Source organism: Balearica regulorum, chromosome 1 (assembly GCF_011004875.1).
Source record: "Balearica regulorum gibbericeps isolate bBalReg1 chromosome 1, bBalReg1.pri, whole genome shotgun sequence".
Taxonomy (NCBI): Eukaryota; Metazoa; Chordata; class Aves; order Gruiformes; family Gruidae; genus Balearica; species Balearica regulorum.
In genome coordinates, this window is record NC_046184.1 from 144130561 (window position 1) to 144251827 (window position 121267).

The 121267-nt window shown below is 42.8% G+C and overlaps 2 protein-coding genes and 1 non-coding gene across 5 annotated transcripts; 2 read left to right on the top strand and 1 right to left on the bottom strand.

The window, feature by feature from the left end:
* The first annotated feature begins 4035 nt into the window (after nt 1-4035).
* On the top strand, nt 4036-78178 carry SLC9A7 (solute carrier family 9 member A7). 3 transcript variants are annotated; one of them, XM_075737255.1, is made up of 17 exons: nt 4036-4417; nt 38855-39054; nt 40374-40451; nt 41165-41241; nt 42265-42377; nt 43734-43839; nt 44129-44275; nt 48342-48442; nt 48786-48874; nt 48989-49102; nt 51519-51630; nt 53000-53153; nt 58528-58587; nt 63493-63556; nt 66470-66552; nt 69970-70075; nt 75850-78024. In XM_075737255.1, exons 1-17 carry the CDS (start codon nt 4135-4137, stop codon nt 76096-76098), a joined length of 2136 nt encoding a protein of 711 aa, XP_075593370.1. In that variant the 5' UTR covers nt 4036-4134; the 3' UTR covers nt 76099-78024. The 3 variants fall into 3 exon arrangements, with proteins under 3 accessions (XP_075593370.1, XP_075593364.1, XP_075593377.1); XM_075737249.1 differs by having other exon boundaries at nt 44129-44270; nt 48337-48442; XM_075737262.1 differs by lacking the exon at nt 58528-58587 and having other exon boundaries at nt 44129-44270; nt 48337-48442; nt 75850-78178.
* On the top strand, nt 73740-73927 carry LOC142600231 (U2 spliceosomal RNA). The gene has a single exon (XR_012833671.1). It is a non-coding gene; the product is annotated as a U2 spliceosomal RNA (small nuclear RNA).
* Nucleotides 78179-94858: 16680 nt separating the features above from the next.
* On the bottom strand, nt 94859-101628 carry CHST7 (carbohydrate sulfotransferase 7). The gene has a single exon (XM_075737271.1). The coding sequence runs from the start codon at nt 101315-101317 to the stop codon at nt 99905-99907; it is 1413 nt and encodes a 470-aa protein (XP_075593386.1). The 5' UTR covers nt 101318-101628; the 3' UTR covers nt 94859-99904.
* Between the last annotated feature and the right edge of the window lie 19639 nt (nt 101629-121267).

Consider the following 121267-nt stretch of genomic DNA (forward strand, 5'->3'; position numbering starts at 1 on the left):
CCGACATGCTAGCTTCTCTGCAAAGTTGACCTGCCTGCTAATCAACTTGCTACTGTATTCTGGATTAATGTGCTAGAAAATTTGAGTGTGCAAGGGAAGTTGCATAAACACGCCACATATTAAGATAAGGTTTTGTTTGATTTTCCAGTTTGTTATAAGTGCAAGCAATTGTGAGGCCTTTCTCTATCAGCATTGGTCCTACAGCGGCATGTTAGATCAGTGAAAATCTCAAAACCGCTGCTTTCATCAGCACAAAGGGCCAGCCTCAACAGACTTACCTAATACATAAAATGGTCTCGATAGAGTGTGAGCTCTTCAGTGCTCCTGACAAGGAGTGGACAATGTTACCACCAAAAACTCGGAGGGAGAGCAGGGCTTGAAGTTGCAGGACTCGCAGTTGCTTCACATGACATTATTCAACTCTGAGAATATGAATAAACCTGAAGTGTGTATCATTTCCTGTGATAACAATGACTTTCATAACAAAGGAAATTGTAAAAAACTATTTGATGGTGCTTCTGGCAGGATGAACATTTTAATAAGACCAGGCTGGTAGGCAAAAGGAATGGGGTGGGCTGATCCATATCTGTCTCTATGGTGTTTTGGTCAGAATCGTGTGAATCAATCCTGCGAGTCAATCGTCAGCTATGTGCACATATTTATTAACCTTTAATACCAAAATCCTCCTGTGACCCTCCAGGTATGGCTGAACGCTGTTGAATGGCTAGATTTTGTCCTTCGCTCTATTTCAGTGCTGCCTCATAGCTTTAGTTTTAAACCTTTAATACCTTTGCTGTGATCCCACTTGGCCATTGCCTTCCATCTCCCTAAGGCAATCGTTTCTGCCTCAAGCGTGGCCTCTCAAACAGCAAACAGATCAAAGACCTCTGCTTGGGACCAGATAAAAAATAACAAAGGGGAAGAAAGCAGGAATAGAACAAAATTACAGTTTTGCTAGGCAGGCAGGCTGACTTCTGCAACATACGTGGTAGCCGCCAGACAGAGGTAATATCCAGGTCCCACCTGTAGAGAACATGAAGGAAGTTTTAGTGCAGAACAGCTTGGGAAGGCAGGTGGAGGCCTGCCAGAAAAAGTTTGGAGCACAAACTGTAACCACAGGGTTATTACAGTGGCAGAGCTACCCCCTGCGGTGAAACAACTGATATTGCTAATAGGCTGAAAACAACAGAGTGACCTGCTAGCTACACCACTGTAAGGGTGAACACAGCTCTCTTACAAGGATACAGCCTGGTTTACAGTGATGTATAGACAAGCTCAACTTGATGCCTTTTTTCTTATATGATGTCATACACTCCAGATGAGCCTAAGTCAGTTAAATTATTCATGCACCATGATACCAACCTATGAGCGTTAAGAAACAGCAAACTTTGGCCTGTATGAATCAAATCTACTATGCATATCGAATTCCCTAGCAATGACATATTAGACAGAACACTGAGTTAAGGAGAACTTAATTACATCACTATTAAACTTTGATGTCCTAAACAGACAGAAACAATCATACTCCCATCACCAGTTTGAGTATGGGGTTTAGTTACGCCCACATAGTCCAGAGTAAGGATGAGTTGTGCCCGATTTTGTGCACAACAGTGGTGAATATAATTATTTTAATTCAGTAACAATATTTTGGGACAGTATCCACTGATGTATTGATTTCAGTGGAGGTGTTCCTAGGATCAGGTGATACCTGTGCAGAAGCTACAGGGGCAAGGCAGCAGTGAAAACACCCATAAATGTGAATGTGGAGGTTTAAAGCTTGTGCTGATGGTAGCACTGACACACCAAACTATGGATGAATGCTTTCCTCCACAAACAACATAGTTCAGCTGAAAAGAAGAAAAAGAAAAAGTAAAACTGGGCTATTACACTTAGCTATTAAAAGAATTGCCTGGATATTTCTCATTGTTGCCTGGAGAGCGAGAGGCATAGTACATAGTCAACTATGCAACTGTTGAAGGATAAAACACAGGTTACTGGTAGAAGACTTTGGAGAAAGTAACTTAAGACCCTGACTGCAGCTCAGCTGAGAGGTAGATGAAATTACAATATACATGGAAATTGTCTTCTTAAAACGAGCCACCGTACACTTTGTGACAGACTTTACCCAGCACTATGCAGCACACAATAAAAGAAACAAAACAGAAGAGAGCCTGTTATTGCCATTCAGCTTTTTATTTTACCACTTTATCAGCTTTACGCTTACTTAGCACCGTATTGCATACCTGTAGTCTTCTGTGAGGCCTGTAGGTTGTTATATCCTAAAGATATACAATAAAGATTTAGCAATATAATGCTCTCATTATACCAGAAATGTTAATTTTGAATGTGAGATTTAATGTAAGGCAGTCTTGAGGCAGTAATTTTTAATGGTTTATGCAGGTTTAAGAGCTATGTCTTCAGGGCAAATTCATGCTTTTCATCTCTAAGAGGTTTACAAATGACAGCACTATCAATGTAAACTTTCAGCCTTGCACAATGAAATATTTAAAGGTAATTGCACATAATTATACTGGATTTTGGAGGTTAAAGAGTTTGCGTAAATATCATATTTAAAAGGACTACATATAAATAAAAATGTGGATTTACATAGCAGTCATCTTGAAATGTTTCTAAAAAGGAGTCTCCTAAACAAAAGTATATGTGATGAGACAATTTCAGATTGATTAGCAGGAAGAGACAAAGTTTGGAAGAGAGACTCTTGTAACTAGAGCACCCCAACAAATACCTTCAGAAACGGCCAGGCAGCAGCATTAAGAAAGAGGACAGCACTGAAGGAGATAGGATCTACCGTATAACTAATTAAACACGTGGCCAAAGGTATTCAGCTTTATTATTGTGCAAAATAATGGCTAAAATGCATGTTAGAAGTTGCCATTGAAAATAACAATTCTGGGAGAAATTGTCACAGGAGCAGAAATGTCAGCACTGCTCACACTGCCACCGGAAACTGAGAGGGAATTCCTCTGATAGCCAAAGGCAAAACACACTCCTGCTGTAAATGATAAAAATCAAAAAGCCCACAACCCCGAGTTTTACAACATTTCATATTTCTTTAAAAGCAAACATTTTACTTTACTTGGAATTCCCTGCGGTTTTTTTGGGGGGGTTGGGTGGGGTTTTCTGTTTTGCGGTTTTTTTTAGTATTATTTTTATAAAAGGGTTGTGATTCATTAAAGAAAAAAGCTGAAAGAAAAAGTTCTGATTTTGGCTTGTTTGCAAAAAGTGACTTTTCTTTCCCTCCTCCAACCTGAGATGATTTTAAAACAGTAGGCATATGTTTGGGGTTTTTTGTTTGTGGTTTGTTTTTTTTTTTTTTTTCTTCTCCTTTTTCAGCAAAGAAACCTCAAACGAAAAATACTGACTGGCTTTATTAATTTCCTACAATTGTTTTGCTTCCTAGAAGCAAATCTCTAGTAGGATGTATTTGGATGGAAACCCTTAAGTTAGCAATTTGCATTTAGTAAGTTTTCCTGTATCTGGAGAAAAAAAAAAGAAAAGAAAAAAAAAAAGAAAAAAAAAATCCCACGTGGGGAAACACTCGAGTGAGTATATTCATACTCTTTTGGGAGAACTTTTGCAAATCCAGAGACCCAGAGCGACTAGTGCCGGCGTTTATTCCCCTCCAGGTCTCACGGAGACCATCAGCTCCTGGCCCAGCTCGGTCCCGGACAAGGGCAGAGCGGGCTCCAGGGTGATGGTTTTCACTACCGCACCCGTGTAACAGCTGCTCACCGCCTTGCTGTGCGACGCGGGGAGAGCGGGGCCGGGGCCGGGGCCGGGACAGACCTCGCAGCGCTGCCCGCGCCGCCGGGGCCGTACCTGAGGTTCCTCAAGAAAAACGGGCCCCGCGGCGGGACGGGGTGGCTCTCACCGCTTCACCTCCGCCGGGCACGGGGGAGGGAGAACTCCCCAGCGCTCCCCAGCCGAGGCCGCTGTCGGCGTGGCTGTGCCTTTAAGGGGCTGGGGGAGGTGGCGGCGGGCGGGTTCCTGTGTGCTGGAGCTGCTCCCTCCCCCTGTCCCTCCCTCCCTCCCTGCCAGGCCGGGCGGTGGGCAGTGCCCGGGGGCCGCTGCCGCGGGTGTGGGACGGGAAGCCGCAGCAGCCTGCCCGCAGCCATGGGTCTGCCCCTGCGCTGCCGGCTGCCGGTGCTCTCGCTTCTCCTGCTGGCAGCCGGCGGGCTGCGGGCGGCAGAGCGGAGCAGCAGCGGCAGCAGCAGCGGCAGCAGCAGCGCCATGGAGGAGCTCGCCACCGAGAAGGAGGCGGAGGAGAGCCACCGGCAGGACAGCGTGAGCCTCCTCACCTTCATCCTGCTCCTCACCCTCACCATCCTCACCATCTGGCTCTTCAAGCACCGCCGCGTCCGCTTCCTCCACGAGACCGGCCTGGCCATGATTTACGGTGAGTCCCGCCGGGGCCCCGGCACCGCGTCTCGGCCAGCGCCGCCTGCCCGTGCCTCAGCCCCACTCCCCCCCCCCCGGCAGGCGGCTCTCTGAGGGCCGCTGTCACCCCCGGCAGGTGCCGGCCGTGGCCCGGAGGCGGCGGCTGGCCCCGGTGCTTGGCCGCGCCCCGCCGTGTCGCCGCGCCCCCGCTGCCTGAGGAGAGGCGAGGCGAGGTGCGGGCGTGCGGTAGCGCCGCTGCGGCCTCGCGCCCCCCTCACGGCTGGCGGGCGGCGGCGCAGGGGTAGGCCGCACCCCGGGGGGAGAGGGAGCCCGCCGCGGCAAAGCCCGTCAGCGTCGGTGCTCCTGGATCCCCTCCCTTCGCTGGCGCCTTTCCTTGGGCCGGGGGCAGAAAGAGAGGCGGGAGGGATACGGCCCCGCTGCCTTCCTTGCGGCCGCAAAGCGGTGTCCTGCGCAAAGGTGCGCCCTGCCACCGTGCCCTGGCGCCTGAGTGGCTGCGCTGTCAGGGCGCAGCGTTTCAGTAACCCTCCCCGCTGTAGAAAGGCAGCTTGCCGGCCGTACTTGTGGCAATTCGGAGTACCGGGCCGTGCAGGTCATCGCAGTCGTGACTTCGGGAAGTGTTATCCGAATGCTCTCACCGTGCTGCGGTGCGCGCTGTGTGGAAAGGAGCGTGTTTAAACTTTGATGCTCGGGGATTTGCTCACTGCCTGTTGGCGTGCTGCTGTCACGCGTGGCCTGAGTTCGCTGGTTAGCGACTGACTGCGGGGACACCAGACACCTTAGACAGCGCCCACTGCTTGTCTTGAGCCCGCTTGGTGGAATAAGGACTGTACTGAGCCGAGTTTGTCCTCCCCAGCCCCCCTCTCCCCCGGTGGATCTGAGTAAAGGCAGAGTCAATCCCTCAGCAGAAGCTGTGTTCTCCTCTGCGCCTGTGGGGCGGATGATTCTGAGGAGCTGGGCTCTGTGCTGGTACCATTACTGGCTGGCGCAGAGGTCCGCAGGTGAGCCTGAGCCCACGGCACAGAGTGCTTGCTCCTTCCTCTGCGAACTCACGCAAATGTATTTCGTGCGCATTTCGCTATGCGGAGCATAAACAGTTGCGATGAGGAGCAGCCATCCGTTTAAAAAATGATTTGTCTGCTGGTGATTGGCTACTGCCATAGCGCTAGGGGCTCTTTTCTCCTTCGTGTGCTGAATCTGTTCCTGCTGAACAGTGTGAAACACCTACCCAGTGTTGGTTGGGATAAGCGTATCGAGGGTAACCACAGATGAGAAATTCGGCACTCACAAGGAGGAGGAAAGTGCACCGTTTCCTCCCCTATGAGTACTACTGCTCTTGAGAGCTACGTGATTGCTTGCAAAGCAGTGGAATTTTCCTCTGCTGGTGCTTCTCTTAAACCATCCCAGTTTGCTCTTAGTCACTGATCTCTTTGCTGCATTGCTGTGTATTTCATATATGCTTGTTGCTGAAAACTGACAAAACAGTTGGGCATATAAGTAAGTTATGCACTAGCGTGATAATGCTGAGCAGCTGAATAATGCTCAGGAGGTGGTAGATTAACTGTGTATGTGCTGATGGGAAGAGGCAGCATAAGGTTGTATTGTAAATGTTGTTTAGATATTACACTGGTGTTGTCACCTTCAGAAAGCTCATTTATGGATTATGACTGTTTCTGTGATGTAGGTAGTTTAGTAGTTTAGATGGTGGAAATCTTGTGTATGTGGGAGTGCTAATATATGCAATATAAGTACCAGGGCATCAAGGGCATTTGGGTATTCATTTTGATGAGCTGTGTGGGAAGTAAGAAATTGTTCAACTAGAGAATTTCTGCCTCTCATTAAACTCAAATTAGTTTACTCTAATATCCAGTTCCTGATCCATGAAATAGATCCTAGATTCCCAATTTGATGTACAAGTGCTGAAATTGTGTATTAGGAAAGGTGCTACGCTGCAGCCCTTTCTGCCCCACAGGCACCGCTGCCGAAAGAATGATTGGCTCAAACCATTGCATGTTCTTCATGTGCCCTCGCTTAAATCACTTTGTTTTCATAGATCATTCCTCAATACACTCACCTTCTAAATTAGCTGCTTCAGTATACCAAAATACATGGTCTTCTCCCTCCCAAACAAACCGACTCTTGCCATGTTGTGGCAAACACACGAGGAAATGTGCTAGCAAGTTCAGTTCCTTTCTAACATGGTTAGCCTTCATGCCAGTGAAGCTCTGCTGAGGCCTGGCTTCACTTAAGCGTTTTGTGGACATCCTTCAGAGCAAAGAAAACAACATAGCAAGTGTCATCATAACTGTCTGTTATACTTCCAATAACCGTACTTTCTGCTTTAGAGTTTCTCCTCTTCCTTCTTTGTCACCTAAAGGATAGCAGTTAAGCTGAGATGGGTTTTCATTTTGCTGATAACTTGGTATCTGATACACATTTTTTTTTCAAACTATGTGAGTACTTAAAATGCATATATTTGATCAGTCTAACTTAAACACAAAATTGTAAGGCAATATTTCAACCAAAGAGTTTGTAGCCCTAAAACCATGCAACAGTTCTGGGCATCTAGGTGCTCTCATAAGGATGTATTTCATAATGTTATTGGTGTCGGCTTCAAACTCTGCACACCAGGTAACTTTCACATGGTTTTATGTTCAAGTGTACCGCGTTTGTAACATTTGCGTTCAATTTTTCTAACAGAAAAATCAAAGTGTTTCTATCACAGCAGTTTTCAATGCCACCTGAGTAAGTGGCTTTTCGTTTACAGAAGTAAGCTAGCACTTCCATGCCAATTAATTTTTATTGTGAAAACAATGACCTAGAAAAACTGGCTTCTTGCACCTAAACCCCCACAGCCCTCCCACCCCACCCCTAAACAGTTGGTTTCAAAGTGATGAATCTTGGGATGGTATTATTGGATCAAATACACATTTTACCTGAGTCATTTAGAACTGGAGATCTTGATGACTATTTGCTTCTTTCATTGTTTAAGAAGAGGTGATGGAGCTGGACTTCTTTTTTTCTTATCTAGCCATGTTAATTTACAGTAACGTGCAATGAGACTTCTTTCCTTGAGCGCAGTAAGCATTGAGTAGCGTGACACTGGCTTGAAACGGTGAGCGGACAAACTGCCTCCAACCAGAGCTTTAACTAACACTTCTGAATGTTAACTTATCTCTTTCTGAGAATCCAGATATGAGCACATCCTGTTCTACTTTCATGATGACTCTGCTGTTAATTTGATCATGTTTCTGTTAAAGGTAGTATGGGTTTACCCTGCTAAAAAGACCAGTGGTCCAAGTACTGCTGGTGCTGCCAAAGTTTGCATTTCTTCCAGACTTTGAGTAGCATGTTCTCTGCTGCCCATTGAATGGGAGGCATCTGTCATGTCTGACCGTTTCGGTGTGGTGGTCTAATTACCCAGTCCTCAACAGAACAAAGGCTGCTGCCGTGTCCAGGTTTCCTGTGTTTTATATAACTTCATCATGCTAGCTGCTTCAGTTGAACATTAAAAAGTCATTAAAATCATTATGTTGTCTTTCCAGGTTTCTTATTTCCTGTGTTGTCCTTGTCCCTTCAACAAACAGTCGCTGCTGGTCTGTCTCTATTATTCTGATGTGTTAACAGGTGTTTCCAGAGAAATATATTTAAGATATGAAATAACATTAAGTTTACATGAGTGTTTAATGACTTAGTGCTGCATTTTTTTTGTGATGTGCAACTTAAAATCTTATTTTTGATGAAGCTCATCATTTTGATGAAGCAATATGAAAGTTACAGACCTCAGCTGCGTATGCTAGATCTGACAATTGTGTATGTGAAAGAGGAAGGGACCTACCTTTTTTGAATGTCATAAAATACTTTGCACCTAAAGCTGTAGGTTCAGGCACAATGCTGATTTGAATTGATTATGCACCATGCCATCGCATTGTGAGTATCCGCAGGTCATTCCACTAGATGCTTTTGGCTTATAAAGTGCTAAATACATTGAATTCTGGTCCTGAAACTGTAACAAGGGTGTTGCTCTATGGAAGTTGTATACTTGCATGGGGCAAACATTCTGCAGCTGCTCCAGCAACAATATTACTAATGCAAGTCATTATGGAGCAATTAAAAACCAACCAAACAAACCAACAAAAACCAATGAACAACACACAACAGAACAATTAAGGAATTGAGACTTTGCTGACACATGTGTACCATCTTATGATAGTCATCATGATGCTTGCTTTCTTTGCGCTGGTCCAAGTACCAAGGGTAAAACATTCTGAGCTGTGTTTTTCCTGAAGAAGTTCAACTGTGTATGGCATGGAGGAGCATCCCCAGGTGGTAGGGACCCACAGGACATGGTCCGTACACCTTGAAAGCTCAAGGAAGAGCTTAAGGATGGGAAGTGATGGTGGCTCCCCAGCTCTCTGCTCTTTAGCAGCTGTCTGGATATGTAGGTGTGTCTCAGCAGATCCAGTGATATCACTCCCATTAGGCAATTAGTTTGTCCCTTTTCATAAGTGATAATTTGGGTAACTGGCAAGCCACATACCAGCATAGGTGTCAGTCCTACCAGGTACCTTCTTGACTGCAGAGTTGTTCTGGAACTGCCTGGGGGCCACACAGCTAGTGCTATGGGTAAAACTAAAAGCAAAACTGAACATGAGTATAGAGAAAGAAAAACAATATGTGAAGAGGCATATAAAACTTCTATTACCTTTTGTGGATCAAAAATGAGAGATAAGAGGTAAATGTTCAGGATAAAAATATCAGATTGGTTCTGAAATATATTGTATCAGACTAAGTTCCTGTATTCACAGATACAGGAAAGGCCTATTTTTAGCTTATCTGGCTGCAGTGCTCTCTGTTACCATTCTAGTCTCTAGACATGCTAGAGATGACCTAATGCATCTCCACGGCCATCAAAATAATGGCGGTGTTGGTATTTAATAAGCTACTTTCCCATATGCTTCTAAATCTAGTGTTAGAAGGCTTAACTCTGAGCATCCAGTTTTGAGAACACTATCCTTTCTCTGGCAACCTGCTTGTTCTTCCTGGGTATTCTTTTGAATCACTTTGTTACAGGCTTTAAAAGTGAGTCTTGCTCAATTCGTTGGCTGCTCAGACCATTTTAATTGTGTTGCAAATCTTGTCTGTAAGCTTGCTTTGTGGCCTGCAAGTGGATGGAACTTATTTTATCTTGTGAGAGATTTTAGAAGAAACACTGTATCTCTGTTATTAGCCTGCCTGTATTTCTGATTTGCTCTTCAGATGGTGTAGCTAGCTTATAAATTGCTAATGTTTCTGAAATGTCTTTAGAGTACAATTCAGCTGTAGTCCTCAGAGCAGTGATTTTTGTGTGAGAGGTTTTTGGGGTTTTTCTGTGGTGGTTTGGGATTTTTTTTGAGGGAGAGCAGTGGTTTTAATAGCAATTAAGATAAATTAGTTCATTTTTACGTTTGTTAACTTAAGCTTCATGAGATGTTCTATCAAATCAGCATCAGAATACCCTTCCGATCTCCAGCATGAGCCAAAGAGAGAAATGGCAACCCTGGATTTCCTCTACACGAGCATCGTGGTTTAGCCCCAGCCGGCAGCTGAGCACCACGCAGCTGCTCGCTCGCTCCCCCGCATCGGGATGGGGGAGAGAATTGGAAGAGCAAAAGTGAGAAAACTCGTGGGTTGAGATAAAGACAGTTTAATAGGTAAAGCAAAAGACGTGTGCACAAGCAAAGCAAGACAAGGAATTCATTCACCACTTCCCATGGGCAGGCAGGGGTTCAGCCATCCCCAGGAAAGCAGGGCTCTGTCACACATAACGGTGACTTGGGAAGACAAACACCATCACTCCGAATGCCGCTTCTCCCGCTCAGTCCCTCCTCTTCCCCAAGCCTCTTATAAACTGAGCATGACATCATATGGTATGGAATATCCCTTTGGTCAGTTGGGGTCACCTGTCCTGTCTGTGTCTCCTCCCAACTTCTTGTGCACCCCCAGCCATCCCGCTGGCAGGGCAGTGCGAGAAGCAGAACAGGCCTTGGCTCTGTGTAAGTGCTGCTCAACAATAGGTCCATATAACAAAAACATCTCTGTATTATCAACACTGCTTCCAGCACAAATCCAAAACATAGCCCCCTGCTAGCTACCATGAAGAAAATCAACCCTCTCAGCTGAAACCAGGACAGTGAGGAAGCCTTTGGTGACATAATTGGCTGTTAAAGCTAGTACTGCCCAGCAACACCACACGGTTATAGGAACCAGTTGGAGGCTGAAGGGGAAGGTGTTCCTTTGCATATACTGTAATTCTCATCTGAATGAGAAAGTCATCGCAAACAGATGTCAGTTCTGCAATATCACAGAGCTCGCACGTGTGCCTGCTCAATGACTGGTCCTGTTGATAGGAGCGTGCTGAACTGAGGGTAGGTAAACTGATCTCTGGTGCATAAACTTGTAATCAGACAGTGAGGTGGTTCCGCAGCGCATTATGCATTACTGTTGTTCTTGTCTGGGCCCTGTAGGAGCCTGAGGATTTCCTTAGTCCACTTCAGAAGATTTCTTTTTTTTTTGCAATCATTTCTGATTTTTCTTTGCTACCTTGCAATAGAAATATGACTCTAAACAGGTCCTCTAAAGAATCTCTCTAAAACAACACAAGGACTGAGCTCCTCTGTAGATGGGGAGCGTCTGCAGCTGCTGCAGTAGCTTCTGCTCTTGGTGCAAGGGAGAAGAGTGAAAAGGGGACAGTGAGGGAATGTGTAAAAGCTGTCAAATCCTACAAGGTGCCCAAAGCTGCTTCTTGGGTGCTGATGGTGTCCCCATCTCGGTGCTCAGTAACTGAGGCTCTGTATGTTTTGGGGAGAAGGTGGATGGGACAAATCAGGCTTTCAGCAGCTTCCTTTCCCTTTGGTAAGTTAGGCCTTGGTTTTATGGATGATCATAGAAGGGTAATAGGGAGCATTTTCTTGGTGATGTTAAGAAAAATCTATGTAGCAACTGGCGCATAATCTTATCTCTGGGTTTCACAATATTGCATTGACTTATGGCTTATGCAAAACAAAATGAACAATTCAGATATTGTTCTTTCCAATATTTAATTTAAAAAAACCAAAACGTTGTGCTGGACTAAAGTAATTCTAGCTGTGCCTTCCCTTGCAGTGTGTCTTTTACATGCATTTCTTACTTTCTGTGCTATAGAAGGTCTAGAGCATCTTGATACTGAAGTCCCCTTCACTCCAAGCAATTAGCCACAGAGCAGAGTGCTTTTGGAAGTGCCTCTGGTTCATCTGTACAACCAGTCCTGGGCAGCATTTAGGTGGAGGAGTGCAACCTGTGAAACGCCTTTGTAAACTATTGCATGTCCTGGGCTTACTAACAGAGATGGAAACTCTAAAGACTTCTGCTGTGTGCGCTCCCAGCTCCTACTGTCAGCAAAGCTGGCACAACTGGAAACAGGCGCAAGCCTTGCCTCTGACTCCCTGGTGCCCAAACTCTCCCTTCTCAGGGGACTGACCCTGCCTCCAAGCTGGGATGGCTTCCCACAGTGCACCTAGATAGCTCTGGAAGGGGTGATGGGAAGGCTCGATTCCCTGTGACAGAAAAGTGAACATCATTCAGCTAGTTATGCTCCCGCTTGTGTCATCTGTCCCCATGAACCTCACTTTGTGGGCCCTTGGTAGCCCTTTTTCCCCTATCCTTCCTTCTGAAAGTTGGCCTCTCCTTACCAACCTACTCCATAGAGTAGTTCAAGACAACATCTTAGGGTTGGGTGAAACCTTTCCTTTGATTCTGGTAGGGAGATATTTCCACCCCCATCCCCTGCTATCTGAACAACCATTCTCTCCATTAGGTAGAGGTGGCAGTGTCTACCCCCCTACTGATCTAGAAACCACAAATCTGAAGCAGGAACCACAGGTCAGCCATCATTAAAAAATAAAGAAGAAAAAGTAGTCAGCCTCAAAGCTATGGTGTGTCATAGGACACCTCCTGCAGTCCTGAACTATATGTATCTTGGCCTGTTAGGGGGCAGAAGTAAAAATATTTTGCAGTTCCTATCTAGCCCTTTAACAGGTGCTGCGTACCGTGGATGCTTTTTCCTTGCTCACATGCTGACTGCTGAGAGTCCAGCACTGAGCTGCTGAACTGTCCCTGTGCATTCAGGAGACAGCCTCAGTATTTAACTCAAGGCTGTTGTTTCCACTCTGACAGCCAGAAATACCAGCTTGTAGACTTTTCTTTTCTCTCTTTTTTTTTTTTTTAACAGTCCTTATTTGTGACTCAAGATTAATGCTTTATCCCCATTTAATACTGAATATAGCCTTTCTCGCCCTGCTTCAGACTAAGTGGTGTCTATATTGAAAAGATGTAATACAAGCAATTATTTTTTTTTAGAAGGGTATTTATCTTGAAGGGGTTTTCACTAGTGTTGTAAAAAATACACAGTTGTTCTCAGCAGATCAGATCTTTTCTATGTCTACTAGAGATGGGTAATTTAGCTCAAACACACTGCTTTTTTCTCCCCTATTAAAAAGCACTTCAGCCTGCAATTAACCGAGTGTGAAGGGAGAAAAGAGAAATGGTATAAAACTGGTTGGGTTTTTTTTCCATACCCTTAAATCAGACAATTCACTTTACTTTAGAAGCGCCTAAAGGCCCTTGAAAGCTGTGATGGAAGAAGCTGGGTTTGTTTTGTTTTGTTGTTTGGGTTGTTTTTTTTTTTTATGAGGGAGAAATAGTTGAAGGCTCCCCCTCAATTCGAGTAGAGGCGATGAACTGTGCTTTTAGCCGGGGGAGGCGCGTGGTTTCTGTGTTTTCTTCCTGGCATCAGTATTTCACGTTCATTTTCAAAGGCTGGGTTTAAGCTCTGCATTTGTCTTGATACAGCTGTATGTGTGAGTGATGCATGGAAAAAGATCACCCCCCTGCCTGGTAGGTCTGTCCTGGCAAAGCCGTAGTAGGTGCAGCACTGCTGCCAGGAGGTGTCCGTGGGCTTGGCTGTACTGCTGGCCTGGGCAGCTCTGCCACCGCTGAGGATCCTGCCTGTACATCCACGCTGGCGGGGCTTGCAGGTCTGCTGTAGTCTGGGCTGCTTCTCCATAACTGCTGTTCTCTCTGCTTGTGGTCTTTTTCAAAATGCCCCTCCCTGCCTCGTTGAAACAGGTCTGTAGGAAATGGTTTTAAAGGCAGCTGGAGGCCACTGAAATACCTGGCGCAAACTTTGAAGTGCATGTAATGAGTGCTGGCTTTGTGGAAATGTTTATTTAAAGTGGTGTGCTTATTCTGGATGCCATGCCTCTCAATAGTTGTCTTCTCACTTATGCTTAAAAAAAAATTAGTACTGAGGGCATTTTTTTTTTTTAAGTGGGTGCTTTTTGACTTGTTCTCCTGCTCTTTCATTATGAAGTTGAGGGACTATTCTTAACAAAAAAAGGATGGAAACAAAGGAGCACAGTATAAATGTATTCTAAAATGCAATTAACTTGTCTGTACATAAGATGAGTCTTCAACATGCTGGCTGTGTGTGGATGTTCCTGTGACTCTCACCATTAGCAGCTAGCTGAAGAGAAAGCTGCTCATGTGTTTTGGTGTCCCCTGTGTGGGCTCCGCAGCAGGGCATGCTGTGGTCAGGATCAGTGCCAGCACACTGGGAGCGTAGTCATTGCTTCCGAGACTTGGATGCTATCCTATTAATTCAAGAATTGGATTAAATATGAAAACTACTGTTAACCTCTGCCATTGCTTTGAATATGAGATACTAATAGAAAGATGTTGTAACTGATGATAGTTTAAAAATCCTTGTGGGACACAATATATGACTAGCTTTTGATTTATACTCTTTGAATCCATTGGAATGGATACTATCTGTTTCCACACCAATTCTGAGAAATTATTATTTCCCCCCGCGCTTCTTAGCACTTGATATCAAGTCCTTCAGCAGTGAAAGGGGACCTGCATTTAAAGTGTCATATACATCTCTGCTGATGTTTTACTGCTGCATGATCCTTCCTATTTGTTCTTTCCTTCTTGTCAGTCTTCATTATGCCTACTGATTGCGTAATGGCCTTTCTCCTGGGAATAGTTGCCTTATCCATGAGGCAGCTTGACTGTTCTTCCTTAAATTCCCTCCATAGTGAGTGAACTGCAGTGTTTAGCCCCAGAACCCATCCTCTCCTGAAGCTAGAGAACTTGCTTTACAGCCTTTGCTGAACATACAAGTCACTTGCTATGGAGTTGGACACTTTCCCCATCCAAAACTCTGCTGAGGCTGGAGATCATGTATTTACACTCCCCATCACTGTTACTTGCAGTCTTAGGATCTGGCTGGTTTTGTAGGTGAATTACGAACTCTACTTTAATGCACTATGAAGTATTTTTTTTTTTAATGCATTTGGAGAAGTAGAGGCTTCACCTGGGCATGTTTGAAAGTGATCTGGGTTGGCTTTTTCATATAACGGCAATCATCAAAGACCTAGCTAGGTTCTACCTAATTGATACTGTATTTGCTTGTCTGTGTATGAGCAATGAAGTTGATAACCTAAAGTGGTTGAGCAACAATTCATGCTTTATTTGTGTTTGCCAGTAGATACCGTATTTAAACTTGTTATTCTTGGCCTGAAATACCAATTTAGTCCAGCTGGCTTTTAGCTTTGCTATGTAAGTAACCTTTAGAAGTTGAACTCAATGCTCAATAAAGGGGTTTGAACTGCACCTGTAGGGATCTCCTTGGCTACTTGGGAGGGATATGCCACCTGAGGTGGAAGTGGCAATCAGAGGAGATGCGAAGCAGTGCATGGAGTTGGGATCATCAGCTATGCTGCGGTTCTCCAGCAGCTGGAAAACATAGGAATAAGCACTGAGGAAGAAAACTTGTGTAAAGTCTTATTGCTGTTGTGGCAATGCCACCTGATCGTTCCTCCTGGGTTACCTGTGATATTCTAGTTCAATATTATGTAATGTTGTATGTTAAGAGCAGGGGAGAGTGACTGTATGTGACCTTCCACAGACATGTCTGGCAAGGTTGACTGTAGCGTCCATTCCTGGCTCACAGAATTAAAGCGGGCACTTCTGCTTGTTTAGCTTGTCTTGAAGCTTTATACTTTGGCAGTCGTGACTGCTGCACAGCATAAAAGGTACAGTTTTGTCATACCTATCTGCAATATTAGTGTCTTGCAGGGAACGTATTCCCACCAGACACTATTTACAGTGAATCGTTCTCAGGAGGAGGTGAGTATTTAGAAGACATGATGGTGTGAGTGAGATAGTCTTAACTCTGGAATAGATTTTCATATGGGCAACTGAGTGCCAGTACGATGTTTCAGCTTAACCGTTATTAGTTTTCATCTCTGCACAGCAGTATATCTAATTTGGCAGATATTTTGTTTATTAAGTAGATTTTTATCTCTAGAAACTTCTACCTTTTTTTCGAACCATGATCACATGTGTTAGAGCAATGTGTTTACCTGCTCAGCTGCAGACACATAATTCAGACTTCAGGAGCTTGAATGGAAAGATTGTGTTTCTGTACCAGGTTTAATTTTTCTCTGAAGTTCTCACTTACCAAGTTCTCAGGGAGTTTGCTACTCCCAAATCTCTCTCTTGGAGAGAAGGAGCCTCCTTAGAGCACACATAGACTTCTTGGGCTTCCAAAAAATCCAGTGGATGACCATTCTCCTAATGATCTTTTACAGAGATTCATGAACATAAAATTAATCTTTTTGTCAGCACTGCATGACTGAAGAGCTAGTGAGTGGTTTCCTAATGGTGACCTGCTTGTTGAGCTGCAGTAGCTAAATGTAATTGCAGCATACTCATTTTTTATGTGTGCCTGCATGAAACAGAGAAACGTCAACACAGATATCTTGGTGATACCTAATACTTGATTATGCCCATATATTAGCCTCAGGGAACCATAAAAAGAGTTTATTGCTCTTACTGGCAAATGCTTGAGTGTATTTATTTCAACACTTTCAGTTTTTGACCCTAATGGTTTTGGGATCTCTTCCAAAATGTAAAACATAGGACAGTTATATTTCTTGTTCTCTGTACTTCAGACACAAATACCTAATCTTCTCGTTGCATCAGGCGCTTATAATGTCAGATACATAAGTGTTTTGCCAATCCTAATTAAGGATAGGGGAAACTGCATTACACGTGTGTACGTTTGAAAGAGCCCCTCTTCTAAAGACTGGAAGGTTGGGGCAGGAGATGTAAGCACAACTTACTTCATGTTTATGAACACTTTTTTCTTAGCCTGTTCAAGCTTCCATCAGGGACTCAATCTTTTAGGTACTACTTAAACTTATAGTTGTTTTCTTAAAACCAAAACCAGACAAACACAACCAAAAATCGCCTCTGAAGCATTTGGTTTGCTACGCTTACTGCCAAAGTCATAGGTTGTCTTTTCATCTCTGCTAACTGAAAACAAGTTGCTTTTCTGCATTAGGTGCTACCTCTACTGCAGCTCCCAGAGAAAACAGGGGCTCCCAAAAAATTTGGAGAATGATGTCTATATGGATCTTGGTAGCCTCCTTTCCCTTTTCTTTCTTCATACGTGAGGTGCTGACATGGATACATATAAATCTTGCCCTCCAATGGTTCCTGTGGGCTTGACTATTCTTTTCTGGTCTTGTCTTTTAGCTCTTCTGGAAGAAGTACTATACTTATTCTGCCTGCCTGCTTTTTTGTGGGAATCACCTAAAACTCTTTCCTTGTCGCTTCTCCACTTCTCCCCAAGGTGCATCCAATAGCTTATCAACGTGGATTAGCCAACAACATGGATTCCTCCTCCATGTATCAGACCTATTTCCCGCTCTCCAGTCTAAACTAAAAATCTTTGCTCACTTCCCTTCCCTGCCTCTTGGGAATGTATGGGAATTGGCTCAAGCTCAGAATGGCTGAAATAACTTGTCTTTTTTTTTTTTTTTTTTTTCCTCACCTCCTTTTACCACAGTCTTCTCCATTTCTCACGCTAGTTCCCCAAGCACTGCTGAAATGATCTGTACCTTGTCTTCACCTGTGAGCTGTTAAAACTGTGCAGGTTCTTTCTAGGTACCATATATGTAAGATATTAATTCCTATCTCTCTGCACAGCTACAGTCCAGGCTTTCATTGCGACATTGACTCCTTTGAAGTTTTGATTCTCAAGGCCTGGGAGAAGAATTGTGTTCAGATTAAACTTCTGCTGTTTGTGTTATAAGTAACTCTTTTCCTTGACCCTCTCTTGCTTTGTTGCTGTGTTCTCAGCTGTCCTCCTGGGTATTGTTTTAGATTTTTTTTAATTAATGCCATATGAATTAGTGCTTTTGCAAAGTGAAAGGTAAAGATGCCACTGGCTCTAGGAATATTTAATTGTAACAAGAATTAAACTAACATTATTTAACTTGGTAATAGGCTGTATCAAAAGCAAGGCCTACTTTTCAGTACTTGGACTTCCAAAGAACGCTTAAAGTTTGACTTATGGACAAAGTACAGGTTGCTCAGCCATAGAAAGAAAACTTGGACACCACTGACGAATATCTACTACCAGTGCTCTGTTAGAGAATTTTCTTGGAATGGCCAGTGAGGAAACTAACTCAATTTGTAACACTAGATTATAACGAATTTGTAAAAAATAGTCTTTTAGTGAATCTAATCTGAGATCTTCAGAACCCTTGATTGTAGAAAAGGGCAATGCTTAAGAACAAAAGTTGGCAGCTGTTGCAATGGTGGCAAAGTGCCAGGATCTAAATGATGCAATATCTGCATGGTGTTTTCTGGACACTGAGATCCTTGAACTGGTCACATTTCTGACCCACGTGTGTGCACCCACATACAACATGCATGCCTCAGAGTTGTATTGCTCGCTTTCCCGGCTAGCCTGTTCTTGTGTAATACTCTCTATCTCAACATGAAGGCACTTTTCTGATGCTTTACTTGATTTGAAACAGTATTTCTTTGCATTTGATGTAATATAGAAAATTTACAATTTTACGTGTGGAAGTGTTTTGGGTTTTTTTTCTAATGACACCAGAAAACCTTGACAACTAGAGAAGCTTAGGTGCCCTCTTTCTGTTGTCCTGAAACATAAACTGAGTGTATATTGTGTGGAGAACATAAAAGGTCTATGAAATAAATGGATGATCAACGGCAATCTGATTGCCCTAAGTAATCACTAGGTGTACCCCTAGAATTTGACAATTCTTACTATAAGTAATTTATCTGTTACATTGTATTTGCCTTACTGATTGGGAAACGTCAAAGAGCAGGTTGTTGATGCATATGGATTTACGGGAAGTTCCTGAGCAGGCAGGGATTTTATATGATTCACAGGTGGTGGGGCTGGTGCGACCAGGAGGGTGTTCTGGGACTGTTAAAATGGATTGGCAAGACCTTACTGATTGCTGTTAGCAGCTGTTTGCCAGAGGTCCATTCCATAATACTGGGCTTCAAAGTTAAGGAAAATTAAATTGAAAACAATATCCTATTTTTAAAATGTCTGGAAAAAAGCTCACTTTTGTGCTGTAACTTGAACTGACCAAGTTCTGTGGACTTGGGGGTACTACTGGGATGTCACCTTTGCAGGACATTGTGCTAGACAAGTGGCTGTGTTGACCAGGAAAAAATATCTATGACCTAGGGTTTGATGTACTTGAGGATCAAGCAGTTTTGTTGTAAGCTTCAGTGAGCAGGAGATCAGCCAGTACTGAAGTCACCTAACCTGTCAGGAAGAAGTTGCAGAACAAATTGCTGGGGCAACAGGTACTCCAAGGAGGAATGCTTGACTGAGCTTTATCTGCAGAGGGAGATTTAGCCAAGAAGAACGCGTGAGATTCAGTTAGGGTTATTGAAGTGGGCTGAGACTGACTATGGGAAGACAGAAGTGTCTGAAGGCCTTTTTTTTTTTTTTTTTTTAAGGAGTGATAAATGGCTGGGAAAAGTAGAAGGTTTTCTGCAAGGAAGAAAAGTATTCTGGTTACTGGTCTAGGCTTTTCATTGCTATATTTGTGTGCTGTTTGGCAGTCCTTTCTATGTAGTCTGTGGGTCACAGCCCAGAGAAGCTGTGGATGCCCCCTCCCTGGAAGTGTTCAAGGCCAGGTTGGATGGGGCTTTGGGCAACCTGGTCTAGTGGAGGGTGTCCCTGCCCATGGCAGGGGGGTTGGAACCCTTTGAGGTACCTTCCAACCCAAACCATTCTATAAGTCTATGATAAATAGGAAATTCTGAAAAAGAATGCTTTCCCTCAGGAAATGAACTGGGGATGGGGCTTCTGGCTGTGGGTGGTGTTAGGCTGTTGAGCTATGTGGGATATGTTCTCAGAAGTCAGTGTCAGTTGCACAGTCTCTGAACCACCACTACTATATTCCTCAGCCCGTAAAAATGTTTTTAGTCACCTGTTTACGCTGCTGCTTTTTTTTCTTCATACTCCTACTTGCTTGGCACACCTAGCACACCTGAAGGGATGGTATAATAGCAGGGAGCCGGGGGATGGTTGTGCCACTGCTGCTTATCAGCCTGGGATCCAATTCTCACTATGCTTTAGACCTATTTACATGGGATGGAAAAAAAAAAAAAGTGCATGAAATCCATGAAATACCATATTAGCATCCAAGCATGGAAATCCTTAATATTTGCCTCATAAAGATGGAAAATAGTACTGAATGTGAATTTGCAACAGGAAAGGTTTGCTCAAGATTGCTCAGGAAACTCAGTGCTGAATGCGGATCATGAGTTGTGGTTCTGTCCTTACTCAGTGACTTCCACCAGCATCATCTCTTCTTTCAGGGAAAAGCAGAACCCTCCACTCTGATGCAGTCAGTGCTGTACGTGCTCTTTGCTCCTGTAATGATCGTACAGGGCCCAAATTAAACACAATCTGACTTCGTGTCTGTAACATGTCCATGATTTTGGCTTTATAGCAGCCGTGCCAAGCAGGCTGCCATATCCCTTATGGGAGAAGCGCGAGTGCTAGAGAGCGTGTGGGAGCTGGAGCGCCCCTTCCCCATTGCTGAGTCTAAGCTGGCACGGAGGTGTGTGAGTGACTCCTTGTGCCTTTTTTTCTAGCCAATGGTTATAAGGAGAGCTGATTTTTTTTTCTTTTCTTTTCTTTTTTTTTAATAGGTGTCTGAGTATTGGTAAAATAGTTAACAGAGGGGTTTCCTGGGCTTTTTGGTGTTTGCCATGAGTGTCTCAGTATTGGACACTGTGTGCATTACTCATCTTGTAAGTTCTGCTAAGTCCTATATTTCTGTGTGATTTGGTGCAAGATTTTTAGTTACTGTTGTGACAGGAGGATTGTGGCACACCTTGTTAACTTTCAGTTGAATTTAGTGATAAATCTTCCACTTAGACTGCTGGAAAAGATGATCTTTTGCTCAGAGAGTAACCAAAGCTGAACCCAGTGCTCAAAGCAAATTTTTAAGTAGTGCCAAGTCATTATGCTGGTTTTTGAATATGCAGATTTTGTATATTTAATGATATTATCTGCCAATTTTTATTTATTGTTACGTTTGTGATTTAAAACTTGGCTGACTGCAGTCTGAGTGTTTTCCCAATCATCTGGCAGTTCAGTCTGTCAGCATTTAGCATAAGTAACTGGACACACCTTTTGTCTGTTTTGCTATTCTAACAATTCAGAAGGCAATGCTTTCTCCTGCACCCATCTGGATCTCCCAAGCTGAAAAGTTATGATAACCGTGATAATGCTGTACTCGTCCTCAAAGTTCTGCTATTCCTTGTGAAATATTACAGTTACTTATGCCAGAAGAAAATGATAGGCTAAATAGTCTATTTGCTTCCTTTATGATAATTAGCTCAGATCCCAAAACTGATTCTGTATGCCTGTAGGTCTAATAGCTAGGTAACACTTTACTGTAAGGAGCGGTTATCCAATTTGATCTTCCATTTATTCTTGCTTAACCTGCTTATATTTCATAACAAGTCCTCTTACTCAAATTGATACAGCTTGTTAAGAGCCTTGCCAAAAAAAAAAAAAAAGCAATGCATGTGTATTTACTGGGATGCATTATGTATTGTGTAACCTATTTTCAGAATTTGGGAGGCAATTTTTTATTCACATTGGGTTATTACAAAAGCATTGTGCAACTGGTTTGCCTGCTACTGAAGGAAGGGTTGCTGAAGCAGTAATTCTCTCGAGGTCCTTGGCATGAATTGGCATCTGTCCTGGTTTTGGCAGGGATAGTGTTAATTTTCTTCCTAGCAGCTGGTATAGCGCTGTGTTTTGGATTTAGGATGAGAATAATGCTGATAACACACTGATGTTTTAGTTGTTGCCAAGCAGTCAAGGACTTTTCCAGCTTCTTGTACTGCCCTGCCAGCGAGAAAGCTAGGGGTGCACAAGAAGCTGGGAGGGGACACGGCCAGGACAACTGACCCAAACTGGCCAAAGGGATATTCCATACCATATGATGTCACACTCAGTCTATAAACTAGGGGGAAAGCTGGTCAGGGGGCCACTGCTCGGGAAGAGGCTGGGCATCAGTTGGTTAGTGTTGAGCAATTGTTTTTCATTTGCATCACTTGTCTTACTTGGGGTTTATTTCTCTATCTTTTTGTTATTTTCCTTTTCATTATGGTTTGCTGTTGTTATCACTGTATTTCAATTATTTGACTGTCTTTGTCTCAACCCACGAGTTGTCTCACTTTTACCCTTCCAATTCTCTCCCCCATCCCACCAGAAGGGAGCAAGTGAGCGCCTGGGTGGTGATCAGTTGCCGGCTGGAGTTAAACCATGACCACATCACAGCAGTAATTTTTCTTTTCTCAAGAGCTACTTTAACTGCCAGAGCTTCAGAATGTATCATTGTCAGGAGCTGACATGAACATACTTCTTGTACAGAAGCAGCAGAATGCTCCACAGTGCCCGTAAGAGAGGTTGCGGATATGCTGAAATGCTGTTTAATTTTGTTATTCCTTCTTTCTCTGAGTTATTGATCCCTATACAGAGGAGTGTGGAAAGCTAGTCTTTCTGTGTATTTGGGAGGGAGGGTGCTGCGAAACAACTTTACACAGAAGCACTTTGCAGCTTTTGAAATACAGCATCTGAATGATGTTGTGCTTCATAAACCCTTTTTGACTCAATTTCCACTGTTTTCCTGTTTTGTTTTGAGAAGTATGTACATTTTCTAGCTGACTGTTGTACAGATCAGCACATCTTCAGTGCGTGCTCTGAAAGCTTGGATTTCCTTTGGATGGATTTTCATTATGGCCCTATTGCCATTCTTTACAATCTAAAGAAAGCCTGCATTCATAAGGATTACTGCATCTGCGAAGGATGGAGAATAAGTAGGAATGATGAACTCCAGTGGCCATGAATGGATGGATTGTCCTGGGCATTTGTTCAGTTTTTCAGTATATTGTGAAGTATTTGGACTGGCAAAAAATGTTAGCTTTGGGTAACAAACTCATTTTATTAAAAGCACAGTAGAGTACTCGGAGAGAGTGTATTCTAAGACAACATGTGATGTATTAGTGTATCTCTTCTTAAGCGTGACTGATTTGTTTATTTCTCACTAAAAGCTTGTCACTTTAGATTTTAATTCTACTTTCCGTTGCTAGCTTTTCTTGTTTCATCAGACAAGCCTTATCAAAAAGGTGCTTGCAATTCTGAGTGGGATGCTGTGTTGTGTTGTGCCAGGAGGACTGGAGAAGGAAGACCTTGCTGTACTGGCTGAAGATCGGAGTTGATTCTGGAGTCTGAAATGTTCCCTGTGTTCGCAAATATAAACAGTACTGTGACCAAGAGTCGCGTGCCTTCAGATTCTACTTTGCCTGTGTTGTGGTGGGTGATAGTAATTGCAAGGTTTTTTTCCATGGTGTTCTGATAAAGCACTTTAGCAGTTCTATCCTCAGTGATACTAGTTTCTTCCAAATACAGCATTAATCGGGAGTAAATGGTCACTGGGCTGTTGCTGTGCTCTTACGTAGCATGCAGCACGTTGCAATGCTCCAGTACCAGAGCAGCTAACATCTCACATTACCAGTTTGCTCAATAGAACAATCTGGTTCAACTAGGAGCAATACTTTAAACAGCTAAACCATTAGAAAGCTAGTACAATGTCATTTAAAATGAAGAATTAAAATGACATTGTTTGGTACAGTGTTTTGCAGGGTATGGGTACCTAGTGTGCCTGGCACTGACTGCAGATCAGAACAGACGTGTTTACTGAGACTGACTGGGGCTTCCAGTTCCATTGGTACTAGTTGGTTTAGCAACTACATAAACCAAATATAACACCTGTTCATATCATATAAATATGTAACTTGTGTGAATGTTCATGTACTGCACACTATTAGTATTCTGATCTGAAGAAGGTTTTCTTGCCTCTGAGTTTTCACTGTGGAGTTGGGCACTTTGGATATTTTGGTTGGGCCAGCAAATAAACCCAGTGACTTTCAGACATCTGCTGAAGTGGCAAATGTTAGTAGTGCTTTTTGAAAGCGTCTGTAGTTAGAGAGAACCTTTCCTGAATGCTATTTTGCTAGTGACAGTTTGTTACTAATGACAAATCTTGCATAAAGAGCTTTTGAATAGCAAACTAAGAGCTTGAAAATAGCTGTTTGAGATTATATATCTTTAGAAGGGGGGAAGAGATTTTTCCCTTGATGGAGACATGGTGCTATATAATCCATCTAGCCGTGTATTTTGAATATTGTTTTCTTCAGATTTTCAGTGAAATAATTTTGCATGCAGTTGCCATCTTTAGGATATTCACTAGTAGTAGACTTGAGTGCACTGCAATGTGTTTTATGCAGATCTCTGCTAATGTATGCATGTTCCCTGGTTTGATGGGAATTGGTGCGACTGCATTCCCTGACATGAGGACAACTGTGATAATTGCTGATAGAAGTTGTTAACTGAATATTGCACTTCTGTAGTCATCAGTTGCCCAGCTGTTATCTGTCTGACTGGATTTGTATTGCTATATTAATGTCACAGATTTTTTTTTTTTTTTAATGTTCCTACGAGATCATTTTGATAGATTGTACTGAAGGAACAGGCTTGTATAGTACATTTGTGTAAACTAGTTTCCACACTACTTCTGGTACAGAAAATCAAATAACTCTGTCCAATATTACTATAGCTCATGGTCATGTGGACTCCCAGGATATTTCACCAGGTCTTTTGGAAACTGCAGAAGCAATGACTGTCATGCTTCAGCAGTGTACTAGACCGACCTGTGCTGTGCTTATGTCAATTCTAAGAAAATACATCACCATCTTCCTGTTGTGTACCTCACCCATGCTTCAGATTTTTCTTTCTAGTGTAGTAAGTGATTGTATTAACAGCTTCAATGTAAAGTCTTTTCTTGCTACAATAACTTTTTTATTCTTTTTTTTTTTAATCCTCCTTTAAAAAAAAGTTTATGGAGGTTTTTAGTTAAGCTTTTACAGCTAATTTAGTTTAAAGCACAGATATTAATAAGGATATGACTTAAGCCTACCAAAATAACTCCTACAAATTTGATTTGACAGAACTTGCCTTGCTTTTGAGACATTTCCTCAGAAAATGAAACTGAAATGTTGTTCTGACAAATGTTTTCTGTTCTTTGTCTGAAAAAAAATCCCAAATTATTTTCATGTAAGTGTGTCTTGCAAAATCTGCAGCAAACCATACCATAGAGACTGCTTGGTCTGTCAGTGTTGGATTACAAAGTCTTGAGTCTTGTTGACATCTCTGCAATTTGTCTGGCCTTAATATTTAATAAGCCTGATACTCTGCAATCTCTGGAGTGAGAGCAGTTCTTTTAAAAAACGCCTCTGGAGTGAGAGCAGTTCTTTTAAAAACCACCTTGTGCCTTTGTTGGAGTTCTTGCCAGACTCTTTAATTTCAGAGGTGTGCTTGCAACGCAAGGAGGGTAAAGCAATAATCAGCAATTTTACGCCTCCATACTCTTGTCATATTAAACTTTTAAGCAGTTTGCAGAAAGAATACTTTATATAGCACAGCAAGGCCTTGGGTTTGCTCCTGATCAGTGGGACCTACTGCAAGTCTAAAGTTGGTGAATATTAAGAGGTAAGTGACTTGGCAGAGGCCGCTTATGCAGGCACGGCCACAGCCTGTGTGTTCTGGTTGTCCACTTGATGCTGAGCGTCTCACTGGCGCTGAGAATTTTCCAGAGGGAGCTGGTGGTTGAATGTGCAGAAGATGCGTGAGAGGTGCAACCCACATCCGTCGGTGAAATGGCAACAAAGCTGTGGATAGAGGTCTGCTGGTGTGCTGGAAACGAGCAGATGGGGCTGCTCCATGAAGACAAACTTTTTTTTTTCTCCTGCCAAAGGTCATGGGGAATGTCAGGGAAATACAGTCTGAGTAAACTGTTTTAGGCAGCAACTGTGAACATAAGGCCTCTTTCATTTCCACACTTCTAATTTGAGTTCTTGTTTTGTCTTTGGATACACAGGAGTCAATTTTCAGGATTGCTGACTGTAAGTTCCCACCAGTTAGACTTACTTGCAGTAGCAGGAAGTGTTCATCCTCTGCACCATGTACCCCAAATTTGGCCACTTGAGTTGGAGGCTGCTGTTGAAAAAGTTGTCTTTTCTGGGTTTTGGGCAACCTAACCAAAGAATCTGACTTTTTTTTCTGCAAAAGCCAGTAGAAAGTCACACACAAATTATTAAAAGTATTTGTCATTACATTGCCATATTTCACCAAGGAAATCCATGCTAAACATAACACTGTGAATTATTTTTGTGTAAGAAGCTGCATAACTGAAATTGAAAAGGACTGCTCTCAGTTTTGTGGTTTGGGAGTTTTCTAGAACCCTTCCAAAACACTTTTCAGTTTTCAAAACCACAGAAGTGGCTTTTTTTTAGATCTCAAAAGTGGTTTTAGCAAGTAACTTTGAGCTAATGTCAAAGGGGAAAAAAAAAAAAGGTGATGGGTTTTTTTTCCTTTTTTCCCCTGGAAGCTTGAGTCAAATTTTGATCTTTTCTTTTTCTCTTCAGTTACGTATGCATGTTGCAAATGCTTTGTAAGAACATCTCATTTTTCTCCTAATGTGTCTTTAGAGTTTGAACTTGAGCTTGAACTTTAGTATTAGATTCATTTGTCAGTCTTAAGGCGGTGCTTATACTTCAATACTGTAATTTGTTTTGCTTGCAGTTAATTACTGTTCTGTTTTCCCCACCCATCTTGATGAACAACCTGAAAGAGAAATGTGTGGGAGCTCTTGCAAACCACTAACGGCTTTTAAGAGGCAAATCGTTAAATCAGAACTCTCTTCTTCAAGTGCACCAGTGACTTTCAGTGTCCACAAAACATGGACTTCATTTATAGCACTTCTGTGACTTTTTTTAACATGAATTGCACAAAGGAGATCCAGCATCTGCCTATGGGGTGTAAATGAACTCAACTCTAATACTTTGAGACGTATTAAAACGTAGCTTCTGGGATGTAGAGAGTATGTTGGACTGAAAATGCTCTGTTGGGCTGGAAGCCTCGAGCAGTGGGATGAAAGAAAAGTTATTTATTTACCTTCTGGCTTGGAATGGTAATGGGAGGAACAGGCAAGCCTAGGCTCTGACTGGTTTCTCATCATAGCTTGTAAGCTTGGCTGCTTGGAAGGGGATGAGATGACAGCTGTGTTTCCTGCCGGCTCTGGGCAAGAGTCATTCATGTATCCTGGTGGCCTTCCTAAATGTCAAGGTATACGGAGTGGTGGTACCAAAACTAAACTCAACGGAAGCAAAATAGAAGGTTGCAATGAGTTGCCCTATATAATTTATCTCCATTGAAGTAAATCTGCGGTCTTTATGTATTAGGTACCAATCTAGCTTGTGTGCTCTAAGGGTATTAGTAAGTGCACGCACACTGCCGTTTAACCTGCAAATCCATACGGTAACAAATCCTGAGTAAGTAAGTACTATTTAAAGTTTCGAGAGGTGTATTTGCAAGTGTCTAGCTAATCATCCATCTCTTAACCATATTGTCCAAAAGTAATAGTACTAGTGTGTAACTTGCAAATGTTTACAACAAACTTTTTGTTTTTACATGTTCTCCGAGGGTATCGCTCTCTTGATGAGCAATGTTGACAGATGTAGCTTGTATCAGCACTTAAGTGCAGGGTGGGGTAACCTGTTACCTACACAAACCAACACTTTGTTTCGGGGTTTTTGGGTTTTTTTTTTGTATTATCTGATACCAGACCCCCAACAGCCACATTGCTGTTAAATGAGGTACTTTTTTTGTGGTTTGGGATGGCAGTTGTAAGCTAGACAAAATGCATTATATCCTACTGCATGTTGTTGTCACTGGCACTTGTCTTACTCCGTCAAGCATTTTCTTAGTCTAAGAAAAGAATATCTTTGGAGAAGTGAAAGTGAAGTAAAGCCAGAATTAGCTGATGCTGTGTTTCACTTGAAAAATCTAAATGGAAAAGTAAAAAGAAAAGGCCCTGAAGGTTACATCTGAGCAGTAGGGTGGCTGATTTCTTAAACTTGTGTATGCAAAAATGGTAAAGGATGTATATGGTGAGCAGCAGTGCTTGGTTTCATGGCCTGCTTACTCTGTGCTACCTTGTGTGTGTGTAAGTCCATCTCCTGTCCTCTGGTTTACTGGGAAGTGGGAGTTGTTCATGTTTCTGAGTTCCCAGGTTTTTATACATACCATATGCAGTTAATTCTTTTGAAAGCATGTTGACATAAGCAATTTTCAACTGAACTAGTTAGACATATTTAACCCCTTCTATTGATAAAAAATTACGTCATGAGAAACAGCTTAAGGAACTTTGGAGGATATTTTGGTGATGTGTATCTGAAGCAAGCCTGAAAGTGCAGTGGCATGGAGCAAGTGAAATAAAGATCCTTCTTTTGGCTTGGTATCTTTCTGAAAGGATACCCGCCTACCTTGGGATGCAAGAATTGCTTTATAGTGATTATTTTGCATATGACCAAAGCCAAGATTTTTAGTGTGGGGCTGGGAGCTGTTGTGTTGAAACAGTTTGTGTGGGAAAACCTGCTAGTTCAATCTGAGAACCTCTTATGTTTGTTCTTGAGGTTGTATTTGTTTGAGAGTACATGCAAGGGAGAGGAATGAATGGCCAAAAGACCGTGTAAATAAATAGTTCTATGCACTTAAAATGGCTATGACGAGCAAGCTCATGTGGTGTGCAGTGGTTCTGCTCATGCAAATCAGATCAGCCTTTGGAAGGATGTGTTACTCCTTACCTTTCTCTGTCCTGCCAAGGGGTCTCACACCAAGCCCCTGTGGTGTCAGTAGCTGCCCTGGATGTCAGCGGGTCAGATTATTCCATGTAGCGGGAACTGGCTGCTCTTTACCTCTAATAAATCTGATCTTACTGGCGCTCAGCTGGCACCTTTGGACTAGGAGGGGACATGAAATGATAGGTTCCCAACCACATCTGTGCCACTAGCGAGACGTGCTGGGGTTAGAGTTGAGGTGGGGTGCAGAGGAGAGCCGAAGCAGATATGATTGCTCGGGCACCATGCTGGCACCACTGATGCTAAAAAGGCTGGAAGTTATGGCAAAAACATTGGGCCAGATTAGCACATGAGATCTGTCAGGAGCAGGCAGGAGACATCAGTCTGTAGTGGGGATAGAGCAAGAAGGTTGTGACTGGGAACTGTAGGGTGAGTTTGGCTGGAGTAAGGTGAAGCTTGTACCAGTTTAGGAGGGAAGAAGGGTGGTAATGGGCTATGTGGGAGGTTGGGAGTTGCAGCTGTGGGACCTCTGGACAATGTGATGCTTGTGAGCAGGCTGAGTTTTTTGCTGCCTTTTCTTGTTGCAGCTCAAAGCCTAATCTTTTTCTTCCTCTCTAGCTCATGGGAATCATTAAGGAAGACAGAAGTGTCACAAAACTGCTCATGCACTGCAGGCTGTGGCAGCAGTCATTTGCCTGGCTTCTGCAGGTAGTAATAAAACAACTGCTTAAATTTTACACTATATATGAAAACAGAAAAGGCAATCTTGTGCGAGTAATAGTTGATTTCTTTGATCCTCTGTTCAGCTGTCCATAAGGTCCTAGAGTACTTCCTGGCTTTTTTTTTTTTTTCCCTTTGGTTCCTAGCATGTAAAGTGTGATGGATGTCAGAGTAGCTGTTTCAGTGGGTTAAACAGCTGTAGAATGGGATTGAGAATTGGGGTGTGTTTGTGGGAAGGCCACAGCCACCGAAGTGCCCGTGTTCAGAGCAGTGACTCAGAAAGGGGAAATGGGGCTCTTCAGCTTGGCTTTGGGAGACAGCCGTAAGCGGCAGGTTGCCCCTATGGAATGGGATAGCTGTTCTGTTGAGACTGTGCATCTACATGTTGCAATAACAAGACTTCTATGGTTAAACATAATGATCACAGAAAGCCGGAGTTGTCATCTTGCTGCTATTTCTGTCTTTTGGGTCGGTGCATTTCCTTGTAAGCCACAAACCATCTTGTTTACAAGTGCCAGTTGGTCTTCTGCCCACAGCTACAGACTGTGGGGCTTGCCTTAGCAAAAAAGATTTCCTTGAAAATTCCATCAACTCGAAACCTTTGTCTGTTCTACTGGTAGGAGGTTGTGGTGTTAGTAAATAGATGGGGCTTGGTGCAAAAAGACCTTTGGGAAGAGAGAAGTACTGGGAAATTCTCCTTGAGCGAACTGAAAACATTTCTGAGGCAGATTTTACTTCATTCACCTTGCTCAAAGTTCTTCCTGTTCTTTTCTTCCGAAGACTTTGCTTGGGCCCCTGTCCTAATCAGAAGCTCCCAGAAATGTTGTTTTGGATGAAGGCCTCCACGCACATCCATCATTTTAAATATCCTTCAAATGAGCAAAGGCCTGAGGCTGGGATGCAGAGCTCCTCATAGCAAGAAAACAGGCTTATCTGTAGTTAACAGCTCTTGTGGGGGCTTTGAACCCAAAGGTGTGCTGAGATAGATGTATTTCCTGCCCCTTCCCCCATCATCCCCTTCTTATGTCAAACCTTCACAATTAAATGACAGTGTCAGCAAAGAGATTGCTGCAGCTTAATGAGTTTCAATTGGGTTGCAGATTGAAGCCTGACTCCTTGCAATGACAGATTAATAACTCCTGCTGAAGCTTTACAGCACATTTTAAGGGGGGAATAATTATTGTCTGGGCTCTTTTCTTTTAAATTGGGAAGCTTCATTTCTTGCTAATGCCTGAGCCAGGTGATGTTACTGTAAAGCTTTTTGTAACTAGCAGTTTAACGTTACTCTTTTTCGGTATTCAAGGAGCTTGTGGCCTCCTGTTTGACATATGCCGAGTGTTTCTAGCATGCGTGTGCAAATGGAGAGAAAAGCAGTAACAAAACACAAGGATTAAATAGGAAGGTTTCTGTTATATACCATAGAGGAGCTGCTGCTCCTGTGGTTTGTTCTTCTGGGGTGCCTGCCAGTGTGCTCACCAATGTGCCTGGGGGAAAGAATCTCAGCGTTCGGGATTTTTCCTCATCTGGCTTCGAAGTCTGTGTTGAAAGAAATGCTTCAGCTCTGCTCCTGTCGCAGGGGACTGGGACCAGTGGTGGCTGGCACCGTTAGGGAGTCACTTCTGGATGGGGCAAGGAAAGGGAGCACGGTGGGGCAGGGGCTGGTGTCTTTCTGGTTGCCCATTGCTGCTTACGCCTCTAGGAACATGTGTGGTGTTTGGCTTTCACTGCTTTGGGTTTTATAGCTAGGGAGGAATACTTACACTTTTGGAAGTCTAAAGAATCTTTTAAAATGTTATTTACAAAATATTTAACAGCAAATGCTTTGTTAAATCTGTGTTGCATGAAACAATGGTTATGCAGTAAGTAAGTTTGAAAACATGTGAGTTGAGATTAGTTGTGGACTCTGACCTTCTTTGTAATCGCTGACAAATACTTGTGCCTATTATAACTATGGTATCTTATTTCTAAGGTGAGAGTGTCTCTTTAAATTGTCTTCTGTGGTTTGTCTGAGCTCTTCCACTGAGTCACAGCTGAAGTTGGGAATTGGCTCAGGAGCCTTGACTCACAGTCCTGTGCTTGGAGCAGAGGCCACGTGTCCTTAGCGCAGCACAGCAGTTTCTTCCAGTGCTGAGCCTTCAGTTTAGGCTGCTCAATATATGGTGTGGGGCTGTGGTTTGTTGTGGGTTTTTGGTTTTGCTGTTTTTGTTGGGTCATGGGTTGTTTTTCCCTCTCTTCTGGATTTTTAGATTCAGGAGGAGAATACAGGGAGCAATTTTTCTTACTTGTTATCATTTTGCCACATCTTTATGATCGTGTTTCTGTGGTTGCCATCTTATTTGGGACAAACTAATTTTTCTGGAATTATAACTGTCCTGTGCAAATGCGAAGCTATATGTGAAAATAATTCTTCAGAAATTAACTATTGAAATGCTAAAGCAGTCTTCTGTTTAAATCTCTTGATAGTTTCAAATTACTTTTTTCTACCTTAAACCTGTTCTTTAACCCCATCATCAGTAAGAACATGCATTATAGTCTAAGCATATCTGTCTGCCTCTGTAGTTCTTTTTTTTTTTTTTTTTTTTTGACCATTTCACTGTACATGAATATGTAAATCACACATGACACAACCTGAAACAGAATTAGTTCCCCTAGGAAAAACCAGAGCAACAGTTAGTCAGAAGGCATTTTTGACCATCACAGGGGCTCTCGTGGATTTTTTGGAACCCAAGGCTTCTGAGAAGGCAAGGGTGCGCATGGTGCACACGTGTCCAGCAGCGCAGAGCCAGCAAGTTAATCTGACATTTGTTTCTGCACAATGTCCCAATAACTTCTTTTTTTTTGAGTAATCTGTTTATTTAAATTCAAAACTATGCTTAGTTTGGCTTATTTAAAAAGTTATAAAATGCTTATTATAAAGATGCCCTTGATAGCATACTGCTATGTGTGCCTAAAAGGAAGAATTACCAGTTTGATTGCTGTCTTTTAACTTCCTTATCTAAAATAACCCTAAGGCAATGACAAAGCATGACCTTGAATCTGTTATTCGACATTTCAGGTTTTGGATATCCCCAAAATTTCCTTCAGATTTGAAGAATTGGCATCACCTGCCTCCATTTCCTGTCAAAAAAATGCTTGGTTTTGTGGATTGTTTTGTGGGTTTTGTGTTTTGGGTTTGTGTTTTTTTGGTTTTTGTTTGTTTGGGGGTTTTTTTGGAATGCAGTGAGGTCTTGTCTTGTGTTTATGCTGCTGAACATAAACTGCCAAAGACGAAGATTAATTTAAAAACAGGCTTCTCATTTTTCAAGTCTTGCATCTTCTGTGGTGATGTGCCTAGCTGATAAATGCCATGCTGGCAGTGTTGCACAATAAAGAAAGTAGGTAATCGGCCAGCAATGCTGAGTACGAGACCTAAGGAAGGTCTGGAGCACTGCAGTCATTGCTTAATCCTTCTTCATGGGGTCGTATAGCAGCGTTCCTCGGCACTCTTATACGGGATAGCACTGGGAATGGTAAACAAATGGTATGGAGAGTGGGTTGCTAGTGCTTCTAGAGCTGGTATCAGTTTGATCTGATTCTTTTTTTTTTATGTGCAATTTTACCAGCTCAGTTCTGGATCCAAAACAATGCTTACATTACTTTGTAAGAAGTGTTGAAACTTCCTCATAAATCACTGTCAAATTTGAAGGTGTGGACTATGAGGTTCACAGGTTGTCCCTGCATTAGGAAAAAATACTTTCTCTGTTGGTGTTTCAGTCTATTTAAAGTAAAACCTTTCAGCTCTGGTATCTTGACGTACACAAACATCCTACAGTAAAGCAAGCTGTGTGATGATAAATACTGTATATTATTATTAGTCTTTTGCCTTGAAAATATTTATAGTGCTTTTTTTCATATTCTTGCCAAGTTTTTCTTCATCTTTATTTCTTTGTCTTCAAGCTGGTAAAATGGAGGAAAAAATCTCTACTTTAGAATCATAGAATGGTTAGGGTCAGAAGGGACCTCAAATATCATCTAGCTCCGACCCCCCTGCTGCAGGCAGGGACACCCTCCTCTAGACCAGGTTGCTCAAGACCCACAGATGCATCTCATTAGGTCCCATGGACTTGTGCACCTTCGGGTTCCTTAGATATTCTCAAACCTGATCTTCTCCTACAGCGGGCGGTCCTGCATTCTCCCAGTCCCTGCCTTTGCCTTCGGTGACCTGGGCAGTGTGGCTCAAGGATGTGCCAGTGAAGACTGAGGCAAAGAAGTCGTTGAGTACCTCAGCCTTCTCCATATCCTGCGTAACCAGGTCACCCGTTTCATTGCAGAGGGGACCCACATTTCCCCTCGTCCTCCTTTTCTCACTAACATACCTATAGAAGCTTTTCTTGTTGTCCTTGACATCCCTGGCCAGACTAATTTCTATCAGGGCTTTGCCTTTCCTAACCTGATCCCTGGCTGCTCGGACAGTTTCTCTGTATTCTTCCCAGGCTACCTGCCCTTGCTTCCACCCTCTGTAGGCTTCCTTTTTTTGTTTGACTTTGCCCAGGAGTGAACGTAAGAAATCCTTTTTACATATTCTTTATGTGATTTTTTGAAAAGCAAAAGGTATTTTACTCACCATCACCTTGCACTACACTGAAGTACCCAAAATATATTATTCTGCCTCTGTGGGCTGTGCGAGGGGGAGACAGGCTGTCTGTCGAGGTGAGACTGGCTCTCAATGCTGATGGGGCTGCCTAGCTAGGCAAATTAGGCAATGGTTTGCTGTAGTGTTGCTTTCAAAATTTATTACCTTTACATTAAAAAAAAAAAGACTACTAGGAAGTGCTTTCTCTGCTGTATTACAGTATCTGCTTTTCCGTAGTTCTGTTGCATTAAGAGTAGTTGAACATCTTCTGGTCACCCCCTCTGCCTGCTTTCTGTAGGGTGAGTTGTTGGGTGTGGAACAAGTCAGGGCGGATTGAGGAAGAAGTAAAAGCATCCCCTTCCTCGTCTGCTAGGTCACTTTGGCTTTTATGATCAGACCCTTATATTGCCACTTCTTCTCTTTTGACTTGGTTTTAGTCAGCAGTACAGTCTGTCATTTAAACAAACAAAAAAGCCCAACAGAACTCCAAAGGCACAGAAATCCCCAAGACTGACCCAGGAAGCAACAAAGTTGTTTTTAAGGAAACCTTTGCAGCATAAATTACCTGTCTGAGGGGTCCAAATGTTGGTGGGAAAGAGCATGAATTGCAGAATAATCTAGGCTGAAAGGGACCTCTGGAGGCAGTCTTGTCCAGCCCTCTGCTTGCAGCAGGCCCCCACAGCTTGGGTTGCTCAGGGCCATATTCATGTGATTTTAGTTATATGCAAGGATGGAGATTATGCGGCCTTTGTGGACAGCCTATTCTGGTACTTAGCCACTTTAAAGAACAAAACCAAACCTTACCTAACTTTTTCTCTCCCTGCATTGCCACAAGTTTGCCTTTAGTCTTGATCATTTCAGAAGAGTCTGTCCCTCTCTTCTCTGTCTTCCCGGTAGATAGCTGCAAACAGCAATAAGATCTCTGAGTTTGCTTTGAGCTGAAATGTGGTTAATACCAACTGCATTGCCTAGGGAAGGACCCTCAGTATTTGGTGCCTGGCTCTTTACCAGGCACAAGCAAAAGAAACTAACAGTCTTTAGTTCACCGATCGATCCAGTCCACTGATTCAGTTTGAACTCGCTGATTGAACTGTGTGTTGCAGAGTGCAAATATCTCTGGTTCCCGCAGACTGCTGCCTGCTGAAGCTCCCTGAAACCTCAGGGGTGGTTCTCCAACAGGGAATTGGGCTGGAAACGATGCAGAGTGCGGCTCTGACCAGGGACGGGTGCTCGCGATTGTGCGTGCCTATCTGAATTCATATTCTCACTTCAGTGACTTCTGTGTTCAAACAAAACCAAAAGGAAGTTTGCCATTTTAAATGGTGTATTGTGTAGATTGGTGTTGACTATGCCTTAACTCTAATGGTTTTTAATATCAGTAGTGATTTGTTTTAAAGAGGGGGAAAAAAAATATTCCCGTCTTTTTAATGCTTCATTTCCAGTAAGATGTTCTTTGTGTACCACCTGCGTGACTGGCATTGTACAGGCAAGATACTGGCATAAATGCTTTCTCTGTTAAAAGTGAGAATGCAAGTCATGCATACAGGGCATTAAGTATTAATTTTTGGGATTTTCCTTCCTGAGAGTCTTTGAGCAATGATGTAAACTTGCCCTTGCAACAGTTACCACAAACGAAAGTTGAAAGTAAGGCTCTTTTCAAATTTTGAAGTATTTGTAGCCCATTTCTAGCTTTTTTTTTCCTCTTGTGACAGTCTTGCAGTAGTAAAAGACAGTGCTGGATTAGTGGCCCCAGAGGTTTCTTTTTTGAAAAGGTAGAATATTCTTAAGCAGTCAGATAAATATTTGCTCTGTTGATGCAGGTTCTTTCATAAACTCTTCACCAGTGAGAACTTATGGTGCAGAAGTAACATGCAGTTTGTGTACTGATTTTTCTGTATCTGTTCCTAGCTTCCAGCATCCATGCTTCCTCTTGCTTCTAAACAAGCAACAGAGCTATACTGAATTTATGCTTGTGTTAACAGCCTAGAAGTAAGTCTAGAGTATCCCGCTAGGTTTGTCCATTCAGCAATTGCAGGTCTCTGTTTTCTTTTTTTTGTTCTGCAGCTGCAACTCTGATGTTCTGGAAATGGTTGAAATCAAGTATCCAGAGAGAATTTATAGAGGATGCCCTGGGCTTCTGTAAAAACCTAATGGCAGGCAGCTTAGAAGGGCGTTCTTTCAGAAGCTGTAAATCAGGCTGTTAGGTCTCCTGAAAGGTGCTTGGGTTTTTAGTTTTGGGGACCTTGGGGGCCAAATAAATATATAAGCTTTGTTAATGTTGCTTTATCAGGTGAGATGGTACGTAGAAATCATCTAACAAGTCCAGTAACTTTTTAGTGTATAAAAGACTTGATTTTCATTGGAAAACTGAAAATAATTCCATGCAGTTTTCCATAAAGACTTTAAATTTTTATTATTTTTTTAAAGCATTAATGACTTCAGGATTCCTGCGGCTCATGTCCCTGTCAAAGATGTCCAGCTGATGCATTTCACTTTAATGTTCAAAGCCTGTTATTTTGGGACTCTATGATAAATATAGAAGCATGCCTGTATCTTTGTAACCTTGGGGAGCTTTCCCCTCTCCTAACTCATCCTTTAAACTGCCAAGTGCCTAGTATTTTTTGCTAATGAAGCTGTCTGTGGTATTTGTGTGGCTTCCTTGGCCCCTTTTATTTTCACACCTATTTCCTTTCATGATCAAGCCCCATGTAGCTATAGCCGGTCAACTGTACCTTGCCTTGACCAGCTGCCATTGCTTCTGCTGGCCTCCTGCCTCGACACCGGCCACCCTGGTCCCAGCTGCATCCTGCTGCGAGACAGCAGCCTGGCAGCAGGGATCGGATGTTCCTAAATACTGTGGTGCTCGGTGCAAAGGTCATCCGGTTTGGTGGTTTATCGGTAGAAGGTGCATGAAAACAGGATAATTCCCTGTCGCTGTGGGACACTGAGGGTCAAAGGATGTTTCACTTCAAACACTGGATATCAATTATGGATATAATTGGCGTGTCTTCAAAACTTGTTTTAAAATAACTGGTGTATTTTATTATGGGAGGAAAACGTATGAGTGGATTACATCCAGTTGTATAATGCGATCACCTCCTGGTCTCCAGTGTATCTTGCTAATGTAATAGCAACAGGGGTTTCCCATCTGCTTTTGCAATAGATTCACTGAAGGATGGTCTCTGAGCCTGCTGAGAAGCTATTACATCTGTTGGTATTCCCAGGTCCGTTCTCAACTTAGTAGCAGTACAGATTTGGCTTTGTGCCGCTGCTATGCATAAGCTCATCCGCACAGCTTTCATTCTGGCTTCTGATTTACTACAGGATTTCTGGCTGATGCTGGTTAGAACAGTTTTTAACTGAGTCTTCCTGATGTATTCTGTGAGCCTAGCTCTTCCTTGGTGTGAGGGGGGTGAGAGCAGCAGAAAGCTTTGGCTGCTCACCTGGCTGGGTTGGTAAAGATGTCTCTAGCCATGACTGGTACTGCAAGTGGCTTGGAGGTGACTGGCCCTAACCTGTCACTTTGTGCACAGCTGCGTTTCTGCTGCATCCGTCACACGTAGCTGTAAAATGCTCCAGGGTCATTAGGAGCGTGCTTGTAAAAACCTCTGTATTTAAATTGTCAGCAGTTGAAATTTCAGTAAGTAGATTTATGTTGCTGACGGGGTTTATTCCCCTGTGTTCTCCTTGAGTACGTACTTCTCTTTTCTAAATAAAATACATCTTAATCTTCCAGTTACTTTATAATGATCTTGTTGCCACTATGTTCTCTTGATCGTAGAGAACAAGGGGCTGGAGGTGAGCTGTCCACTAGTGTACCTTCTCTTGAATTAAAACTATTTTTTCACTCTGAACGTGAAGACAGTGAGGTGTGTTCTTTGGGTTAGCTTTTTGGGGATACAGGTTGGTTAGTCTTCGCACTATGCCATAAAGATAAGTCTGGTTGGGTTTTTCTGTGATGTGTGGTAGGATTTTTTTTTTTTTCTTTTTGTACCTCATTTATTCTCTGGTTATTACCTGTCAACTTCATTTACCATCTGGGGAAACAGATCTGTGGATGCAGAGTGGGGGTCCCAGGGAGCAAAACCAGCATTGACTACCAGCTTGTCAACAAAAGGATCAAACGTCCATCTTCATCTTGCAGTTGTCTGGAACAAAGATTAAATCACAGATCATCCTAAGGCGACAGGGGAGCCTTTACCAAGTGGGTCCTTCCATTAGCTTACAAATTATTTCTTTGTCTTTGTGTTTCATGCATCCCTTATTGACAGTATTTTCTGGTTGGATTTTATCTAGGCTGGCTGAGTAATTCTGAGTATTTCTGAATCTCAGATCTCTTATGATTTCTCATTTTTACCTTTATTTTTGGTTTTGTGAAATGTAGAGAATGCTTGCAAAAGACACGTAGCTGGCTTCTTTGTGCATGTCATCTGAATTTTTGTTGCAAAGTCTGCAGAGTATGGAGGAGATAAGCAAACAATGCTCATTGCACTGCTTAGAATTACTGGGCAAATTGCAGCTGTAAAACACTATGGCAAACATCACTGTTTCAGCTCAGTTATGTCATATGTTTTGAGCAGTTATTATTTGCCAGCAATGGTGTATCTACTCAGTTCTGCCCTTAGGCAGGTGAAATGTATTTGGTGTGCCCTAGTGTTTAGCCTCTTGTGCAACTCAGGGTTTGCACACCAGAGGTGTGAATAAGATGAGGAAGAAAAAACATGATATGGAGTGTTCTGTCACTTCAGGCAGATACCAGATTTTATAAATTCATTGGTAGTTTTGATGTGCTCAGGGCCTCTCTTCCTCTGCAGGAAACTGATAGTAACAATTCACTGCAAAATGTTTGTGATGCATATATGCTTGTAAGGCTCATGCATTGTACCTTGGATGTTATTTAAAACTAGAAAGTTAGGCACAGGAGTAGCAAATCAGCCTCATGGATTTTTAACGCTCTTCCAGGACTCATAGTTGGGGTGATCTTGAGATACGGGACTCCCTCTACCAGCGGCCATGACAAGCCGTTCAGCTGCTCGCAGGAGGACAGGCCGTTTACAACCCTGCTGGTCAACGTCAGCGGGAAGTTCTTTGAATATACGCTCAAAGGGGAAATAAGCCCTGGGAAGATCCACAACGTGGAGCAAAATGACATGTTGCGAAAGGTAAGGGTAGGCCATTTCTTGTGCTTGGCTGAGTGTTTCTCCTTTATCTGTACTTCCCTCCCTCGTCCCCACTCCATCCCGTTTGAATGTTAGGTAGTATCAAGTGTCTGTATTCCTGAGAGTAGCAGCACTTCAATGCTTAATTCAAAAGCACCTTCTGTATTATATCACTGCCGGCAAAACTGTGCTCTGTTGCATGTATGTAGTGCTTCCTCAAAGCCCCTGATTGCTGTTTGAAGACTTAATGTACATTTCTAATGTCTGTAGAATTCAGGTAGACCAGCTGGACAAAAAAAGCCTGATGCTGCCTTGTATAATAGAATATAAGGAAAATTATTTTTTCTTAGTGAAAAATGATTGTTTCTTAGTAGTTTTTTCCTTAAGGTTTTTATTGTTTATTGTCAGGAAACAGTTACTTCTTACATCCCTATAATCAAATGAGACAGTCTGGTATTAGAAGTGAAATTCATCTATTAACTGTTACTCAGATCTCCTGTTTGGCTTCTTATTCTATTCAGTGTCAGGAATTAACTACTTTTTTGTGTGTATGAAAGCTAGACTTTGAATATAGGATTGAGACTTTAAGGTTCGTAACCTAAAAATACTTGTTTCTACTGACTATGAAGAGAGTTTAGGTGGCTGTTTATATGCACCTGTCTGCTATAGTTATCTAAAGTTAGCTGAAATTAATCCTATTTTGGGAGTGCACACTTCTGTTTGTCTTCTAACCTGTGCCTAGGTGGGAGTGAAGAGAGCCTAGTTAGTCTCACATGTGTGCATGTCTTCTGTTTTGGATTTTAAATGTTCCTTACTCTAGTGTAGTCTTTCATGGATATCTGGAGCTTCCACTGAAATATGTGGAAGTGATGGTTGATCCCAATTCCTAAGAACCAGTCCTGTATCTGACCTGATTGGCTTACAATAACTGTGCAGGGGCTAGACGCAAAAAAAGGCAGCTTAAATAGCGTCTCATCTGCGAATATATGAATATAACTTACCACAATAAGAGAGATCTTCTCCAGCACCATTTCTATTAGAATTTTTTAATTTAAAAAGGAGACTGTGTTTGGGACTGCTGCAAGACTATCATTGGTGATGGATGTAATATCTATTTTTCTAGATGCTGTTTACCATAAAGAGCTGATGCTTTTTGTTGCTGCATATGTATAGAGCTGGCCAGTATTTTGAAGGGTCAACTTAGCCAGTTGTTAGCTATTTCAACAACCAAAACCAGTAGTTGTCAGAAGATGAAAAAGGAAAAAGACCTAACAATTTGTGTATGTCTGTTTCTAATTGAAGTTTCATATTTTATTTTTTAGGTAACATTTGACCCAGAAGTATTTTTCAACATTCTGTTGCCTCCTATCATTTTTCATGCTGGTTATAGCCTCAAGAAGGTAAGTGTAATAATTTTCTGAGGAAAATAGCCTTTCTCTTTTTTTTTTAATATAACATGAGACTGGTTATTTGTTCAGGAGTGCAGTCTCCATTTCAAGCATTTATTTTTTTATGGCAACAAGAAAAATCCAATTTCCTCCATAGATGGCTAGATCATATTGTTTTAAGAGAAAATACATGTACTTTTTACTATAAACACATTTAATCTATTTAATCTTGCTAATTTGTTTTCCTTTGAACATTGCCAGAGGTTAACGTCAACTTCATTTAAAGTAAAAGATGTCCTGCTATGAATTGTTCTGGTCCCTCTCAAATATTCAAAATGCAGTAAATTATGCTGAGAAGTGGACCCAAACCTGAATGCTGGTGGGGATGTGCCAGACATTGAATGGTAGAAGGGCCCAGATTCTGTTCTCACTTGAACACACCATGAATTTGTGCTAGCTTTTAGTTTTGCAGCTCTTACATTTCTTATGAAAACAGCTGTGTAGAAAGCTTCCTGTCGATAACCTCCATGTAGGATTTAATACATGGTTCAGATTTGGTTTATTCAATTTATTGGAAAGAATTTACATTTGAGTAATGGAAGCATTTCTCTGAAATGGAAGAGTGTTTCTCTCCATTAATTCAAACATAGTAGCATGATGTATGTTTTTGAACAGGTGATGTAAGATGTTTTAAATAAGTATATAAACCTCTTTTTCCTATGCAGAGACACTTTTTCAGGAATTTGGGGTCCATTTTGGCTTATGCCTTTTTAGGAACAGCAGTCTCTTGTTTTATTATTGGGTAAGTGAAATCTGTGATATCAGTTTCTTTCTATGCTAAAGTTTGAGTTGATAAAGTGTATGTTAAGCCTTTCAGATTGCTTCAATTTCATAAATTTTGTTTGAGGATTTTATTTGTGTATCCTCCAGACAAAATGCAAATGTAACTTTTGCTGAGATTTATCCCGATTCTAAACAATACTGTCCCTTGAAATTATATTGTCAAGTTTGAATCACTTGACAAGCCCACAGTACTAAAGAGCGGTGTTGAATTTGTCATGTAATGGCCCAGTCCAAAACAAAATTTTGTTAAACTCTTACTGGAATTGACTTTAACTTGAATTGTGAATACCTCTTGCAATACAATTTTAGTTATCACACTTGGAGATGTCCCTTTCGGTGCCCATATGCGTGTGCACGCTCTCTCTTTCTCTCTCTGCATATGTGTATATATAGAATTTTATGCGTGTGTGTATATATATATACTCACATACATCACGTATGTATATCACGTGAGATAGCTGGTCATATTGGTTTACTTGCACATAATCTCTTATGGTGCTAATACTACTGTGTCTAGTGCATGGATATTCTGAAATACAGAAATCTTGAATTGCATAGGTGACCTTGGTTTGTGTCTCAAAGAATTTCACTAAAGAGAAATACTTTGAAGGCTATTCTTAGTTCAGAGCTTTTGGTCAATGTACTGTGTTGGGAGAAGCAATACTGAGGGGGATTTTGAGCAGGGAAATGTTCCCTTTGGTGGAAAAAGGAAACAACCTGTAGATTCTGTGTACTAGTTGTGTGAACAGACTTCATGCTTTGCTTAGTGATTTTAAATGATATCTTCTGGATCATATATTACTTGACTCAGTTCATAGGGAAAAGAGGAAAATTAATTTTGAGAGCTTAAACTGTGGCAGTGTCCCACGGACCTGTAGCATAACCAAGCCCGCCTGAAATATTGTTGCTTGTGCTTTTCCTTTGCCTGTCTGAAATGCACCAACTTGTTTGACTTGAACTGTTTTATCCTCTTTCTCTTCAGGAATCTCATGTATGGGGTTGTGAAACTAATGAAGTTGGTGGGTCAGCTCTCTGATAAATTCTATTATACAGACTGCCTCCTTTTTGGAGCAATAATATCTGCCACTGATCCAGGTAGCTTGCTGAACATTTTTCAATAATCTTCCAAAATAATCCTATTGCTAGGATTGTTGGCTGCATAGCACAATATTAACAGCACTTTATTTTCAGTTATGTTAATGCTAATATCTCTGATCCTCTTCTCTGAAATGCATGCAAATTCTGAGTGTTGTGAAAGCTGTTCTGTCTCGGTTTGATGCTGGACTGGTATGATGTAATGGTATGTTTGGGCAAAAATATAACTTTCCTGTTCAAATACTTCAAATATCTTTCCCAGTAGGTTTTGTATGTAGTGTGCATCAAGTTTAAGACTGCAAATAGATGAAATTATTACATAGTCTGGATAGTGGGACTTCCTTCTCTAGCTACATTGCTTGGCACATTTGATAATTTAAGAACAATATTTGAGGCTTTTAGGCTCTTTAGGCATGGGGAATTTTTTTTTTTTCTCCTTCAAATGAACTTCATCTTTTACAATTTTAAGTAGAAGAATGCTCTTCTGGCAAAGTAATTCGAGCTTTTGCCAAAATAATCTAGTCATCCTTCAAAGTCCAGCAGGCTCGCAGAGGTGTCCGTGCTTGACAGGTCAGTCTGGAGAGCTGATGTGCGTCAGGGGCGGGAGGAGGGAGTGGTGAAGTATGAAGCTTGATATTTAAAACAGCTTATTTGAGGTGCTCAGTCATGATTTGTGTGAAAATGGGAAGTAGCTCCTGTGATTGAGCTAAGCTCAGAACAGCTGGTGGTTGCACACAATTTATGCAAAAAATCACCATGTAATTTTTGCAGCTCATATATGGGAATATCTGCAAGATTATGGTCTTTCATCTAAGGCTGAAGTTTCTTGAAAGGATGGATATAAATACTTAGCAGTCTTGCCCTTTTCAAATTCTGTGCAAGGGCACATTCCTGTGGCATAGTATATGCTTTGGGGAACACTTAGGATTATTAGCACTATTTTACAACGGCTCAAATAATAAAGATATGTCAACAATCCATACAGCCTTGAAAAGTAGCAAGAGGTGCACAATGTTTTGTTGACTTTATAACATGGAACATGTTCTACAGAAAATATCATGGCTTTGGTTAGCAGTGTTTTCTCTGCCCAATGCTCCTTGACCATGGGGGCTTTCCTGTAAACACTGTGCAGATGGGAGGAGAACAGAGCCACCTCCTAATGGAGCTGCCCTAAAACTGATGGTGGAATTGCTTACCTATAGATAAACATGACTAGTCTGTTTCCCAGTTTAATTTTGATCCTGTACTTCAATTCCTGGATTTTGTTGCTTTAGACAAACTGGAAGGTCTGCTACAGCAGCTCACTCAGTCGTTCCTGAAGTCAGCCGGTGTGTTTCTTCTCTTTTCTTTCCGTAGTTACCGTGCTAGCAATATTTAATGAGCTGCATGCTGATGTCGATCTCTATGCCCTTCTGTTTGGGGAGAGCGTGTTGAATGACGCTGTTGCCATTGTATTATCGTCGTAAGTAACTACCTGAATTTCTACTCTGACATTACTTAATTGCTTTTGGTATTTGTCTAAAGTAAATGCTTTTTCAGATAAATGGTATTTTGAATTTAAGTGGATTGTATTGAACTGAATTAATAAACAATGCAAACATTTGCTGAGATGCCTTTGCATACATACACTAGACAGGCAAATTTGCCTTCAGTATGAGATTGTCTCTGCTGCTGTTCAGGTGTTGCTGTTATGGAATAAAACTTTTCTGATGCCACTTCCAACTTCTCATTGTGTAACTCTCTCTTTCTAGATCTATAGTTGCCTACCAGCCAACAGGTGAAAATACCCATGCTTTTGATGCAGCAGCATTTTTCAAGTCGGTTGGTGTTTTTCTGGGAATATTCAGTGGTTCTTTCATGATGGGAGCAGTGACGGGGGTTGTGACAGCTCTGATATCCTTTTTCACGTTTAGCTCTTCTAGACTAGATGCCACATTCAGGTATTAACAGGGCTCTCCTGTTTCCAGCTATAGCAAAATTGCCCCTAGCTTGTTTTAATCTGAGTGCGAAGATGTGATCAGTATTCCTTTGTCTATAGAAAGGCGTATAGGTACGCACAGAAATTGCCTTTTTCAAATATAACTGTGGCCACACTAGAAGTTTTAGTGATGTTGCTGCATGCTGCAAGCCAAGGGGAGGCTCTAAATGGGCATGTCCTAATGTTCAGTTTCTTCTTAGGAAATTAAAAAAAAAAAGTTTTTATTATTAGGCTTGAAAGTCTTCTCATGTGATAACTAGTGTTTGATTCTGTCTTCAGCAAAATCATTAATAGCTATTTCTGACCCCATGGGAGTCTTCTTTCTGAGAGTAAAGCATTAACCTTTCCACTAGAAATCTGATGTCATCTATCTTGGATAAGACTTTATCTCTACCAGAGTTAACATCATAACATGCTGTGCTTTGCATGACCTGTCCTATACCCTCGAAGCTTACTGCTGCTGTTTTGGTTGGAGTTCTGAGGCACTCAGCAGGTGATCTGTGTGAGTTTTGTTTTAGGCTCAGGCAGTAGACATTAAGCCTGACCTGTTCCAGAAATCTTGATGCTTCTTCAGGAAAAAATCAAATTCTTTTGCTTTTAGTCTGGCTAGTATAACCATATTTGTAAACATCCCAGCATGCTTTGATCTGCCTAGAATTCTGAAAACTGACCTAAAAGGGGTAAAATGTGGTATTTTATTCAATAATCATGAACCTGTGACTCTTCATCTTAAGGAATGATCTCTCAACTGTATCTTGTTATATATACTCTGTGTGGATTTGTCTGATATATGTCTGCATAATGGAAACCCTTCAGGTAAAAGGAGGAAGATGTGCTGGTGGTGCTTTAATGTTCGATCTTCCAGTTCCACTCTTCTATAGTCACTGCGGTCCAGGACCATGATTCTTCATCTGGCTTTTAGGCTGCCAGCCATCTATAGCTCTGGCTGATCAAATGCTGTTGGTTTTGGCTTGCTGCTTGGCTACTAATTACAGCTGAAATGCATTCAGATCCATTTTGTAAAATCATGCTTCTGAAGCAGCACTTGGTTCTCGCTGTTTCTGATGTTCGTGCTCAGGAGGGTGCTGTGAGCCTGGGAGGGAGGAGGCTGTTCAGAAGGCAACCTCTGTGGGGTGGGTTTTTTGGGGAGGTGTTGTTTGTTTGTTTTTTGGGTTTGTTTTTGTTTTTTTTTAAACAACAAAACAAAAAATGCTCAAATTGTTGCTCAATTATACAATTGCTCAATTATACAATTTTAACTATTTTCTTTTGGAATAATACTTAATGCCATGCAAAACTGGGGAAGCAAACTGTAAATTTGCATTTTCGTAGCTGACTAGAACCGATAACTTAAGTCATGAATGAAGTTAATGGACTGTTATTCCTGTGGATGTGAAGTACCTATAACTGTACCTCTCTGAGTGGCTTCATGCAGTCATGCATTGTCCTTTGAAAACAGACAGAATACTTAGTTTCCAAATATGATGCAGATAATATACAAGGACTCGTTGTGGCTTTCAGCAAGCTGTCTTGACCTCACTATCTGTGGTTATTTTTGTAACAGTTAAGGTCTTGTACTACTTCATATTTTCATTCTAAATCGCTGAATCTGCATGGTTGAAATGAAGTGAAACAGAAGACCATGTCTAAGGAATAAAGAAAGAAAGTTAAGAAAACAGAAATAATAATTTAATTTGAATTAACACTTCAATTTGGTCAATAAAATGAAATAACAAAACTTATTTTTTTCCTTACTTTTCTCTCACTTTCATCTTCCTCCAAAATGATGAGCAGGTTTTCCTTGCAGACTTATAATAATTATAACAGCAGCAAGGGTAATAAATGATTTGATTCACAAAGCTGTCAGAAAAGACTGGAAATGAGGAATTGGTTCTGACAAGGACCCTTGCCTAACCTCAGGGGAACAAGGTCCAACGTCTTCCTCTCCCATGCACTGGCAGTGCCTGTCCAGTTTCCTCAGCATCCATGAATGCCCTTTGAGCCAGGCATTGGGATAAACTTGTGGTGGGATTATCTGAGCGCTCTGTGGGAAGACAGGTTCTAGTTGTTGCTACGGTGGATGTTGCTGCTTCAGAAGCATGATCTTAGAAAATAGGTCTGGTTTGGTGGGGAGGGTGGTGGAAATTCAGCTAAGTATAACAGTACATCCTCAAGAGTTTGAGACAGATGGCTTATGTGGAGAAGTGACTGCGTGGAGAATTAACAGCTGTTTAAAAAATGCTAAGTTTTATATTTAGTGTAATGCCAACTATCATGGAAAAGAATATATTCTTTTCTATGGTGGTTTGGGCTTTAATTTTGAGGGTAACCTTCTGACAAAGTCGGGCTGCAGCTGAGTGTGGCTGGAGGCTGTGCTTCAGAGACCTTGCCCTTCTCCAAGGTAGCAGAGACTGCCAACAAGTGTGGGTGGGGAGCGGGTGGCTAGCCTCAGGATTGCTTCATCCTAACCAGGCTCCCATTGAAACACTGCCAGCTGTTTCCCTCTGGTGTGAATCACTTGTGGCTTGTTGCAAACACAGAATTCTGTGATAAAGCCCACAGGAGACCATTTCCACTGAGTCTTCTGGGCTACCTGACTGCTGCTTGCAGGAGGGAGTCGAGTGCTTTGAGCCCCGGATCTCCCAGGACCTGTGAATTTTCTTGTGAAAGGCAGTGTTGCTCGTTGCTTTCAGCATCCCTGTACCATACTGAGCCACGACTCCCCAAGCAGCGGTGCTGCCATTGGATTTAGGTTGTGTAGTGCTGCAGAGAGCCCAGGATGCAGCTGTGTTACATGTGGAGAGCAATGGTGAATGATGGTGCAACCTTGATGTGTCCATTGAGGCATCAAGGACACACTGAGGTACCGATTGCCTTCATATGAGCAGGGGAGAGTGTTACCACCTTACTGTTTCAAGTGTTCTTGCTGTTCTCCCACTTGGATTTCAGAGAATATCATGCTAGTTGTCATCTTTCAGAAAGACCAGGGATCTCTCTACCACCCCTGTTAGCACATGGTTTCTTTCTGTGTCTTCTACTAGAGTTGTGCATGGCTGTCTGCACCTCAGGTACAGTGAGCTGTTCAGTGTTTACCTGCTGCCAGAGTAGTGATGAGGTGAAAAAAACCCTTAAAAATCTATAAATATGTTAATAACTTCTTTGTAGTATGTGAAGAGCTATATTTAACACTACTGAAATCTGTTCCACTTCTTCAGTAGGTGTATGAACTGTTAATGTGTGGTTGATGTTCCTCAAGTTTTGCTTTCATCTGGAAGATCAACTTGTTTTTTCTTCCCATTGAAAGACTGAGCTACTCCAACTGAGTTAGCTTTTACTCAACTCCTTATTTTACAAGGAGAATAAATATATTTTATTGTAGGCAGGATTTCTATATTGCCTCAAAAGTACAGAAGTAGCCGTGCTTTCTGAAAAAGACTTGTCAACAAATCAGAGCAGAAAAATTCTGATAAATCTATGTCATCTTAGGGTTGCTGTAGGCAAGAATAGACCTGTGAATTAAATGCTTCTGAATGTATTTTATGCTTTATGCTTTATTTAAAGATGAGGGGGCATCTTTATTTGGGAGGAGAGACACCAAACAAAAAACCAAACCAACTAAAAAAACAAACCCCAAACAAAACCAAAAACCCAAGACACAATCTAAAAGGAGCGCCAGGTATATATCCCTTCCCTGCTGGCACTTTGCAGGGAAACGTGGCATAGAGTAAGATATTACTTCAAAGAGATGGAGCCACAGTTATGCCATTGATATGCAGCAAAAACATCCAAAACTGATGACTTTTGCAAGGGGAGACCTTGATTCTGAAGTTTGTCTTGATATGATGGAATTGATGTTTTTCAGCACTAAAGGTGTTCTGTTCTCAGACTAGCATTGGTCCTTAGTACATAAAAGCGTTTTTTATAAATACTGGGTACAGGGAAGCTGTTTTATTTTTTTGATCCCTTAACAAATGATTTAACGTGACGAAGTTTACCAAGTTGCACTGCTTCCCCCTGCTGGAAACTGCTCTCTTCTTCTTGATGTCCTGGAGCACTTTCTTGCTTGCAGAAGCTTGTGGATTTACTGGTGAGTTGTTGAGATTCAAGCATATGGAGACAGAAGCCCTGTCTGTCTTAGCAGCCCTTTTTCCACTTCCTTATTGAAGCCTTCCAATGAGAAACGCGATGTTGGTTCTTTGAGCTTTTCTATGTTCTGTACAATGCCATCGAAGGTGCAGCTCACTGTGTGGCTTTTAAAAGCACTGGTCTGGATCACTTGCCCAACTGCCCTCGATTCCAACCTGGAATCTAACTCAATTGAAAATAAAGTTCATAAAATCTCAAGGTTAAGGATGATGTATAAATTTAAGTAAATGTGTTGGGCTCACACTGTAAACAGGCTGATTTTTCACACGTGATTCTTTTCACAGGTGTGGTGGCTGTCCTCTTCTGTGGAATTACCCAGGCGCATTACACGTACAATAATTTGTCAGTTGAATCAAGAAGTCGCACTAAGCAGGCAAGACTGTCTTTCACTTTTTGTACACTGTATTGCTGTAATATTCTGCGTACTATTGTTTTTGAAAAGTGGCTTTATTGCTTGGCCATTAACATATGACTGTTTTCTCCCTAGCTCTTTGAGGTATTGCACTTCCTGGCAGAGAACTTCATATTTTCTTATATGGGTTTGGCACTGTTTACTTTCCAGAAACACATATTCAGCCCAGTTTTCATTATTGGAGCTTTTGTATCCTTTTTTCACTTTGTGTGAGGTTTATTTTATGTGCCTGAAAATGTATGATGCCTGTTGGCTTTACTGAATAGAGGATGGTGGCTGACCTGAGTTTCCCTCCTGTCTTGCAGGCACAAGAATTTTGAGAACAATCTTTGGTTACCCCTTACATCAAATCCCTAAGGCCTCTGTGCCACACAGTTGTTGGCTCTGCACCTGAGCAAGTGCTAGAAGTCATATAGTTTCAACAGATAAATAAATAGATAAATTTACTGTGTGACTTGGCTATTGACAGCCAGCAATGCTTGTGTTGCTCTTGTATTTGAACGTTGGCCTAGAAAGGATTCATTTTTCTCTTTGCTTCCAATGGTCCCTTGAAGAAAGCAGACGAACTTCAAGTAAATAAAGATGATCATGGGTGAATATCTTTGAGTAGTGCCCCAAAGGGAGAGGTCAAGTTCTCAGGTGATGGGGGGAGGAGGAAGGAACTGAGCTATGGTGCAGACCATGACATGAAGGGTGCACACTGCTGGAAGGTGCTGGTGTTGGAGGTGGTTATCCAGTTCCCGTTGTCGCTGGCTGACTTGGTTCCTGGCTCTGGAATTCCCCAGAACTGAACACTTTTGTAGTAGTCACACTCGTGTAAGCTGGGAATCACTGGATTCCTCTCTGCACCCCGCCCCTGCTTATGTACCTATTTCTTCACTATATTCCTGGCTGCTTGAACATTCAGAGCAATTAAAAGTGTGCATGAAGCAATGGGAACTTGTCTTCCAGTGTTCATTTTTCTCTGCCTGCTGCAGGAGGACTGTTGGCAATGAGATAAAACCCAGTGAAAGGACATGCAAAGATGGCCTAATCCAGAATGTATTTCTTTTCTCTCCTTTTTTCCGCTGTTTTCTCTCATCTCTGTACTGCTTCTAGACTTTCATCACATTTGTCTTTATTTTCCTTTGGCCATTTACTTTTTTTCTGAAACAGTAATAAATTTTCTCCTACATCTCCTCACGTCTGTTCTTCTGACCTGAAAAAGTGCTTCAGAGCCCTGCAGCCATCGGATAAAGCCATGAACAGAATAGTTGCATCTGGTATACTAAGCATTGTAATTTTTCATCTTTGCTGTGGCCTTCAGTCCTCTCTCAGGTTATGCTATCTGTCTTGTTTGTTTCTTTCTCTTCCTACCCACCTACCTTTTACTACATTTTTTGCATCTTTTTCTACCACTGCACTTAACCTCTGTTGCCTCTTGAGTGTTTTTTCTGCCTCTGTGAGGAGGGCAGCTAGTACTAGCACCCACATTTTGCCTCAACAGCTGCTGTCCCCATTGAGTTAACACCTTGTGGGAGTGAAATATAGAGGCGTTGTTAGCTGTTGAAAGAGAAAGGTTGGACTGCAAAGGCAGAGCTAAAGCCTCAGTGTCACTGAAAAATCCTAGCCATTCTTCCTGTGGTGGCTTATGATATATGAGTTCTGCAGTCCTCAAAAGGACTGCTATAAAAGTTGTTTGGAATAATTACATGAGGCTTTTTGTACAAAGTAATAATCAAAATCTTATTTTCTTAGAGACATAATTTCCTGCAGGCAGTATTGCTTTACTTTAGCTGTGGCAACAACCCCGTGGTGTCTAGAGCTCTTATATGGCTTTATTTCTTTTCCATAAGAGAACTGTTCATTCTTCTAATGTTGTTATCCCAGCAGCCAAATGATCAGTGTTTGATGGGCTTCTGGTTGTGTTGGTGTTTTATAGGATTTCAGCACATCACTCTACTTTGTTCCAAAGTATTCCTTAGATGGTGGAGGGTGTATGCAGCTTTCTGCTTCTTCGCTGGAACCACTGAATGTTTTACACCACAGTAAGGGAGCGAAGGAGCTTACCACCTACCATCATGAATTTCTGCAATACTCTTTTTTTTACTACTCTCTTTGAACTTCATTCTAGTGCTGACAGGTGGTTTTTGGATGTATCATCTTAGTAACTGTGTATTCTTAAGTGCTTGCCAGCCAGTAGGAGATTTTGCCTCTGCAGGAGCCGTAATGGAGTGGCCACTTGCTGGTCTTATGTTGGTTTTCATTCTGTACATAGGACTGCATTTCTGTTGGTCTGAAACACATAATTGAATGGTGGTAGTGATAGTGGTTTAAAGTGTGAAATTTAAGTGAAGTCTTCATTTGTACAACTGATGTTTAAATACTAGGTATAACTTCACTGTGCATTAAAAAACTGGGTTATATTGGTTAAAATTTACATTCTGTGCATTGGGTTCTGTATGCACATAATTGTTGAAAGTCTGTTTGATATGGACAGAGATAACAAAAACACTTGATATCATGATGTAAACCTCTGTCTAAACCAGAAGCTTCGTGTTAGAGCCAGGTACCCAAGAGTGCATACCTCTGGAAAGTGAAATCCTTAACCCTCAGCTGTGAACAGATTGCAATTTTTTTAGGCAGAGCTGCACACATCTACCCTCTCTCCTTCTTGTTGAATCTGGGCAGAAGGCATAAGATCAGCTGGAACTTTCAGCATATGATGATGTTTTCAGGTAAAAGCAAAAAAAAAAAAAATCTTACAAGCAATTTATAGTACAACCACATCCATGCATCCTGAATAGAAGACTTAATGGTTGTTGCAGCATGCCATCATGTATCTTTCAACCTTTACAGAAAGTGTGTCATGTCTGGGTAAAGTGACATCTTGAAATGCCAGCTGCTGGCAGCAAGCAGTCACCTCACGTTGGGAATAGAGTATTTTCATTTGAAGTGCGTCTGAAGGGAATGGGGGAATTGGTATGTATCTCTTCCAGAAGATTATTCCTAGCTGAGATGACGTACAGAAAGAGTACATTCTGTTGTGCAGAAACAGATATCTACTGAGAAAATCAAGGCATATTAGTGAGTGCCCTCTCCCACTTAGTTGGAGAAAGCAAGGTATTTGACTTAAACTCCCTTAAACAGTTATCTGTGCGACAGAAATTATAAGTTTGTCACTTAAAGCAAATCATGGAGTGTGTGTCTGTCTAAACGTTTGTATCCTCAAGAAATGCCTGGGATGCCTCTGCACAGGAGAGGGTGTGAATAAGAGGGAGCCAGGCTATTTCCAGTGGTGCCCAGTGGCAGGACCAGAGGCATTGGGCACAAACTGAAACGCAGGAGTTTCCTCTGAACATCAGAAAATACTTTTGTACTGTGTCCAACCTCTGGCACAGGTTTCCCAGAGAGGTTGTGGCATCTCCATCCTTGGAGTTACTCAAAAGCCATCTGCATGTGGTCTTAGGCAACCTACCTGCTTGAGCAGTGGAGTTGGACCAGATGACTTCTAGAGGTCACTTCCAACCTTAACTATCCTGTGATTCTGTGATTCCCCTACTGAAGAAGTCTTTAGATGGGCAAATGCCATGACTTGTCCTTGCTAGTGGAGTTTCCTTATCGGGGGCAGGGGAGGTGGGTGGAATATAGTCTGCCTGTGCACATGTTACTAACTAGAATGTTTTTCCAGCTGATAACAATTTCATATCAAGAACTCACACTTTAGTTACAGAATCAACTGGAAAAGTGTGCATTTTCATTTGGATGCAGGGAGCTGCTTATGTTCCATATTATGTTTTGTTCTTGTTCACAACTTGTTTGTTTCTGCCTTTCTTTCCCTTTTCCTTGTTTCTGGAAATATTTACACCTTTTCTTAGCACTTGTGGCTTCTATAAGTTAAAAAAAATTACTAAGGCAAATTACGTTCTAAATCATCCCAGGGCATAATTTATCAGGGAAACAGAGGGGAATTAAAACTCGCTGGAGCCCAGTGCTTTCTGCCTGTCACTTTGTGCCTGTGTGGCGGGAGGGAGCGAGGAAAGATGCTGTGTTACAAAGAGGCACAGTTGCACTTCTGAAGCTCTGCTGTTTCATTCTTTCATGTAGGTCTCAGGGGAGCCATGGCATTTGCTCTGGCTATACGAGATACTGCTACCTACTCGCATCAAATGATGTTCTCAACAACTCTGCTCATCGTCTTTTTCACTGTGTGGATTGTCGGTGGAGGTACAACTCCTATGCTGTCATGGCTGAACATCAGGTCAGTATGGAACTGTGTGCTGGGGAAACTTCAAGTGGCAACTCTGCTAATCTGGAGTAGTCCTCCAGAACTTGTTTGATGCTTGCTAGAGGTGTTCTGGGTATTTAGAACATTATGTTTTAGAGGAAGGTGCTACTGCAGGCTGGTAAAGAAAATGTACAAGGTGCTGCTGGGATTCAGCCTAAAGGTCTCTGATGCTCTGTGTGTAGGTATCTAAGTCCTTGTCAGCCCAGTAGGATATGAGATATTATTGCCTGATACAGCAGCCTCTATACTGAAAAGAAAGAATTAGCCTATCTATCTAGTCCCATATAAAATTCTCTTCCTATTATACTAGACACTTTCCTGTCTTCTGGCTCCTGATAATGGCCTGTTTTGTTTTTCAATTAAATGGAGTTTTTAGTGGGCGGTGCTAAACTGAATGCACTTTAAACACCTATTGAAACAAACCTGATGTTACCTAAACAACTGGGATAAATGGGATCTTTCTAGTCTTCTGGATTTATTTCTTCCTGTTTAGAGACCTGTGAAAATGGTAAGCAGCATGATTGTGTAGCCATTTGGAAATCCTGGCCAGTACCTGGTACTTCAGGGCTGCAAGTACATTCATATTTGAGGACAGCTTAACAACTGAAGTGTTAGAGAATTGTGAATCAGTCATTGTTAAAGACATAACATAACATATGTTGTTATTCTGTGACAGTTTTGGCAGTTGGGAGGAGCAAAGGTAAATAGAGTGGGATTAAAACAATACACACTGTACAAACCCTTCAATGTGTTTTTTGTATGTAAATGATTTGTGCTTTATTCTATCTTGCTTTCTAATTGTGTTAACCAGAATTTCTCTCCCATTGTTTTTTCCTATTCTATCACAAGGCAATCTTAGATAAAACCAGTTTCAGTCTTGGGAAGAACTGACCATTCTTGGGGACTGGTGCTGCTTTTGGAAAACTTAAGTGAACTACTTGTGGCAATAGGTAGCAAGTACTTTGTAGGTTGGGGAAAAAAAAAAAAAAGACAGATAGGACTCCCAGAAATGCAGGAGATGAGTTCTGGCAGCAGCACATGGGTAAGAACACTTCTCGCAGTCTGCTCTCAATGGCTGGATGAAGTCTGCCAAGATCTACCTGCAGCCTCTGTGATCGCCACTGTGAGGATATCCCTTGTCTGCCTTCCACTTGAGTGGATTCCAAAGCATCTACTGAAGTGTGGCTGTGACCAGGTCAACAAAACTGACTCCAACAGCCCTTACATAGGTGTTGGCATGCTGAGCCTTCTGCCCTGCCCTTCTTTTGTTGAGGGAGCATGGTTGGTTGTTTCCTTCAAACCTTATCATCCAGCAAGGGGCAGGATGTGCTGCTGAACAACTAAGTGAAGAGGAAATGCGTTCAGTCTGCCTGTATCAGAAGGCTGCTTATAAATACAGTCAACAATTACTTCTGCCATAGTGCTCCTTCAGTTGTCAGCAGTAGGACAGGACTGAATTCCAGTGTGTGGCCCAGCTCCTGGCCAACTAGAAACTAGTTCTGAGGTAGCAGCTACCCCCCCACTCCCCCAGCTGAACCTGGGAAGCAATTTGTTGAAGCTTCTAAGATGCACTTGCCCCTTTAGCAGGACTAATCTAGTTCAATAATGAGACTTCATGAGCCTGGCTGGTGAGTTGCCTCTGAAGGGAGAAATGGCTAACGCCGTATCCGTTCCAGGCTTGCCCTTCAGGTTGGCTATACTTGCAAAAATCATTATTGTGGCCAACAAGGCAGAATAACTGGAAAGGGTGTACCATTCCTAGAGGAGCAGCTGCCAAAAGACAGTTGGCCAAACTGTCTTTTGAGTGTCTAACTGTAGGGGTTTTTTGAGATTTAATCACCTTTGCTAGTAAGCAGTAATTTTTAACTGTCACTTGTTTGGCATGGTTGATGGAAAATAAATGGTTAACTTCCCTTTTAAGGGAAGGATATCATGTAAACATGGGAACTCTACATAGGAAGTGTTTTAGAGAACTGTATGGGTCTGCCTACAGCTGCTTTGATAGGCACTGCTCTATTAATGACGGACACTGCACTTGTTGAGACTGCGTGAAATCCGATTTGTGCCAGGAGGTGGCAGCCGTGTGCAGCTGATGGAGAATTGGAACCTCGGTGCCGGTGAAGTACCCCGTGTTGTGAACAGAGCCCTTTCTGCTGGAAAGCAAGAAGCCCTGTCTGACCTTACAGATTTAAGAAAGGGACAAATTAGTGCTGCTTTTCTCTTTTCCATCCCTTTCTACCCAGTGGAAGAGATAGGCAGGAGGAGATGGAGATGTCCTGAATGTTTCAAGTAATCAGACGAGCAGGTATCTTCCCAGATAGGGTATGTTACCAGCATACCAGGGTCCACTGATCAGGCTTAAATGTACAGCTAAGGAGAGGAGGACCTATGGTTTGTCGCAGAGACTTAACTTCAGTTTACTGCTTAACTGGTTGGGTAAGTGAGGTCATGACAGCAAAATCCAAGTAAAAAATAATGGAATCCTTAGATGCTTTTGGTTTCTGCTACTTGATGCTAAGCAAGTTAAAAATTAACACCAGAAGCTGCAGTTAAAGCTCTGATGTCATGTGCTTGAATTTCTTGGCTGTCTATCAGTGAGACGTATCCAAACATGTGAGTGATAAACAATTACACTTTTCTAGCAGTAGATTTTTTTTTTCTTAGAAACTAAAGCATGACTTGGATATTAAAAATATAGTCTTGTCCTTTGAGACTAAAACAAAAAAACAATTTCCTGCCTGAAGTTTTAGCAGTTTCAGCAAACTTGAGAGCCCTGTAAATCAAAACCACTGGCAAAGTTCCTCTTTTCAGAAAAGTAGCTGACTTACCATTTCACTTATCTGTCACAGGAAAAAAGTGAACTCCTAGCGTTTGTATTGCAAAATAATGTTTTTTGCATTTTTCATTAGAGGTTATTGACCTGGTTCTTTTCATGTTGAGTAAAGCAACATATAGGTTAATGTCTTCCTTTCCTTCATGATCAGCTTCAAATGAGAAAGTTTGTGTTTATTTTAATGAAGTAATTTCAGTTATACTTAACAACCTTTTTCTAAATCTTAAAGCATTATATTTTTCAATTTAAAATATTTTAGGTATCTTTCTACCATAAAAATTAAAGGTTGCACGGACAATGTCAACTTAGATATTTACTACCTTATGTCTGATTTTGCAAATGTAATCTTTTTAAGAGCTTTCTATTTAGTGACTTTTTTTTCTTTAAATGAGCAAACTAAAAAAGGAAGTCTGGAAACACTTAAATCTCGTATAGCTGCTATGTGATGGTGGTAAAACTGACAGCTTGGTGGCAGTCTCAAGTTATACTCCATTGTCTTACTCAGGGTAGTCCAATGATAAAATGTGCATTTCTTAAATACCATGCCTCAGTGCAATGGCAGGATGCGAGTGTTGATGCCTGGATCCAGCCTTGTGTTATGTTCTGGACTGGAGCAGGGGGGATGTCTGATAGGAGGTTACATCCTTCTGTTTTGCAGCCTGTTTCCATTATTCTGCAACTTAGATCCTTCACCTCACTGCCTTCTACCTGGTCTCTGCTGCACTTGAAGGGCAGATGCACAGACACAGGCACTGTGCCTTGCCCTCTGTTGTGGGTTTTTCCTTTCACCGTATCTTTTTCTACACTGTTTTCTCTAGTCATCTTTCCCAATCTAGTTTCTCCCATCTACCTCCTTCTTTCTCAATCTCTAGTTTCTCATAATCAACCTTGAATCTCTCTTAATGGCGGTGCATTGCAGCCTCGGAGCCTCCAACCTCACCCCTCTGGGTTCTTCCCTTGGTAGGAAAGAGATTGACATCTCTTTAGGATGTCTGGAAGTAAGGCTGGGAGATGCTTCTTTACCTCTGTTCTTGTGCTCTGAAACACAGCAATTCACACCAGAGGAAAAAGTGTGGGGAAGACCCAGGCCCTGTAGGAGCTGGGTTGAGATGTATCTAGAGCACATGGGTGGTACGACTGCCAAGCTCTGGCAGGTCTCAGCTGGCAGTTTCAGGAGTCATTATCTTGGTTAGGTCAAGTAAAGGAGTACCCAAAGGCACCTTAAAACCAACCTGAAAGAACTTTTTCCTAATTCCAGGGGTTTTTTTAGTGATTGGGTTTTATTATTATTACTTTTAAAAAGCTTGGTGGTGGGAATTATTTTCATCCTCGGCCATCTTCTGAGAAACAGTTGAACTCTTCCAAAATAGCTAAAATTTTCCAAAAACACTGCACTCATTACGGACATCTGGGAAAACGTCAGTATATTAACTTGGCAAAGATACAGCAAAGAGAAAGAAGTTGTAGAAGGGAAGTTATTGAGCAGTTTTTAATGTTTAGTTTTTGCTGCATATTCAGAGTCGTCTCAGTGTTGGCCTTTCGGAGCAGATTACTCTGACCTGGAGTGTATGTTGGTATGTGAGAAGAGCTATTGAACCATGAATCCAAAACAAATCTATCCAAAGTCTGGTATTTGCCTCGGCCTTCAAGGATTAGATGAGTGCATGCTGTTCATAGCACAAGCTATGGCCTTAAATATTTGGTTCATCAAGATGCAAGCCTGCAATCAGGATGTGTGTACCTGCTTGTTGTGAAGTGCGGCCTCTGCGGATTTCTGATCATCTGGGCTTTTATTTCACATAAGCAATACATAGTTCATGTAGCATGCCTTCATGGAAAACGGGGGGGGGGGGGGCGGGAAAGACAAACCACAAGCTGCTAAGGAATTTGCATAGAAACTACTAGAAACCAATCATGCTTTCACTTGTGCTTCTCTCTTTTAAACTACAATTGAAAAAGGCAAAGCAAGGAGTAAAAGCACACTCTGCTATGACTGGAGACTTATTATGTTAAAGATTGTTAGTCATTTGTTAGTTAAACCAAGTGGTTTAGTACATATTGCCAGTTGTACTGGACTGCTCTGAAATTAGGCAGTATTGATCGCCTCTGTCGTGACTTTCTCTAATGGCATTTTCTCTTTTAGACCATGTACAGGTCCAAAGTGGTAGGAATTGTCTTAGATTGGCTCTGTCTCTGTGTAGCAGCTCTCTTGAGAGCTACTGCATCTAATTTTCGGGGGGAGGTAGCCTGTCATGAATACACGTGTTTTGCTAGCCTGAATCTGAAGGAATGAAGAATATCACTGGCCATCTCAATCATAAATTGCTGCTGTTGTTAATTTTTATGATTTTTTGTCACTTTGTCATTGTTCTGTCATTCTTATTCTTGTATGATTTATCTTTTTTGATTGGGTAGGGTTTTTTGGTTTGTTAACTTTGTTTTGCTAGGGAGCTCTGTAAAGCTACCATCTCATGAGCATTTTGTTACTCACATTGCATTCTTGTACTGTACCAGAGTTGGTGACCATGTTCCATCGGTGGAAGAGATGAGTCAAAGCCGCTGGCTGTATTTCAGGTGACATCATGCTTTCCTTGATACCATATTAACCTGGTGCTTGGCTTTCTTCATCTTTATAACACTAAGCGTGTGCTCTTTTTCCATACTATGGCATGCTGCTGCTTCTCCTTTTCTGCAGAGTGCCGTAGATGTTCCTCAGTTCTGAGCCTGTTCTCTTCTGAGCTGGGAGTGTGGTTCACACATCATGTCTTTAGCTTAAAAACCAACAACAAACAAACAGACAAACCCCCACAAAACGCCACAGCCTTTAACTGTTGTGTATGGGTAATTAATGAAGCAGAATTAGTGTCTCTAATGGCCTGGGAAGACTTGAAACTTGATAAAACATGGATGTGATCCTATGGTCCTTAATCACACAGGTATTCTTAAGTATTCTTTGGGCTTATTTCATAAAAGTGTTCAGGTTGGAAGAGGCTTCATAGATGATTTAGCTCAGCCTTTGGGGGAATGTATTTTAAAAACTGAGGGTTATCACATTGCTTTATAGGAAGATGCTAGTAAGAGTGGAGATAAACCAGAATCCTAGTCTTCTCCAGTTGGTGGTTTCTAGAGCTGATACATGGATAGAGAAAGAAGGGAGGGGGAAATAAAATCTGTAACTGTCAGCTATAGGAGAATGTGTATTTCTGTGTGTGTGTATATGTATATATATAAATATATACAGAATATTTACCTGAAGAAAACTTTTGTGTGGGGCAATGGTAAGTTATTCATGTATCCTGTCACACTTGAAGGTTCCCAGCCAACTACTAAATTTGCCACAGATGCAGTATGTTAGCTTGTACAGACAATTTAAAAACTGTTATCTATTACAGTTAGTTTGGGCTGTTGCCACACTAATTACATATGCTAGAATTTAATAAAGCCTGGTATTTTGGTAACTTGTCATCTGTGTTGCAGGGCCTTGGAAAGGTTTTTGAAGTATCAGAAGAAATGGTTCCACCCATTTTAAAATGACATAGTGGAGAACTTGAAGTAGTTCTATCTGCTTTTTTTTACCATTCCTTTCCATACATTTAGTTTCCATTTTGCGTTCCACATTTTGTGTGTCAACCATTTTCTACCACACTGTTTAAATTACTGAATAGGCTTAGCATTTGAGGGATCAAATCTAACTGCTTTCCTACACGGGATACTGGAGTTCTAGCTGTAGAATAAGAACCAAGAAGGTCAGAAGTCAGTTAAGAGCAGAAACGCTTTGGTATTGTGTGTTAGGAGATCAGTGGTAATCCCTTTGCTATTACAGAGCTCTTAAAGTGCGAAGAGCCTTTCATACCTTAAAAACAAAAAAATGTTTTAATTAGGCAGGAGTGAAAAAATAGACTTAAATTGGATTTTTACTGTAGCATACTCTCGTCTACGTATTGCAGTAAACTTCCCAAGGCAGAAATAAAGATGGCTGAACTTTATGTACTAGTAACTCTGTACTGAAGTATTAAGTTATCTGTCAAATACCAGATTGATGCCAATGGGGGAAGTAGATGGATTTTTTTCACCAGTTTGGGGATATGTATGCATTGTTACAGCTGAAAGACTGCTCATACTCTTCATCTGACATCTGCTTCTTAAGAGTTACTTATTTGAATTGCTGCTGTACACCCTTGGGGGATCCACACACAACTGCTGCAGTGGGCTTTCAGATAGGGTGGAAGGGAAAACAAAGATGCTTGCTGGCATCTGCACTGCCCTGGCCTTGCCTGTCCCGCAGCCCACGTCCGTCCCCCCCAGTCCTCATCACGCAATCTGTGCCTCTTCAGCAAAACACTGTTTTCAACCAGAGCTGGCTTGCTCGCCCGCCTTTCGGCTGGGGTGCCTGAGGAGAACACCACAGTTGTTAGCAAGGCTAACCTCCCTGTGCCCCTGATCTCTGAGAGGGGATCTGCCTAAATCAATCCAGTAACAATTTTTCTTCATTTAACAACTGGTTAAATGAGAACTGGTACTGGCCTTTACAGCACATTTAAATTATGGGAAGCTTTTAAAATGTACTTAAGGATGTGAGGTGGATTTTCTTCTTTTAACCACCAGAAAACAATTATGTTGAAGACAGACGTGCATCAGCTTTACTTGTACTTTTAATTATGGAAGTAATTAAGTAAGGATGAAGTAACTAAATGTTTTCTGTGCTTCTCTTCACTGTAAAGGAGGTTGGGAGAGACTTGACTGTTTTTTCGCATTGTTTTGTTTCAGGTAATAAAGTGAGACTTTCTAAGAAATTTGGGGACAGGGCCTGCAAAAACATGATGCTTGTCATGAGACCAGGGTATACATACCTTGAAACTTAAACAGGCAGACTTGCTGCAGAAAAATAAAGCTTCCTATACAATTCATGCTAGAGTACAGGATAAGAGACACAGCATGCTGGATGAAAGAAATGAAAAGTAGTTATGGAAATTCAAAACAGTAATGTATTTTGCATTTATCTGTGAACTGAGGAACGCGCTTTGAAATATGACCTTAAAAAGTGATTTATAAAAAAAAATTAATTAGAAATACTCAAAATATAAACTCATCTGAAGAATGGCTTTGAAAGAAACATTTGAAATTAACAAGTCTGTGTCAAGGTACTATTTCAATATTGAACGAAACATCTGTAGTAAGAATTTTTTTTTCTAAAAGTTGAACCATTTTTAAGTAGAAAACGTCTCTCTTCGTCTTCAGCACAACAGTGAACCCAGACACCTGGCCTGTGATGTACTATGACTTTTCACTGAACAGTATGATCATCCTGCTTTGGTCCTCCACTAAGCCCCCTTCCCCTGCCTAAGGACAGTTAAAATCCCCAAAACAAATCCACAACCTTGTAAGTCAAGTTAAAGCCGAGACATTCATAATTGTTTGGTTTTCTTATGTAGTGTGAAGTGAATGGGCAGCCCAGGGAGTTAAAACTATTTAGGGAATGCAAACTATGTTCATCTTCTGGAATGAGCTGCTTGAACTCCAGCTGCACTGTTAACTTGATCGTGGTTGCTGTGTGTAGTGCGTTGAACATCCCCAATGTGCAGCTGGAGTTTGGAAAGCTACAAATCTTTTTCTTTTATGTGTATTTATAAAGGAATGCACATTCTTGTATATATATTGCCATACTGAGCGTGTTTCCTGACATTGCTTGTTAGCTTTCTGTGTGGGGCTTCGCGTTTGTCTGCAAAAACCCCTTTTTACGACGTCTTCTAACCTAAACAGTTGCATCAAAGTCCACGTAACCTTTCAGAAGCTCTTGTGTGTGGCATTTTATTTTAACATGTGTTACAATCCAGTACCTAATCTCTCTGTCCAGTGTTCCCTTAAAATGGTAAAGCTTTTTAGTCTTGAGGCTGGCCAGTGCCGATGAATTCCCAGGCAAAGTGTGCCTAAGGGTTAAGATGACTCACTCTGTATGTGGAAAAAGGAAGTGATGAGGAAAGAAAAGACTCAGGAAAAAAAATCCAAGCAGAGGACTGGGTCAGCACTGGCTCTGCGGCTGCTGCAGGCTGTCTTGGAGTGGCCTTCAGGATTTTCCCTGAACTACATTAAGTCATGTGAGGCCTTGGATTGGCCGTGAGTCCACACAGATCATTTAAAGCTTTAGTCCAGTTGCCTACTTTTCTTCTTCTATTGTTCTGTTAGTGCGGCCCTGGAAGTTATTTGGAGGTGTTCTCTTTTAGTTTAATCCATACAGTCTTCTGTGCCTGAAGGTAAATTGTGTCTGGATCACCGCTTGCCTTATGCAAGCATGTGTCCCTGGGACACACAAATGATATGGTCTTACCAGCAAGGTTCTGTTGGTTTCTGGTGATCCTCAGGGATATGTTGCATAAACACCGTGGCTGGAAATAGCTGACACAAAGTCTAGGTAACAAAGAAATTGCATTACACCAGCTCAGTCCCTTCTAAGAGAGGGGAAATGAAGAAGTTAGCTGTTTTAGACAATATGTTTTTGTTATTGCGTGCATTTTCCTACACTACTTATGCAACATGGTAGGACTGAAACACAACACGTTTGAAACTGACAATCTTACCTAACATTTGAGGTTGGAGGTCTAGAATATACAAGACGGCTGAATAGGATTTAAAACTAGACAAGTCTTATCTTAACAAATGGCTACCCCTAAAACAGACCAGAAAAACCTGAACATAATTACAAGGATTAAATACCCATCTTGGATAGGAGCACTATGTGAAAGGATGGTTCAATAATAAGATGCTTGTTAACTATGCAAAGGCGAGTAGACAGTTTTTATTAACATATTATTCTGTAATCATCCTCCATCTCATTATACAGACCCTCCCTCACTCAGGTGGGAGGCTGGACTAGACAGATATCTTGTTAATCCACTGCAGCTCTGTTGTGTTAGGTGAATGAATCTTGCAGCAAATTAATATCATGAGTCTTTTTATAAACTATTTTTGTTGCTTCTCATAGTGCATTAAAACTTGGGGGTGTCTGTGGCTGTTTTTTTAATCTTTTCTTTGACCATTCTCAGGCCTATCTGGCAGCTAAGTTATTTACTGTGTCAAATATTTAGGCTGGTCTTATCCTTAATCTGTGGTTTCTTGCTGCTGGAGATAATGGATGTCCTCCACCGAAAAGTATGCCACCCACAGTTCACCTTTTAAGTCAAAAATAGTATTTGCCAATGTCCCCAAACAATTGTCAACAAAGGTAAGCAGTTAAAGTTGATGCTGAGATGGAGTTAAAGCTGTTATCTACAGGTAGTTGCTGCTTGAGTGAAAAAGTGTTGTGTTTATAGCTATGTAACTGCAGGGGAATAATGGACAGCTCTTCCTCAAACTATTTTCATAACCTCTCTGAATGCAGCTTTGCTGGGTGCTTAAAGTGCTTTTAAAATGCATTCTGCCAAACTTACAGCATTTGCAACCCTCAGTAACACCACTCGCTTTGTTTTCCTAATGTTTCTGTAGGGTTGGGGTTGACCCAGATCAGGATCCTCCACCTACTAATGACAGCTTTCAAGTCTTACAAGGAGTAAGTAATTACATAACTTCTCTATTAGGCTGATCTTATTTCATAACTAAGATGATAAAGAACTACAGAAGCTATGTGCATGGATAAAACCTTTCTCTCGTAGCTGACAAATCAGTGTCCTGGTTTTCAGCTGTCATAAAGTTAATTTTCACAAGAAGCTGGGAAGGAACACAGCCAGGACAGCTGACCCAATCTAGCCAAAGGGATATTCCATACTACATGATATCATACGCAGTTTATAAGGGGGGAGCTGGCTGGGGAGGAGGAATCACTGGGGATGGGATGGGCATCGGGTTCTGGGCGGTGAGCAAATTGTGTTGTGTATCACCCGCTTTGTATATTCTTTTATTAGTAGTGGTGATGTTATTTTCCTCTTCCTTTGCTGTCCCGGTAAACTGTCCTTATCCCAACCCACGAGTTTTACTTTTTTTCTTCCGATTCTCCTCCCCATCCCACTGTGGGGGAGAGGAGTGAGCAAGCAGCAGCGTGGTGCTCAGCTGCTGGCTGGGGCTAAGTCATGACAGTCAGTAATGCGTTTTACTTTATAATAATCAAGTAATGACCACCAAAAAACATTCTGTGGTGCTGGATGTAATGTTGCAGCATTCAGATTTTTATGTATATGTATAAGGCATTAAAAACCTTCCCAAATCTACTAATACTCTGTATTCAACAATGTGCTTTCCTCTTTCCCTACCTACCCAACATGCTTACTTCTAACATGCTACAGCATAAACAGTCCTCCCCAAGACTGACCCAGAGATGATCCTCTTGGCTTCTGTTCAATAATTGATACCAAATTTTGGCCCTTGGACTTGCTTAGAATCAAAGATTAAGTTTGCTAATCCAATCTTAGCTCGTCTGTACTGTACTGCAAGCTGGCTGCATCTTGCCTGTCCTATCTACTACCTGTATGAGGCAAAAAGAGCACTGGAAAATTGTCATTTCTATTCAGCAAACTGTTGCTGTGAATATTAAAAGCAGCTTTCCATGCATCAGGAACAACCCAAAAGTTGACTTTTTTTTTCTCCCTGCAATATGCTATTGGCGAACAACATTATCAAATGTTGTTCATAGCAGAAATGTCAGTTTTCCTCATCTATAAACAGTGAATTCCAAGGAGGAGTGAAAGATCTGGAAAAAAACCCCAAACCACAGCATTTCCTGAGGTTTAACTAGGAGCTTGCTCTGTCCAGACCTTAGTTTACACTCTCCCAGAGCACTGCTTGATGCTAATTATTCAGTAGCACAACTGGTTGCTTATGTAGGAACCTGCTAGAGGAAGTTGAATGGCAGGAAGACAGATGACTTGGGACCCAGAGGATGCTTAGGGTGCAAGTGTGTGAACACTGCTTTCCAAACCTCAGGTTGTATGATGCTGGTGTTTTGGGCTGGTCAGGTACATGCATGGGATACTTGCTGTATTTGGGATCAGCTTTCTTATTAGTAGTTTCTCCTGCCTTTCTCCTTTCATAGTGGAAACTGCATCAGGCATCTCTGTGTTCTTTGTAGAAGTCTGTATTCAGCACACAAACTAGATTCTGAAATTGTGGGTTTGGGTACCAAAAAAGATGAACTTGGTTTTGTAGCTATGTGGAAGCAATCAGAAGGCCAGGCCTCAAAACACCTTCTACAATGAAGGCCACACTTGTTGCATAAAACCAAGGTTAGGAAGTGGTATCATGGTTGTTACGGTGAGATGGCTTTGGCCAGGTCAGACTGAGCCTGTCAGTATTTGAGGAATTGCTCTAGCAGGAAACAGAGCATGGGTATTCTGTTCTCATTCAGTGTCTGTGTGGAAATAACTTGTTTGCTTTTTTCCCATGTAAACATAGAGGCTTACCAATTTGTATCCCTCTTTAGCTGTGCATTGCATTCCTAATGGACTCCATTAGTCAGTTCCCTTTGGATTCCTCTTTCTTTCACCAAGCCAGGATTAGCAACATGTCACAGTTAAAGAAAATACATCATTTGGGAGTGAAAATATACTAAGCTTTAACCCTTGGTGGATCATGGATTTTTTTGCAGATCAGAAGTACACAGGGCAATCCCGTCTTGTTCTTTTCCAGTAGTTTGGAAGTTGATTCATATAAGGCATTCTCACTTCATCTGTTTTCCTGTGTTTAACTTTGGCCTCCAGCCAAAAAAAAACCAAAACCAACAACCCCTAACAACCCAAACAGTAACAAAAGTAAAAACAAATGCAGCTGCAGACCAGCTGGTGTGATGACTTGCAGCACATCTAGTAAAGGGATTATATTTAACACTGTTAACAGTGTTAGATATTTCTCAGCTTGATCTAGCACTTAAATTTTTCCTCAGTTGTGATTTTTATATGGATTCCCTGTTAAGCATGTTCTTCTAAGTGTGATTTTTTTTTTTTTTTTAAATCAGGTTTGCCAGAGTGTATCACATATGGCAAATTCCCTTGTTCTTCCAAGGAAGCAATAGACTTAAGGAAAGAACATGGACTAGAGCTAAAGTTAAGGAAGCCAACCAAGCAATGACTAGAGATCAGTCTGGATTACTCCAGTTCATTTATTTGGGGAAGAGAATGGGGATGGGACATAATGAGGCTTATTTTGTCAGTTTTGGACTTATTTCTATATCCATTACCGCATTAATTGTGCAATAAGCTTTTAGACTCAAGGGGACTTGGTGGTAGAGGGCTCATTAAGGTAACATGAGGGTAATGAAGAGGGCCGCCTCCTTCTCTGCAGTTGTTTCTGGTCTTTCTAGGAAAAGTAACCTTCTCAGTATAAGCATGTCTTTAAATAGCTTTCTTCTGCAGTCCAAGTACAGTATTGAAGTAATTTGGCTTTTTTTGGACAGGACATTGTAACACGAATGATTGGAATGTATGATTTGGAGTTTTTCTGTCTTAAATAACTGATTTTTTTTTCTTATTTTTAGGATGGCCCAGATTCTGAAAGAAGGAACAGGACAAAGCAGGAAAGTGCTTGGCTTTTCAGGCTATGGTATAGTTTTGACCATAAGTATCCTTTTGAAAACACAGCTTAGCTTCAAGGCATGATATGTTCACCTTTTTTTCCTTTCCATGTACCTATGTGTAGCCTTAAGCACTTGAGAGAGTCAAACAGGAGAAAGATCAAGTATTTGACAGGTTCAAGGCACAGAACTGAAGCTTGAACTTGCTGACTCAGAAGATGGACCTTTCTTTTCTCTAATGCATGGTATGACACACTTGCTGGAGGACAGAAACCAGTCAGTTCTAGGAGCTGAAGTCCTTTCCTAAACAATAAGACAGTCAATTAACTATTTCAGATCCTCTGATTTGTTCCATTAATCCGTTCTCATCTTCACTGATGCACATAGCACTAAACTAGTTTTCCAGTTCATTGTACGTGTCTAAGCCCCCACTCATTGCTCTGAAGAGCCATCTGCTTTTGTGATGAAGTCCTCTTTGGAAACCCATCACTGATACAGGAAGTTCTGGAACTGAAACTCTACACGTGAACCAGCTTATTCCCTTCAGTATATCCAGAACTTCCTATCGGTATTAGAGCACAGAGTGTCCTTGTGCATGTATATAGTACTCTACAACCTTTCTGAAGCTATTATTATCCTGAAGCTATTATTATTTAGATAGCCTTGTTTAAGCTTCTGAGCATTTTTTATGTAGCTGTCCTGTCTTTCATGCTTGTGTTTTTTAAATCTACTTAGCATATTCATAATCAGTATATCATACAGGTGCCCCTCCTTAACAGCTTACACTCACTTGGTGGAAAATGGCAAAGATAATCTTGTGGCCATGGCAAGTAACTTATACTAAGAAAATCAAAGAAGTTTCAGTTCTTGATTCCTAGTAATTTTTGGAGCAGTTAAATAGATGTAAATACCGGTGACAGGGCCTTAATCTTGTTGCATCTGAGAAGTGAGTCTTTTCACTGGCATCCTGGCCGTTGGTTGATGTGAGATTGCTGGGCTAATTGGCACACAGTAGTTTCATTCCATGCCTCGTGCATCAAGATTTCCCACCCAGGGAAACCCAGGTATAGTGTTGAAAGCATTCAGATCCTAACAGCACTTGTCTGTTCAGGATAAAATCTGTTTGTGACTGATGCTTTCAGATGCAGTAGTATTGGGTCAAAGCCCAGAAGGGAGTGTATGTGCCAGTTTAAATACTCATAAATGTTAGTAAGTTCAAGTTAACCCTTTGAGTTGTAGTGGCTGGTGTCAAATTGTCAATTTTTGTTATTTAAAGAAGAAAAAGTCTCCTCTGGTAAGAGCATGGAAGGATCTGACTGTGGCTGACTGCTGCTTTTTTGTCCTTTTTAAGAAGGAAACTGAGCATCTTCTTCCTCTGCCTTTACAAAAGGGATGTGCCCGATGAAAAAAGGAGTAGTTGGCAATGCTGACTTCCCCTTGGCTGACGCTCGCACAAGTGCAGTCCCCAGCAGCTGCAGCAAGGGTCGGGGGAGCTCTAGGTGAAAATTACAGCTTAATGAGTTAACAGAAATGTAAAGGATGCTGATAGTGCATTTGCTTTTTCAGTGGTGACTAGCAATCTTTCAGGAATGTTTCTGTGAAGTTTGTGCTAAGGAAACTGATATCCAGAGGCAGAACTGTCTTACTGGATCTTAGAGGTAAAATTCTGCTCCTTCTGTTGCAGATAGGCATTCAGATAAACATTGGCTGGGTGGGCTTAAATTGCATGGAAGGGATGATCTTTAGAATTGCCACCTCTATACCCATGGCTAAATGTCAAAATATTTTTTGCTGGTGCATTCACTTGATTTGTGGGTAGAAAGGCAGATTGTCTCAAAATTCGCTCTTTGCAAGGGAACTTAACTTGAAAAAGACGTGAGCAAGATGCACTTGGCAGCGTGCTCCCACAGTGGCTATTGCCTGCAGAGCTCTCTGTGGATGGATAACCAGGAACTTCATTCCTGTGGAACACAGAATTCATTTAATGTCATGGGCTGTTCCCTTGGTTCACCCACAATTATTAAACACAAAGAAAACTGCAACTTTGATGAAGTACCAGATGTCTTTTACTGGATTTGTTTTATTACGACCGAGTCACTGTGTGCCTGTCTGTCACAGGGCAATGTAGAGGCTGGTAGGTTAGTGTGAGGGGGAAGAGGTTATTTTTTTTTTTCCAGGACTGCGTGTAGCCACACTGTTACTGGGGGAGGGAAGGAGGAAATATAACTCTGCAGTAGCATAATCACACCATTATGTGCTGAAGTAAACATGCTATGCCAGGCTCTGCTAAAGGGGAGGGACACCTCTCTGCTAAAACAGCCCCTTTTTCTTAACTCCCTCTTCCCCCAAGGACCCAATCTGTTGAGAGCATCAGGGAAACTGTGTTGTATTTCACAAGTGAACTTGATTCCCTCTGTGCATAGAGGCCTAAGAACTTAACTAGAATACCTGCAATATATATTTACATTTAAAATAATGAGTGACTTTAAAAAAACAAACAAACCAAATCAACCACCAAACCCCTGTGGTCCTCATTTCAGACAATGTTTAGAAGTCTTAGCACTTTCCTCCTGAGCTCTGTTCTTGTGCCATTCAAGATCAGCATGCTGCTCTGTAGCAGGGACACCTTTTTTTGACTCCTGAGCATTTCCTCAGGCATATCATCAGTCTGGAGTACTAGTGTAAAGAAATACAAATTTACCTGGGGGCAGATCTATGAGGAGAGGTGTAAAGACACCTTTCTTTCCCATGCCTGTGCCCCCTCAATGTAATCTAGATAGCAATCCCTGGGCAGATGCTTTCCTTGCATGCTGTTACATGGTTCTTGCCATACAGGGGTTTTTTCCCTTTGCCTTTCTGAGGCTCTGTGTGGTATGTATATGGGTACTGCAGAGATGTCTTTTGGCCTTACCACTGTAAGATCTCTGGTTGTATCTCAGTGGCTCAGCAACCAGCTAGCAGTGGACAAGCTCAGGTGGCTGCATTGCTTGGAGGATGTTGGCTGGACAGTATTTCTTTATTTCTCTGTGTTGAGCCACATAGCTGTGTCCCCTTCTTACCGCTAGCTTGCAATGTCGACACCATGCTCCCACCTGCAGAGCAGAAACACCCTTGGACCTATTAACATTAAAGCACTTGTACCCCTGCTTGCTCCTTTTGGCCCCAGAGAGCCCAAAAGCTGGAAACAGTGCCAACTGCTTTAAACTTTGAGAGGAGAGGTAGCTAGTTCCCCTTGCAGTAAATCTGTGGGTAAAGAAACTGTCCTTAAAAGGATTAAGGGAAAATGTTGGGGGGAGAAGTTTTTCATTTATTTGTTTACAAATGCAGATTTTTTCAATTAATGTTTTATATACAATTATTGAGCAGCACATGTATCAAAGGCAGAACCACAGTTATGTACAATTGTCTTTTACTTTCAGTAGTGTTTTTTGAGAACTGATGTGTTTTTTCCTTAACTACTTAAGTTATTTAAAGCCAATTCTCACTCACAGTGGCCCTCCGTTAACCACAACTCTACCCAGCTGGTGTGGCCTGATAGCGCGCTGTCTGACAAGTCCTCAGGTTTATGATGTAAGTAGAATGACTTGATACTTATGTGTTTTGGTTTTTATTTATTTAACTTCAGCAAAGCATTTTTTTTCTTTTTAGGTAAAAGGTTGGTATGATATACATACTGCAAGAAAGTGTTGGTTTGTCCTAGGCAGAAAAGATTTAAGATATCCTCCCCTGAGGCAACAGCTGCTGTTAGTAGAAATCAGAGATGATCTTATTGTTCAAACACTACATTAAAAAAAATAACATTTAAGGATATTGGAAAATTACAGGCCTAGTCAATAAACCAGTTCAGTGAATCACTTCAAAATATTCAGTCCCTTCCCAACATTTTTGGACAAGAATATTTCCTGTTACCAGTAAGTTTGCGTTGAGGTCTTCAGAGAAGACACTGACGCATTTACCCATGCTGGAAAGAAATCTGGTAGAGCTTCCCTTCATTGTTTCCACTGTGAAATTTGAGATCACATTTCAGAAAACGTTAATCAGTTACTTATCTCAGTCTAGCAGGTCACTATACTGTCTTTATAGCCATGTCTTGCAATAATTAATGCTTCATTCTCCTATTACTCTTGCAGGATCCTGATACATGGCATTCCTATCTATACAGTGCTTCTGAAATCTACAACGTTTTATGAACTGCTCATAAATAAAACCATAGTACTATGTGGGATCACTCAAATTTCCAGGTTCTCTGGAATGCTAACATCTCTGCTATGTTCAAGTACTCTTGGAACAGATTTCTATTAATCTTTTCCTAGAGAGTTATGAATTCCACCTGCAACTTTGAAGTACTTCCCTGCATTTCTTTCTAGTATCATTAGCATCTTTACCTGATAGTAAAATTTCAAAGAAATTTGAAATGTCTGCTGCCTATTTGGAGCTATTAGTAATTCAAGAAATTGGCCTTGTTCCCATCTTTTCAATGCTACTGGAGATCTTAAAACAGATCTCGGCTGGAAGGCATCCATCAGACCAATTAGCCTACTTGTGTGTTGCCTGTGTGTATCTATGTATGATCTTATAAGATTAGTTATCCATTAACTGAGGATCTAACCAGACTGAACATGGAGGCTTTGGCTTTCATTTTCTCTAAGAGTTGGGCTATTTTTTATCTCTTTACTCCTCATTTTTAGCTGCTACCGTATGTAGAAACTTATTCTTTAATTGGATTGATTCTATCACACACACACACTCCCTCTTGGGATGTGAACTTCCATCACTAAAAATGCTTATAAGGCTGCCTATTTTGTTAAGGTGTATAATGTGGAACTTTCACATTGGATTCTCTCTTCTTGTTCCTGTTTTGGTGTATGCGTTGCTGCATTGGTCTTAGAAATAATATAATTTTGAGATTTTGTTTCTAGTTTATTTTCAAGATTGCTGAACTCTGCAGTTGCTTTATTGTTTTTCATTTCTTTGCGTGGCTGGCTTTGCTACAGCTCTGTGACTATACCATTTTGTTACTGACTAAAAAGCTGTGGAATCTTTTGCCTTCTTATTAAGTGCAGGTGAAAGAACTGAGCCAAGTCTTTGAGGGGACAGAAACTGCTTGGAATAGTTGTGCTTTTGTGAGGCATTTCCAGGAAAATGGAATGGTACATCTGAGAGAATTAAAGACTGAAGACTTTGAATTAAACAGTCTGTAAATATTCAACAGAATGTAACGTAGCTGGAGAGCGTGTTTCAAAAAGAAGTAGTAAATCCTAGATCTACATTTGGGTGCATGTCTGAGCAGTTATGGTGTCTACATAGAGAAGAAAGCATACAAGTATGTGGCTTCACTGACTGTATATTTGTGTATTGTTTTCAGCTTTTGTTGTTTGGGGTTTTTTTACTCTGGCTTTATTACAACCTTTTTTAGAGTTCACTTTTACTTCTGTGAGTGGGACTATCTCTTTTTAATTAGATGCCAGAGCAGGGGGAGTGGGGGTATTAAAGTCTGAAAGGCAAATAATCTTATTACACAGTCCACCTAAAACCTATTTCTAAGTATGAGATTGTGACCTCTAAGGATGAATTTGCATGGCGTACATGTAAGGTTCTGAGTCAGCATGCAGGGGTGAGTTACAGAGGATTTTTTCTGGAGCTGCTGTTACCATTCCCTGCTGATGTTCTCCCACTGCTTTGAGACTGTGCCATTAGGCTCACCGTTAAGTGTTCACCACCCAGACAGAATCCGAGTAGGAACTTAAAAGCACGAAAGGTTGCTGTAGTTAGTGTTTAAAATTATAATTTTCAAAAATTCACTCTGATTCTTCTTTCCTGGTGATCTTCAGCGCATGAGCATTTGGCAGGGCTGTTCACTTTATTCCGAACTAATGTAGGCCACACTTTTCTTCCCTTTTGACTGTCTTTTGAAACTTTTAGTAATGCTCTGTTTCATCAACCATTTATCCCATTTGGAAGAAGCACCTGTGTTATCACCTGCTCTTTCTGATGAAGCACTCCTGGGGATTTTTGCTTTGCTTGTTTGTTCGGGGGTGTGTTTTGTGTCCTACACACTCTCCCGTCCATTTTTTTGGAAAGTTTAGGTCTTGCACCATACGCAGTGTGGCAACTTGGTATGAAAGTAGAGAGAATTGAGTTATTTTTCTAAATGTGCAAACCCAGTAAAGAAACTTCATTTGCGGTCTATGTAAGTCTTGAAGGAGGTAACTTTCAAAATTGGTAAGAAAACTGTTCAGCCTTGCCTCCCGCCTCCCCTTTCTTAGCGGTTCTAGCTTCATAGCAAAAATTTGAACTCAGCTGAGAAATGGAGAAACTCTAAGCGGAACATCAGATGTTTTGCATGCATACTACTTGATACTTTTGGTTTGGAGCCACAAGATAAGTAACTTCTGATGCAAGTTTTGTCATCCATGATGCCTGTGTTATGTTCAGCACCAGCAGCGTACATGGTGACTGCCAGCGTTTTGTATGTGTGGTGTTCTTTGCATGTGCTTCTTTTTGCATTGCCTTGGGAGGCAATAAAGACTGTCTCTGTAAGCAGTAACTCTAAATAAGCTTTAGCCATTTTAACGTCTCCAGCACGCATTCTTAGGAGCATGAGCAGATTTTACCACAAATGGGACAGAGCTCTGTGAGGTCCCTCATGGTTATAGTCAGCTCATCAAAGCAAAATTCAGTCTGTTGTAGGGTTTTGGATTTAGGTACTTAGCCATTCTAGTATGTCATTTTAAGTAGTGAAGTTCAGACCTGTGTTTCTTGAGCGAATTGAAGCTATTCCAACAAAACTGTAGGGGATTGCAGAGGCCAGTTTAGGGTTATTTCTTGGAAGAATGTCAAGTCTCTAGGGATACACTTGGATACGTTTCCTGTCTGTCTTGAAAGAATTGTTCAGGCTGCATGAAGCACAGTAGGTTTATTCACCCATCCTCTTTGCTTGTAAACATAGCAAATCCATATACTACATGGGATCGCTCATGGAGGTTCTCTGGGGAAATATATTAAATATATTGCTTGCTGCTTGCAGTGCTATTCAGAAGTGAAATAAATAAGCGGAACTTGGCTCATACAAGGCAATGTTTGTTCACTTTGAGAGAAAACTTAATGTTTTCTCTGGAATTGATCATGTTTATGTACACGTAAGTACAGCCTGGGACAAACCAGCAAAGGCTAAGTTAAGACTTGCCGTATAGTGTAACGCCTGCAACCCTCTCCTTTCAGTACCGTGCTTTCAAGAGCTTTTCAGCCTTTTGAGGAAACTCGAGTGTAGTGTGTGTTCTTACCAGTTTCTTACCTGATAGGTGGCTGCAAGGATTGGCTGTTAAATAGCATTGTGGAGACAGGAGGTGCTTTGGGAGCTTGCTGCAGCCGCTTCACATGTGGCCCTGGTATCACAATGCCTCCTGGTGCGCTGTTAGCCCTGCCTTCCCCTCCTTGGGCCTTCTCCAAGGGCAAGCACCACGAAAGGCAACTTGTGATAGAGCTTCTCAGCTGCTTCCACTTCTTAAAAGATAATCAGTCAGCAGTCACACACTGCCTGCTTCTTACTTGTTTTTCTGCTTTTCGTCTTTGTTTTTGAAGAAAAGACATTCAAATAATATATAGGGATATCAGATTTTCTTACATGGTCAGTTATTTTGTGTATCTTTCTTAATCATCTTTGTCTTGTCCCTCAGACTTTCACTTTTTTTGAACAGAAAGCTTGTAAAGGCTATTTCTGCCAAATATAGCTGAACCTTTTAATTTCTGCCTTTTTTCTTTTTAAGATAGTGACAGGAGTTTAGTGTTTTCTTTGCAGTCAAAGAAAGCAAGTGTCCAAAACTCTATTTGTTCTTTGAGAACAGTGCTCTCTATCACAATAACCCTGTCTCTAATAAGCGATGATAAATTTGGATGCCACAAAGGTTCTGAGAAATTAGCATTCATTCTAAATAGGGCTTGTCTTGCACCCAACACTGAACTGCACCATTTCTTTCGTTGGTTTTGGTAAACTCCTGATACCTCTTCCAGTCCTCATGAGTTAAATATTCTGTATCATCTAGAGGCTTCTGCTGCTTTATTTTGGCTGATTATCGTTCTGAAATAATGACAGGAAGCTTTTGGAGGAAGTTTTATTTAGCCAGGCACTGCATTTTTCATCGTGGACAGCTTAATTGGCATTTTCAATCTCAAGTGCTCTGAACTCTTGTTCTGCAATACAGGTAGGGCTTTCTGGTCAGGCTGATGACAGGCATTCTATCTCATGTAGTCTGTGCCCCCCTTCCTTTGCCAAAGGGGAAGAAAATGATGTATTTTTTGAATGTAGCCTGATCGATGTCCAGCCTACTAAGGAGAGCAGCAATAGACACACACTTAAATTTCAGCTCTTGCTAAGCAGTACAGAGCTATTCACGTGGGGAAATACTTGCTTTCAGTTGCAAGAAAGCAAGTTTATAGTACTGATAGAATTTTCTTCAGATATGAGGAAGCCCCATTTCCTGACCAGTTCAGCTGGTTTGCCTTTTACGAAGACCATGTTAGACAGGAGTGAAACACACTACAATTGCTTGCTGTTTTGTTATGCTGTGTAGAGAAATTGTTTTGTTACACTTCAGCAATTTCCAGTCTCTGACAATATATTTTATCCCATCTCTGCCAAAATAAATCCACAGAGTTTCATGAGCCACTTTCTTAAATTATTTTGAAAAGAAAACATCAGAAATAGTTACAAAACTAGGAGGCAAGCACTTGTATCGGTCTTTTTGTACTTTTATGGCTCAGGACCATTCCTAAGAACTAGGTCAAGTAATTCCCTATTCAGTACCAGGTAAGAGTAAGCAGATGGTTTAAAAGAGTGTGGTTATTTTTTGATCTATATTGTTGAGGAAACCTTGAATATAAAGAATTTGGGCCTAATGAGTTTTTACCAGTTTGCATGAGTCTTTTATTAATGAACTTGACTAATTAGCAACAGATACAACTGACTTTGTATCTGGAGTGACTTGATTGTGTTTGGTCTCAGTCTTTTTCCTGTACTGCCTTCTAAATTGTCATGTGAAAACCAGTGTATACTGCTCATCTCCCCCATACTTCTGGTAAACTTCCAGTGCTATTAAATCCCTAGTTACCTTTTCATAATCTAGTTCTTGGATTCAGCTCCCCCTTGTCTCTCCACAATAAGCAGTAGTTGTACAACAAGCAGTAAGCTGATTTGCAAACACTGTTATTTTTAACATTTCTTAAGGTGGAACTGTACCGCTTACTGCTTCTGTGTTGACACGGAGGTAAAGTCTTCTGTTCAGTTAACTTCTTGGCAAAGACCAGATGTTATGCACTGTACAAAGATTTTTCTTCTTGTTTTCCAGAATCAAGAACAGCTTAGAGAAGAGGATTCTGATTTTATTCTGAATGATGGTGACCTTACTGTGACATATGGTGATACAACAATAACTGCAAACGGTTCTTCTGGCCCCCATACAGCTACCACTAGTCTTGACGGCAGGAGAACAAAAAGTAGTTCAGAGGAAGCACTGGAACGTGATTTGGGAGCAGCAGATCATGAAGTTACAAGCAGGGGCACCCGACTAGTATTTCCTCTGGAAGACAATGCATGATTACTGACTCAGTAAAAATAACTCTTGCTCTGTGGATGGATCAAGGAAGACTGCGGGCCACTGTGTCACTTGAGGGGGGGACGTTTGTTTAAGCGAGTTAACATGCATAAGAGGTTTTACTAGGGTCTGAAGATGGCACCTCTTTTTTACTCAAGATGCTGACAGTGGGGTTTTCTAAATGTCTGAAAATAGACAAATGAGAAAACTGGTCATTCTCCTCTTTTCAACTGCATATTGAGTCCAAGTATAACTAGCATGCTGCAATTGTCTTGTTCAGCTGCAGCAGCTCTCTCTGAAGAGAGGTACATGAAAATATTGTCACAGAACTGAGCTTGTCTTGGCTTAGCTTGGGAATGTGGAAGAAGAAATATAAACATGACAATTACTAGGAGATAAAAAAGGATGCGTGTGTATCTGAATGCAGAGAGATCCATTGTTAACTTCTTTCATGAGGTTGAGGAAACTATAAAGGAAACCAGGACAGTATACATTAGGACTACAGGTCTATGAATGCAAGACTCTGTGGGGAATCTGTTACTGCATGTATTTCAGGGAAAAAAGGGAAAAGGAGATTTCTTCACTGGCCATGTGTTTAAATAGGAAGGCAACGAGAGCTACTTGTCCCTTTAGCTTTGGGCATCTTGACTATTACTATTAGCCTAACTTCTAGTGCCTCAAAAGAAAAACATCCAGCTTCCTGTGGTCTAAGACATACCTTGACCCAGCACAAGCCTGGCGCCAGGCTCTCTCGGGTAGAAGTCATGAGGTAAAACTGTCTCTCCATTAAGGTTCTTAGAATCGGATGAAGATAGTTTGAAACGTATCTTCGGCTGGGGAAAACAGCAGTTAACAGGAGGAGAGGGGAAAAAAGAGAGAGACAGGCAGTATTGAATTTGCATGGAACCACGAGGTTTCAATATCGCTCAGAAGAATCCATGGACTCTGCTTACAGTTCTTGTGTGTGACAAACAGCAAACATCTAATTAAACAGACAAGCAAATACTACTGGCTTTACCATTTGTGACTATCCTAAAGAAAGGTGTTTACTCTTGTTCTCTTTCGCAGAGTAGATGTGAAACTTCAGTGGGGCATTGCACAATAACGTATAAGCTGCAGACGTGACAAACTAGTATCATCTTCAATGTGAAAAGGGAAAAATCTTTGCCTAGTATTTAGCCCACTTACACGTAGGCTAGCTTTAACTTATTGCTAAATGCTTTTTAATTTCCAAATGAGGAGATACCATCGTCTTTTGCCAATAGCTGAAAACTCACGCTTTGAAGAGCAGTTCAGCTATTTAAAGCATGCTAAAATGTGATTTCATTCTCATGTCTCAAAAGGTATATTTTTTTAAAGAGTTCTGTGGCCCACTAATGTGATGTAATATCAATTTGTCTAAAAAAAAAAAAAGTGTGTTTTTCTTGCTGCCATTTCAGTTGTTCCTCTCATAAAATTGTGTGTGAATTAATACCCGCTCTGTTTTTCCTTAACTATTAAACTTAACGGGCTAACTTTGGTACGAGAACTTACTGCTGTAGAGAAACATCGCAGCCATATTGTCCCGTCTGCTTTCTTTCAAATGTGTTCTCTGAGTGATCTACCTCCTTGTCTGTCCCTCCACGGTAAATTTGTAAAGGGCACTGATCTGTAATGACTGTCTGACATTACTGAGAAGAGAGACACGAGGAAACCAGAAGCTTTTTTGTGGAAAAACTGGAAGAGCAATACAGTCTGAACTCTGTTCTTACGTGCTGAAGAGTAACAAACCCTGATGAAGATCTCTGAGCAGAACATCTCCTTTTCAGTTCTCATCTGCTTTCAAGGAAGACAAGGCAGATAGCAGTGATCCATGCTATTTATACTGTTTACATGGCTTGTTTTTTCTTTAAGTGCTCTGGCAGTAGAAAAAAATAGTTTCCTCCTAAATTACAAAAATAATTGCATTAATTTTAGACAAGTCTTTGGGACCCACGCTGTCAATGCTGAGCGAGGACTTGAGATTTCTACAACAATTAGAGTTGTTAGCTGAATCATATTAATCAAATTTTGTGTTGAGATAGTGAAACTTACCGAAAATAAATGGACTTAGTACAGTGAGGCAAATCTTTACGTGCAGCTTGAAGCTGAAGCTTACCCCATCACTTTGGCTGAAAACCAGAGTCTTATGCAGAGTTATCTATTCTTTGGAAGAAAGATCAGGCAGTAGAAATTCTGTTTCATTAGCTTCCTCGGGAAGACTGAATCTCTTGAAAGCGTCAATAAACCATCCCAGTGCAGATGCTTCTCTGTCTGTGTTTTTAATTCCCATCATAGCAAAAATATATAGTTGAGTGGAGTTTACCAGTAAGCCCAAAATGTGATTGTGAAAGAGGAGCCAAAATAGACAGATCGTCGGTGAGAGGTGAGGAATATAATAGTCTAACTTCACATTCAAAAATGGTGAGGAGAGGCCCAAAAACATAAGCGTAATTTTTATTTATACATTACATCAATTTTATTCCTTGATTTTTATCTATTTTGTTATTTTAAGTCATCTTCCAGAATTGGACATCACTGCCAACATAAGGTAAGCCAAAACTTCTCTTCTTACTACTGACACTGATCCTTGTACCAAATTTCCAAGGGACTCTACTAAAAAGGGGAAAAATAAAAAAAAAAAAACTTCCTTGTCCTTGAAATGCTGCATATTTCATCTATCCCTTTTTCTCTTGTGTATATCCTTTTGAAAGAGTAGTTTAATACTTTCAATTCTTTTCCAGTAAAATCCTGAGCTGGCAAGAACTTGACCGAACCATACCAGCAGATGTGTGTTTTCTTATAAACTTGGTGTGAGGTTTTGAATAGAAAACACATCTTAAGATTGTAGTGATCAGCAATTGATACATATTAGTGTCCTCTTCAACTTGAAAAAGAAAACCTGTGAGATTATGGTCTTCACTGGAAAATAAAAGTATCGCTGTGCTAGCACAGGATGTTGCAGGTTACGTGGCTGCCTTTGTACTTGGGACTGAATGATTTCTCCTTGGTTTTTGCTTGCTGTGTTGTCAACTTACTGCTGAAAATCTTCACTTGAAGTTGCCGGTGATTTTGCTAACTTCAGTCCCTGGAGAAGGGCAAAACAAAGTCCCTAATCTTATGTCAGTGCTTCATAGAAGCCAATACTGACAGTACGGCGAGACTTCCGCAGCTGCTTGAACTCCCCCGCAAACAAATCTTTCCAATTTATTTGTGCTAAAGGCTGTAGCAATCCACAAGCGGCACACAAACATGGTGTTTAAACAGACTGAAAAGTTATCTAAACCCTTCTGTGTATTCATCTATAATGTTGGGAGGCGGGGAGGGGATTAGAAAGATTTTCACTTACAGAATTTGGAAGAACACAAAATATCTAGAAAACTGGCACTTCTGTGCTTTGCTAGTTAATTCAGTGTGTGTGAGAACCGATCACGTTTTGAGTCACCTGGGCAGCGCTGCACATCTTTTGTGCAAAAGAGCAAATTGTCTGAACTTCCATGGGACTAGAGGCAGTTTATCACTTTCTTAGCCTCACTACAACCACGAGCATAACACTAGATTTCTCGGGGCGCTGTTTGTGCGAGGCGTTCAAAGCCCTGCTTACGCTGGCTGTGGCAGTGCCTCTCCTTGTCAGAAAGGAGGAACAAACGCTACGACAAGCGTGTTTGTGCTGTGCGTTACATGTCTGCTGTGCAGAGGAAGGGTATGGTGTAAGCTGCCTTTTCCCATCAAGACTGAACAAGGGTAAAGTATCAAATACTTGGTACTTGACAAAGTTTTGCCCTGTTCCAGGGTTGCACAATTTTTGGCCTACAAAAGGACAAAAAAAAAAAAATTAAATTTTTTTGGTTTTATGCTGCAGGAATTGCCTTTGGGGAAATGACTGCAGAAATATTAAGAGGAGGGGAAAAAAAATCTAAGCTTTTTTGGCTGAACTTCCAAAGAGCTGATCTGAAGCAGAGGTTAAAATAGTGTCTACTACTACATGATAGCTACTACCTTTTACTCGGTGGACAGGGAAAGACCTCATAGTAGGAAGTCTAGCAACCTTAATAGACAGCACGAGCAGCTTACGTTAACTAGGAGAGCAGGTCCTGTAATTTTAATCTCTCTGGTCAGGGAGACAACTTGTAGGTTTGCATGGAAAGCATGGTCCTTCTTGTATAATTTCTATTTAACTTGAATTGCAGTCTCTTTCCAGACAGCGTTGGTCAGAGGAGCTTCTTCAAGTCTAATTTGTAACAGTAAAACCCTGGACACTAATATGCTTCACATGCTTTTCAGAGAAAGGTTCAGTTTTTATTTTAACTCTGTTTGAAGTAGCTCACAGGAATAACACGCTTGACCTCAGCCTTGGCAGAGATGGTCTCTGCCTCCCCGCAAGTGTGGGAAAGGAATGTGAGTAACCAGAGGCCTCGACTTCATGCGCTTTTCTTTAAGATGCGGGTGAGGGGAGGGTCTTTTTCGGGGAGAAACCAGAGAACTTACAGATGCATCAGCAGGGAGCATTCCTCTCCAAAATACTGAACTCGTGACCTGCTGAAACTTAGAAGCCAGGGAGGATAAAGCATGACGAGGAGGTAGAGACCACCAGCAGGAAAGCAGGCTGTACAGAGTCAGGTTGGGCTATATGCTATCATCTGGGTCATCATCAGAGTCACGGGAAGTAGGGCAGAGCTGCTTGGTGGCATGAACACAGTCCTAAGAGAAAAACAGGTAGAATAACAATTTCAAATGTCCCTATAATGGAAAAACCCTCTTTGTAAGAAGCGGTTCGTGCAAACCTTACTCGCGGTGCTGGAGGAGGGTCTTGCGTCCCAAGTCTGGGGAGGGGAGTTTAATACTGCGCAGTGAGAAACCACAGATACGTCTTGGCCTGGGATTTTTGGGAGGGTCCTTCTGAAAAAAAACTTCCTGTAGAAATAAGCCTGCAAAGTGAAAGAGGAGGAAAGTGTGGAGGAAATAGTGAATTACAAAGCCAGGAAATGGCTTAAACAGGCAGCTGTACTGTGGGAACAGCGTTGTCAACAATTGTTACTCTTAATCTTGCAGTCCTAACTGCTGAGAAGTTTTGTGAACTGCATACCTTATCCTAAAACAAGGGTAATGGGATAATGCAAAATGGGTAAGTAAACTACCCCCATCCTAATCGATCACAAACCTGAAGGCTTTCACAAGAAAAGCACTGACTTGCTTCTACTCCAGAGCAAGGCAAGTGACTCTGAACATTTTTACAAAACTAATTTCACATCATTGCTATGTTTTCTTGAATCTAAAAAGCCTTTAGTAATTTTGAAAGTAGTTCTAAGGCAGCATTAGTCAGATAAATATGAAGGTGCCTTACAAGACGTGCATACGTACAAACAGGCTGTAAATGTTTGCCCAATCATATTTGAACCTGTGTTGCAGACTCAAATGAAATTCCATATCTTAATTTGATACCTGCAGTTTAGACAAGCTTTTGCTATGGAAATTAAACAGTTGTGATAAAGTACTAGAATCAGTTCAGATTTTCAGGTAATAAAATCATCTTCCTGGTTTGCATGCTTTATCCAACACACCTTTATCCTGTGCTACTTTCTTGATCACAATCTGTTTCGCACCACCCTACGTGGACTTGCAGACCTCCAAAATGCCATTGGGTTTGAAGCTTTATCTCGGGACTGAAACTGAACCGGAAGAGACAGTTTGTAATAATTTATACTGGAATAAAGGAATCCATTGGTTGCCTGCACTGTCTGCATCAGGGAACTTGGTGGTGCAGAAAGGTGTCAGCAGGGAGGGAGAGAAGCCCTGGCTTTTTCAATACCTGGTTAGGCCGGTGTGGATAAAGCCAGTGCCCCTCGCCAGTTCGGGTACCGTAGGACAGAGCCAGAAAGGATTTATATTGGTGCGTGCAAAGGAGCAGCAGTCTTTGTCCTAGGGAAATTAAAAACATTTGGGTTAGTTCTAGCTTTTGTTAACATAATGTTTTTCCATGTAATTTTCTGATGCCCCTAGTTTCCTGCATTTTTTTTTAACCTTTTAAAGCTTGAAAGCATCCCATGTAAACACATTTGATATCTGTTTTAAAAAGGGAGAGGGGGAAAAATAGTCAGAGTTAAATTTTGTGCCTGAGCACACTGTCAAAGCTCTGCTCCATTGCTAGTGTATGCAAGTTTGGTTAATTAGATGGTAATAATTTGAAATACTGCATTTGCAGGTCACTTTGATGTGGTTATTTGGAAAAAACAGATTTGCATTCCCTCCGAGAAAGTGAATGCTCAACTTAAAAGGGTTTGCTGCAATGTTAAAATACTTAACTTTAGGCTATGAGAAATAGATTGGATTTATTTTTTAACTAGTGAAGTCTCTGAAGTTGTTATTACCGAGGCAGGGAGAAGCAAGTTGTGCAGTCCCATGTTATAACATATTAATGAATTTTATTTCCAGATTTTAGTTTAATCAAGGAGGTTATCCACTGTCTGATTCTGAATTTCAGACCTAAATTGCCTGGCTGACCATCTTGATGTTGACACAGATTAATACCAGATAGCAGAACACCAGAAGGTATTCTTCTGGATGGTAACAGCTGATCAGTAACAGTCATTGTGAAATAACAGCTTCCAGCACAAGGGGTCACTTGAGGTAAGTTTGTCTGGTTTTAGTTTGGGGTATCGGGAGTAAAGAAAGGGATATGACCCATAGCTGGTTTTGGTGGAGCAGGGAGAACATAAGCCATCTATGTGTCCCAAATTCGCTTCCCCCTTTTGAGGGAGACAGGCTGCTGTGCCTTTCCTTTGCAGTTACGGGATGCGTGCTACTGGTTTCTGTGCATTAGCTCCAGTTTGTTCATGAAGCCCAAAATCAGAAGCAGATTTTACCTAGTTTTCATCAGTCTACCATTCTCAGAATTTTTAACCTCTCGTCGTTTAAGATCCAAACACATCAGTAAGGTTGCAGGAGGTGTCTTAAGGTTACTTCAGACAAAAATGCACCAGGTATCCAAAGCATAGCATGCTGTCCTGACTAAGACTGCTATGGTAGGTGGTCTGTCCAAAACTTTTGGTAACTTCTGTCCCCTTGTTATCAAAGTGCCTAAAGGCGCCGTGGTGTGATAGGTTCAAGCTGGGGCTGGGCCACAATGTATATTCAATCCTGTCCTTCCTAGACATAGTGTTTATGTCATGTGTGCAAGAAATTGGGTCCTACTGCACCAAATGTCTTTAACAACACTGAAGTAATTACTGTAAGCAGAATATACTGTTTGTATCCCCGATACAGCCTTCATTGTGTTGATAGCTACAGCAACGACCATCTTTCTAATATTTGCAGTTTAAGCTGTGAGGATTTAAGGAGGACAACAACTCTTGAGAGCTTGTTTTTTTGGTCTTAAGAAGTAAGTCCAACGCTGGTGTGCAGATGCTCTGAGCCCTGCTTTGGGAGCTCAGTATCCTAATGGGGTTAAATGGCAAGGGGTTATCGTTTAACTACAGCAGTGGGTGAGGAAGAGAGAAAAAGCAAAATATTGTGAAAGCTCTCCATGTTGTGGCGATAGTAGTAGTGGAGGAGGGGGGAATAAACACCTGCCAGGCTTTCTACCAAAAAATTTGTGTACATACCTAGCTAAACATTCAACAGTGCGGACGAGATACTGCAGTAATTTCAGCTTTCTTTGACTGTGGTGATTAAGGCTTCATCCACGCATTCCGTTCTCAAGAGAAGAAATGCTAGTGCTGCTTGGAGCTCCGGCTCTGTCAACAAGTTTCAGGTTAGGTATGAAGATGGTGTTACCGTTCTAGGTCAGCAAAGTACTTAATCTTTCCATTTCTTCTTAGTACTCCCTTACTTGGCATTGACCTTGGAGTCACTGGGAAGTAGCAGATACAAGGTGGTGGTAGCTTTTGTGGAGTTCGTGGTTTTACATAGAGTTGTACTGTTAGCTGCACTAGAACAAGTAATCATATTTTTCATCTGTAGTCAGGTCAGAAATATGTCATCTCTTCTTATTTGATTAATAGTAGTGCAAAACCTACTGTGGCTTGACATAAAACCTCCGTATTTCAGCTCAGAAGTGAAAAGGGCTGATACTGGCAGGTCTTTGCTCAGGGCAGAGCTAGCACGTCAGCCCTCTTCCCACAGTACAGAATTGGTTTGGAGTTCCCTTCCTTAAAATGTAATTAATGCTCCACCTGGGAGCATCCAACAGTTGCTCTCATATCCTTTTATTTTAGGAATGGTTGCAAGCTACAACTGAAAGTATTATTACATGGAGAAATAAAATATAGATTTATGTTAATATGTCTGTTATAGACCAGAGTTATAACTTCTAAATCTGTTCTTAGAAAGAGTGAATGATCATGCGGACAAAGGAGGTCTGGATGACATACTTCCTTTTAAAAGATGGTATTTGGAAAGTCCTTTCGCAAGAAGTCTTAGGTCATGCTGTCTTAGTCACTGCAGGAAGAGGAATCTACCGGGATTAGTAACTGACCATTTATTCTCAGTTCTGTTTCTTATCTATTCACTAGTTTTTCACAACGGAGAGAAGTTGTTAGCAATGCCATCCAGAGGTTTGCGCTGCTGGATCTTGTGAAGGGAGTGGGTAGGAAAGTGAAAAACGTGTGGGATATTCAGTTACTCAGGATTATGGAACCCAAGGTTGACTGTAAAATGTGGGGTAGCACCTGGTGAAAAGCAGCTCCAGCTACGCAAGTGCAATGGCCTGTAAAATAGCTGTTTCCTTGTTAGAGCATAGAATCATTCTGGTTAGTGTTCAGAAGGTGGCAGGAATGATTAAAAAGACAAACAACGTTGGGAGCTGAAGTCAAAATCACAAACCTTCTGTTGCTTTATAAATCCCCTGTGTGTCCCTGCCATCGGCGTCCCAGGTAGCTTTGGTCATGTTTGAAAGGACATAAAAACACCTGAAAAGGCACAGAGCAAGGCCAAAACGTAACCACAAGTACAGTGATGAGTAAACACCTGGGTTTTTTCAGCTGGGTAGAAGAGATGGCAAAGGAAGATCTGTCTGTTACAGTCTTGTAAAATTAAAATGTTATGGCACAGGAGAAGAGGGAACGGTGACTCACTAAAACAAATCCGAGGTTACTGGCTGATACAAAGCAGCAAATCAAAACCAAAGGCAATGTTGTTACCCTACACAAATACTGAAACTCGCTGTTCAAAAGCGTATCAACAGGTTCAAAAGTTGGTGTTTCCTACAAGACCAGTTGCACCAAGCCCTGCTCAACGCAATCCAAACCCGGCCTCTGCCTGCCTTAGGCACTCCCCGAACAGCTGGGGAGCTGGGGAGGACGAAGGATGTGTTCCGTTGCACCGCTTCCCCGAAGCGTGTCGTGCTAGCCTGAATCGGGTACCGCTGCCGTGAGGTTTTCCCCCTTGTACGCACGCAGTGAGCTAGCCTGAGTTTTGCAATAAAAGAGACGAGTGCTGGAAACGGACGCCTTGTGCTAACCCCCCTGCGGAACCTGCACAGACCCCGGGCTGGGGAGTTGGGGTCCGGCGCAGAAGCTGCTCGTAGCGCCGTCCAGAGCGGCAACACGCGGGTGGCTTTGCCTCTCTGAGATACCAGTGGACAGTCTTAATTATCTTGCGTTATCTTATCATGCATTTCACGCCAAAACCACACTAGCTGCGTACAAATTGAGGAATTTGTTACTGTAGTGACCAGTTAGCACTGGGATTATTTTTCAGCTTAATGAAAACAGGAACTTACACCTCAGGATAAATAGTTCCCTCACACCATGTACTTTTTCCATAAGAACACTGAAGAAATGGGCACTTCTTGGTGGCTTATGAAATTGCTGGCAAGGCTTCTGCTCACAGCATGACCTTCTTTGAGCAGGGACAGTCTTCCTCTTCCCAGTGATGCAATCCGAGAGCTTTGCTCTACTTTGCATGCAGTGAGTCACTTCTTTATTTTCTGACGGCAGTATGACCCACAGAGCCAGGGTCTGAGCATGAAGTATTCCAGTTCCGAGTCGAAGGAGATGAAACCTATCTTACGCTATTCTTGTTTTGTTTCCTTAAGAATAGCTGGAAGCAGTGTCTCCAGTCATTGAGTTGCTGCATTTTGACTGTACTTATCCATTCTGGTCAACAACGAGGTTTCAAAGAGAGTGAAACTTGTTTTAGGAAGAAGTAGTCCTTGATCCTTTCCAGACAAAGGGTTTGGCTGAAGTGCCCGGATGCCCTACTTCTGGGAGTGTGGCTTTTAGTAGCTCACTATCATACCGTATATGCAAAACGTGTGCGTGCCGCCAAGGCAGGGCAGGTACCTCTGTCTGCTTTCAGTGAGAGCAAACCGCCCCTGCGGTGAAGTTCATCCTGCAGTCAAGAAGGGGAAGCTCTGCCGTGAGTCTGCAAGTGAGAAGCATATCGGTTTTTACAGTAATAAGTAGGTTTTAGCATCTGTGGGAAGACATGAAAGCTTGTAATCAGGTAAGCTATGAAGTTCAGAACTTGTTTAATGAGAAAGGGACTCTTCAACATTACCAAGTGTTATCTTGGGAACCGGAGGTCTAAGAAAATTACAGCTATTTTCTGCATACAACTACAGAGCCCCTTTGTTTGGGAAGCCCAAGAACTGATGCTTTTAATGCTACTTGTTTTCAACTTTTTTTTGGTGTATGTGCAATCAAACATACCATTCTTCTATTGCTTTTGCAATCAGCTGAATATTTGGACTGGATCAAACAAGGGAGGAGTGGAAATAACTATAGGAGATGGTGATCAGAATTAAACTGTGCTTGAAGAGCTACAGATGTTCTGCACGCTGTCTTTCTTTACCCCAGCCATTCTGTGTATACTTAAATATCATCAATAAAGGATGTTTAAGGGTTAATCTTGGAACTATAACACTTGCTATTTTAGATTTATTTAGATCGCCGGAGCAGTGTCAAGTGGTTCAAGGCAGCGGAAGGGAGGGGAGCCCAGGGTGCCTCGGTGCAGTTTTGTCTAACAACGGACCATGGGAGAAAGTCTCCCTGGTCACGAGTAATGCCCACGGGGGTAAAAACCCTCCTGCAAAAATAAACAGGGCAAAACAGGCTTTACTCTGGGTATTGGTATTGAGAAAGGGAGGAGAAGGGAATATATATCTTGGAACTATAACAGGCTATTTTAGATTGATAAACACACCTATGATATGACTGAGTTCAGTGTTCTCAAAACAACTGAATTTTAATCTATTTACTTCCTATTTTCCCTAACCAAGAGTGGGTTCACGAAGTAAAACCTATTCCTGCTAAATTAATTCACACTACAAGACAAAGTGACTTCTGCAAAGCACTTGAAGTAGCATCAGCCATGTGTGTTTTTGAAGTTAGGAGCCTTTTTTTTTTTTCCTAAGAATAAAAAAAGTGACAGCTTACATCTGGTTTTGTGTAGTGTAATGCTTGAAAATGTGACTTTTTCTAAATACGCTATGTGTTCTGAGCCATCTGATCAATGAAATAAAATTATCAAATCCATCTCTATTAAAAATCTTAAACAAGACCAAGTCTGCTCTCTTGTTATGGGACAAGAAATAGTATTGAAATACTAAATGATTACATACAATCTGAAAAAGGGAATCAAAACCAGAGGTAAGTCTTACCTCTATCTTGAAAACATGCCTTATTCTACAAAGGATGAGGAATTAAACACATACCCCAGCTATTGAGAGAAACACGGTTTACGGTGTGAAATTTTCAAAACCAGCTGCAGTGCTGAAAGAAGATTCTGTAGAAACTCCAACCTCGTCTTTCTGGCTGTGCTTTTAATTTTTATACTTAGAAGAGGAGAGAGCTCTTCTCCATGTTTATCACACCCCACCTCTCACTGCACGCTAGTCATCCCATACAGAAATTTGCTTCTGTCCTGTTGTACTGGTGAGTCTGCCTTGGGTGGGTTTTACACGGCAAACGGCCGTCGGGCTCGCCGGCAGGCAGAGCTCTCCTGGTGCGCAACGCTGTGCCGGCGGCAGCCCCTTCCCGGGGCCGCTGCGGCGTTGGATGCGGCTGCAGAGCTGCTGCCGCCGCCTGCTCCCACCCGAGTCCCTCCCTACGCTCACCTTGAGAAGCCAAGTGCCGGCTGGGTTACCCAAAGAGTGGGATTTCAACTGTGTGCATCTGCTGGTCGGGCTGTTCAGCCAGCAGCAGGAGTTTGGGGTGAGACCCCGGAGAAGGAGCGGCGTCAAGCGGTTCAAGGCAGCGGAAGGGAGGGGAGCCCAGGGTGCCTCGGTGCAGTTGTGTCTAACGGACCATGGGAGAAAAATCTCCCTGGGCACGAGTAGTGCCCACGTGGGTAAAACCTTCCTGCAAAAATAAATGGGCAAAACAGGCTTTACCCTGGATATTGGTGTTGAGAAAGGGAGAGGGGAATACCATGAAACCTCTCCTGTAGTTCTCCCTTCGATAGGAAGGAATTAACTGCTACAATGTTATGGGAAAACGTAAACAAAACTACCCTCAGGTTACTAAAGCCATCAATAGCTGCAGGCTTTAACAAAGATGCCATGGCTGTGTGGGGCAGAGATAGCAGTAAAAAAAAAAGCTTCTAAAAAGGAAAGTGGTCCATCCTGGGCCTTTATCCAAGAAAATTTGCAAAGATGGATGTGCATTTTTTTCTTGTAGAAGTTCACACTTTATTTGGACAGTAATATTATGCATGTGTGAAAGCCCTTGGTTACAATTATCAACTTAATTTTACCTTTTGGCAGTTATTCCAAAACCCGACCATCCAAAGGATCTAAACTTTGGTCTGTATTAATTGCGCTTGTGACATTACAGGTGTTCAAATTACTGCTCAGAGTTAGATGCTTCTAGTGCTACAGCTGGTTTAGTTTAAGGAGTAACTATCATCTTCCCTAGATAGCTTTTACCTTTACAGGTCAATATGGAATGAACACTTCACAGGTAGAGCAGTGCTGAAGCCCTGCAGACATTCAGAAATAAGTTGGGAATTATTCTGTAGGGCCCTCTATAGCTTCTGCATTCTCCAGATCAAAGCATCATTAGAAGATGAAAAAGTTGTATTAATTAAATGTCTGCCTCAAAATTATTCTAGCTGTTCTGTAACAGATCACAAGAGACCTCTCTCCACTAATCCTTGGACCTTCCTCTCCCATGCAATAGTAAAGATTTTTAAAATAAACTTTATTAAAGGCAAAGCCCAACTCTTCAGAAGGGTGGGATTTTTGCCATGAGGAGGGGGCATCACCCACCTGCTCCACAGTGGGTGAAGGGGCTTCGCTCTCTGCCTCCACCTGCTGCGGAGTGCTCCAGGGCAGCCCTGGGCTCGGGGCTGGAATCCCTCCTGGCAGGAATCTGTGGAGCTGTAGGTTCAGGCACAACCAGGCACGCCTCCACAGCTCCCAGCAAGCTGCAATTCAGTTTAGAAATAAGCTGAGTTTATTCAGTCTTAAAACCGCTGTTTCCTTCAAGGTTAGCGTTAGGGGTTTACCAGCAACACGTTAACCTACAGTGGAGAGCGAAAAGCAGCAGGATGGCCATTTTCCAGTGCAGAAGTATCAAGGCAGCTACACGTAACCTTTAGTGCTTGGCAAGAGTTTATTTCCTTTCCATTAAGGAACAAAGGCTTAAGAAATATTGGTTCTTTACCTCCGGTTTGAACGTAACAGCTTTGATTGTAAGTTCTTAGAAAAGCCAATTAACATGCATATTTTACTAAGAATTTACTGAGAATCAATAGGAAGATATGGTTTCCAATTTACAATTGAAGGCACAAAACGAAATGCATGCTGAAGTGAGTCCTCATTTGCTGCAGAGGATCACCAGCAGTCACTCACTCCATCGGAAAGCAGCAGCTCGAGGCTGGGTCCTACTTTCTACCAGTTCCCATGTCTTAAAGCAACCAACAATAAAACACAAAAACCTTTGTGAACAGCCAAGAACAAGTTTCAGGTAGACAAAAGCACCTCTCCACGCGAGAAACTGCGGTTATGTAAATAACTAAAATATTTCTTTGGTGATCTGTGCTGGCGGCATTAAGGCAGAACTGGGAGTAGCTTTGGGGCTTGAGTCAGGTGGAGCGTGGAAGTTGCTCGGTATGGCAGGATGAAGGAACCAAAGCGCTTGATCAAAGCATGGACTGTTAAATTGAGGCCTGAATCAGGAACTAATAGGCTTGAAAGCTGATTAGGGGTTTCCTTGTTGTCACGTAAAAAAAAAGAATCATACGATGACATGCTTGTGGTGAGACCAAGTTAGCACAAAGCTAAGGCAGCAGCCTGTTTTCTGCAGCCAGTGAGAGAAGTAACAGGCTTAAACTGAATCAATGATTCGAATAAATGGTAGAGAGCACTTTTTAACAGTGGACATACTGACATCACGGAGTAAATGACTGCTGGAGGATAGGAAGTCTCCATCCTTAATGATTTTTAAGAACAACTTGGGGCAGGTGACAAATGTCCCATCCTATCATCTTTAAATCCATCTGAGATAAAGTTAGATATCACTAATTGTTCTTAAACATGTTTTATTAAAAAAAAAAAAAAAAAGTGGGAGGAGGAGACAATTCATCCAAGTCATCCCTTCTCAAGCAGCAGCTGAAATGACTGTGAAAAGCTGCGGAAAGATTCCCAAAGCTCCCATCAGAGGAGCCTCCACTGTACTCGGGCTGATCTCCCGCAGCCCTTTCCCATTATTTTAACAAGTGCACTTACATCTTTGCTGCACTTTAAATGCTATCCAGAGCATGCCTGAAACTCATATTGTTTCATGCATGTGCATAAATAAACAAGGCGATAATCGCTTCCCAGCTCTATGGCAAAACATTAAAGACAGCTTATCCACAGCTAGGCTAGTGCTAGGGTTGTACAGCCTGCCCACACAGCTGGGATTTCTACCCATGCCACTGTGGTGGGTTGACCCTGGCTGAGGGCCAGGTGCCCACCAGAGCCGCTCTATCACTCCCCTCTTTCATTAGACAGGGGAGAAAAGGTACAATGAAAAAAAAAAACTTACGGGTCGAGATAAGGACAGGGAGAGATCATTCTCTAATTATCATCACGAGCAAAACAGACCGAACTTAGAGAGGGAATTCATCTTATTTATTACTAAGCAAAACAGAGTAGAGGAATGAGAAATAAAACCAAATCTTAAAAACACCTCCCCCCACCCCTCCCATCTTCCCGGGCTCAACTTCACTCCCAGCTTCAACCTCCGCCCCCCTCAGCGGCACAGGGGGACGGGGAGTGGGGGTTATGGTCAGTTCCTCACGCGGTGTTTCTGCCGCTTCTTCATCCTCAGGGGGAGGACTCATTTTTCCCCCGCTCCAGCGTGGGGTCCCTCTCACGGGAGACAGTCCTTCACGGCCTTCTCCAACATGAGTCTCCTCCACGGGGTGCAGACCTTCAGGAGCAGACTGCTCCAGCGTGGGTCCCCCATGGGGTCACAAGTCCTGCCAACAAACCTGCTCTGGCGTGGGCTCCTCTCTCCACGGGTCCACAGGTCCTGCCAGGAGCTTGCTCCAACATGGGCTTCCCACGGGGTCACAGCCTCCTTCAGGTGTCTCCACCTGCTCCGGCGTGGGGTCCTCCACGGGCTGCAGGTGGAATCGCTACACCCCCTCATCCTCCCTCCATGGGCTGCAGGGGCACAGCCTGCCTCACCATGGTCTTCACCACGGGCTGCAGGGGAATCTTGCTCCGGTGCCTGGAGCACCTCCTGCCCCTCCTTCTGCACTGACCTTGGTGTCTGCAGATGTTCTTACATCTTCTCACTCCTCTCTCTGGCTGCAAAAGCACTCTCTAACTGTTTTTTGTCTTTCTTAAATATGTTATCACAGAGGCGCTGATGGGCTTGGCCTTGGCCAGCGGCGGGTCTGTCTTGGAGCCGGCTGGCATCGGCTCTGTCAGACACAGGGGAAGCTTCTAGCAGCTTCTCACAGAAGCCACCCCTGTAGCCCCCCCCCGCTACCAAAACCTTGCCACGCAAAACCAACACAGCCACACAACCAACTACACGGCTTTTGCTTACGCAAATACGCGCTGCCTTGCCTTTCCCCTCAGCTCCTGTCTTCTCAAAAAAACAGGGCAAAAATGACTGAGTTAACGGTGTGGGGTTTGTTCTCTTCTTGATTTATTGTACAGCTCTCATATATTTTATTCAAATCCTGCCAAAGACAAAATTACCAGGTTCCTTCCTAGGAAGTGTTATGAGACATTAACCGTTTGCAGAGTACTCCAGAACAAACCATTTTACACTTCCGTGAAGGTCAGCATTGCCTCCTTGTCACAGAGCGCAAACAAAATGTACAAAGCATCTTTAACCTAGGGCTTGCGTCTTTTTGTACATTAAAGCTGATTTTTCAGGAGACTTCAGCACTCTGTACGGAACATTCCACGGATCACAGGGCTCCTGGACCACACAGCTTCGTATCTTGCCATAACATGGTTGCCTACTGTATCAGTTCTTTTCTATTTCTAACTTAATGGGGTTGTCTTTTAAAATGAGTTGTCTTTTTTCCCTCCCTTCCTGCCAGACTGTTCTCATGGTTAAAAAAAAAAAAAAACTTTTTCCAACTTCCAGGCTGAAGTGATTCATTGCTCATGTACAAAAATCTGTTCTTATGCCAGTATTGTCCCTAGCATGATTACCTCTCTCCCACACTGCTGCTCACATTGCTGTGCACCGCTGTCCTCTTTCAACCTTGACTTTGAGGCTAAATAAACCACATGGCTTAGTCTTCTCCAAAGCAGAGGGCTGTTATTTCACTTGACATTTCTCTGTATCTACTAAAAATCTGAATTCATCCCCCTGGAACTTGGGTGGCTAGGACAGAGAACATGTTAACACCACTGTGCAGTTGCCCTTTTCACAACTAGCTCACTCAGGGGTTCAGAGTCACCCCGTGAGCCACCCGTGCTCCCCGACCAGGCACACCCGCATGCTGACTGTTACAGTAGTTCTGCAAAGCCAACTCCAGCATACCAAATGTGTCACTCAGCTTCTGGCAGCCTGATACGGACTTGGCCTCTTCAGAAAAGCTAGCTTATTTGTCTAACATCTCACAGATAGTCTGGCGCCAGAGACTGAGTCCAGTACCTCTGAGAGCTTTTGAATACTTCAACCATGAGACACTGCCCCCATCCTTTCTCCTCCTTCAGTCTCCTACCGGATTCCTGCGTGCTTTCTAACTTCTGCCGCAGACCAGACAGTGCCAGATATGTTGCATGATCCACTCCTGCCCCAGATGGGTCTAACCTTCTGTGCTGACCAAGTACTGTAGAGGACAAAAATCAACCACTTGTGATATAGAATCATAGAATGGTTTGGGTGGGAAGGGACCTTAAAGATCATCTAGTTCCAACCCCCCTGCCATGGGCAGGGACACCCTCCACTAGACCAGGTTGCCCAAAGCCCCATCCAACCTGGCCTTGAACACTTCCAGGGAGGGGGCATCCACAACCTCTCTGGGCAACCTGTGCCAGTGCCTCACCACCCTCACAGTGAAGACTGTCAAGGATCACGAAAAGGGAGGCAGCAGATGTCCTTCAGTGCTTGACTTTGCAGCACAGATATTGAACGTCTCTGTAACAGTATGTACATACAAGAAGTTTCCTGGCATTTTTTAAAAAGCTCCTACTGAAAACAATAGATGTCAGTGATACACACGTGAGTCACTGTTAGAACTGGGACTTTTAAATCCAATGTGCAAACATCTGTCACTTGAAACAAGGACCCAGACAAGGACCTCCTCCAGACCCCTCTGTTCTGGCAGCTGGTGGTAATACCCACTGCAGAAGGGACTGCAAAAGCACTCCCAAATGCACCTCGGGCAAAGGCAGCTGGATGAGACAGCTCTCACATCATTCCTTGTACTCACAACCTGAGCCTGACAGTATCAGGAGGTAGGGGAAGACTATTTTTACAAGCTTAAGCTTTACAACTTCAGTTTTGCAGGACAGCACTTCTTCCCATGCCTCCCACCCTGACGCTGCTAGGACAGCAGTGGGACAGTTAATAAATTCCTTATGCAGAGAGGAAGAGAGGAGTCTGGTTTGCAGGAGAAATGTGTAGTGCTGAGAAAGCGACAGCGGAAGGCAAGTCATCATTGCCCTGTGGACCAGCACTCCATCGGAGGGGCTGGTCCACCGCCAGTTGTCTGCACGGCCATTTGAACAGAGAAGTGGGGAGACCAGTTTTCCCTCTACAATTTGGATTCAGCCTCATTCCGCTCTCCCCCTCGAGTTCTCCCCCTCCATCTCCTCCGAAGAACGCTCTTGGAGCAATTTCCAGTGCCTCACTGCAGCCCAGCTCTTGGTCCTTACTTCTCCTCCCACCTTGCTGTCTCCACGTCCCTTCCTTTCCTCCCACATGTTCCTAGCTGCCTTTTCCAACTAAACCAGTCACATCTTCCAGCTGCCCCTCCTCATCAAATCTCAGTCCCTCATCCTTCTCTAGCCAACAAATCCCGCTCTCTACAACTCAAAGGCAATTCCTTTCCCCTGCCCCTTTGTGTTTGCCCCATCTGTCATCAACGTCTTCTCCCTCTCACCTATAGTCCTTTCCATTATTAAGCACTGGAAAGCAGAACGCTGGATTCGGGAGTCTTCCTTAGGACTACCAGCAAGAGGGAAGGAGGGGCTAGAGGAGAAGGCATCAGTGGGAGCACAGGAATGGCAGTCTGCTCCCTGCTTAGCCCCAGCCGTAGTTACGTGGCTTTGATTCCCACTGCCGTATGTCTTGTACCACACCGAGCTGTTCTGTGGGAAAGAAAAAGGTTTGAGCATGCTCACTGAAGATAAAACCAATGCAGATTTTATTTGGTATAAAATAAAGATACACACACATACCAAAATCACTTTTACCAAGCACATGCTAATTGTTTTTTTTACAAATATTAATATAGTTGGCCAAATCAGAATAGAAGGCAAAGGTCAAAACAAAACATGGGGGGCATCCTCTACACAGAGGTCATTTCCCCTACCCAAACTGGAGTTCCTGTCCCAAAGCACTGAAGTGACAAATGATTTCAAAGAAATATCTTAGAGAGTATTTGAACGTACACAAAAGACCACTGCAGCCTAACCCTGGGTTCAAAAGAACATGCACTGCTTTGACTGAAGTTTCCCAAAGTGACTTGAACCTTAAGCCCAAGATTAAAAGTTTCAGCCTACACACAGTTGGCATTTGGCAAAGTTGGATTAGGAACAGGGTGAAAAATTTGGAAGCGCTGGGGGAAGGCCCGATTCCCATTTACCAGCACCAAGAAATGGTGCTGTAGGTGCTGGAGGCCAGCAGCAGAGCTTAACGCCTCAGTGCTGGAAGCAGGAATTTCCTGGGACTCAATACCCAGACTGCAAGTACTGAAACATTAATCAGCTGCCAGCCATCCGCCCAGAGCTGAGACTGCCAGAGATATGCCTCAGCAACAGGGCCCTCGGTCAGTGAAAACCACCACCTTAATGAGTTTGGAGTTAACATTCATCTCTTTACATCGCAGTCAAAAGGACAATCCGGACTCTGGGCCCTCACTCACATGCATGTAGCCAGCAAGGAGTTAAGAACTTCTACTAGTGCAAGATTTCCTTTGACAATCTTGTTTTTCCCATCTCCTTCTCCATGGTGGCAGGTGTCATGTCAAGTTAAACAGGAATGACAAAATAACATTCAAGGCAGTCCCAGTGGTGCGTGGATTGCAGGGTGATTCTGAGAAGGGCCACGCACCGTACTTACTGCCCCTGTACTCCAGATACCATCAGAGAGTGTCAGCAGCAACTCTTCGTGCTCTTGAAAGGAACAGAACGTGCAGTCAGGCTTGTTGGCACTCACAGTCTTTCAGGAGCTCAGTTCTTTACTAAAATGATGTTTAACTGCATTACCATAATAACCCCAGAAATTCTGCACTGTTTATTTATCATTGGGCTTACTGAAAGTGGTGATACTCAGAACTTAACTATTCCTACTGTATCTAAAGTACGAGAGTACATACCTTGGGTATCTACAAGGACTCCATCAGTAACATTCTAGGGAGTGCAAGTAATGCAGGGGCTAAGTATTTCTTGGCCCTGGACTTCAAGCATTTCTCACAAGTATGTAACTGCAGTTGCCTCCCTAGAAATCTACAATTTAAATACAGATATAATATTGTAAGAGAACAATTAACAATTCTGGTGTGGAAATACCACAGCCTTTTACATACAATTTTAGTACTCAAGTTTCTACCTCCCTTAAGGCAAACACACAATGATCAAAAGTTAAGTAAAAACAGATGATAGAAATAAGTCTTGTGAGCATTTGTCAGTTTTATTCCCATTTCCCAATGTGACTTTTTAATAAAGTTGTTAATTCATTATAGGTAACGTAGCACAAATAGTTATTTTCCCCAAATCTCAGTCTGAATTACTAGAGCTCTGTGGCTCAGTCCTGCTCTCCAATTCTAAGCCTGGCAAGTTCAGCTTGGCTAGAAAAGGTGTTTATTGTTCCCTTGCTTATCATGCCATCCTTTGCTCTAAGAAGAGGCAGTTATGGTTCAGCTTTCTACATCATTCAGCAGAAATGGGACATTGCTTCAAAATCTCAGTTGAGAGCAGTAATTGTAAAAAAGCTGGTGACCAAGCCATAACCGTCCAGCTGCTCTCAAAATGCAGTTTAACCATGGGTGTCCTGCTTTCCACAGGTTCTGCTTACTTCCAAAGCCCTCCGCCAGTGACGCTCCACGCTGGTTGTCCTAATCAGACCCGCTTCTGTCTTTCCAGGTAAGTACCAACACTGACATTTAACAGTATTTTTTTTTTCTTCAAGGCATGGGTTACAAGGCCAACAAGGATCTGCTGTAAGCATCCTGAATGATGCTTTCTGACACCATCAAAACGCCTTGAAGAGAAAAATGGGATGCATTTGTTGGTGAGCCTTAGTTGTCCTCCTTAGGAGGGGGGTTTCAGAACGCCTTCTAGTGACTGAAGCGCACACATCTTGCAACATCAGTCATTAAGCAGCTGTCATCCAGTCTTAGATGCTCTCGCACATCCTGCTCCAAGATCCCACTCTGGGCTACTTACTCCTTTTTCAGCTTTGGATACTCCCTGTGGATTGAAGAGTCTTCTAATGAACTCGGGTGCCCCAAATGCAAACCACAAGTTGTACTTGCTAAATTTTACGCACTTTGCCAAACAGAGCCCTTTTCACAGTATAAAAAAACCCTGCAAGAACAGCTTGGGGTGAGAAAAAAATTGAATTAATCACTAATAAAGAGCAATTGTGTTAGTGAACAACTTCCGCTGAGAGAAGTAAGTCTTGATACAAAAAATGCATCTATGTCAAACATGGAAACTGCTTCAGAAAATACTAAATAATTTGCAATTAGTGGATTTCTTCCCAGCTACAAGAATCAAGTTAAGCTAGATGGCAACACTTCTTTCTTCATCATGATGAACCAGTGTTAAGTGAAACTAAGGGTGGATTCCTAAAAGCTTCTTATGAAAGACATTTACCACCTGAAACAGCAAGATGAGATTCCCCGTTGAGGCGAAGCGAATGCTGAACAGTTGCACCACACAAATCTGTGACTGCAACTTGACAAAAACAAACCAATAAGATATACTGGATTTTAATCTCTCATTCAACATAAGAAAATAAGTACCGTATCGTCTTTTGGCACGCAAGAAAATCTTATTTTCTTCCCAAACGTGTGAGTACGAGCCAGGCTGGGTGTATTCCCAGAAAAGCTTTCCAAATTAGGTTACCTGACACAGGTCATCAAGGCATTAATACAGGCATTGTCCATCTATACAAATGCCATTATTAAATACTACTAGAACACCCAGAGACAAATTTTGCTCTCAGAGTGCCTGTGAGAGAATACATAAGCATCCCTTAGATAATACAAGAGGTTGTTCCAGCACAAAATGAGCCCTTGTAATTTTTACTTCAAGCAGAAACCAAAGGATGCAGAATTGTATGAAGCACGCTACCTTGACATGGAGAGATTTACTCAGAAACATTTTTATGACTGCATTTTCCTGTCAGATTATGAAAAAAACCTGCTTCTTGTGGCAACGTACTCTCAGGTGGGAGGGTCAAGGAAGGAAAAGAGCTAAAATAAATGAAGGTTCATCCTAACTCACTGACATGTTTTACAGCACAATATTCAAAGCACGAAAACCTACAATGCAATTCAAACATTTCCTCCAAGATAAGGTAACTTCTTTGAACTGCCTTTATTTCCAGCACTTTATACACATTCAGCTTTCTTCCTGATCCTGGATTATCCTTAATTTGAAGTTCATGTTCTCAGTTTGTATCTGAGGACTGCATGTAAACAGCCCTATAACCCGTTTAAACGCTGCCAGATTGTAATGGACTGAAAAGCAGTCTCTAAGAAGTTACAATACTGCATCCCTAAAGTACAATTGAACCTTCTACCCCCCAAATTAAGAAAAAAAGGTACTCGTACATAGACACACACACACTCCTCTTGTACAAGTTGCAGGATGTCTACAGGAAAATGTCATTTTAAAATCCAAAATGAAACTTAAATTTTTCTTTTTTTTTTAAAACAAGCTTTTATTTGGGAGCTTCACAATTAATTTGCCTTGGCCTTGCTAGGAAACATTTGCTTTTGTCCAGGAGTTGCCAGCTGAGAGGATGTTATTGTTCGGAAGGGATGTGACCAGGAGGACCCTGTGCACGGCACAATGTGTCAGCCCGGAAGTGAGGGAAGAAAAGTGATTCTCTCATTTGGCTGAGAAAACAAAATGGAAATATCAAGTGTTCACCTTCCAGTTACAGTCACCCCTATGCATGTCCCTAAGAAACATATTGGTCACCTGTATCTCACTATCACCGCCTAACTATATCAATATATTACCAAAAAATCCTACTTTAAAAATTACAGATTTCTTTAGAAAAGCAAAGATTTCTTCCACAAACATCTCTGAAACACGTAAGCAGGCCAACGCTTACCCTCTCTGCCTGACTGCTTACCCCGCTGCTCCGAATGATGGACAAGAGTTGGACACGGTTCCCCTTCCCTCGGCTGGTGCCCCCCTCCCAGAGCCTCAGCACCCCATACGGGCAGAGCCCACCCCGGCAGAGCCAGCTGGCCGGCAGCAGCGAAGCTGAGTCCTTCCCCGCGGCAGGCACCCTCCTGCCCGTCCAGGCCTCCGCTCACCTCTGCGGCCAACTCCACAGAAGCCCCTTCTACGTCTTTCAGTAGCGACACAACAGAGCCGAGCGTGCTGCAGTGCTCGGGAAAGGCGATGCCCTCGCAGCAACACCTTTAAAGCCTTCTGGTTCCTTGCTGAGAGTCTTGCTTTGGGGAAGTTTTAAGTTTCGATGCAGTTTTTTTTTTTTAAAACACCGGTGCTTTGCACGTGGTCACAGTTTCACGTTAAAAGGGCGCCGAGACTGAGGCCATGCCCAGAGGACACCTCTTACCAAACCCTTCTCTTAAATAAAATACCCCGGGTGCCCTCTCCACGCACCCTGGCATGGGGTGGCCACAGTTCCCAGAGAAACCACATCCCCACCGAGCCAGCGGTGGGACGGGGGGGTCTGGACCCTGCAGCGCTGCCTATACCTGAGGCGAGGCGGGTTTCCTTCTGCCAGGGCTGCCCTCCGCGGGAGCCCCCGGCCCCCGAGGTGAAGGGCAGGCCGCCGGCACGCCAGCTGTGAGTCCCCGCGCTCGGCTCTGCCCGACGGCGCCCGTCCTGCCGCCACGGCACGGCCTGGCCCCCGGCGCCCCGTCCTCGGGCCCGTCCTTGGCGGACTCCCCGCCCGGCCCCGCCGGTCTGGCTCTCACCCGGCGGCGGACTCTCCCCGCCGGCCGCGGGTCTGGGGGGCTACCGGGCGTCGCCGCCGCTGAGCGGGTAGGCGAGAAGGCTCATGGCCTCGCTGCAGGCGGCCTCCACCTGCCGCACCTGCTGGCGGCTGAGGCGCTCCCGCCAGGCGTGGATGGCCTCCCGCGCGTCGCGGGCGGAGATAAGGAAGGGCCGGTCGGAAGAGTAGGCGGCCCCGCGGGTCATGTTGAGCACGAAGGTCTCCAGGGCGGGCGGCACCGGCAGCCCGGCGAAGCGCAGCAGGCGGCGCAGCTGGGCGCGGGGTTCCCGCACCAGGTCCTCGTAGCGCAGTTGCGTGTAGCGGCGGCGCAGCCAGGCCGGGGCGCGGCGGGCCAGGAGGAGGTCGCGGAGCCAGGCCTGGCAGATCACCTCCAGGGCGCCGCCGAGGAAGAACTCGGCGCGGTGCTGCGGCTGCGGCGCCCGCCCGCCCCCCAGCAGGCCGGGCGGCAGCAGGAGCTGCTGCTGCTGCTGGTGGCGGGGCGGCCCCCGAGGCTCGGCGCGGTGGCGGCTGCGCAGCACCTGGATGCTCTCCCGCAGCAGCGCCTGCCTGGCCTTCAGGCGGGAGTTGTGGACGGCGCGGGGGTCGCGGAAGAGCTGCACCACCCGCAGGTTGAGGCCGGGCTCCCGCAGCAGCGGTAGCAGGGCGCCCAGCTCCAGCAGCCGCACGTCCTTGATGACCACCACCGGGTACTTGCGGCACTCGGCCTCCAGCTCCCGCAGTGCCCGCGGCGGGCACGTCTCCTCGCAGGCGGCGCCGTCGACGAGGCCGATCTCCCGACGGGGCCGCGGGGCGGCGGGGCAGAGCGGCGGCGAGCAGATCACCTTGTTGGTCCGCCAGCCGAAGATGCCGGCCGTGGTGAGGTTGGCGGCGGCGGGCGGGGCGGGGGCCAGCGGGTCGCGGGGGCCGGGCGGGGCGGCGTAGAGGCGCAGGACGGAGAAGTCGCATCGGAAGAGGGCGCGCAGCATGTCGCGGAGGGCGCCCTGCAGGCTCAGCGCGTCCCCCGGATAGAGGGCCTGCCACAGGTGCCACATGGGCTCGTAGAGGTAGAAGACGTCGGGGTGCTGGTTGAAGAGCTCCCCCAGGAAGGAGGAGCCCGTGCGCCAGGTGGCGTGCAGGTAGATGTGCCGCTTCCCCGCCGCCGCGCTGCCGTTACCCGCCGCCCCGGCCGTGCCGCCGTCCTCCTCATCCTCCTCCTCGTCCAGCGGAGGCTGCCGCTGCTCCCAGCCCCACTCGCTCAGCGCCTCCTCCAGGCTGGGGCAGCGCCGCAGCAGCGGCTCCTCGTCCGCCCGCCCCCGCCGGGCTCCATAGTCCAGCGCGTAGGGCACCAGCAGGAGCAGCAGCAGCGTGTACAGCACCAGCACCGCGGCGAAGCGGCGGTGCTCCCCCCGCCAGCGCCACCGCCGGCGGCCCTTCATCGCGGGGGGGAGGCTCCGGACCGCCGGGACTCCGCCGACCCTCTGGATGCCGGAGAGCGGCTCTTCGCGAAGAAGCAAAGTTAGCGGCGGCGGGAGGTGTGGGCTGCGGGCGGCCCTCCCCGCCGGGGAGCACGCCTACGGGCACGCCGGCCAGGCTCGGGGCCGGCCGCCCGCCCTTGCCGCCGCCTCCTCCTCCTCCCTCCTCCTCCTCCTCGCAGCGCGACGCGGAAGCGTCCGCACCTGCCTCCGCCGCCGGCGGGGTGCGGGCTGCTGCTGCCGCTGCGCGGGGCTCCGGGCCGGCCGAGCCGCCCCTTGCCCGGCCTCCCTCCCTCCTTTCCTCCCTCCCTCCCTCCCTCCCCCGGGCAGGGCCGGAGGGGCGGGCTCGGCACCTCGGGAGTCACCCCCGCTTGGGAAAGGGCGCATCGCAAAGGAGCTATGTTATCCAGGACAGGTACCGAGCAGCTGAGGCTGTCCTGAGGAGGAATGTTTGGTCCTGTTATCTACCAGGTCTTTCCAGAGAAAGACCACGCTACCGTAACAAAAAGAGGTGCAAATGTATTTTTAGGATGCGTGACAGCTATGAAAATCTGCAGTGGTTTTTGGAAACCCTGCAGTTCGGCGCTGTGGAGAGCTGCGGGATTTCTCAGCCAGGCTTTTGTCTATGTGTGCGTGCTGATGGGATGTGGACGTCTTGTTTCGTGTCTGCCTGAGCTGGTCAGTTGGTAGGATGAAACGGGCACCCGCAGAGGGACTTCCAGCCTGTCTTGGATGTCTGATAGTCTTCTGATAACCCTTCTCTTTATTAACTACAGCGGGAGCATAACGTTACCAGCTCTCACTTAAGACTTCTAGGTTTTTTAGGCATCTAAGATTAATTTAAATGAATCTCTTGTGGGATTGACAGCCAACAAGAAGTTGACTTCAGGTATTTAAATTCAAATGTACAGCCTCAAAATCTCCAGCCCAGTCCAAGCCTGGCCTTGGAAGACGCTCACAGAAAGAGACGGGCCATGATTGCGTGTTCCTGGTTAAGGCATCTACCTGGCAGGAAAGCAATGTCCCTGTCCCGCTGACTGCGTAGTGGGGGGCTGCTGACTGTCCTAACCTCTAGGCAATGGATGCTGCCCTCCATAGAACACTATTAATATTCAGGTATGGTGTGCAGAGTGAAATAACACAATTTTTACTCTCAGCGTGTGATGTTTTGACTCCCGAGTAGTCTGTGTGGTACGTATTCACCTGTGGTAAGGCGTGCAACGCAACCTTAATAATATCACATACAACAGGGCTCAGAAATGACCCACTAGTTATATAGGTTCTAAAAATGCTCCTTCTATAGTATAAATATATAGGTACAGAGTCTGCAACTGATACACATTTTTCTTTATGAACATCTAGGTATTAAAGAATAATCAGATTTATTGGGCAACATACGAGGATCGCCACAAAGCAATGCAAGAGAAAAAGCACACTTCTCTTCTGTCCAGGTGGCAAGCCCGCAGTCTGCCTGCTAACACTTTACTTGACCTCTGTTAAGTAAGTGTTAAAGACTGGGCTTCCTGCAGTTTATGGCGTGCCCAGTGAGTAGATGGTGCCAAACAAGACTTGTAGGCTCCTGAGCAGAAGAATGTAGAAATGATGGCATCAGAAAGGAAATTGTGGCCCAATATACACATTCATCATGGCTTTGGGCTTTTTAAATGGCAAGATACACTAGCCTGAGTTTCAACTCTGACTCTGTAAAGGCCAGCAACTAAAGGAGGACAACAGAATAAAAACACACTTGCCAAAACCAGGTCACAGGCTTGCCAGAAAATCTTCCCTTATTCAAAGAACATGCACATCTAGTGTTTTGAAGAGGTATCTCCAATGGAGTTAACGAGTGATACGACACAAGGAAAGGGAATGAAACTGCGTCAGGGGAAGTTCAGGTTGGACATTAGGAAAATGTTCTTCACTGAGAGGGTGGTCGGTCCCTGGAACAGGGTCCCCAGGGAAGTGATCATGGCACCAAGCCTGTCAAGAGTTCAAGGATCATCTGGATGATGCTCTTAGTCATATGGTTTAGTTTTAGGCAGTCCTGCAAGGAGCAGGGAGTTGGACTCGATGATCCTTATAGGTCTCTTCCAACTTGAGATATTCTATGACTCTGTGACTTCTATGGCATCTTGCAAAATAGTAATTTTGGAGAATTTACCAAGATGGGATCCTGAGAAGTGCACACGAGAATGGATAACTCTGAGATGCTGGGGCTTCCCCTTTGTAAGACAAAATAAAATATTGAGTTGGCAGCAGTATCAGCAGCGTTGCTGACAAAGGAGCCACAGCTCAATACACGTTACCTTAAACTAATTTTCTGTTGGTTTCTACAATACATACTTGCCTAAAAATTAAAATCAAGCTCTGAAAGCTGCCTAACTAAAGTAAAGCTGTCTTGAAAAGAATGAAACATCTCACAGAGTAAGATGACCTGTCAGAGAAATGAGAAATCATAGAAATAAAACTACATATGTACTACTCTGATTTTTTTTTTTCAGACAATGGAGCTACAAATTTCTGTGGCAACTGTTCTGGAAAAAGTGAAAGATGCAAATCACTTTATCACAGGCTACATCTTTACTAAGATCAAAACACAGGCAGTTCTTAAAAGATTATCAAACCAAAAAAGAATCATAGTAAATGTTTTGTTCTGCACCTTCACATCAGTTCCTCTACTGAAAGAGGATTAGCCTGTGTTTACTTTGGTTGTTTTGGATTAGGGCTTTTTTTGGCGAGGGGAGATTCCAGCAAAGCCAGCATTCATTCTGCCACCCAGCGGGTGCCAGAGCTAGGCTCGAAATCGCCGAGCTCCAGCCTTCCTGAGGGGTCACGAGAAGCACCCAATTTGAGCGTTGGGGAGTGGATTGCTGGTCAAAATGGAGCTGGGAAGAGATTGGCTTTCGCTTTTCTTGCTTTTCCATTCTGTTTTAATTTGTTCTCTCTTCAGCCCAGATAAGGGGGATGATTTTCTCCCATTTAGGCTTTTTCTATGGACCGTAGAGACACCATTTACATATACCGATGATCTTCTGCATCTCCTTCCGAGAGCAGGACCTGAGAGAGGCAGCCAGGATCTTCATTGATCTGTGAAGCAGCCCACCCATTTGGCACCTAGCTCTTGCCTTTTCTTGGTGATAATTCTGTGCTTTATGTTATTTTACAAAGCAGAAAAAAAATATAGGCTTAACATGTTCTGCATAGTTTAGTATAGCAGTATTTCCTTTCTAGTTTCCCAGCTTGTCACTGAAAGTACTGGCTGTTTTTAATCTAACATAACATTGGCTTCCTGTGTATTATCTCTCTAACTTAATTTTTGCTCTTCCGTCTCCCACAGCACTTCTACTGACAAGAGACAGTAAATGCTGGAACACCGCGTTTCAGCCTCAGAATCATTTTTATCTTCTCAGCAGAGGTTTCAAAATAGAAATAGTTGCCTCTATATCTAGCCATCTTTCAGCTCCCGCATGCTCTTGTCATTTTCAAAGAGCGCTTTGTGATTAAAAATAGCTTGATTAGCAGATAAAATTAAATATGCTTTGCACAGGGAGCACCGCCCTCAAACATCCTGACTGTTAATGAGTGTTCTGCTGGCACATATTGTCACTCACAGGCTTCAGCCAAAAGGAAGTCCATGGTTAGTGGCAGCTTAAAAAGCTTCAAGAAGCCAACAAACTAGGACAATATTTTTATTTTTGAAGTCACTTTGTCATCAGATGCTTCAACATGTGCAATACCACATGTTTCACATGTGAGACCAGTCTTAGTAGCTCAATATTTCAGAAGGAACATGTTGAGAATAGCGGGATGGAGAAGCCAGTCCAGGCAAGGCGGCTGGCGCAGAAAGGTTTTTTTTGCAGTGGAGTTTCCCCCAAGGCGGAACTGAGATTGAGGGCCTGAAAAAGATCAAAAATACCACAGAAGTTTTGAGAGACTTGGTGGAAATTTAGAGGATATGAAGAAAGTAGAAATTTGGATAAAAAGGAGAGGAGACGTCTAACCCAGGGGCTGGTGAGCAGCCAGGTGGAAGGGGCTTCAGATGCAAAGCCACATGCAGAAGGTGGTAATTCTGCACATACCTCTGAGGTCACTCTTCAGTACCTGCAAGAAAGACGAGGAAATGGGGCAGGAAAACTGGTGTTCACGACTCTCTTGGTCTGTGTACTCCAGCTAGTTAAACTGGAACAAGTTCAGACCTCTGAGTTTGTGGGCTGATTTGAGAGAAGGCAGGTGTACAGCTTCAGGCTTTAGGTAATATCATCAAGTAGTCACCATGCAAATCGTACCCCCAGTCGCTCTCTGCAAAAGAGCGGGGGCAGCAGGAAGGTACGAGACCCCTCAGTGCCCCTCCAGACTGAGAGGAGCTGGTGGCTGAGATTGGGGACCATGTGGAGTTGGAAGGGCAGAGGCATGTTCCTCTCTCCTCTCCCAAATGTCTCCAGTTACTCCTAACGGAGAACTGGTAAAGTTAACTGTAAAGTTAGGCACGCTGCTGCTCTCCGCTGCCCAACGTGGGAGCTGGGCACGGAGCGTGAGCTGAGGAAGTGTTCAGATGAAACCAAATGGAGCACTGCAGCCTGCTTTTGGGCTAAAGATGCTTGATAGCACAGTCCAGCATCCCTGAACCGGCTGCAGCAGCTACAGGAGCTCTTCTGCGGCCAAGAGAAACAGATACATTTCATTTCCACTTCTGATTTTTAAAAATGAACCCATTACTGACATACTGCACTGTAAGTGTCAGAGTGGGGATTGACTATGTTCTTAGCTGATTTCTGTCATTTTTCAAAATGGGGCTTTTCCAAGAATGTGATATCTGGGTATTGAAATGGGGAAAAAAAAAAAGAAAGCAGGGGTTTTTATAAATTTAAATCATGGTCTCTTTTATGTAATCAGTGATCTTGTCAGCACCTCTGACATCCTCTAAGAAAAGAAGATAATGTCCTCATTGAAGGTGATAGAAAATGCTACTAGGAAATGCAACAAGAAAATGTAGGACCTGGAAGGCAGAGTAAAGCAAGTATATGAATTTGTTGAGACTCAAGAGGAAGTTCAGAAGGAAAAATCTATTGTTATTTAGTGGGAATTCAGATAAATCAGTAACACTGAAAGAAGAAAACATCTATTCTGCGATGCAACTCAGTACTAATGTAACTTGAGTATTCCTAAATTATGCCAAGGACGACTCTAATTTGAAGTCTCTAAGCCTTTCCCCTGCAGCGTGTGCTCTGTTATCCCATTAGCAGTGCGACAGTCATCTCACAACCCAGAAATGGGCTTAGGCTACACAAATAGCCAGCACCTCTGTCGAGCCTCCCGCTGCCTGGCAATTTACAGTAGCTGCCGAAGAAAAATTATTCTGACAGTAATGCGTTCAGGGTCTCACAGCGTCGAGTAGAAGTGCCTCAACACTAAAATGCCTGGGAAATAATTGTTTTTAATGCCAGAAACCGTGACTCTTTTTCTGTTTTCTCTCATTGTCACAGACTTACTACTGCTGAATTAGAGATACTGATTAAGAACAACAGCAAGCTTTCACAACTCAACGAGTTAAGCCATTGTGTCGGTATAATTAGGGAACTAAATCTTTTACAGTTCAGTCAAGCGAAGAAATGAACTAGAAAATTTGAGACCTATTTTTAACTAGGGATTATTTTTTCCGCCCAAAGCCCGCTTTGACAGCCATTGTAACAAAATACTTAGAGCTCTCCTGGTTCCTATGTAATGCAACACTTTCATGCACAGAATATAATTTTTGGACCAGGAATCTATTTGCCTTTTTATTCATTTCAGTCTTATGTGCAAATTCGTACTAGCATGTGCAAATGAAAATGCTGAAGGCTCAACCACTGCACCTAATTTATAAATTTGTCCCATCAAGTTTTCCAAAGATCATTTGGTAAATTCAGAATTTCTGATGCAAATGATTTCCAGAAGACATTACTGTGTGTATATGGGAGAAAGACAAATGCCAGAATATATAATTGGCTTGAAATTTATTCTTGTATATGCTTGTGCCAACTTTTATAAGCAAAATGTGAAAAAAGTGGGGAAAGAAGGTGATTCTGGGAAAATGTTGCGTTCCTGGAACCCCTGGGAACTGGTTTAGCTCCCTGGCTGTCATTACTGGCTATTAATGAGGAAGTCTTCCCTGGGTTTGTTAGGCTGTTAATGGGGGATTCCCAACTTGAATGGTAGTCAGCAGACCATAATTTCTTTTTTTCAGCTGTCTAATGAGTGCAACAGATTTAAAAATTGGTGGCAGTCTCTTGCTTTGGGCCTTCACTACAAGCTTTACAAAAACTGCCCGAAGGGATCACAGCACAACTATGCAGCTGCAACACACCATTTATTTAGTGATGCATCGATATGCTTAAAACCCTATATGAAAACTATTTTGGTTTGACTGTAACCCTCATCAACAAAGAACTTGCACACTGGCTAACCGCACTTCCTCAGGTTCTGCAGGACAGCCCTGCTTAAGTTTCCAGTGCCACCATTTCATTTTGTGGCTCCTCAGCAGAGGTCTTTGTGAGTACAGGCATGTCCAGCCAAAGCTGAGCCCACTCAGCTGATTATAAGCTGCTAGATATCAATAGTTTTAAAAGGAAATCTTCATGGTTAAGGTTTAAAATAAACACTGCCTACATATAGTTTATTATACTAAAAACTGGAAGCAATAAGCCGTGTTACTTGCCTGTGAAGACAACAGAAGATTTCCTGGTAGGACCCCCACATGTGCCCACATGTGTGCAGACTCAGGCATGTCTGCGAATCTCTGTAACAAACAGAGACAACTGCATTTGCGTGCACATCAGCTATCACAGATATTTTACTCCTACTCACTCTGTCAAGTTTGTGGTTGCCAGAGGTAAGAGACATTTGCTTCTCAAAGCTGCAGAACACGGACAGGCTGCTGCTGTCTTGCAGACCCAGGGCTGGTGTCTGCTACCAGCACGTCTCATCCTCAGCACTGAGCTTAGGTGGGAGTAAGAAGTAAAAGATGCATTAGGTATCAGCACCCTGGCAGGAAAAAAGTGATTTGGACAAAATGTTTACACAAGTTTTCTGTGAAGGGGGGGACTGCTTAATTTCACTCTGGGCAGTTTTTTGGTATGCAAACGCTAATTGTCAGGCTTTTTGCTGCTTTAGCTGTGTAGATAATTTAATGCAATTTTAGGTTTTATATGACTGTGAAAATTGTCTCACAAAATTTACTGCAGCTTTAGCACAGAAATCCTCCGCTCTTCTGTTCTCACAGTAGCTTCCCTCTTACAATACCTATTAGAAAAATGAAGAGAAAACCCACAAACCCAAGTGGCTGAACAGAAGAAAATCACAGTGAAAGGTCATTACAGCACATAGCGGCTGATTTACAAATGAGAGATAACTAATGTTCTAGATGAACAACAACAAAAAAATGTTATATGCAATTGTAGAGCTGCCGTGCAAATTAATTTCAACCATGCAGCTCAAACAGAAAGTATTTACATGCAGCCTGAAAACTTCAAGCTGATCTCAGCACAGTTTCTGCAATGCTCCTTGTCTGTTTCTCCCAGAAGAAATTCCTGCTCATTCCATCTATCGCCTTTGGGCTGACTATAGGAAATATTCTGGGAAGACCTATCTCTGCACCTCCTGGAATTATCCTCTGTCCTGACAGGCTTTCCGCATCATTTATTAGCTGCTGGACTTGGTTGTATGGAGAAGAGCACATAGGCATTACTGGTGGTAGGACTGAAAGGGTCAAATCAGGCTGCTCCAGCTTGCTGGCCATATGGTTCATCAGCCAAGGTTGGAGCATGTATTCAAACTCCCTATACCTCTGCTCTGCTCACAGGAAACTTTATTATAGTTTCCTTTGCTGTATTTTTGTTGTTGTTTGTTTTCTTCTTTTGTCCTTCCTTCACTATCCTAAGTCCTCTTACGTACTGGCTTTTTTTGTTTATCCTCTTGCTGGATGGTCCAGCCACCCAACCTCCAGGGAAGAGCATTGACCCACCTGGGGCTGAAGTGGCTGCCCAGGCAGAAGCTCCAGAGGGCTCTTCACATTTGTTTTGGCACTGGGGTGACATGGAAGGAAGCCCCTATTTTACATTTTGTTTTGACAAATTGCCATACTTTGTGGTTTTACTGTTCGGGGATTTTTTTTGTGATTTCCCCTTCAACCTGCCATTGGGAAACACCCCCTAAAAACACTACAAGACTACTGGTAAAACAGGGAGAAAATTTTACTAATTTTTCTAGTATTTTAAATATTTGAAATTGTTGCCACCGCTGCCTCCATCAGAGTTCTGATGAAGGTAAGTTACCTCAAGCAAGGTAACTTTGATCTGGACCTCTCCTGACCGGTGGCCCCAAGCTGGGCTGAAATGGGGTCCTGGGCTGTGGGCAGGGTGGGGGGGCCTCAGGGTGGGCTGGTCAGGGACAGTGGTGTCTGTGGGTGCCCTCAGGGGCCCAGCACTTGGTAACGGACAATTTTCTGCACTCTTGGCTTTCATTTCTGCCAAGAGTCACTCCGAGAGATGTGCTGGACACCCACCTACAGCTGAGCTGACTCGCTGCTGTAAGGACTGGGCTCTTCCACCTGTACCAACTAATAATTGCTAAAAGAGTAGAAATCTACTAGTGGATTATTGTCTGTACATGCCCAGAGTAAGCATAACACAAACATGGCAAGGGTATAATCTTCTCTGAGCCTCCTTGATGCAGGCACAGCTGTTTTACAAAGGGGGTGGGTGGGTTGTCCTCTTGGGACTGATTCAAGTAACTTTTCTGCCGTGAAGAGTCATGCCTGCTTCCGAACCAAGCAAAATGAGGTAGCTTGATAGCCCCTTTACATTTCGGCTATTTGGGGGTTTTATTTACTCAGTCTTCAGTCTTGGTGAAAGGATTTCCGAATGGTTTTCACCCAGTCTATGGTGTGACTTGAAACAAAGGCGTTTCTTAGCAGCGGTATCACCTTGCCTCTCGAGTAACTCAGCCATAGCAGACTTTCACCTGATGAACACTGAGGACCTTCTCTGAGGCTCTGGTTTGAGTCATCTCCTGAGGGACACCTGAATATACAGACCAGGTCAGGAGTGCATGGTCCTCTTCCAGCTGTCGTGGCATCCTGACTTACTGACAGTCATCAATGATACCAGTCAACCCAGCCATGCCCAGTACTTGGGGAAACTCTTTAGTCTCAATTCTTTCAGTCTTGATCCAATTTTTGTTGCTTTTCTTATAAAACTCTTTTTTTTTTTTTTCCCTAATTTACAGCGTGAACTCTCTCCACCCAAGCGTACCTTGGGCTTTGATGTACCACACCTTACGGTACCAACAAAAAGGTTTTGTAGGGAAATCTAAATCACCACTTTTCACAGTTGTTTGGCTTTACTGACTTCAAGTGCCCAGATGATGCCTAGGGATTGCTGAGGGACTGCTCTGTGCCATTCGTCTTCCTCTGGGAAGCCTGACAGTATTTCTGCAGGGAAGTTAAATAGATCAGTTTGCTTAAATGTTTTGTCTGGGATCTAAGACACCCTGTGTCTATTTACTTGGTTAATTTATCTTTATCCTGTGAGAGTCCTAAAAAAATTGAGTTTCTCTTGAAAAGGCTCCTGTGAAAACAATTAAAGTAATTAAAATTATCTGTGTTGATGTTAGGAGACCTGTTTTCCTTCCCTACATGGCCCCAGTAAGAACTCCCTGTGATCTGAGTTCCAGCCCTACATGTTGCAGGATGAAGTTTTACTGCCTCGACCACAATTCCTTCTGCCCAATAATGTGCTCAAATGGAAAGCGTTTAACGTCTTTTCTGATTTAATTAGCGATACCTCCAACTGACTCATGATGAAACTCCAAACACCAAACTGTGTGGCTTTGCTGAATGCTCTCTGTCTCAATTTCTGCTGCTGCTGAATGAGAAAATAGTCAAAAAAATTAAAACAATTTGATAGGCTTAATAGATTATAGTGATATGTCTGAACTTTTCAAATGATGGATGTTCATCAGTCATCAGTACCCTCATCAGCAATCAGTAGGTAAGGAGACAGCTTCTCAGCTAAAAAAAACCACACAGTTTTCCACTGTAATCCAAAACATCTTGAACGGTATTTACAGGAAATTACAAGTGTGAAAGGATTTTAAAATTCAAAATAGGTTTATCTATTTCAGTTTGGGAAAAACCCACACCAAATGAAAAAGCACATGGCTAGTATTTCAATCCCAATTAATTTGCCAATCAAACTGGACTGCTGTCTTTCTATTATCATTTTAAGATGTGTAATTTCAGAGTTCAGGAATAAAAAATAATTCATTTTCCCAGTGTCTCTTTGAATAACATAGCTATTGCAACAAACTAAACCAAATTACTTATAACAAAACCAGAAAGGGTATTTCCTGTCTGCACCTTGCAGTTCTCTTGCTTGTATTGTCTGCTCTTCACATTATCCCTTTCTGTGTCAGCCTGCATCAGTCCAGAAGCAGCATCCTCGGAAGGTGACTCTTTGGATGCGGCTGCAAGAATCCTAAGCTTATCAACACGAAACAGCTATAGTTTCAGTTTGCTGGAGTGGTGTACTCATGTTACTTGTGTTACCTATGGGCAGAAATGTGATTTGTTATGTATTTCTGATGTAGAAAACTGTCTTTAGAGGTTGAAATACAATAAAACTAAATCAAGAAAAGACATCACCAAAGCTATACTACATAATATAATACTAAGTTGCAATACAACCAATTAAAGCATAAATGACATTAAAGTCAGGTCTTGGGTTTTATTTTTATACTATGCTATGCTCAGTACAGTAAATTTAATATCAAAATCATTCTGTTACTATCAAGATTACCTTTCCTTATATAAACTCTAAAAAATTTTTTTGAGTGTGATCAAGAAGTCTAGACTAGGACTGGAAAATTTTACTGAATAAATATAAAATGTACCTGAACAGAAAAGCAGAACTATTCTTTTTTGAATCACAAACTCAGAACCAGTTACAGAGCTCCCTTTAGTTTTTGTTTTGATGACAGGATTATTCCTGTTATTCTCACATTACTGTCGCAGAGTCTTTATAATACAAACATTAGCAAAATAGGTTCAGTACAATTCTTAACAACCTTTTAACTAAACAAGAGCAGGTGATGGGCTCAAATCTCCATGTTACTTCAGGTGCATAGAATAGGTCAGAAACTCTCTTTAAGAAAATATTGAGGATCATGTTAAATCTGGGCAAGTTTTTCTCACCTACACTCTCCTATCATTGGCCTTACTGACAGATCTTTTTTTTCTTCTGCCCAACCTTACAGCCTTCAACTCTAAAAATCGCTCTGCACAGTTTGGGACCTCCCTGCAGTTCTGTCTGCGGCGCTGCCGAGGTACTCTGAGCTTCTGCACTCTTTGAACTTCTGGTGGCCCATACCATTGCCTGTCCAGGCATCCTGGAAAAACTTAGTACAGTTGGTTGGACTAACGCTTGCTGGACACACACAGACTGATTGCAGGAGCCCAGCTCATCTGCATATTCATAGAAAATTTGACATGTCTCAAAGATGCTGAGACTTTGTGGCCTTACCACCTGTCTCTCTGGCTGTGTCTCTTTGGCTGCTGCCACTGGCTGGGCTGCACATAGATGTGTGCCTCTTACACATGGTACGCACAAAGATGTCACTTTTCTTGTCACAACATTTTAAAAAAATAGAAAGTTAGGGGTTGACCTGCTGGGAAGCAGCGCTGTGGAGAAGGACCTGGGAGTCCTGGTGGACAACAAGCTCTCCATGAGCCAGCAGTGTGCCCTTGTAGCCAAGGCGGCAAATGGTATCCTGGGGTGCATTAAGCAGAGTGTGGCCAGCAGGTCGAGGGAGGTTCTCCTCCCCATCTGCTCTGCCCTGGTGAGGCCACATCTGGAGTTCTGTGTCCAGTTCTGGGCTCCCCAGTTGAAGAAGGACAGCGAACTACTGGAGAGAGTCCAGCGGAGGGCTACAGGGATGATGAGGGGACTGGAGCATCTCTCGTATGAGGAAAGGCTGAGAGAGCTGGGTCTCAGCTGGAGAAGCCTGGAGAAGAAAAGACTGAGAGGGGATCTAAGTATCTAAAGGGTTGATGTCAAGAGGAAGGGGCCAGGCTCTTTTCAGTGACAGGACAAGGGGCAACGGGCACAAACTGGAGCACAGGAAGTTCCATCTGAACATGAGGAAAAACTTCTTCACTGTGAGGGTGACCGAGCCCTGGAACAGGCTGCCCAGAGAGGCTGTGGAGTCTCCTTCTCTGGAGATATTCAAAACCCGCCTGGATGTGATCCTCTGCAACCTGCTCTAGGTCATCCTGCTTGAGCAGGGGGGTTGGACCAGATGATCTCCAGAGGTCCCTTCCAACCCCTACCATTCCAAAATGAACATGGAGATGGATGCCCCTTCGGCAATAACAATAAACAAGTGAAAATAAAAGGTGGGGAAAAGCCGGGGCTCTCCTATTGTTTCCCCAGCCCTCAGGACTCTGGAAGGGCAGAGTCTGGCACTGCAGGCAAGGAGCTTGTCATATAAAATGATATTTTCTCACTGCTTCAAGGGGAACTGGAAAGCATCTGGGAGGTTTAGCTGTTGACATTGGGGTGTCTTCTTTTCCCATGGTCATCTGTTTTGGAGAGTCTGGAAAGTCAATTTTTCCTCAAATAGCAGACATCTCAGACTCACTTGATTGTTTTTTTAGGAATTGTACACACTCCAACCTCTGAGATGTACAAATTAATCAGGTATGAGATTAATGAAGACTCAAGTCCATGTGAACTTCAAGCAGGTCACTAAAAATGCAGCTACAGGCAAGCATGTTAAAAAGTGTGACCGTTGTCCACATTACAGACTCTGTTGTTCTGCTGTCTTTCTCCAGAAAAATAGTATGACAGATACAAACAGGTTTTTAAATTCTCAACACAGCCTCATCACACTGAATGGTCTTAAACACACATTGCCATTGCTTTAGTAGAAGTCACTACAGAAATTACTATTAGAAAAAAACCTTTAATGCAGCAAAGCCAGCTGCTCCAACATCAATTCATTGGAAAAATACAACTAAGAACTACTGCTTTTCCTTAGTATTACTTAAAAGCAGATGACCACCCTTGCTCTTGGTAACATAGCAGGTGGGATAACTTTCCTGTTTAAAACTGGGTCATGGATCACCTGACTCATATCTGAAATCTTAATAGAGAAAAATTGCATGAAAGCTTACCAAAAGGAAACCATTTGACATATAAACCTGTTCCTAGGCCAGCTCTTGTCCTCTCGTAAGCCTGTGCCTGAGCAGCTGCTGGTGATGTACCATCACCGCTCCGTGGTACTCATTAGCCCACACTGCTTTTACAGCTGGCACAGCCTGATCGTCACTGGGATTTGGTACCTGAGGCAGCAGCCTGACTCAGCTGTGTAGCTTGTAAAGCCCATGTGGGGGTTTGAGGATGTTACACTGGTCATTAAAAAGAATTACTAAATAAAATCCCACTGCTCAATTTGAAAATTCCCTTGTGCCAGCAGCTTTCTAATTTGTTCAGGCACTTTGGCAGAAACCATCTGATGGAAGTAGCTGGCGTAAATGAAGCAGGGTATCAGAGCAGACTGCAAAACATCACCTGGTACAGCAGGGGGATTTTTTTGGCATGTTTAAAAATATATGAATATGCCAATGTGTCTCATTGTTATTCTGATATGCCCCTATATTTATGTGAGTTGCAGTTATGAAATGCAAATGATGCTAGTGATGTTCTGATTATTTAGGTGCCAAAGGCTGTGCAGTGATATTCCAGGCACCTGAGCGTGGTCTCAGCGTGTGCCTGATATCCTTTGTCACCAGCGCTATCCACAGTGTATGTGATAGTTCAAGTATATAATGGCTTCATGCTGCAAAATGCTGAGCGCTCTCACCTCCCTGTTTCTGCTGAAAATGAAACATGCTCCTGCTGCACCACAAAAACTCAGCTCATTTTCTGTTGGATTGAGCCTTATATTAACCTACTGTAGTTACTTTTATTTTAAGTGCAGTGGTGTAGTCATACAGCTATGCAGCCTTGTCAAAAATAAAAACAAGCTCTGTTTAAGAAAGTGAAGGTTGGGGACGCCAGCTTTGTTAATTAAGTGAAGTTCCTGGTGAGAAACATTTAGGATTTAAATGTCCTAGTATAAAGTGCTGATTCAAAGGGTAAGCGACAGCCACAGAGCAGACAGTGTGTTGTTATAGATAAGGCATTAGAGCAGGATTCAGGCTATCTGGATGCCATCGCTTTTTCTTTTATACTGAATTACTGCATTGCCTGGGACCAGTCATTTCCCATGTCTGAGCCTCTCGGCGTTTGTTTGTCTGTGTTGATCTGGACTGGGATACTACTGTAATAAATAAAATAAGGACAAATATGTAGCTCTTTGCAAGAATTGAAAACAGTATTATCGTTAAAAGGACACAACATAAATACCCAGGTTTCAGGATAAATTGGAAATTCAGTGCTCCTCTAGCCACACCATCTGCTGAGACCTACAGGCAGAGCTTGACTGGTGTAGTGTCTAGAAATAAAACAATTTGCAGCACAGGGGAATAAAAGTATCTCTGCAGCGGACAGATTAAGCTGCTTTTTTTTCGCATTCTAATCTGTTAATCATGCACAGGGCTTAAGTATAGCTCAAGGCAGACCAGACATTGAATGATTTAATTTTGCGCTATTTATTGAACAGGATTTAATTTGAAGATATGCTGTTATCCGCTGCTCAGCAGTTCTTCAAAAAAAATGAATGTCCATAATGAGATTTGTGCCATGAATCAGTGATTGTGTGTTTAAAATGGGTCACAGGGCTGGCCTTTCCATCCAGGCTCCTGCGACTGCAGCTGCCTTTACGACAGTCATGCAGGCTAAACTTCGCAGAATTCACCTGAGGGTCAAATTTAGGGGACTCCATCTACAGTACTTACCATCCCTTTTTTAAAAAATTTTTGTTTAAAAAACAAGTGATGGGGTCAGTAGCTTAAAGCAACTTCAGCCAGCACAGAAAGCAGAGAATAAAAATTAAAAGAGGGAGTCACGCTTGGAGGAGAGGGGATCAAGGAGTAAATCTGAGCTTAGTCAAGAAGATGGAAGCTGGTGGCCGTGCCAGCCCAGAGGAAGTCTGCAGTGACGACTGGGGCGAAGGGGACAGGCCCTGAGTTCAGAAGCTGAAAGGGCTGGGATGCTGAGAATGCGTTAAAGGTGGTCTGGCACCTGTAGCACATGTAATTGCTGACAGCATCACAGCAAGTCCCAGAGGGTGAGAAATGATCAAACACGGAAATGTGCTTTGGAACAAGATGGAAAGCCAGCTAAATAATGGAGATTATTAAAGCTTGCTGAAAAGATGTTTCTATTAATTTCAATTTTTTTTGCTTTTATAGTTTCTGGAAGGCTCTGAGCTTTCCGGATTTTGTGTGTGTATGATTTTTAGGTGTGTCATTTTAGAGTTGAGTGCACCAAACACCAGAAGATTCACTGGCCAAGCCTGGAGATGCTGTGCTTGTTTGGGGTGGGGTCAGATATTCTGGAGGCATTGCAAGATACGGGACAGCGTATTTTAAAGTCATCAGTGTCTGCACCGCGTCCTTGCTGATGCTGTGCACAAGAGTGCATGTTTCTGAGACTTACTCCTGGTTCACGCTGGTCCTGCTGTGAGATCTCCTGCTATTCCTCAACTCATCTCACACATGGGACTTGGAAGTGCTGACCAGCAGCAAAGCCTGTGTGCTCCTTCAGGGCAGTGATCGTTGGCTGCAGCGAACATTTCTTTTGGCTAGGAACGTGAGGAAATACTTTTGTGCGGAACTAAAATAAACAAGACTAACCTAAAATATTCAAGTAAACAGGTCTGTTAGATCATCTACTGCCTTGCCACATAAGCTGGCTTTCTTCATTTAGCACAGAAGAGACGGGTAATACCTTCCATGATTTCCCGATTTAAAACTGGATAGCAAAATGGAGAAGCAGATCCCTCATGAGCTGAATATATCAGGAAAGCAATAAAGAGGTTAAATATAAAATTGACAATGCCAAGCTAATGCATCCGTCTTTATCTCTCTACCTGTTTTGGAGTAAGACAAGGAGTACTTTCAATGGTAACCAAGAATTTTGATGGTTTGTTTTTCCTTCTTCTCAGTCTCTCATCAATTTCCTCTTAGCCACGTTCCTGGCTTGGTTACAAAATTTATTTGGATAGTAAATGTACATTTTTGGGGATATGAATTGGAAAGCAATGCTAACCACCAGAGGGAAAACTGTGTTGTGGAGATGAATGCAGTACCTCACCTTGCATCCCAGAGAGGGCTACACCTCTTGAATACAGGAGGTGGGTTTGGTGGGGTGAGGGAATTGGGGAAACAAGTTCTTTATTCGTTGTCACTGTACTCCTAAATATTTCCTTAGGTTTACTGATAAAATCCTTAGGGCTGAAAGTGCTGAAAAGGGAAAGGGCATATAAAGCAATATAAACTATTTTCTTTTTCTGAGCAGCTGTTAGTCCAAGACAGATGCCATGGATGTCCATCTGTCCAAGCTACTTGCTGGTACTTAGCAGTGTTTTGGACACATGAGAAAGGTTACTTCTGATTTTTAATTTTTTTTCCCAAGTTCATGAAACGTATGGAGGACATTTTAAGGGTTTTTTTCTGGGTGGGAATTACAGCCATCATAGGTCAACGTACTTCTGGAGGGCCTAGCCAACTGCATTAAAACATAAACCTGAAGAATACTGAAAAATGAATCCTGCGATGATTACAAAGGGCATTACATCCCCTCTGTAATGCAGTCAACCTATGGGCAGTTAGATGCTGTATCTGACAGCAGTCGCAGAGGAGCGCTTGCTTTCCCTCACACCTCCGTACTTCACACCCTATCAGCCCACTTTAATCTCTGACTCATAAACAGCTTGGAGATGACTACACTTACTTCTCTGAGTCGATCTATTTCCAGAAATTAGTGGCAGAATAAGACTTTCAGGCAAATAAGGTGACCTTTTCCAAGTTAGTTGTTTCTTTGGCCATCATGGTGTCTTCAGAAACATGCTGGTTTTGTTGCAGGCCTCCATCTTTCCCTTTTCCTATGGCAGCTACACATTTATTCCCTCCAGCCCAGGGTACTTTATATTCCTCAGCAGCTTGGACATCAGTTTGTCTGGTCACACAGGCATAAAAAAAATGATTCTTTAGCAACTGGCTAACTCTCATAAAGTAAAAAGTTGTTTATTCAGTTCACAAGTGTCACAGTTTCTTGTCTATCTGTTCTTGACAGTGACTGATGGCACACAGATAACTATCTTAACAAAATTAGGGTAGTCTGTAATAGGACCAACCCTTCAATAAGTTTTCCTTTATTTTCCTGACAATCTATTAATGAGCTTCTGTATGTACTATCTTGTCAAAGCCTGCATTTTTTTACCCAGGTGAGTAAATGGAGTGACAGTATCACTGACTCCTCATGACCATCCTGTTTTCATTTCAAATGCTGCAAAAGGCTGGACTTACAGCTAGTTTGGGTACATGCCTCGAGGGGCAGCTGCCTGTGGCTGCTCCAATTTTACATGCCAGCACTTTGCCTGGGCTTCACAGAATCACAGGATGGTTGAGGCTGGAAGGGACATCTGGAAGTCATCTGGTCCAACGCCCACTGCTTCTGACTTGGTTTTATGCATCTATGTTGGAAGCATTTACAGCTGAGCCCATCGCCCTGTCTACCCTTTACAGTCAATGGGGAGAAAGTGGCAAATTCAAGGTGCAGGTTGTTTGAGCTAGTACACATATCAGTTTTCAAATGGGATGAGTCATGCCCAGAAACATCTTTTGCTCTCCGTTGACTACAAAGAAAGTCCAATGCCAAAGCAGATATCTGTACTGGGAAAGTCGAATCTGAGCAGATTTAACCTCCTGTCTCGCCTTTGTATTTGCCTTTTAAAGTCTCCTGACACAGGTCTGTACACTCTTTGTGGTCTTCCTCCTTGCTGCTGAACTTGAAAACTTCACCCAAGAGGACTGGGCCAAGTCTGCATTGTCCTGTCTGAAGTTCACATCTTCTAAGTGTATTGAAATTCCAGCTAAGTGATGAAGGCAGACTTTTCCCGTGCATCTTCAGACCCAGTGTTTGCTTACTAGGAGTCCTCAAAGAAATCAAAAGCGCCTCTGCATATTGACCATACAGGTCAAGCAGGACAAGTACAGCGCAGTCCAAGAAATCTCTTGGTGGGCAAAGTGGAAAGGGGACACTATCACACTTTAGGCATGTCCTTTCCTACTTACACTCAGGCATACTTTCAGTAATTCACTTGCCTCTTCCAGCTAAGTCATTTTTTTCTGACTGACCAAGAGCAGAGTCCAGTGCTTCTTCCTTTTTCACCACCCTTTAAATAAGAGCAAGCTGTTTCTACTTGTATTTCCTTGAAAGAACTTAATTTGCTAAATACACTGAGCGATATCTCCACCCCAGACATAGCTTGAGCACTTAACCAAGTAATTGCTTTCTGGCAGCCTTCTCTAAGAATCTGCTCTCTCCCAAATTTCTTTCTGCATGTGAGGAAGTTTCCAGTATTTTTGATTGTAAGCATCCCACTGGGTTGACACCCTTATGTTGGAAAATACAAGATCCTCTTCCTGCCCCCAGGCAGGCTCTCTCTGACTCCTGCCTACACGGAGAGCAGATGCGATATGAGAGACGGATGTCTCGAACTGTGCAGCACCGAGCCGGGCTACTGCTGCTTTACTCTGGAGACCCACCTTCAGTAAAGCAAACTACTCCTCAGCCTCTCCTTGCTTTTTACATTTTTCTTTTTCTTTGTTTTGGACACAAGAATACAATTTGAGCATTTGGTTAACATCTAAGGTGACCAAGTTGATCTTTTTTCATAAGAACTTAAGTTTCTAGTAACCTGAAAAAAGTTACATCTGCCCCCAGATGCCAGATCATCTTATTACTCAGTGTTGAGCTTCCTTATCTTAGTTCCATCATTCTTGGTAGCTGCCTCAATTTATAATTGATTGCCGTCTGCTTCTTGGTCAACAACCTCATGACCTCGCTGACGGATTTTCTTGCTCTTTCTTACAGTTTTTCACTTTCCACAGCTTCTTTTTTTTTTTTTTTTTTTTTTTTTTTAATGCTTCATGTTTTATTTAGCCAGTATTAGGCTGGCTTCTCTCCTAGCTTGACTTGCTTAGAACGCAACTCTTCATCTTCTTTCACAGCTTCTCCTTGCACTACTTTATTCCAGAAGGTAGCAGGACAGACGCTAATTTAAGCATGTGTGGCTTCATACCGTAGGTGCAATTTAGTGGAAGTTTGTTATATTGCTCTCCCCTGAAGAAAGGCCATCTGAGCTATTGCCAGCTCACCCTGAAAGTGTTTTTCAAACCAGGTGACATTTGCCAGATGACCAGATGAAAAAGTAAAATAAATTAAGAAACTAGCGAGTAGATTCAGAAAACAAACAAAAAAGAAACAAAGCAAGCACAAACTCTGTTGGCTATCTGTATTTGGAGCGACTCCCAAAGTCCTCTCCGTGTTTTGTTCAGCTGGGAGCTGCTGGGACACGTCCGTGGCTGGTTGGAGCCGGGAGCAGATTCCCTTGACAAGCTGTATGCCCTGGCACTATCTCCCCTGCTGCAACCTGCTGTTTACAGCAAAGCTCGGCCAACGAATTTCTTGGCACACCGGCAATTCAGCTGAATATAAACACACTTCTGGAGGCATCCTGTATCCCGCGGTCATGACGCTTCAGTTTTCAATAGGGTATTAATTCATGACTCCCCAGTTTGTGAAGCATGTCTCAGACAGCGTTAGCTTGACTGCCACTGCGCTTTGGAGAGTCCCGGCTGGCCACCTGGCCTGCCCTGTTACTATCAACTTATCGATAGGCGGTTCACTTACATAGTGCAACCACGTCCCT

Excerpts from the sequence above, each read along its gene's own strand:
- SLC9A7 (XM_075737255.1), top strand. The coding sequence starts at position 4,135 with ATGGGTCTGCCCCTGCGCTGCCGGCTGCCGGTGCTCTCGCTTCTCCTG. Across the intron at positions 48,875-48,988 it reads CAAGAAGTCGCACTAAGCAG|CTCTTTGAGGTATTGCACTT; the intron begins GCAAGACTGTCT and ends TTTTCTCCCTAG. Across the intron at positions 53,154-58,527 it reads CTGTCATGGCTGAACATCAG|AGTTGGTGACCATGTTCCAT; the intron begins GTCAGTATGGAA and ends GTACTGTACCAG.
- CHST7 (XM_075737271.1), bottom strand. The coding sequence starts at position 101,317 with ATGAAGGGCCGCCGGCGGTGGCGCTGGCGGGGGGAGCACCGCCGCTTC.